Here is a 142852-nt window from a genome sequence, read left to right as displayed (position 1 = left end):
GTTAACTTCCACATCTACATGATAGCATTCATTTGTTTATTTAGTCAATTACTCCACAAATATTTCCAAATGCCTACCTTATTTTACTAGACTTTGGGGATTCAGAGGTAGATTCCATACCAGTCTGTGCCCTCAAGTTGCTTCCAATCAAGAGAAGGGGACAGATAAGCTATAATGCAGTATGAATACTGTAAGAGTGGTCTACACTACAGGCCCTCTGATAAGGCTTTATGGAACCATGTGTCCCTTTAGCCAATGTTTAATTCAGCCATTGTTGTTGGAAAATGTCAGTATTTTATTTTCATACAGCAGTAAAACATAGAAGAATGAAATGTCTTTTCAAATGGCCTAATAAGTCAGTAGACATTTTTTTATTTCTATATGAATTTTTCACTCTTGTGGCAATCATAAATGTACTTTATTAAGAAATTTCTTTTGACCTTCCTCTAAATAAGTAAGGATATTGATATATCTTTAAATTCAGTTAAGCAACAATACTTAGTGGTAAATTAATTTTTAGTTCATCATTTTAATTAAGTTTAGACTTCCTTCAACCTTGCAGCCTTACTGGATCTGTTACTTTTCAGCAATTTCATTTTTTTAATGATTTTTTTTAAATTGCTGTTAATAATGGTCATTTACATTACACACAGCAGATACTGTACTTCTGTATAATTAGACCGAACATGAAGTGTTTAAGCACCCCAAATTCTCCAGAAACCAGTAGAACTTTTATCTCTAAGTCTTTTTAAATTTAGACCCATGGCTTAAAGCCAAGTAACATAGATTAGGGAGGTGGTAGTTTGGTCAAAATATTACCTACTCAAAAATATAAATGACAGCATTTTGCTTGCAATCCCAGAGTAAGGTTTTGCATATCCATTTTGAATAACTTTAGTGAAGTTAAGTGATTTGAAATTGAATGCAGTAGGGTAAGCTGATGAGACAGCTCAAAGCTATCGCAGGTCAAGGAAATCACATAAAGTGGAGTCATCCTAGATTTCAATCCCTTTCATTGTAGAAACGCCAGCACCATTCGACTCTGAGCGTGACTGCATCTTGTTATATGTATAGAAGTTTTAAAATCAATTTGATTTTCACTGGTATGATTCTCTAGTGTACTTAATATGCTATGGACGGATTTCTGATAATAGTAAGAAGCAGTTACACTTCTCATGAATATATAGCGAATGAGGCACTCTGATTTATTATTCGATTCTATTTTAGAACACGCTTACAATTTTTAAAAAAAAGGAAAGGAAGAAGAAAAATTCTAAAAAGCACAGACTAGTAGATTTGTGTTTTAATTCTCTCATCAGATGACTTTTTTAATTCATCTCATCAGATGGGTAAGCCCTTTAACTATTTATGCCTCAGTTTATCCACTTGTAATATTTGTTAAAACCTCCCACCTCTAAATTACTATCAGCATTTTTATGAACAATGCATTTTGAAGTATTTCATGATATGTATTAAAGATCAAACAATCCCCATATTTCAAATTTCAGTTTCTTTTTATTTATGAAAAATTTCCCTTCTTAGTAACGATTTTAAAAGTTTATGTGAAACTCAAGGAGATAAAGGACAATTAAAAATTTCCAACAAAAAAATTAAATAGCATTGACAGCACAAATTCTAAAACTCAAGAGAATTCTAAATGAACTCAAGATTCATTAACCAAAGATATTTTATATACTAATTCAAGATGCAATGTGTATGCAACTCACAGTAATTTTTTTCATTGTGAATTTTAACATTTGCTCTAACTTTTCACTTACTGTAATCCCACAGTATTAATCTTGCTCTTGACCCTTTTATTTACTAATGGAGCTAATATTTAGTTAGTTCCTCCTGTAGCATACCCTCTCCAGTGGCATTGATTTTCTTTTCTATTCTGTGACCTCACTAAAGTACCAAATGTCACAGGAAAGAGTTTAATGTAGAATTTAACACCAAGAAATTAGTGGAAGTCCATGTCCTACTGATGGAGGTGAAAATTATTTAACCTTGCTTTCTGTGTAATTGATTTTTTAATGCCTTAATGCAAAGTGTTTTTTAAAACCTCTCTAAACCATAGATTGTGCTGAATTTGGGCTGTTGTTAAGTATACTGGTTATGCTAATTGTAGATTAACTTGGACCCCATCCAAATTGTAGCTCTAAGATAGACTGTTAGAGAAAGGGAGAATAAAAATTCCAGAAAATCCAAAGTAAAGCCAGGTTATAAGACACAGATTAATTATTAAAATTCAGAGTTTATTTGGGATTCAAACATGTATAAATGGAGTCTTTGTTCAACAGAGGCCAGGCCCTGTGCTGAGGCTGACAGGGCGGGCCTGTCATTGCACTGGGAACTTCAGGAGACTGTAGCTGCACAGACTTGTAACTTTGCAGGTAGATCATGCCTTCCCCTCCAGGGTCTGCTCTCCAGCACCAGCACACACAGGAGTCTTCACCATATACTGTGGAAACCCCTGGACGTTTCACTGAATTTTTAGTTTTCATCCAAATGTTAGGGTGTATGTGTATCTCATGTATAGACATAGCCCCAAACCTAAATAGTTCCATTGACTAAGTTTCCTCTTAAGTGTGCCATTAAATAACACCCTTTCTTTCTATAAAAGAAACATTTTCTCCAAATGTTTCTCATCAGGTATTGTCAACAACAGTCCTGGGGAAACATAGAGGCCCTTTCAGTGATAAGCAACTTGCTAGCCCCTGGGGGCTGCTGCATGGGGCACTGCCTTTGAGTGCTGGTTGCAGGCTCCAGGGAGAATTTAAAAGGGAGACAGCCAAGACAAGAAGTAGAAAACTGAGTAGGGGTGAAAGGAAAAGGAAGGAAAGAGAATACGTTTCCATAGAGGGGATGGATGAATGCCAAAATATTTATTCTTCCTCCAAATGCCAGGGATTTAATATTCTACCCTATATATTAGTATATACCCTATATACTTACAAGGTACAGTATTTAAGCGATCTTATTTATTGTATTCAAGTTTAGCTGAGAACAGTAATACTTATTTAATCAGCTTTTACTCCAGTCCCATGCCTACCAGCAGAACAGGTCATCTGACCTACTCATAAGGTTCTTAAAATTAAATGAGCTCCAAAAATGTAAGGTTTTTTGCTGTGGGAGGCCATGGCAGACATATACATTAATATTTTCATGTCTTGGTTAAAATTTGGTGCTATGGTTTTGTTTATCTCTGAAAGAAATTTTCAAATTGTCACCTAGGAACAAAAATTGAAACATCACAAATTTCCCCAGTATGCTGAAAATATAAAGTCTTAGAATGTATAAATGGATCAAAGGTGTGCTTTTTATTCATAGGAAGGAGTTAGTGCTTAAAACCCCTTATGATGATTTGCAATAGTAGCTGTTTGTATTTCTTTCACAAACCAGATTGAATTCAACTAAGTGCAAACAGTATTTGTGGAATATATCTGTACCCCTTCCTAGGGTAGACATGGTGGGGTTGCCTATTAGGCAGGAGCTCCCTGCCCTCAGAAAGCAGACTGGTTGCCAAGTGGCAGAGTAAAGATAAGTACTTAGAACCTCAGCCCAGGAAGTAATGGATCAGCAGCATTTGCAGAAGTTAGGAAAGCCTTTATGGAAGAGAAGGGACTGTAATGGCATTCTGATTTTGGATGGGCATTGGTAGGGGCACCTTAGGCAAGAAAAGCAATGTAAAGCAGAGCCAGCAGATGTGAGAAATAAAGGCCCAACTAAAGTGAACAGTCTGCACTTGGAGACAGAGAAGGACGGCTTGGCTCAGCCAGATGGAACCAGGTTTGGGGAGAACCTGAGGCTCTAGGGAGATTTCAGAGAGGATTATGCAATATAAACCAGGGGGAGCCACTGTAGGTTCTTGAGCAGAGGTGTGACATGACATTTAAGAGAAAATAATTACCCCTGTGCCTTGAAAAGTATTGCTAATGAATCTATTGGCTGTTTTTGGGGGGTTTTCCCCTTCAATTATTTGTCTCCTCCTCATTTGCTATTTACTGCTCCTGTCTGCTTCAGCATGGCATCTTCACACACCCATTCCTCTTGTACGTCCAGTTTCTGATGGCTGTGTGAAGGGAAAAGCAACGGTGGGGGGGACATTTACCTGGAACATGGGACTTCCTGGTGCTGGAAGACCCTGGAGAGACCAGGGAGACAGGGACCATGTGGCCCAGGCTCTCCAGCCTCACTACACTGGGCAGCAGTGTAGTTTCCCTGATGTGGCACAGCTGCCTCTACCCTCACAGGTGAGCAGGACCCACAGGCAGTGATGCGGGTCACATCACAGTGACCTGGCCCCAGGAATGTGCATTCGTGGAGTACTGGCGTAGGCACCCCAAGCAGCAGTTTCTGACCACACCAGTCCACAAAGGGCATTTTGTGCCCTAAGCACCCATTACTGTCCAGCCCGAAGCCATTCAACTGTCCTCTTTTACAGCCTGAGTTAAGATAGGTTTCAGGCTGAGCCTGTGGAAAAAATGTTCCTTTCACAGTATAATGTTCTCTTCCATAACTACGCAATTAAGACCTCTACATCCCCCCACCCCTTACACCTGCCTTTTTGTAACTTTATTTTTTAAAGGGGAAATACAGTGGAAAGGAAAGTAAGCATTTTAATTTTTGACATCTCCAAACCCATTCATTAATTTGGAAAAGTAAAATGCATTTAACCTGATGGAATATTTATAAAACTTGGAAGCTCATTGTCAAATAAATCTCATTTATTTAATCCAGTATTAGACCGCCTTTTTTTTTTTTTTAACCAGATGGAAAACATTAGCAGTAATAGTGAGCAAACATACCCAGGCTCCCAGAGGTCATTTTTAACCACCATTAACAATCTGGTTTTCACAGATTAGTAATATACAAAAGGCAACAGTCCAGTAAAAGAGACACAAAGGCAGCTGAAGCTTCTGGGCTCTTTATTTACCTCACATTTAACCATTCTTAAAAACCTTTTGTGAGTGAGACATTTGAAACTTCTAAGCTCAAATTGGCAGATTTTACCGAGAAGATGCAGCAAAACATCTGTTTGAAATAGACACTGATGTAAAATATTAATAAAACCTCCACAAAGCTCATCAAAAGAAGAGCTTGTTATTAATGTCATCAGTAGATTTGCCTGTGGTTAGCATAGTTGCCATTTACTAGCTGTTTGTTTAGTGCTTTCATATCTATGTGAGCCCCCAAATTGTGAAGTGGGAAAGAAATTCATTTTTACACACCCTATTTTAATTTAATTATCTAATTAGAATTTAGTATAAGATAAACAGTCCACAAAATACACTAATAAATCAAAAAGAATCTGGTCCATACTGTGATAAAGACATGGCTTCTAGAGGTGCCTATTCAGAGACATACTATCTCATTTAAATCATGTTTAGAATGATTGGGAAAGTTGTAGAATGATAAAATCTCATTATGCCCAATAGACAGATGTAGCAATACCTGCAGGCTTGATTCTTACTCTTGTTCAGACTCAATATTGCATGTGAGAATGAAACAACACATTTAACTAGTTAACTGAGACTTAACATTAGCAAAACTACACATAATATACATTTATTTTCATTTCAAAATGATTTGTTATGAACTTTCATGCTACGCTCCTTTTAGATAGTAGTATTTTATAGGAATTACACTGAGGTCTTATATTTTAAGTGCTTCACAGGTATTTCCTCATTATTTTATTACATGGAGAAGAAAACCAAGGTGTTAATGTTCAAAAGCCTATAAAGAGAAGTCGTGTCCAAGATGAGTGTGGAAATGAGATTGTACAAATCTGATCTGGAGAGTACAGTAAGACAGTAAGGCTTACCATTAAGAAACTTAGCAATGCCACTTATGTCGTTGTCCCAATGATAAGGAGCCAGGGGAAGCACCTTCCCATAACTATGCACATAGGGAGGAATATTTGTATTTACATGCACACATATATGCATACACACACACCTTCACACACTTACTCTCAACTTTCTTCAGGTAGAAAGCAGAATCACCATTTACAATAATCATGTTTAGGGTTTTTCTGTCTGTCGTTGATACTGTAGGTCACTGCTTTGGGAGTTCTGTTTCCCTCTTTGCAGGAACTTTTACCCTAACAGTGAAATCTCCCAGTATTCCTACAAGTGCCCCAGGGCCATTACATTCCATTTCCTGCTGAGGAAGGGAAATGAATAAATAGTGAAGAGAGAACTGAAATGATGTGTACAGGCTTGTGCTATTGCTATAGTGCTACAGTTTAGAATTTATGACTTGGGTTCCTTTCACTGACAACTGAAAACACTTAAATGAATACCTATTATGTGTCCCGCACCATGCTTGGTACTAGCCATGCAGGAAAGACAGAACCCCCACCAGTTAGCACACTGCCTAGTGGATGCAGAAGGTGAGTGAGCAAACTGCTGTGGACACAGAGGGGGAGCTAGGTCCATGAACCTTAAGCATCATTGTTTGTATTGTCACACCATTTTAAATGAAAATGGAAAGTTTGGTTATATTATGTGGACAGTTGCAGGTAGCAGGTTGAAATTTGAAAAAACAAAATTCTGAATAGCTGAATGATTGGATTTCTTTGGTTTACTTATGTTTTGTGGAAAATGTGGACTCAACTTATGGCTGTAGATAAATACATTTTCTTAGCTAGCCATCATTCTAGTTAGCAAAATAGGTAAGAACAACGAATTAACCTTTATCCACAATATTGTTTTTATTGGTTGAAGACAAGTAATTAAGAAACTGCCAGCAAGCATGTGAATATTACAAAGTAACATAACTTATTTCACATCTCTGTTTTAGATTGATTAAAAAAGGAAACTGTCAATTATTAGGAATCATTCCAAGCTTATAAATCCTCTCCCATGGACAACTAAAGGCTCCTCCCACTTCTTTCTCACTGCCCTCAATTAGGCAGGAGGCTTGTGCTTTCACTGTCTTGAGAGCCTTCCTATTGACACCAGGCTTCTCCACTTTTGGAAGAGGGAGTCTGATCAGATTTCTTCCAGAAATGTTGACTGTTCAACCTCCTTTTGTACCCACTCTAGCGATGACCTTTGTGTAAAAGATGGATAGTGGTGGGGGCTGCGAGGGGGGATAACTTCAGGAATCTCCTTGCTTGGAGCTGCCATCACAGGATGGACAGCCTCTGCCCTGGTTTTCCATAGCTCCTCGCCATGCTTCAGGGGACTGCACATGAGTAAATGCAGACATTTGGTTTGGAGGACTTCCACTTCCACATTATATTAAATAAGCTCTTTTGTAAATATTAAAAGAGAATGAAAAGAAAAACTTTCAGACATACCCTACACAAAACTAATATTTTTTCTCCTTTTTTTAAAGCTGAACACACACAAGAAACGAATTCACCTCATTCACTTAAAAAGGATGTAGAAAATATGGGGAAAGGTAAAGAAAAGTTTTAATTCTGTAGAACTTCTCTTAGCTTTAAAAGACTAGAGATAATAGGAGGATATTTTTGTTCTACACTGTATTTTAAGCTTGACGAGCAACATATGAATAATATATGGACCACTGGGTGGGTATAATTGAGATTAATGCATACATATCAATCAATACATGACACTGTAATATAATACTTTAAAATAATATATTACATTGATTTATATTCATGGATTTCTGCATAGAATCTATCCTATGTCTATGCAACACTGTTTAAACTGGTAAAATATTTTGTCTTATAATAATAAATTGCCATATATAACAGTTCTCTGGAGAGTTATTTGTAAAGATTAGTAAAATGACTCTTCTTTTTTCTTTATTAGAAGAACTTCAGAAGGTTTTATTTGAACAAATAGATTTACGGAGACGACTAGAACAAGAATTCCAAGTGCTAAAAGGAAATACATCTTTCCCAGTATTCAGTAAGAAACCACTTTTATTTCATTGCATTATGATAGTTGATGACAATTCTATTATTAGGCTTAAGAATATGCTTCTAAGTATTAAGTGATTGTGTAAAGTGTTTGCATGGTCTTCCCGTGGTCTCTGCCTAAATATTTGGATATTTTAGTCTGCTATTCATGCTTTGAATCAGTTCACAGATAAAATTTCCTATAAAAACCTTTTGGTAATTACTGTATTGGTAGATGTGTATCTGTGTGTATGTATTATGTGTATTTAAAATATGTATGCAAATATCATTAAATATGTAGGTATTTAAATATTGAGGTATATTTAGATTCTGTATTTTAAAAATGAAAGAATTACTCAGGCATTTTTATTTTCTAAGATGGGAAAAACAAAAAAATTAATTTTTATTCTCAGTACTGGAGAGCTACCTGGTACTTCAGGGTATAAATAACTATGAAGATTTAAAATTTAACAGATCAATGTACCCAATTTATTCATTGAAATACATATAATTTTAGTAGTTCTGGATTCTCCATCCATATTTAATGTCAAAATTCCATTCCAGATTTGGTGGCAGTAGATATTGTAGCATAAAAACTATTGTTTATATCCCAGAGTCCTGGAATTTCAGAAAAACGTAATGCTAAATGTCCACATATCTAAAATTCACCAACCCTGATCTGGGACACATTTGGGAAATACATCACAGTAGTGTTTTTTCTAGGCTTTTTGGAATTTCCTTTAGTCACATTCCTCTACTAAGAAAAAAGAAAGTGGGAAAGAAAATAGTACACGAACTTATATTTTAAATTACGTAAATTTAATGTTAATTTTTTCTGGGACCCTTTTTTATAATGTCAGCATGGCCCTTGGTTTTAATCCAGACATCATGAAACTAATGTTGGCAATACTTGTGTTAGAGCTACAGACTGGCATCTGAAAGAGGTTTTTCAGTAACTGTGACAATTTTAATAATATGAGCATAAAGGCCTACTATCCCCAGGGCTTCTCAAATGTAATCCTAAGCACAACTGAAAGACATGCTTTCTTGAGTGGCATTTTGGATGGTTCTATGTCCATGGTAACATGTTAAACTAAGTTTCTCCAGTATGTTTAGCAAGGATAAAAACAAAGAGGGTCATGATGGAAGGGATCTCTGACCACAAACAGCAAAAAGGTTTGCCAAGCCTGGGACCCCTCAGTACCCACAAGGAAGCTTTGGAGCTCACAGTGCTGCAGTGTTTTGAATTTGGAGGGTGCCTGCTGAGGCTTAGAATGAGATGGAAGGGAGGAGAATGGCCAATAGCTTTTGATAATGTATTAAGATCATCATGACATTTGCAGCTTTGAGAAAAAGGGAAGCATTTAAAAATATCTTTGAAACCTTAAAAACCAGGTGCTTCCAAAGGATCCAGGAATCTCCAAGTTTTTAAACTATATCTGAAGAGAGAACGCACCATTCCTTGCAGCAATGAGCAGACATTGAAAGATTGGTTTCCCCTAAAAGCTGATGTTTATCTAATTGTTGAGTTTGCAAATCCCCACGTTTAGATCCAGCAGAGTGAGTCTAAGTCCCACTGAATCTCTGAAGTGCCCCCCTTACTCCCTATGAAGCCAGTGTAACCATAATTTATCCCATTAATAAAAGCTAATTAATCAGTTTCAGGAATTAAGTAATTGATAATAATTTATACATATTCTTTATTAACTGCTCTACCATACAACATGCACATGTTTCTGTTAAAATAAATAGAATATTGTAGTACAACTGGCCAATATCAATTCAGAGCTATCACTCATCCTTTTGATCTTAAAGTCTTAATTAATTGAAATTAATCCACTGTGATTGCTTCATATAGGAAAACACTTCAATTAAGCAACAACAAAAAAGTTTTTCCATTTTTTTAATCTGCAGCATACTCCACTGACCAAGGAATTGGCATGTGTGTGCCCAGGTTTGACTAATGCGTGGTTTAGACACACCGCAAAGAGGCAGTTAATTTCACACCAATGAAAATAGCAAATGCACATTATGTGCTTGTTAACTAAATGTGAGAGGCTGTGAGGTTGGCAGACATATTTAGATTCTCTCAGATAGAAAGAGGAAAACAGAACTTTGTAAAGCCAAAACAGAAGGAAGCATAGAGGAATCTGGGCCAGAATTTTGCAGAACCTTTAACTAAGAAGTGGACAGATATTCAGTCATGACACTTAAACTTCAGTTCACTTAGAACACTGGGGACCTAGGCTGAGCTGTAGCATGTGACAATTAGGAATCCAAACTGAAAAATCGACCAGATCTGAGTTCTCTTTTGGACTCTGCTACTTCCTTGTTGTAGGACCTTGGAAACAGTAAAATGAGCCAGATAATTCCTGTCTTGCAGGAAGACCAGAAGACTAAATGAGAGGAGCCACGTGAAGTGCTGTGCACATCGTTAGCCCAGGATAAGTGCTCAGTAATGTGACGATGATGGTGATAATGAAGCAGGAGGAGGAAGAGATCATTAGCATTGAGTTCTAGAAAAGCATTTCTAACATGGGTCCACATTTCCAAGTTTCTCTTAAGCTTCTTGTTGTGGCTCTGGAGGCTAATGAGGATCATGGGAATGAATCCTGGCATGGGGAGGGTAGGAATAAAGATTAGAGGAAAGAGGAGGAGGAAGTGAAGGAAAAAGAAAATGGAGAAAAAGAGGAGAAGGAGGAAGAGAAAGCAAGTCTCCATACTTGGGGGGCAGAGGTTGGTAGGAGGAGGAAGAACAAGCAAATGTCTCCACTTGCTGGGACACAGGCTTCCGGAACTGCTTTCCGTACATATTTCTGCATGACCCTGATGGAGATATACTGGGAGGGGTGTGGCATTTGCCATTAGGGTGGAGGCAGAGAAGCTTAGTGGTGAATAACAAGGACTCCAGGTTTGGATGCAGACTCCCCACTGAGTGACCCAGACAAGATACCTAATCTCCTAAAACAATACTACTGCCTACCTCATGAGGTTGTGGAGAGGATTAAATGAGAGCTGTATCAAGTGATTAGCTTACACAGTAATGTGGATTGTAGCTACCAATACCATTTTAAAGTCTGATACTTACACATTCCTGCAAGGACTTACTGTAAACTAGCTGCTATCTAGAGAGTTAGTGGACTGTAGTTACAGAAGGTGGAACAGGCAGAGTAACATGGTTGGATACCAGACAATGAAGTTCAGTTGACCAACCGGGTGGGACAGGAAAAGAGAGGTAGGGAGGGCATCGAAACAAAAGGTGGGAGAAACATAATCTAGAATTGGGTGGAACTAGAGCAATCTGGGATGATGGTGAAATAGAGGTCACTGTGATGACCTCCTCCCACGTACATATCAAAACAGCAACTACATGTAATACAACTAACTTTGAAGTGGATGAGGAAGATCTTCACCTTTAATTAAGGTCACTTTGGGATGACAGTAAGACAGCTTGTCAAATGTCCTGCAATGATGGCCATGCTTAATCAGACAGGAGTAAATGATTAGAGACTCTGCCCCCAACATGCCACCATCCCAAACTCCCCCACTGGTGACGGTCTGATTATTTTTACAGCTAGAAATCTGTAAGTCATTTTTGCCACCATATGTGCCCACCTTCCCTAACACATCTGTCTCTTCTTCCCTTCCCCTCCAACACCCAGTGCCTGCCTTTATTATAACATTCATCCCTTTGTTGTAGTTTTTCATTCATTTTACTCTTATGCTACCAGCCATAGGTGTGAACTCAGAGCTTGCTTCTGACCTGGCACCTGCTAAGGGGTTGCTGGATGAGGCAATGAATGGGTAAGGCCCTCATCCCCTCCCTCCTGTGTCACTGCAGTGGGGTGCCCTGGGCCCTCACCTCTCGTCCCCACTTCAGCCCTTTCTGCCCTCTTCCATTAGCCCAGTCTTCTCAAAATTCTTGGCTCCAAGTCTTCCACTCAAGAAGCTCAGGTGATTCCCTACTGGTGATCATATTGTGTCTAATTTAACTCCTGACTGATTCTCAAAACCCTCCATAATTGGCCCACCCTGCCTCTCCAGCCTTACTTCCACTGCCCCCTTGTTCAGCTCCAGTTACCCTGCAGTCCACTCTCTCCACCTCCACAGGACACTTATCTTGTCTGGAATGCCTCCCTCATCAGAGCACTCCCCATCATTAGGAACACAACTCAAAGTCGCCACCCCCAGGAAGCCTTCCCATTGGTGTGTAGGCTCTCTGTGCCGAAGTCCTACTATGTTTATTTCTGATTCCATGGAATCATGTGTTGTCTCCTGTGTGACTGTTTCACTCCTGCTATCTTCCTCTACCCCACTGCTCTGTAAATAGTTTCAGGAAAGGGCACACCCAGCCCCTGGCATACTATGAACACATAATATAGTCTTCGTAAATGGTTGATGCAAACAGTGTTATATTCAGAGATTAAAACTGACAATGAAGGATGGTATTGGGGAAAACCGTCGTATAAAGGAGATTCTTGAGGGCTCGTGGGTTGAGTCCTTGAATTTGCAGATGTGATGACAAATTCAATGCACTTGAGAGCACCCAGGAGAGCAGCCATTTATGACAGGGAGGGCCTGATGACTGGGGCACTATGGAAAACTCTCTATGTCATCACTTTAGATTCTTATAAAGAGCTACTCTTCCAAGTTACTATAAAAGTTACTTTTTATCAAAAAACAAACTCCATTTCATCTACCCCATCTTTCACCTGTGGCTGTTTCTGGATTCATTCTGTGTTGACTGGTTTACATTCTTCCTTCCTCTCTCTTTTTGTGGCATCCTCTGGAGAAGGAGAATTCCATGGGGGAATTCAAATACACTCTACAGATCAAAAGTCTTGACAGTTGTATAAAAGCAAAAATAACAAAATGAAGACAATGTAAACAAAATGAGCTTTAAAGAAGCCTGTTGCTTGATGAGTAGGATCTACTGGGTGAATGAGATATACCATGTAAGTTTTCTTATTTTACGGCCCAGGAATGTAGGCCTGCCACTTTTTACTGATGTTTGGAAAACCCCTTGGCTTTTCAGATTGTCCCCGTTTTCAGAGGACAGCCCTGACCACTGAGTTGGCTAGCAGACTGAGCTTCAGTACTTTTCTCTGCCACCTCCTTTTATAGTATTGCTTCCCCAAATTAGTTGGGCTTTAAATGATTCTCATTAGAGAAATCACCTTAGTAATTCTTTCATCTCCAGTTAAATTATGCTTTCATCAACCTTTAGAACATAGCAAAAGTGTTAGGTTTTGTTTCTGCTTGCCAATTAACAATCTTTGTATCTCAAAACTTATACACATACTTCTTATAGCAAATTTTAAATATGCAGAAATACAAAGGGAAGAAAACAAAATCAAAATCACTCATCTTGTGAACTAGAGATAACCATTGTTAACATTTTGGAGTTTCACCCTTTTAGTGCATATTAAATCCTTTTTTTCTTAACAAAATGAAATATTATACACACAATTTTTCCCCTTCTTTTTCTCACTTAACATGAGCTTCTTTCCATGACTACACAGCCATGACAAATGTACTTTTATGTTGCACATTAAAGTTTATCTAAGTTTTAGATGATGAACGTCACTGTAACTAAATTTTGGCACAATCCATGATGATTTCCTTAGGCTCAATTGCTAAAAGAATTACTGTGTGACAGAGTATGAACTTATCAAATCTGATACACAACTTCAAGTTGGTTTCTGGAAAAGTAGTACTAATTTACACTTCCATCCTAGAAACACCACATATTATCTTTTCTTTTCATCTTTGCTAGCTTAAATGGGAAAAATAGTACCTCATATTATTTCCTTTCCTTTCATTGCTAGGGATGTTGAATGCTTTTAATATGTCTATTTGCCTTCTGTATGTTTTGTAAATGCCCTTTATATTCTCTTTTCATTTTAATTTTAATGTGTCCATTTTCTTAGTGATTCATATAAATTCTTCATATACTAAAGTGTTAATTCTTTGTTATGTCACAGATATTCTTTTGGTTATATCAGTCACCTTTAAATGTTGACTATGGTGTTTCATGTTTTGAGAGTTTAAATTGTTCATAATTTATTATCACATCAAAGCTTTACATTTTTGTCTAATCTGATCTATCAGTCTCTTCCTTTTTTTTTTGGTTTTTATCCTTCATGCCCTTCTCCTTCCCAATTTTATAAAAATATTCACATTTTTTCTAACACTTTAATGGCTTTGTTTTTTCATTTTATCTTGAAGAATTGTATTAGAGGTACCATCATAGGGCAATAAGCATGAACTAAATAAGGACTAGTTATCACCATTCCACTCTGAATTGCTCTTAGCATCTTTGGATTTCAAGGAGGTGTCCCAGCCAGGTCAGCACCAGGCAGCCCCTCATTCCTAATCCACCTCAGTTTACCACCCTGGTCAGAGGCGCCTTGGAACCCTAGAGGGACAAAGGGACCTACAGAGACTCAGAGGACAGTTCCCTCCTTCCCAGAGGGGAGATGTGCTTGGGATGTGCTCTGGTGCCTGGAAAACACGCTGATTTTCCGGGCAGCATCGGGCCCAGGTGCAGGGCCAGGGGGTTGGAACCGGGCAGTCTGTGGAGTGCTGGTTCCCCTGTGGCCCTGTGCACAGTGCGTGGGCTTTGACCCACCTCCAGAGTATCATGAGGTGGCAGGGTGGTTGCCAGCCCCTACACAGCCTAATTGTTATCAGTGTAATTGAAATCCCACATTCCCCTTTCCCCAGCACAGGAATGACAACTGAATGCCTGGAACCCAACCAAACCAGTTTACCTTGTCACCAAATCTTAAAGCATTAGGGAAAGGAAGGATCTTACAGAGCATACTTGTTTGTTCAGAGAAAGGCCTAAGCCCCAGAGTAGGGTAATTACTGTCCAGGGCAGAATCCACATATTCTGGTCAGTACTTTGTGCTCTTTTTTCTCTTCATTTATTAACTAGCCCTTGCTGTGTGCCAGGCACTGTGGTGGACTTGGGAGATGTTAAAATTTTGTCTAAAACTTACCTTCCTGCCCTCCAATAACTCACTGTTTAGCTAGGAAATAGATGTAGAACAGTAATCATAGTATGTGTTGTGGATGCGTTAATAGAGGTATGTACAGAGTACTGGGGGATAACTAATCAGGGCAGGAGGAGACAGGAGAATCAGAGAGAATTTCTGAATGAGATAACATCTGAGATGGTCTTTAAAGAAAAGGGAGCTGTTTGCTGTAAGGGCAAGACCACAGCAGAGACAAACACACAGAGGCTGGGGGGAAAATGTTTGTGTGGACTGGAGAGTGGTTTGGTAGGTGGCAGGATGCAGGGGGTTTCCTCCACCCCCTTTGCTGCAACCAACTGAGCCATCTACTGCTCCACACTTCCCTCCACGTCCTGAGTAGAAGGCTCTTCTCCACATCTCTGCTCAAGCACTTCCTCTCCCTTCACACCCCAATAGAAGAAGGGCTCCTCCCTTGGCCCTTACATTACACCATGTGCTTATCTCTATGACCATACCTTTCACATCAAATTCAGAGGTGAGAATAGGGAATGGGTCTTTTAAAATATATATTATAAAAGGCAAAACCATGGAGACAATGAAAAGATTAGTGGTTGCCAGGGGTGGGGTGGGAGAGAAGGATGAACAGGTGGAGCCCAGAGGATTTTAGGGCAGTGAAGATGCTCTGTATGGTACTCTAATGATGGATACATTTGTCCAAAGTCATCAAAGGTACAACACCAAGAATGAACCTAAGGTGAGCTCTGGACTCTGGGCAATTATGATGTGGCAGTGTTGGCTCTTCAGATTTAATAAGTGCCCCACTCTGGCGGGGATGTTGATAATGGTGGACACTCTGCATGTTTGGGGGCAGGGGGCTCTCCCTACCTTCCTCTTAATTTTGTTGTGAACTTAAAACTGCTCTTAAAGTCTTTATAAATAAAAATGAATAAATAATTTTAAAAATCTTGAGTTTGGGGAAGGAATTCAAATACTATAGAAAGGTAGAAGTAAAATAAATAAAAAGATAAAAAGAGCAATGTTTTTAATTTCTAAGTACCCAGAATCTCACCAGTGTGAGAGGATTTATTATCATGAAAGCCATGGGAGGCCATCACAGATTTTAAAGGTGGAGAATGAAAGATATTTGGACAGGGAGGGACTGGAGGCCAGGTGGTCAGTTGGGCAGCTATTCAGGAAATAGGTGTGTGTGTTTGGGAGGTAGCAAGAGGAGAGTATGGAGATAAAATGTATAGGACTCACTCACCAGCTGGCTGTCGAGGTGAAAGGAAGAGGAGAGGAAAGATGGTGGCAACATTTCTGGTTTCTCCAAACTACTTCCCTGACCATCCACAGGTTCCATATGAAACTGGGTTAATGTCTCATTTAAAGCAGAAAAAGGTCCACACTTTTAAAAAAGAGCATATGGAAAAAGATGCAATGACATGATACACTAGGAAGTCATTCCCAATAAAAATAATTTCTATGTAGAATGACAGAGTCATTCTGCATAACAGTATCTTTTAACGTTCCTCCTTCTGAGATTGAGGCAAGGTCTGTAGAACCATAAGGCCCAACCAAGGAGGACCATAAAGTAAGGCTGACACGGAGTGAGGGAGTTACAGATTGGGAGAGTCAGGCCAGAGTACACTTACACTCCCCTGGGAGTGAGATGAGCTGCAGTGAAGCCAGGTGGGCATGTGTAACAGACCTACATCTTCTCAGCCAGAAGGCATGACAAGCACAAGGTCCATATTTCCTATGATCAGCATTTTCTGAGATTCACCTCCTTACTTGCCCTAGACTACGTCTGACTTGCTCAAGTGTGCCAAGGTTAGAGAACATGATTGCCCCAGGCATTCTTGAGTAGTTACTATATGCAAGGGGTGATACTAGATGGTATGAGACACTCTACAATATAAGGTACAGACTCTACCCACTCAGAATTTACTGTCTATTCTGATCAAATTGTAGAGCCTTGAAAACAGCCCTTCAAACAACCATACTGTTTACTTAAAAAAAATACAAAAAGGGTCTCTATGGGATTGTCAATAATATTTTTACTAAATATACTAAAAGTAGATGTTGCACTTTTATTAATTTCCTTTTCCATTTCTCTCTCATACCAGATAATTTTCAGGATCAGATGAAAAGGGAACTAGCCTACCGAGAAGAAATGGTGCAACAGTTACAAATTGTAAGATGCATTTCTACTTAAAATAAATGCAATTTGATGGGTTTGTTCTCAAACCACCCAATATGTATGAAACTGTTCATGTTTTTGCTGTGAAATCCTTTGGTCCACTTACCTCTCAGCTGGCTTAGATGCTAATTACCAAAAGATTTACTTAGACACAGGATAAACAGATGTGTCAGTACATTTCCCCTAAATGTAACTACCTACCATGTGTTAATAGACAGATGTGTAAATTGTCTCTGTGGTGAGCCAGAGGTACCTGCATTGTCTTCCACTATGCAAACTTCCAAAATACAGTGCTGGGATGCACTAGAAACTCATAAAGGGCAATTGTCTTCCATCATCCCCCTCCCTTACTACCCAGAGTGAGCCAGGCTCTCCAGTGTCAACAGTACTTAGTATAAACACAGTCAATTAACTTCACCTGAAGAACAATGAAAAGGAACGAATTCTTTCCAAATGAACTGTGTTCTTCACTCTCTCCTAATCACGTCTTAAAGTGGACCCTAAGATCTGTTTGTACGGAAACAGGGAAACAGGAAGATGTTTGATAAATAAATGTTGCGGGGGTTTTTCGTTTGTTTTTTTGATTTTTCATTGTAAATTCATCTCCCTTTGTCCTCAAAGATATACATCTGGTATTATTCATTAGTGCTTTTAAAGCATCTTCCAGGCTTCCTCATTTTCAGTACAATGGGGGAAATACTTTTTGATCAACATTTGCAAGATATTTTAAATCACCTGGGTAAAGACATACTCTGATCCTTAGTGGTATTCCCAGTATGATTATTATTATTTGGGTTGCTTGACATTTCTGAGCTGGCCCGTGTTCTCTTTATGCCATTAAGCATGGATCTTTGCATCCCAGCCTGTCTTGTCTAGAGAGCCAGGTATCTACTCAAGAAAGATGGTTATTAATGTTTCCTTTGAGAAATCGTGCTTGTGTTAATGGAGATTGCTGAGAGTCATTTTTAAAGCAGCCTTGTATTTCATGTTTCCCCCATTCTGGGGGCTCTGTTCAGAGTGCTGTTTGTAACTCTAACACTCCCCCTGAGGTTTTCATTGGTCTCAAGGGTTGGGTAACAACCTGCACTTCTGAAAAACACCTCAACATAAGATGCCTCTAAAAAGGATCTTTCTTCCTGTTTTGGGTTTGTTTGTGCTAGTTTTTTTGCACCAAAATTCACTGAGGAGCAGAAGGATTTTCTTATTGATTGGCAACTAATCCCCCACAAAGGTTTAAGAAATGTATCTACTATTCTTAGCTTTTGATACCTAGATAATAAGAGCTTCTAATTACTTGCTATGGATATACTTCTTATTTTCTTTACCCAAAGGAAAAATTTTAATATAAAATTGGAAGTAAAGAGAACACAATTTTAAGATCTTATTTTAAAACAAAAATTGCCCACGTGCAACCAAAAAATTGTAATTTTGAAGTGGTGATGAGTAAGCAAAATGAGCTTTAGGAAAGGAATTATTTAAATGCTCCTGTTTAAGGCCAGTTGTGTAACTTTAGTGTGTTGTCTTTGACATTTGGTTTCTTTAGTAAAAGAGGAAATATTGTTGCATCCATGCAATAAGCAGGCAGTATTGATAGCAGAGAAAATGCCTCATGTCTTTTGAGATATTTGGTACATGGGAGATACAAATTGATATCACTAAACATTTTTATTATACTGTATTGCAAAATATTTTATCATTATGTGCTCATTTATCTAGACATGTGTTTTCAATTCATATTCCTCTAGACAGTAGATTATCCCTGGTTATAAATTAAATTCTTTGGGAGAAGCTAGAAAATTTTCCCCAAGCCCTGGAGGTACTCTATAATCCCTGAAATCCACAAAAGCACATCCCAGCTAACAACGTGAAAATTGGTGAAACAGTCATGATTTGTCCCTCCTGCTTCTCTTACTGTTTTTCTGTTCCCTACCCAGGGTCTTTATGCTGCCTCCAGCACCTAGCACTGTGCCTCACATCAGAGAGCTGTCCATAAATATTTGCTGAATGGGTCACCACCCATGGTTGCCCCTGACCCAGCACTGACACTCTCCCATGGCAGCCCTCCTTGTTCTTCTCCAGCTTCGCCTGGCTTGCGCCTGACTGCCTCAATTTTTCTTTTGTGCTAAGAAACTACTTTCAAAACTGCTAAGGGAGGGCATGCTAGTGAATTACAGGGAGCCTGTATTTTACTGCACCGTCCTTGTGACTAACAGACAAAGCTTCCTCTAAGGTTTGCAAACTTGAGTTCAAGACTCATGCCATGTAGTTAGTTAAGTATCAGTTCCTCAACCAAAGGGATCTCTTGTAAGGTCTAACCTAACGCCCTGATAGGAATATAGTAAAGTGCAAGTGTGTAGTAAACACCTATATGAGTCATAAATTGCTCTGCCAATATGGGTAATGAATTTAATGGCATACCCCTTCTCAAAGGTAGTACCTCTGAGCAGTCAAATTCCTTAAGCCCTGGTGGCTAGAGATATTTTTGTGCTAGAGATATTTAAGGACCTGTGTGCCCATTACATCATCTGCTTTAGAGATGAGGCAGCAGCCTTAAGGTTATTTGAACAGAAATTTATCTAGTTCCCCATTCAACTTGTTTTATTTGCTAAAGTACCTGGGGGAAATGTCATTAGGATCATCTATCTAAAGATTATCAAGAAACTGCTAGGTATCACAATTATTGATTCTCTCAATATTATTAGTTGAATGATCTAATTCATCAGTAAATATAGTTACATGCTTTGCTCCCTGAGAACATTACAACTCACTCAAAACTATTTTATTATTTTATATTTAAAGGTTACAGAGCAACTATTAAAGAATGGGCATTTTTTTCCTGTTGATGGAATAAAACCTCATCCTATCCTACAATCATGGAGAATTCAAATATATTAAAACCATCATATTTTGTAATGATTCCCATAGAGCCACAATGCGTTTATCCTATGCTGTTACATAGTGTTCTTATTCAAAAGATTATATCAAAAGCATCTTGGGTATCATTGCTGTAGAAAGAAAACTTATGAAGTTCTTTGGCTCCTGCATTTTTAGATTCTCTGCTGACTATAATTTCTGCACCACTGCTTCCTTTTTCAGTTTGTTAAATGCAAAGTTGTGATGACTATAGAATCAAATGATTGTCTCTCTTTATGCATTTATAAATGAATGTGCATTTATCTCAATATGAGATTTAAAGCATATGCAGTTTATTTAACATTCATACGTGGGCCACAGCTAAATTTTTTAAAAATATATCTTAAAATTAGAGTTTTATAGTACTTAACAACATTCATGTTGAAGTCTTACACCCATGACCTGGGTTCCCAAATGTTTAAAATGCTCTCATTACTAAACCAGATTTATTAATATAAGCAAAGAAATCTATTCCTTTATGAACCAAATACAAAAGTATTAAAATCTAGCAGCTTCACAAAAATGTTAGTGCATAATATACTAAAAAGCAAAAGATTTCTCATACCCAAGTGAATTGTGATTCTAGGAGAACTTTGTTCAATTTTGAAAATAAGATCCATCAGGTTTAAGAAGGTGAAAAAACTAATACAATGTTCTATGTCAATTATATCTCAATTGAAAAAATTAAAAAGAACCTAAAGATATTTTACACAGTGTATAACCTTTTGATTAAAGTTTTTTGAACAACTAGGACGTAATATAGTTTACAATATGAGTTTAGGCTATTAAAGTGCCTCGAAGATCTTTTTTTTTTTATTGTTTATTTGGTAACTATATTTTCAAGCAAGTGCACCTATATGTAAGTTCCTACTGCGGGTTTGTTGAAGACATGCTCTTTTTTAGTCGGTTCTTGAAGGACGTTGTGAAGCTGCAATAGAGAGCACATGATAACTTGCTAGACCCAGATTCACATCCTTTGAACTTGCTGGATCACTACCAAAAGCATGCAGATCAAGAAAATGTGCTAGTCTTGAAGTGCCCTCTGCTGTTTTTCCAGAACTCTGCAGTCACATGCAGCCAGGGGGAACAGGTCTCCAAGTTCTACATTAAAAGCTTCAATTAAAATAATGTTCAATCAATAGATATAGTACTAATGTTTCATTCACTGTGGACTTGTAAAAAAAAATCGGTTTACCGCTTCCTGATGGAAGGAGCACAGTGCTTCCTTGCAGGGAAAGGAATGATGGATCTTTATCATCGTCGGAGGGCTGCTCCCCTTCGGCGAGGGCACAGCTTCCCAGTGGTGTGGTCTTTTCTTGGAGGTTCTCCAGGATTCATTAGGATGCGGACTTGCCCAGATTTCTACCACCTCAACCCAGACAGTTTTTAAAATAGGTTGTACATATTTTTTTTTAAACATAGAACAGTTACTGTTTGGCGTTACATTTTTAGAAAAAGATCCCCGAGCCACTAGAGGATTTTGGTTTTGTGGCTAAATATGCAAAAGAAGATCCCTGCAAGTCAGAAGAGTTGATGCAAGTCTGAACTCCTGTGGAACCTGCCTTAACATTCTCCACCAGTAGGCAGACTTTGACTACAGTGGGTCCTTTCCCATTTATGGATCTATGGCCATGCCTCTTGCCAATACGATCACGTGTCCATTAGTTATACAGCCTTCTCATCTTTCCCCTTTTGATATGTTGAACCACCTGAATGTCAGAGGTCAGGCTAACTCTCTCATAGCACAAACTAGGAAGTTACCTATTTTTGGAAGACCCCAGTGCTTTTGATAGACTAGAGCCAACTAGGTAATTTAGAAGTTATATAGCAACTTCAAATTTTTTGTCCTTGCCATTTGTGGTGATTTCCAAACTGGTCAAAATGAAAAGACAGCTTTTGTAAATTCTATTATAGGAGATTTACATGACTAGTTAACTTAAATGGAGCCTTTAGGATCCTGAGCTCCCAAGTCAGAGAGTGTTTGCTGAGGTCTTTGTAAATCCAATATTGCGTTTCATGAAATCTGAAGCCTGTCAATTAAAAGAGGCACCATTACCTGATGTATCACAAGAAAAGAAGCTTCCAGCTATTGTTCTAAGATGTCATCATTATAATACACGCAGTCTCAGAGATGTTGAAATGTGAGGGTGGAAAGAGTGCATCTTAGAATCAATGAAATAGTCATTTCCATGAACAATTGGGCCATGTGCTAATATAATTTTTTATCATGCATGATTTAAGACTTGAAATTAAAACCGCATGGTGTTTTCAGCTCACAACCTTTTGCTTTTTTGTCTTTGGTTTTGTTTGCCTTTCATTTCATTTTGTTTTAATGAAATAAATGCAACCGTGTTTGAGTGCGGATAATTCTTCACACAGATTTAAATTCCAGTTGAGATCTAGGGATCACCTGTGCTTATTTGAAAATGTCCTTTTTTTCCTTCCTGAGTCCTTTCTTCCTTTCCTTCTCAGCTTCCCACCCTAAAGAATTGCTACACTCTTGTTTCTGAAACAAAGACAAAGAAAGGAAGAAAGGAAAAGGCATTCTGACTTCAGAAAGTTATCTTTTATTTAGGAGGAATAGTTTATTGGTTTTGATGAGTGGTGGTCCATGGTGGTGTTAACTTTAGTGCCTGGCACAGAACAGACTTTTCTAAATCTTTGTGACATCTCATCTTGATGTTGAGGACTCTTTCTAAATGCAAGAGTGGCACAAATACATTTTATTAGGTAATTGCTGGTACCCCAAGGTTTACATCATTTCTACTTGTTATCCTAAATAATAGAGTTCTATTCAAGGCTCTGTTATATCATGCATCTAAAGAGAGAGGTGATCCATGTGATTTGACATGTAGCAAACACTGTAATAGGAAATCAAGATTCGTGTGTAGTTAATAGCAGGTGTAGCATAACTTAGAGCAAAAAGAAGAGGTAACTAGGGTTAAGTCCCTATGTAACTGTTATCTAACTAATCTCAGCTCACATCCTAAAATAAGAGATTAGGAGACTGAACTTTTTATGGTGAGAAAATGAATTGTTAGTTTCATTGCTGCTTTCTATGCCCTTTATCAGATATGTGCCTATCAGATACATCCATGTTGTATTTATATTTCAGAATAATGAGGTGGTTATTTTAGTCTTCTTTATTTCCATTAAAGAGACTGATTCAACTGACTAGTCACTAGTGTCTTATAGATTCATAGCTCCTTCCCATTAATAAAGGTTCATATTTATGGAATGGTGGATCAGGAGAGAAAAACATAAATATACTGGAGATGTGGGGAATATACATACATAACAGTATTCATAAACATTGCTTAGTTTAATGAAAATAATTTTATTTCTCTCACTGCTTTTACATAATAGCCATATTTCATGTTACATTCTAGAAGTCTGAATATTTATTTATTTACATGTAAAATAGATCCAAATCCTTGGAGTCCTGAGGTCAGCCTTGTAATGATGAAGGTAAGTAACATAATGACAGAGTAGCTTCACTGGCATTAATGGAGAGGCAAATCTAAATCAAATATGGAATTTCAGCCATCTGAATTTTCTAATGAAAAGTAACATATCTAATGTGGTAGGGCTTTCATCTGAAGCCTCAATATTAAAGAGTATTTCTCAAGTTTTTCCAGGTAGAATTCTCAAGGTTCATATTTTCTCTTCGGTGCAAATATTTCTGACACTTCTTAGTAGTTCTGGGGAAATTACCCAGAGTGATAGTTTGTGTTTAGTCAGTTCCTCTTATTTGTGATTTATAATGATGCATATTTCATCATATAATTAAATGAAAGATTACATTAAACTAGTTTATCTTCACATTCTTGTTTTGTGACCTTGAACATACATTATAACATTACTTAGTCATCTTACCTAAATAAAGAAAAATAATATCATATTATTAAATGCAAAGTTAAAAAAAACTTTTTAAAGTGAAATGTCAAATGTTAACCTCAAAGACCCTGTAGCAACAATTCATTGTGATCACTTGGTTTATCTTTGATATACTTTTTAACAGGCCTTAGGAATGCTGTACCCCAGAAGCCCCAAACTGTTGAGACCTTTTTCCACAGGGGGAGAAATTTAAATCTGTCTCCAAATTGAGCTTATCTGGATAGTTTTGCTTGTTTTTTATCTTACAGATCCCCTACGCAGCAAGCTTGATCAGGAAAGAAAAGCTTGGTGCCCATCTCAGCAAAAGCTAAAAGGTGAGCTCACCAGAAGAAAGAGATTTTCCTTAACTCTCTGAATTGTTATTGTTTGACCTTCTTTTTTATTGATTATTTGAAATAGCCAAAGGGATTGGTAAAGTTGCATCCTGTGGTTAAGCCAAAATACTGATGAACTTCTTTATGTCGGGTCATGGGACTTCCTAAATGAATGGCTGAGGGCATTTTATAAATTCCATGGAAAGTTCCTAAAACTCAGAAACTTCTCTATTCAGTCTGCAGAAATGATAATCATTCTGTTTGGAGAGTTTTTGCTCTTTATGGTTCCACATGACACCTTGATCACTGAACTTCTAAAGGAAACTGAAGTGTCAGCAGTCATGTTTATTGGGTCTCATCTTCTCTGTCTCACCTTTCCTTCCAAAGTCTTCCCAAAACTGAGTTTCAGTGAGTTACTGACAAATGGTGATATGAACAGTTGCAGGCAACATAGACCTTTGAGAACTTCTCTAGGAATAGTCATTCTTTATTTCTCTAAACCAATCATTGTTTATCAGGAGCTGAAGCCTGGTTTAAGGCCACATCTCTGGCAACAATCTAAGAGATAAATAATCTGAATTCCTTAGGAAAAGAAGATAGTTAAAATTCAATGACTATATTCAGAACATACCTAAACATTTCAAAAGCAACATTTTGACTATATGGAAGAAGACATATAATTAATAGAATTGAAGGAATGCAAAACAAGGACTTGTTTCTGTAACAATATGTTAAGATAAACTAGCAAATGTACTTACTAAATCAGGAAAAAAACTCAGATGTCAGAGATAGCATTTGTAAGTGCTAATGGCCAGTTAGGATTAATTTGCCAGTTTGATCCATTCCAATCAGAATGATTCTTCCCATGCCTTCCCTCTGGAACATTTTTAAACTCAATAGAGTTTGTTGGCAAAAAGAATTCCATACATGCATTCTCATGGTTCTGTTTATCTCCTTCATACCCTTCCTCTGAATATCACAAGCCTCCTCTACCATATGCAGATGACAGTCCTACTTCTTGCCATCATCTTTATTAGTGATGATTTTCAGTATTTGTCTCATATGACAATTATGTCACATTTCATCAGGAGCTCAAAACTCTTTCCAAAACAATCTCTCACTCATATGCTTTCCTAATTTTACACACAAGGGATTGAGGTGTGGGGAAAAGAGATGTGATTTTTTTATGTCCATGTTGCAAAGCCAAGAAGAGATTCTAGGGCTCTTGACTTTCGATACAGTGCCTATTTGTTCCCAGTGCATGCATGTCATGCCCTCTGTGAGCAGATGTTTCTGTAACAGAGAAGGTCAAATGATACGTAACTCTGTTTCCATCTCGATGAAGTCACATACAAGTGGGCCTGTGAGTTGACTCCGTTCTATATATTCAGTATTTTTCTTAAGTCTGAAGTTGACTGTGGGCAATTTCTTTTTCATTATAGTAGATAGGTTTTTACCAACAGTGTGAAATGAACATTCAGACTTCAGTAAACCTTAACTGGGAATGTCAAGGTAATCAAGGCAGGAATCACCCTGATTAATGCTGACAAACCCATATGTATAATAGTTTGAAAATGTCAAATGAATTTTCAGTCAAATCAAAGAGAATATAGTAGGATGAAGGTATTTTTTTAAAAAAAAATATCCTTTTTGTTGAAGTATAACACACATTCAGCAAGGTCTGCAAATCATCAAGTCATACAAGCCATGAAGTTTACAAATCAAAACTCAATGGATTTTCACAAGATGAATTCCTTTAGGTTTCTAGCACCTAGACAGCCACCTTGTGGCCCTGCCTAGTTACTTCCCTACCCAACAAAGATTAGTTTTCCCTGGTATTGAACTTTAGTAAAGAATGTTGTATAGAAAGTTCTCTGTGTCTGGCTTCTATTACTACACATTTGTGAGATTCATCCATTAGAATATAGTTGGATTTATATTTAGGAATTTCATTAAATTCTCTTTTTACTCCTTCTAATTCCCCAACTCACCTTCCCTGCTTGTTGAACATGAACTGCTTTACACCTACAAAATGAAGACTCACTGCCCAGAAACCATGCCTCTGACGGTGACATGGTGTATAGCTAGGTGGAAAAAAAAAAGATTGATTTGTGTTTAGTAACTAATGCTTCCTTCATGCTGATTTTGTTTCCATCCTTGCAGACAACAGGGATTTCTCTAAGTAGACCCTGGTGCTTTCAGAAGATTAGTGGTTACTTAAATGCTGAGCTAAATCAGCCAAGCAGAGAATCACAACCATATTGTTAGAGGCAGTATTTGATTCTCAACATGCCAAGCTTGCAAGGAATTACCCCAAGAGAGACTACAAAATAAAAATCATTACACCAAGGGAGAGAGACAAATTCTGTCTTGCTGAGTGACCACAGGTTTCCAAATTAGGGACTGATGCATTAATGTCTTATGCAAGAGTGACCCTTAAGGTTGTGTATTGTGTTCTTGCCACCCAGTGGATTCCAATATGACTATTAAGAGGAGGAAGCTTTTCAAAACCACAGGCAATTCACTTAATAAGCTGAACAAATACTGCCACATATCACTGCTCTACCAATCTTTTTTATCCTACATTAGGACATAAGAAATTCCATGTTGAGTCAAAATAAAGATCTACCCAGACCAGGATACTACGAAATTCCATTAGAAGATTCAAATTGTTGTTCCTAACAATATCAACCTCAAGTTTTAGGCATGTACACTGAACACTTTCAACTTTCCCTTGATAAATCCTTAAAGATCCATTACCTATGGATTTATCTAAACCTTTCTTCAACCTAAGCATAGTCCCCTTTGGGAAAATAAATTCTATTTGTTTAGCTACCAGCTGTGTAAAGTGTAGCTTATTTTATTTATCTTCAAACTACCTCTTAAAACAAGCCCTAGTAGATTAGACATTGTATTGCTTTGCATACTTGTTTCACTGTGAGCTCAAGAGTACAATGGAAATGATTTGGAAAATATTTTGAACTGTTCTGTGCACTATCCTTCCATCTGGACTGTTTTTAACACCAGACTTATTCCTGACTGTCTCCCTTACCTTTGGTTGGTTGTTTCTATGACTCAGTTTCTGCACAGATACCCCAGTTTAATCTGTGCGAAATCTGTACCATCCCAAAAATGTCATCACAGTAACACTAATTTAGTTATTAGTTTACATTCTTTTTCTTCCAAACACCTTTTAACAGTATGCAAATGTCTTCATGTAACTGATTGAAACACCAGATCTTTCATAAAGAACTCAATATTTCACATAGTGGAAAGTGTATTATAGAAAATGGCTTGTTCATAGTTATACAGTAACTTATGACCAAGCTAGAAATAATAACTATCATCCTTTTTTCATTTTTCTTATTGAAGAATAGTTGATATACAACCTTATATTGGTTTCAAGTATACAACACAGTGGTTCAACAGTTATCTACATTATTAAATCCTCTCCCCCACTAGTGCAGTTATTATCTGTCAACATAGGAAGATGTTGCAGAATCACTATCTATAGTCTCCATGCTGTACTACCATCCCTGTGACCAGTTTATCTTATGATTGAGAATTTTTGTGCCCCTTTATCCCTCTCACCCTCCTCACTTACCCATCTTAACCCTTCCCCCATGGCAGCCATTACTAGTCACTTCTCAGTGTCTATGAGTCTACTGCTATTTTGAATAATAACTATCATTTATTGAGCATTAACTATGCCAGATACTGGGCTAAATTCTTTGCCATGTTATCTCTTTTGATCCTGTGTAAGGCAGATCCTATGACTATCCCCTTTTCATGCATAAAAATACTGAGGCTCAATGAGGTCACTTAGCTAGCAAGTGGCAGAGCCAGGTTCAATCCAGATCTCTTTGACTTTAAGCCTTGTCTGTCTAGGATCACGGGGCTGGTTTTAAGGGAGTCTGGTTTCTAAATCTGACACTACTTCCCTGTGCTATCTTGACTAATATCATTTAATCTTTTTGAGGCTCACTCTCGTCTATAAAATGTGGATGGCCAAACCCAGTCAAAATCTCTGCCATCTCTAAAATGCTGACTGTCATTCTTGCATGCCCGTCTTCTGCCATATTCCCTCTCCTTTCCCACAAAGGGGCTGCTTTCATTAAAGTCTGCTTAAGACCATATATAACACCCGAGGGCATGAACCACCTACTTTTGCCTTAATGTCTGTATTTTCATCATCCCTAGCTGCTATGTTGCCTCCTTCTGAAGAGTTTGAAAATATGATTTTCTTCCTATGCTAACAATATCTACCTCTTTGGTAAACTCCTCTTTTATTTCAGTTTGGAATAATACATAATAATTGATTACTATAATTACATAACATAATAAGCATATTTATATAAAATACAATATAAATGTTATGTGAAATATATAAATATAATAAAATACACTTTATATTGTTTTTATGTAAAACAATAAATACAAATATAATTTATCATAATTTATCATAATGATTCAGTTCTGGAATAAACTTATTACAGAAGTAATAAGAAGAAAAAGGTCTTAAAAGGATGTAGAGGGATTGCAATTGAGCACTCTGTGTCTTCCTTTTGTATAGATCAGAGATAAAGGGGGAATGGCATATCCATTTCTTTCACCTGTAGTCAGACATAAAGGGATGAGTTTCTTTCAAGAGTCTCCATTGAGAGTGACAATATCCTCCCTGTCTTCTAAGGGCTCTGTGTCAATTGTCTTATTTAATCTTCAAAACCACCCATTGGGAGAAGTACTTCTACTTTCACCATTCGACAGCTGAGAAAACTGAAATGCGGAGAGATGAGTAAGCTGTCTGTGGTCTGACTGCTGGCAAGGGGCAGGATTTGAGCCAGGTTGCCTGGCTCCGCTGCCCACACTTGATCTGCTCTCCTCTGATTCATAACCTGAAATCACAACCTAATTCACATCTTCTATTAGCAGTTATAAATATACAGTTAATAATCAATGTGATGGTTTGGTTGATGTTGAATCACAAAACCTCCAGTCAGACTTCTACAGTTGTCCCAACACCCCAGGATAAGAAAAAGAGAATGTAACTTGGGCCATACAGCTAAAGCCAGCAAGATACTGGCTCATGAATTCTGCCTACCCCTCTCCCTGCAGGCTGTCTTAATGTCTGTCCAACAACAACCCAGAGTTTCCAGAACCCAGCCAAATGGCTTTACGGTAAAAGGGCACAGCAAACCAGTACACTGTGATTTAATAGTTGTAGTTTGACTCAACCCCAGCAGAGACGTATAACCTTAGATAGCAGACAAACATGGAAAAACAAAGAGGCTTTAGGGTCACTGTTTCAACACTTTCATCCAAACAGTACTAAAAATGTCTTCTCTGAAGGATATACTAAATGTTACTTAAAATGTGTTTTAATTATCCGATTATATCATGCTGAGGTTGTCATTCTGTGCTTCTTATCTTACCCCAGGTACACAGAACCACTTGCTTTTGCTCTCTTGTAAGATACAGCCTGCCACTGAGCACTTCTGACCTGCATAAAGACTGCAAATTGAAAGGGCTTGGGAATCAAATATAAAGTCAGGCTCGGGAGAACCCAAGGACAAGTGACCTCAAAGCTGCATGGACAACCATGTAAAATAGACTGTAGCAGCCATTCATTAGCGGGGGGAGGGGGGAGCCAACCAGAGCAGTCAGTGCTTGTCGCATCTTTTGGTGGAACCAAAGTTTTGAGTCTTTGTGTTTTTAAAGGCCCACTGAACCCAGAGAGTGGAAGTGCTGTTAGCCAACCAGGGTGGGAAATCCACGGACGGTCCCAAGGGATCTCAGTGCTGCATATTTAGAGAGAGCAGCTCTACAAGACTGTCTTTTACATTTGAAGAGGTGATTCTTGGTGGAAAGAAAACACAAGACCTGTCCTAGGAGTGGGAATCACTTTTCTACAGCTAGGACAGCATCAGCTGAACAAACCAGCTTTTCCTAGAAAACTGGGTGGACTTACTTTTGACCCCTTTCCTCTCTGGTACTTTGCCTGCTGTATGAATGAAGATTGTATTCCTCTGGAAATATTTTACAGTTTAATATTGAGTGTAATTAAGAATATAATCATGTTATCAAAAATGGTATTTAACTCTGTTGTAGTTTCTTTAACATTCATGTGGATAAAAAAGTATATAATAAAAAAACTATGAAGTAATAATTGTGTTCATTTAGTTAAATGCACATTTGCTTGGGGGCAACTAATAGAACCCAATACTTTTAAGAATAATTTAGCAAAAAATACTTGAGTAAATTATTTTCAACAACAGAATTCCTTCAAAAATGATTATATAAGTCTAAGTGAGTCTCTGCCCATTGTCAGCAGCTGGAGTCCTCCACATCATGTTAGGTTCTTTGCAGGGGCATTGGAAGATTCTAGATCCCTGCTAGGTCTTCCAGCAGTATTGGTGATGGAGTTGACATTGTGCCTTCCTCCTTACTGTAATGAGGAATCAAAGTCCATGAGATCATTTTATGCCAAAAATACTGCCTCTCAGATGAGAGGATAGAAGGGCCACAATGGTGACCCCTTTGGGGCCAGGATTTCTGAGGCAGTGCTGGTTTGCACAGACATCCACTAGGGATGACCTCTTGCCCTGAAGTTGCCAAAGACCATTCTAACTGAAGAGCAGCTCACCCATGGCATCCCTCAATAGATTTCAACAGAAGTTTAAAATGAATCACCATGATACTTGATACTTTCCCCCCACCCTCTGAATTATCATGAACTATCCATTAAAGCTTCACAATTTACCCTTGAGATAAACTTTCTTATCCTTAACTGCCACATTAAGAAACCAAAGGATACACACTAGTGTTTTCTTCCTAGCCCATGAAAGATAGGAAGCCAAGTCAGAGAAGGGACATAAACCAAGTATTGGAGTCTGAGGACAGCTTCCCAGCTACCACTAGTGGAAAATAATATGAAGATGTTGTGAGTGACCACACAGGGCCGGATGTTCTCTCTGAGGTGTTTTTCCAGAAGGGACTGGGTCTGGGCATGGGGCTCACACAGCCCTTCAGACATGGCACACCTTTCTGACACTGGCACAGGTGCTTAGGGAGATAACTGAGGCGGTCCAGTTGGAGAATTTTCTTCCATGTAAGCTTTAAATTACCCACAGGACTGGAAGCCTTTGACTTTAAAAAGGTGACAAAATTATGTGGGAGGATACAAACCTGGCTTCATGGCCAGCCACAAGGGGACAGCAGAGGTCATTTTCTGCAGAACCCAGTACAAGATCAGGGACCAAGTATCTTCTTAGAGCAATAGCAGCAGCTTGAGATGGGGAAGTAACTGAGAGTTGTGATGATTTAAAGTCTTTCTTCTGCAGTTGCATCAGTTGGCAGTGTAAACAAGTCTGCAAGGTCGGTCTTTTCTCTCCAATTGCAACTTTAAATGTCTCAGGGTTGTTAGTGCTAAAATATCAGCAAATGATAAATAAATGAAAACATAAAGGGAAATTAGAACCAGATAACTTGACAGGAATATCTGAGAGCCTGGAGTTATTAATGTGACATAGCTCTGAACTGAGTTAATGGCCAAGCTCAGGGTGGGAGGCCATTGGCATCTGCAGCCAAGGATGCTGAAACAGCATGGGTGCCTTCCAGTTGCCCGCCTGAATTCCAGGCTCCAGAGAAGCCCCATTTGCACATCTTTCCCTGAGTGCCAAGAGATTCCCGTTGTCCTTACTTTCAGGGCCTTAGAGTCTCCCCCTTTCTTGAGATACTTTATCAGACTGAGTCTATTCCTTACAAGCACCAAAGTCAAACAATCCTCCACGCAGCCATGAAATTACACACCAAAACCAAAACCCTCAGAGAAGAGTCAAGGAAATCCAATAAGGAATATCTAATATGGAAACATCAATAACCCATTTATTTTCTCATTGAGGAGAGTAAATGCCTCTTCTCTATTGTAGCAATGCTTGATGCTTCTAAGCTGGAACAAAAAGAATGCATCCCTAAAACTGGATGTGATTGACTTATCTGAGCTGCCTTATGGAAACAGACAGGGCATCCATCTAAAGCACTGCATGGGGCTAAAAATAAAGCCACTCTTCAGAAGGACAAATAAAAGTTCTTGGCACCACAAAATGACAGCAGAAAAATGCTGTGCTCTTTTCTTTGACTTTTTTCGTGTCAAAATTCCAAGGCAAGCCAAGTATTAGTGAATGCAGAATATAGGCAATGCAAATACAATTCTCTATGTTAATTCTGAATGAAATGAAATTGCAAGATCAGAAAGGGCCACAGCAAATCAAAGCAAAAATCTGGGCCCAGCCAATAAAGTATTTCCTATTGGGATACTAGACATTTCAGACTGATGCTTTTGATCCTCAGAATGCCTGAGTAATTGCTTATCTATTTGCCCCAGGGAAGGAGAATCGAACAACATATCCCATTTACTTAGGTTGAGCAGTGAGTATACCTCACCTTGGTGTAAATTAGAGAATTCTCTTCTACTACAGGGGATGTGATCAAGGAGATAGGATCTCCTTCATTAGCATCCTTGGTCAGCAGTGAGGAAGGTCAGAGAAGAGGAGCACCACAGGCATGCTAAGGATGTGTAACCACATCATATAATGAAGCATTTCCAGTCAACTGCAAGTCCAATGAGGAAAGCGCCTTTTTGTCTTTCTCTACAGAGCTGACTACACAAAGTTCAAGCCTGACCATCTTGCAGGACTCCCATAAACAATCCACACCACAGTTTTTAATTATGCACTCTTTCTCTTGTGAGAAGGTATGTACCATAAACTTTCTGAGGGCAGGGGATATTCATTTCAGCACACTTATTTCTCTCTAGTGCCAAGCACAGTCCCTGGTAGAGTAGCTACATGAAACATTTTTGTTGAATGAGTGGATCTCATTTGTTTTATTTAAGCCAATCACAAGAGCAGATCATTTCACTTATCACTTTAAACTCTCTCAAAGAATGTTGGTTTATTTCCAGATGACCACATGTGGTAATTGTTAGTTGCCATCTAAGAGTAACCCTTCTCAGTGAGCAATACACCTAAATAAAAGACTACATTTCCCAGCGTTACTTACAGTTAGATGTGGCCATGTGACTACATTCTGGCCAATACTACGCAGGTAGAAATAGATGGAACTTTGGAGAAGATCACTTCAAAAGAACTGGACTCAGTGTTTCTCTTTTCCCTTCCCTTTCCCTCTTTTCTGATGTCTGTAATGTGGATGGAGCCCCAGAAGCCATCTTGGGCCATGAGGTAACTTTGAAGATAGAAGCCATATGCTAGTATGGCATGGAAAGATAATAGAAGCCTGTGTTCCTGACAACTACTAAACCACTATTCCAGCCCTGGACTGCTCACCTCCACTCCACATTTCTTTTATATTGGAGAAGAGTGAGAATTTATCTTGTTTAGTCACTGTCATTTTAGATTTTCTGACAACTCTGATTACAAAATGCTTTTCTTTATTTGGGGGCTCTGATCAGCCAACAGTAACACAACTTCTTATTTGTGTGATAGTTTTCCAATACATATTTATGCCATTTATGTTATTCTATTTTCTCATTAGCCCTTTGATTTAGGTAGCAGAGGCCAGTGGATATGAAGCTAGCTGGTTGGAGAGTCAAGCCTCACATCCAGTTCTTACAACCACGGCAAGCTTTTCCTATTCAATCTCTTGGTCTCATAGTCACAGCTAAGCAAGTCCACAACATTTCTAACATCCCCCATTGCAATATAGACAGATGAAGATGGGGAAAGGGCTGGACCTGAACTTGATCTGTTCCCCAGGGCAGGACAGGAACTGGGTTAGAAAGGTACACTGTCCAAAAGTCCTTAAAAGTTCTTGTGTGATGCAAGCAAAGCTATGACCAGGGGTGTAGCCAGGACCACACAAGGGATCAGAGCTCAGCAGCACAGGCATCTAAGAGCAAAAGACTGACAATCATCATCATCCCTGATGAAGGGACCCTGCTGCTCACTGGGCATTCGCAGGCAGCTTCCAGCCTTGGGAAAACACACCACTGAGGATAAATAGGATGGCAAGATGCAAACCCTGTCTTTGACTCAGGGATGTGATGGGCTGAGAGGAATGTCACCATGTGGGCATTGGCTCTCCTAGCTGGAGGGCAGCAAGGTAAGTTTGGGAGATTAGGCGACAGCCCTGGGACTCCCAGACTTGGACCAGTAACCACCGCAGAGGTCTAAAAGAAAGGTAAAGCTGTCTAACTGCCTCTTGACCCCAGTCTTGATTTCGGTTCTGAAACAGTGTTGCAGCTTTAGAAGGAGGAACAGAAAGAGGACTGGTTTTTAGATGAGAAAAGATCTGCAAAACACTAACAGCTGAGAGCACCTTTCTGCAAATGGCCACTTATCTCCATACCAAGCCTGATACACATGTAATTTAGAAGTAATAAACTCAAGTTACACAAAGTAAATAATCATTCTGAAAAGCTATGACTCTGTACTGAATTAAGAACTTCCCTGAAAGCATTGTTAACATCTGGAATTTTCAAATAATAAAATTCATTCTTCTCTTTCCAACTTTTATATCATCTCACTATTAAGGACAGTGGCTTGCTTCCTGGATGATCGTTAATGATGGTTTTTCTTATTATATTTTAGACCATTTAGCAAGTTTATTGATTTATACTTCCTTGTAATTAGTTGTAGTGATTAAAATAGCTTTTATGGCCCTCTAGAGATTGACTTTTTAAAGAATCAACATTTCCCCCAAATTGTGTGCTTTATATAACATGGTTAAATAATGTTTGAATTCAGTACTAAACCATCTTTGGTGAAACTGATTTTATATGTAGTAGCTTTCTCATTCTTCTGCTTATATGGCACTATCACCCAATTACTTGGCAGCCAATAATAATACCAGTACCCAATTGAGTGATTACAGGAAGCTGAACATTGTGCTAGGTGTCTTAGTGCATTATTTCATTGAATCCTCTCAACAACCCTATGAGGCAGGGACTACTTAACTATTTAATTGAAATTTGAAGGAATTAAGTCACTCAGTTGTTAAGTAGACAATCAGGAATTTGAACTGTCAACCACTATGACTTCAAAACCCCTGCTTTTAACCACTAAACCCCACTGCTCACTGCCAAGTAAGCCAAGCCAAACCCCTTGTACACATGGGTGAGTTGGCAGTCCCCTGACTGATGCATCTGAAGGATGCTGGAGACTTCTCTTTAACACTAATATCTACCCTCACCAGCCTCACTTGAGGCTGAAATTCCACCATTAGCATGATTCCTTTGATTAAGATATTTATGTTTCTGGAAAGATAAGTACTCTAAGACACTGCTACTTGAAGTGTGATCTATCAAAGAGCTAAAACAATTAAACTCTTGGAAGAAAACGTAGGAGTAAATCTTTACAACCTGGGTTAGGCCATGGTTTCTTAGATAAAACACTAAAAGCACAAGAGACAAAGGAAAAAAACAGAAAAATTAGACGTCAACCTTTACACAGCGGATGATACCATCAAGAAAGTAAAAACGCAGCTTGAAGAATGGGAGAAAATACTTGCAAACCTGATAGGGGATTTGTATCCAGAATATGTAAAGAACTCTTACAACTTTATAATAAGAAGACAAATAATTCATCTGGGCAATCATTACATGAGTGTATATACATGTCAAAATTCATCAAGCTGTACACTAAGATTTGTGAGTTTTATTGTACATATCTCAATATAAAAGAAAAGGAAAGGAAAGAACAAAGGCAAAGGGCTGGAACAGACATTTCTCCAGAGAAGATACACAAATGCCCAGTAAGTGTATGAAAAGATGCTCAACATTATGAGTTTTTAGGGAAATGCAAATCAAAACCACAATGAATCCACTTCGCTTCACTTCAAAAAACCATTTCACACCCAGTAGGATGACTATTAACAAAAAGACAGAAGATAACAATGTTGGTGAAGATTTAGGGGAAATCAGAATTTACATCGCTGGTGGGAACACAAAATGGTGCAGCCGCTGTGGAAAACAGTTTGGCAGTTCCTCAAAAAATTGCTACTATCTGTGTTGCTTTATTTTAGTCCCACTTTTACTTATGTCTATGTCTAAAGGCATAAGAGGAAAGACATTCTGTGTCCCCTGCTCAAGGAAAAGTATGTTGGAAGAATACCATGTGGTTTTTTTACTTAGAAAAGGAAAGCTATTTCATAATATAGCAGGTTTTCAGAGCCGTCACAGCCCCCAAATCCAATCTAACATACATAGGCATCAATCTGGCATGCCACCCCACCCCCAACTGTCTTTCCTGAGTGCATGAGGTTGATTCAACAAAGATTAATAAGGTAATGTTTGTAAAGGGAGGTCTTCCTGAATAAGCTACATAATAAAAAACAGACATAAGAAAGTCCCTTGGAAGATACTAATAAATTCTCAGAATTCCTAGGAGGTTTCCTTCCTTTAACATTAAGTAACAAGGAAGGAAAAATCTTGGCAACAACAGATGGGTGTTCCATCTTCTAGAACAGAACTTTTTATTCTTAACTCTCAATAAGCTAAGGCTAATTGACCCTATAAGAAGGAAACTGAATTAGAATAGTATTCTCACATATCCAAAGGCTTCAAAACTATTACTAGAAAAATATATATGGCCCAAGATTTGTACTACCACTTATACCTTGAAAATTTTGGATGCTACCTATTGACAAAAATCAACCCCTGTTGCTCAAGGCCCTATACAATTTGGATCCCACCTTCATTTGTCATCTTATAACAGAACTTTCTTTCGTACCTTGGCTCCCAGTTCCTACCTTCTTGCCTTTGCTGACACCATTTCTCTAATTTGAAGGTTTCCCTTCCTTCCTCTCTTCTTGCCTAAGCTCTGTCCAACCCTCAAGATTCAGCAGCTCAAATTCATCCATGACCCTGGCTTTCTCAGATTTTCTGCCTCCTCTAAACCTTATAAGTGAACTTGGTTTTCTGCATCAGTCACCTGGCCCCTCTTCTATGCTGCCTTGGGTTTCTTATTGCTCTCTCTGTCTACGTGTGCCCAGTGAGACCATAAACTCCTTTAGGGCAGGAACAAATAGTCCCTGTCCTACATTGCACTCCTCTTGGCTAGATAAATGCAGCTGCTCCGTAAGTGTTTTCTAACGCAGATGACTTGGATGTCTTAAATGCTCTAAACTCGTGTGCAGTTTTGTAGAGAACTATCAGAACTTGGGAAGACTCAATATACAGAAATGTGGCCAACGAAGTTAATCTGTCTGAGCCACACTTCATTTGTTATCACCACTCCTCTCTACCTCCTCACCCCCTCCTTTCCAAGTCGGCCTGTCCTCTGCTTATAAATTCAGATGCTTCTTGACATTCAAACTCCTGTATATTATGTAGTTTTGCTCCACCTCTAAAGTTGGTTAACTCCACCAACACCAGCAGATGACTCTGGTGGTAGTTTGTATAATGCCACTGGGTTTAAGAATAAATGAACCTACCACAGTTTTTCTTGACCTCTGACTCCTCCTCAAGCTGCTGTTCCCTTCCTCCTTCCTGTCATTGCCAGTTCCTTTTTCTTAATTCTTCATAGTTTGTTTCTCAGAACCTAGCTTCTGCCCTCACAGCTACATTTAACTTGAGTTTGGATAGTGAGTTTGTTGTTCTGGATTTTGTTTTATTGAGTTCTGATAATATTTCTTATTTCTTACTGAGAGACAAAGGTGCCTTTTTCTTCTTTCTTTCTTTTTCCCTTTTTTTCAAACTGTACTTATAGTTAAGGTAGATAAAGAAATGCTGCAATAACAAATAAGCCCTGAAATCTCAGTTAGTCAGTGAATTAATATTATAAAATTTTATTTTTTGTTCACATCAGGTCCATTGTGGATTAGGAGAAAGTTTCCTTTTGTGCTGTGTCTCTGATAACAGAAATCGTTGGAACTCTTCTTTGAATCCAGTCCATCCAGACAGCTAACAAAGGGAAAAGGATCAAATAAAATCCAGTTTCTTAACTGTTTTGGTTTGAAAATGAAATTCATATTCTGTTGGCCAGAACTCAATTACACAGACCCACGTTAACTGCAGGGAACACTGAAAAATGCATACATCATTTATACCTAGGAAGGTTCAAAGTGGATATTGCTGAACACTAGTGATAAATACCATTATCACTTGTATCATACCTTATCACTTCTATCTTCCAGCTGATTCTCATTTCATCTGTTACATAGAATCTATTTTTATTTTTGTTCATGGAGCACACTGACTTCTTGTCCTAATTTAGATCAATTTTTTTAGGACTATGACATACCTCCCATCTTATATTTTTTCATTGACTACTTAACTTAGCTTTGTCATTCCCTATAGCTTCTTTTTTTATTTTTTTAACCTATCTGTTGCTGGAGTACATCCTTAAATAACTTTCTCCAAAAGGGTGCTTGAAATTTATCTCCATGAGAATATAAGTTTCTTGATGGCTGGACCTCTGTCATGTTTATTGCTGTACCTCTATCATCATTTTAAAATAATGTGAAATAGGTACTCAACAAGTATTTGTTGACTAGGCAAAAACCATCTGAGTCTTTTTCATGTTTAAAAATCTTTTAAAAAATAATGTTTTTTAGAAACTATTGATTTTGCTTTTGTTTTAAAAATCTTTATTTTACCTTTACCATTAATAGATGGATTCACTATAGAATTTTAGGTTTAAATTATTTTCCTTCAAACCCCTGAAAGAAATGCACCATTATCTGCTACATTTAGTGCTAATCAGTTTCTTATGTCTTTATAGATAACATTTTTCCTCCTTTGAAGTTTCTAGAATCTTCTCTTTAATAGGATTTGAAATTTAAAGATTTAAGATTTTATAAGCTTTGAAACTTCATCATGTTGGGTCCAAGTAATGGATTTATTTTTAAAAACCATTTAACCTAATCATACCCAGTTAGTCTTTTCAATTTGAACACTCTTGCTCTTGTCGCTTCTGGAGGTTTATACTTTCTATTATTATTTGGTGTCCTGCATTTCTGTTCTCATGAAACCCCCTTTTTTCTGTTGTCTATGTGTCTGTCTCTATATGCTCTTTTCTGTATTCTTGGGTGTTCCCTCAACTTCATTTTCCAATGAGCCATTTTGGGAGGCTATCATGTTTTTAATTTTAAAAATTCATTTTTTTTGTCTGATTACTCCTATTGTATAGAAATTTCCGGAAAAATATCTCTGCTCAGATGCCTCTCAAATCCCTTTTATTATTACTAATTAGTCCCTTTTCTTCTGAATCATCTCTATCCCCTTCTGAGATCAGTTTTACTGATTTGTCCTTCTTTGTCTTTCCTTTCCATTTTGCTGGTTTTCATGTGTCCTGGCTGCCTGCTTGTATTTAATAATAATGAAGTTGAGTGGATATTTATATAATTGGTATGGAGAGAAATATCAAGCCAGAAGCTCTATGTACTTGTGAAAGTATGAAATCATCAGCTTAGCTGTAGTCTGAAGTGATGGGGAATCAGTAGTCAAGCTAACAGCCTCCCAACTGGCAGAATAAGAACAGCCTTACTCTAGAGTGGCAGTTTGCACATTAGAAGTCTTAGCTCACATACAGTTTAATTTCTTGAAAAGTAAGTCCTTTCAGTCTCACTCAGGGGCATATGTAGACTGTTTACTATATTGTCCAAGCAGTTTGGGAGTCAGGGCTCAAAGAGTTGACTATTTCATATACAGATCATCAATCAATCCACCTGTTTTCAGCCTGGCTTCTCCTTCTGGACCTCCAACTCTGATTCAGGAGCTTTTGTGAAATTCTTCATGGCACTGACTTCCACTTCCATGCAACCCCTTAATGGTTCTATTCCAGGCTCCAGCTTCATCCCTAAGTGCCATCCTTTGGTGTGCTTCCTTCCCTATTTTGTCTTCCAAAGATTGTTGAAATTCGTTATGTTCTTCTATATCTTTACTATTAGAAATGTATTTCCCTTTTTTATTCCTTTATAATTTAATTGAGTCTCAGAAAATAGTTAAGAGAAATATATGTATTTGATGCACTATTTTGAGCTATAAGAAACCATACGTATTTTAAAACTTTCAGGCAATTATGATGATCAGCCAATTTTGGAAGACACTGCTCTAAACTGCTTTTTGTTCTCACTGTCCCTTCACTTTAGGCACTGAGCATGTATTGCTTTGTAACTTCTTGCATTCTATGGCTCATTTTTCCTACTAGTTGATAATTTTCATCAGCATGTCTGACTATTATCTGTACTCAGCTTACTGTACCTCACTCAACCTCTTGTACAATGTAAGGCACATCTTAGAAGTTCAATAACTTCTCCTTGAATAAAAGAATGAACAAATGAATAATGAGTGAAAGAATGATATGCATTCAAGCAAGTAGTCTCTTTAGTTTTTTTTCCCAGCCTTTATTTACTCCAGTGTTTTTTTAAATAAAACTAGTCAGCTATATGTAGCCATTCAAGATCAATCCCCTTTAAAAAAATACAGTGACTCATTTTCATTTTTTAAAGAAACTTTCCATTTCCAAGAGCCCTATTTCCAGAAGTACTTCATAATGCACAAGCTTTCAGCTTGCAAATGGTTTCACTGGAGTCTCATTCCAGGAAAAGCTTGTATGAATCCATAAACATGAATGAGGCTCTTCTTGTGGGATTTTCCTATTTTAGTCCAATGCTTACCTCAAATAGAACTCATTTGGGTGAATTGTGCTGCCATAAGCCCATTTAAACTCAAGGTTGACATTGTAAATAACAGGATTAAAAGCAAACATACCTCAAGCATCACTGATTCTTATCTCAGACATACATAATAAAATAAATATATCTATTAAAATACACTAGGATAAAAATGTTAAAAAGCCAATAATTAATTTTTATCATTCTTCAAGGTAAATCTAAATTTTTAAACATACAAGTCCTTATCTTAATGAACTAGTTTTTAAGGAATGCAGGAATAGAAATGTGGAAATTTAAATATAGTAATGGAAAGAGAGCAGCCAACACATTTAGAGAAGAATTTTTCTAAGATCTGACTTGTGAATGTCTTTTTCTTTGTCACATACCTGACGTTTTATTGAGTTGGTAAAAGGTTTTAGTCTGTTTAAATAGTGACTATCTTTTTCAATTGATAAGTGTTTTCCTTTTTTAGACATGATTCAGGTATTTTGCCTAGCATTTAAGTCAACCAGGACCATGGGCATGCAATCAGCAAAATCGAGAATATGGAAAGTTCTACCAGACAAATGACCCAGTTCTCATAACAAATAAATTACTTACCTTACATGGCTTTAAAACAAGTACTTGGGCTGCTCTGGGGAAAATAAATTATAGAGTGGTAAACGTAGAACCGTAGAGGTCTGCTAGGAGCTATTGCACTAATCTATGCAAAAGGTGATGGTGGGTTAGACCAGGGTTTTAGTGATAGAGAACGTGGGAAGTGGTCAGATTTGGATATATGTGAAAGATAAAGTCAAAAGAACTTGTTGATGGATTGTATATAGGGTGAGAGAAAGAGAGAGACAGACAAGGACAATCCAAGGATTTCCCTCAACCACTAGAAGGATGGAGTTGCCATGAACTGAAATTAGACGACTGAAGAAGGAGGTTTCAGAGGAAAATCAGGTGTTAAGTTGTTGGCAAGGTAAGTTTGAGATAACTATTAGACTCCCAAATGGTAGTCAGCTGGAAATATCAGCCAAGAGCTCCTGTGTGATTTCTGGGCATGGGGGATATAAATTTGGGAGTCTTCAGAGTATATAAATGTTTCAAGCCATTAGAATAAATTAGATCACCAAGGGAGTGACTGTAGGTAGAGAAGAGATTTGTTGCTTAAAAAAAAAATACTGTGTCACAAACAACCCCTAAAATTTAGTGTCTTAACAATCATTTATTCTCACAGATCTGTGGTTGGATAAGGATTTGCTGAACTAAGCTGGGCTTGGCTGGGGTGGTTCATTCTGCTCCAAGTGTCTTTCATCCTTCCAAAACCAGTCAACTAGGTCAGGCATGTTTGTTGTTGTTGTTTTTTTCATGGCAACATCAGTGGCACAAGAACGAAAGCAGGAATATATAAGGCCTTTTGAGATCTAGGCTCAGAACTGGAGGAGGAGGCTTCCTCCTCATTCCATCAGCCAAAGCAAGTCATATAACTGAACCCAAAGTCAAGGATCAGCAAAAAGATAAGTCAAAGGTATTAATATGAGGAAGGGTAAAAAATTGAGTTCAGTAATGTAATCTTTCATAAATCCGAGGACTGAGTCCATCTTGGGGCATTTTAACTTTATAAGGCAAGTTTGAATACTATATCTACCCTGCTTCTCACATTTAACCAGGGACCAAATATAAAGATTGCCTTACACATAATCTTAAACCATTGCTCCCACTTAGCTAAAGGAACTTTATTGAAGACAGCACTTCTTTGAGGCTTGTCAAAGGAATGAAAATAGTGACTCCATATTATTAGTTACAAATAAAGTCTGGGGCAAGATGGTCCATGATGACAAAGCATGCCGTCTAACAGTCTGAAAAGAAAAAAGCAAAACAAAATGTGAAGAAGCAAATAATGAGATATCTGTGTCCAAAATGGAAAAAAACAGTTTCATCTGTGTCCAAAATGGAAAAAAACAGTTTCATTCATGTTAGAGATCTGATAGGATCTCTAACATGAATACATAAAAACATATCAACAGAAGCTCAGCACTAAGTAGAAAGTTCTGCATTTTAGCAGAAAGTAAATTTTTTTCAAGCTGCTAAGATGCAGATATGCATTTTACCCAGTTTTTTGTTCGGGGACAGATTTTTTTAATGGAGACAACTATTTTATAAATGTACTTCAAAATTCCAGGCTTTTGAATTTTTTGGAAGTAAGGGCATCAGAGGAACAATTCTTTTTAAGGGTTTAATCTGATGTTATCAGCTTGGGCTGCAAGCCTGGGTTTTTGAAAAGTGACGAATCCGTTAATGTGGAGCTAGTTCTTGTATACTATCTTATATTTTAAGCTGCTTTTGCTAGATCTGGAGACTTTGCGGGCTGAAGGAGACTTAGAGATCATAATCACCTAATTTTATAGATGAAGTAACAAGAGGCCCAGAGAGGTTAACCTGATTGTTTTGACAATAAAAGAATTGGATCATGTGAGTTGTGACCTGGTAGCTGGTGACACAAAGGAGGAACTTTAAGAGGCTTTACTCCCACATCCATTCCATCCATCCCGTAATCTCTAGTTATCCCCCTTTACGCATCTCCTTACTAAACATACAATCTAGTAAAGACTGATTCAATGCTCACCCAAAGCTTCCAGCGAAGGCCCCTCAGTGGTTTAACTCTGTTCTCCATCCAGTATGGAAATCCTGGTATGGTCACTGTCCGCTTACAGGAACAACCTTCCTTCTCTGTCACCCATGTCTACAGTTTCATGGGCCTTGAAAACTGGAGGATTTGTTGGTCTCCAGTTGTTTCTTTTATTCCCTTCACTTTATCTTCCTGTGTCTTTCCCTACCTAATTTGCACTTACACAGCCAACTTTGGAATATTGGCTAAAACCAGTGTCTGTGGAAAACAATACATCTCTTCTTCCCTGTAGGCACTAACTAGTTGGCCTATTTAAGTTTATATCTTCTTGGGAGTTTAACCAATTATTCTTTTTTTTTTTTTGGCTAGTGTCTTCCAGCAGCACAACACTTGGGCTTTTCCAAAGTCCTTTCTGGAACTAATGGGCTGCTTTTCCTTTTTCTATTTTAAGGGACCTTGAGAAGTTCAGGAGTTGATTATTTTGCTTATTTTCCCTCAAACAATATCTGCAATTTAACATGATTGGACTCAGCCTCTTACTGCTGTCAGAGAAATAACAAAGCTGGACTCCAGTTAGAGTGGTAAAGACAGATTTTAATAGTAGTATACTATTGCAATTGTGAAAATGGTCGTGTGAACTGAACTCAACTTCAATTTGCACAGAGGTGACTGGGCATTTTAAAGGAAGAATGAGGCAGCAGGGAAGGAGGTGAGCAAGGACTTGGTAGACCCAGGGAAGTGAAAAATTGCAAAGAGATGGTCGTTATAAATGTTAATTAGGCCAGCTGCATCTGTTGGCTGGCAATTATCAGAAAATTAGGGTTCTTCCTTACTACCCAGGCTGGGAGTCAGAGGCCCTAACCTTCTGATGATTACATTTAATAGGAATGGCCTCCATCTAGGTCCTTGAGAAAGACCCTACCGAATTGTAGGAGATACATGTATGTATCAAAGGGGCAAAGGAAGAATTCACAATCGCAGGCCCTTTTTAGTAAATGCTCTAAGAAAGCATCATGGGGCCTATTTTCAGGTGTTACTAAAACAAACAGTAAATTCTTTTGGCAGCCTTGAGCTTTCTTAGGCACTTTAAGGGGGTCTAGGGTCATCCTGGGGATGTGGTCTGGAGCTGTTAGAAACTATGTTAGTGTCAGTTTAAGTCTTTTAATGTGGGATATAGGAGTGGATGAAATCATTTGTGTTATGAATCTGTAGTTTTTATACACCAAGGTTGAGGCCTAGTCAAGAAGAGGGCTCAGAGGAGCCTGGTTAGAGTTTGATCAAGGAGAGAATGTTTCTCGCTAATTTCAAGACAAGTTATTTTATTTTAATTTTTTAGAAAAGTATATTTGCCTAAGTCTCTATTTCTTTATCTATAAAATAGGAATATTAACATGTCATATAGTTCTTGGAAGCATCTAGTACAGTGCTGTCCAGTAGAAATACAATGCAGCCTCACATGTCATTATCAATGCCCTCATAGCACATTTTTTAAAAAGTAGAAATAGTAAAAATTAATTACTTACTTTCTAATAATTGAAAATATCATTTCAACGTGTAATCAACATTTAAAAATTATTGGGAGATTTTCCGTTCTTTTCATCCTGTCTTTGAAATCCAGTGTGTATTTTACAGTAACAGCACCTCAGCTTGGACCAGCCACATTTCAAATTCTCAGTAGCCACAGGCGGCTACCGCATTGGACAGGAGAGGTCTAGTAAGCAGACACTCCCTGCGGCGGGTAAGCAGGGGGCGGGTCTTAGCCAGATGGGGGCGGAGCTTCTCGGAGAGCGTGTTTTGGGCCTCACCGGTTCCCGTAGGAGAGCGTAGACCGGAGCGGCGCCACGTCTCTAGCGGCGGCGGCGGCGGGAGAGGAGTTAATTAGGCCTCCGAGCAGCTCCGGGTAGCCATGGCGTTTACCCTGTACTCGCTGCTGCAGGCGGCCCTGTTGTGTGTCAATGCTATCGCCGTGCTGCACGAGGAGCGCTTCCTCAAGAACAGTGAGTGAGGCCGCGGGCGGGCTGCGGGTGCGGAGCCCTGGGGGCGCGGACCCAAGTCAGGCAAGGTGAGGGGACAGCCTGAGACGTGACAGACCAGAGGCCGAGCGCTTGTCTCTTGGAGCTCTTCCTTGGGGGCGGGGATGAGAAAAGTCGAGCCCCTTTGTCTCACCAATTTCGCATTTAACAACGGGGTGAAGATGGTTCAGCAGACGCCCACTGTGTGCGGTACCCTGGAGGTCGGGATGGGGGGTGATAAAGAGATGAGCCAGGGAGGCTCCTACCTGCAATTCGTTGAGGTTAGTAATTTCACTCACTTCTCGTGGCCCTTGTTACGGTGAAAAACCTGGGGTCTGAGTTCTCCGTGAAAGAACGAGGGGCGTGGCTCCCTTTGAGCCTAGGTAATGAGAAGAATGAAGTGATGGAAGGCCATGGGGGTTCCTGGGCTGTAGGGATAAGAGGAGAGGGAAGGCGTTGGGATGATCACGACATCCAGCCACCACGTTCCAAGAAAAGTTTATTCAGCACAGCTTATTGGGTGTCCACAGTGTGCCAGGCTAGAATCTAAGAATACGAAAATAAAGGCATAAGTTATGCCTTCCCGGACGTCATGATACAGTGATCTCCATGCTATCCTGGGCAGGCCGCTTCTTGCTGTATGAGGCAGAATTAAGGTAGGATACTGCATGACGTGCATCCTTTGTCACAGAATACTAGGTATGTCTCGTAGAATCACTAAAACTCATACCCATGAGCAAGAATGATTGATTTATTCCTTCAGATTAGATGTATTGAGCATAAAGTATGTGACAGGTCCATGTAATAGGTTCTGAGGTTACAGCATATATCCTGTTCTTCTAATGGAAGTTAATCTAAATAAAAACCAAACAAGTTATAAGTATGCAGAACATTACGAAAGATAAGTGCAGATCGATAATAACTTGGGAATCTTTGAACGCTTTTTGAAGGAAGTGTGTCTAACCTAGAATCCGATGTGAGTAAACATTAACTAGTGAAGGTGGAGGGTTGGGAGAAGTTGCGAGGGTGGGAGTAGGAATTAAGAGCACGTGTGAAAATTGGGGCAAGTGAAAACAGGGTCTTGAGCAGAGCAGTGACATGAGCAGATTTGCAAGTTCCTCTGGCTACAGTGTGGAGATCGGATTGGAAGGGTAGAATAGTGGATGCAGCATTCCAAATAGGGCAAGTAGAAATGCTGAGTGGGTATCAGTTGTGTAGGTATAGTAAAAATAATAACTTGTAACACCATGTGCTAGGATCTGTATCAAGTGCTTTACAAATATTAACTTATGTTAATATATGTGCGTCATTTGTCCCAGAATACTTTGAGAATACCCATTGTTGTCTCACAACAACGCTATGAAGTAGGTACTATTTTCATCCCCAGTTTACAGATGGGGAATCTGAGGCACAAAGGAAAGTAGGTCACTTTTTCTAGGACCACAACAGCGAAATGGTGGCAGAGCTAGGGTTCAGCTTAGGCAGTCTGCCTGTAGAGTCCATCTCTTCACCATTATACTATACAGAAAAGTAGAAGGGATCATATTGTGGGTTAAATTGTGTCCCTCCAAAAGATATATTGAAGTTCTAGTCCTTGGTAACTATGAATGTGACCTTACTTGGAAATAAGTTCTACAGATGCAATCAAGTTAAGATGAAATCCCCCTAGATTAGAATGGGCCCAGGATCCAGTGAGGTGTCCATATAAGGAGAGAGAGATACTGAGACAAAGACACACAAGGGAGAAGAAGGCCATGTGACAACAGAGACATAGACTGGAGTGATGCAGCTATGAGGCAAAGACTGCCAAAGATTGCCGCTAATGACCAGAAGCTAGGAGAGAAGCATAGACAAGATTATCCCTCAGGGCTCCCAGCCCTGCCACACCTTGACTTTAGACTTCTGGCCTCCGGAACTATAAGAAAATAAATTTTTGTTGTGTTAATCCACCCAGTTTGTGAGATCCCTTAAGGTAGAAAAGGTCAAATTTACTGGTTGGACATTTGGAATAAGAGAGGAAAAAAGTCAAAGATCTCTCTAGATGAGGTGAAGAAATAAATTTTGGACATGCTGGCTTTGAGATTTGTGTGAGGCAGGCAAGTGGAGATGTAGAGTATAGTAAGTTGGACTTAAGTCTATAAAACAGAAGCAAGAGTCAGAGTGGTGAATGAAATTTGAGCTTGACAACCACAGATGATAAAGGATGCCATGTGAAGAGAGAAAATTGCTCAGGGAGAGAAGCAAGTACAAAGAGAACTGGTGACCAGGACATCCTAGAATCTCTCCCAGTATTTAATGTTTGGGTAGAAACAGAAGAGCTGACAGGAGAAATTGATGAGTGAGCAAAACAGAGAGATGGGAAAACCTCAAAAGTGGGGTCCCATAGAAACCAAGGAGTGTTTGAAGAAGGGAGGATAGTGCAACAGTGGAATGATCTGCAAAGCCAAGTAAGATAAAGACTTGGGGTAGTCCTAAGGGTCCAGGGTGGTAGAGGTCGTTGAAGATTTTACAAGAGCAGTTACAACAGTGGGTAAAACCCAGATTGGAATGAGTTGCGGAGGGAGTGGAAAGTGATAAAATGGAGACAGAAAGATTATCCTCCACTATCACTAAGTTGGGGGGAAATGAAGAAAAGGTAGCTGGAAGGGGATGCAAAGATATGCTTTGTCGTGGTGGTTTTGTTATTAGGTAGGAGAGGCTGAGCATGTTTCAGCAATGACAATGAGAACTAGCCAAGTTTCTTACAAGTCAGTGCCATGAAAAAGGTAGGGAGTTACCACTGAGGCAAATATACAAAGTATAAAAAGACAAAAAGAGTGAGATGTAAAAGAGATATCCACATGCAGCTTGTGGACCTTCATTGAATTCTGATTCAGACATATCAACTGTTGAAGGCGTTTGGAGAACATTTTATGGAATTTGAATATGCACTACTTCTAGATGATAGTAAGGAATCACTGTACATTTTGTAAGTGTGATAATGAAATTGTAGTTATGTAGGGAAATACTGTTATTTTTTGAAGTATCTAAGAAAAAAGATGAGGCACGTAAGACAAAAGTTAATTATTAAATCTGACTGATCAGTATGTTTTAAAACTTTCATAATTAAAGGTAAAAAAACTGTCAAAGGAAAGGATCAAGTAATGAAAGGAAAATAGAAGATGAGAGGAGTGAGGTAATTGGTAGCTCAAGGGTTCTGACAGGGTGGATAGGGATGGGTTCTAAAGCACAGACGGAGGACATGGCATTAAGTAGGAGGTGGGATACTGTATTAATTGAAAAAGGAAGAAGGATTAACTAGAGAAGCAGGAGGTTCCTAGATTTGATGGCAGAAAGTTTTTCTTCTAAAATGGGTCAAGCACTATCAGCTAGGTGGAAAAGTTGTAGCAGGTAATATGACACAATGTCTCTGTTCTGGTATATCTTAAGGCCTAAGGTACTTAAAAATAATTACACAGTTTGTTGAGTCTAGGATAAATGCCTTGAAGGCAGAGAACTGTGTAATAACCATGGGAAACTGCATAATAACCATGGGAATGTAACCTCCTGGCTGAATAGACAGTCTTTTCCTACGGAAATAACCGTTCAAAGCAAGCAGGGTGGTGAAATAGGAATGGAAATTAGCCAATTTTTAGGTACCTTTAAGACTTCTAAGGGGCCATGTCATGTAGGCATTTGCATATACAGGTCTGATGCCCAGAAGGGAGGTCTTCTTAGGAAAGATTTATATGTGGGAGATTTTCTGCATTGGCTGGTAATTTTAAACCATTGGAATGAAGGCTGTCTCTCAGAGATGTTCAAGAATTGAGTCCTGAAACAATTCATTCCTGTCAGGGTTCTTGGCTGCAAGCAGTAGAAGCTGATTCTGGCTGATTAGCAGAAAGAAATTTACTAAAAGGTTATTGAACAAATAGAGCAATGGAACAGAGTGGAGAATCCAAATTCCCACCCATATTTATATGGATACTTAATTTATGATAGCAGTAGCAGAAGAGCAATGATAGAAAGGATGGCCTTTCGATAAATGATTCTGGGTTAACGGGTTGTCCAAAAAGAAATAAATGATCTTGATTCTCTACCTCAAGAGCATTGTAGATCTAAGTGGGGAGGGTAAAACAAAGATAAAAGAAACTTTTTTGAAAGGGCCATATAAATATTTTAGACTTTGTGGGTGAAGAGGCAAAGTTGTAGCTATGAAATAGTAGTTCTATAACCATTTAAAAGTGAAAAATCATTCTGTTTTAAATTACAACATTGTGTAATTTTAAGATGTGACTTGGTACATGAATGTATTGTGAAGTACTTACCACATAAGGATGGTTAACACATCCTTCACCTCACATGATCATCATTTTGTTGGTGATACGATGAGAGCATTTAAGATTTACTCTCATAGCAATTTTCAAGTATACCATAAAGTATCATTAACTATAGTCACCATGCTGTATGTTAGATCCCTGGGATTTATTCATCTTATAACTGAAAGTTAGTGCCTTTTGTTCATATCTCCTCATTTCCCCTACCACTTAACCCCTGGCAACCATTATACTCCTCTGTTTTTATGTATTTGATGTTTTTAGATTTCACAGGTGAGATAACATACTATTTGTCTTTCTGTCTCTGACTTATCTCACCTAGTTCACTTTCTTTTTTTATGGCTGAATAATATTCCTTTGTCCACATATACCATATTTTCTTTTTCCACTCATCTGTCAATAGACACTTAGGTTGTTTCCATATCTTGGCTATCATGAATAATTCTGCAGTGAACATGGGAGTGAAGATATCTCTCTGAGTGTGATTTCATCTCTTTTGAATAAATACCCAGAAGTGCAATTGCTGTATCATATGGTAGTTTTATTTTTAACTTTTTGAGGAAGCTCCACACTGTTTTGCATAGTGTCTGTACCAATTTACATTCCCATCCACAGTGCACAAGGGTTCTCTTTTTCCCTACATCCTCACCAGCATGCATTATCTTGTGTCTTTTTTTCTATTGTATTCTTTTTTAAAATTCTTATCAAGGTATCATTGATATACAATCTTATGAAGTTTCACTGAGCAACATTGTGGTTACTACCTTCACCCATATTATCAAGCCCCCCGCATACTCCATTGCAGTCACTGTCCATCGGTGTAGTAAAATGCTGTAGTATCTCATGTCTTTTTGATAAAAGTACTTCTAATAGGTGTGAGATAGTATCTCATTGTGGTTTTGATTTGCATTTCTCTGATGATTAGTGATGTTAAATCAAGCAGCTTTTCATGTACTTGGCCATTTTTAGGTCTAATATGAAAAATGTCTATTCAAGTCCTCTGCCCATTTTTAATTGGATTGTTTGGGAATACAATTGTTAGTGGAGAGCACTTCCAAAATGTGACATGAGGATCTCCAGAGACCCTCTTTACAAAGAAACAGCTATAACTAGTGACAGTTATTTGAAAAGCAAACATTTTAAGCATCTAGGAATTGTCATAAGAGCGTACAGCAATAGAGAAACATTTTTTTCAAGAAAATCTATTAAATCTCAGGACAGTCAAAATCTATGGCATTTGATTGCCTTCCCTCCTCCAAAAAAAAAAAAAGAAAGAAAGAAAAAGGAAGGAAATAATAAAGATTGCAGTAAAAATTAATGAAATAGAGTAGAAAAGAGTAGAAAAACAATAGACTCAACAAAACTAAAAGCATGTCCTTAGAAAAGATCGACAAAATTGGCAACCCTTTAGCCAGATAGAGAGAAAAGGAAAGAAGATTCAAATTACTAAAATCAGGAATGAAAGAAGGGAAACATCACTACCTTAGAGAAATGAAGAGGATTATACTATCAACAGTTGTATGCGAACAAATTAGATGATACAGATGAAAAGGACAAATTCCTAGAAAGATAGATACTATTGAACTGACCTAAGAAGAAATAAGAAATACGATTAGGCCTGTAACATGTAAAGAGACTGAGTTAGTAATTTAAAACTAACAACAACAAAAAAAAGCCTGGGTTTTAATGCTGGATTCTACCAAACATTTAAAGAAAACTTAATGCCAATTCTTCACAAACTCTTCCAAAAAATAGAGATGAGGGAGGACTTCCCAACTCCTGCAGTGATGTCAGTGTTAGCCTGATACAAAAACCAGATAGAGATATCACAAAAAAAGAAACTACAGACCAGTGTATTTTAAGAACTTAAGAGACAGAACTTCCCAACAAAATAATTGGTTTAGCAAACTCAACCAGGTGGGATTTACCCTGGGAATGCAGGTGTTTTAATATTTGAAAATCAGTTAATGTAATTCATCATATTAATAAACACAAATCTCACGATTGTCACAATACATGCCAAGAAAACATTAGACAAAATCCAACACCCTTTCATGATAAAAACACTTAACAAACTAGGAATAGGAGGAAACATCTACTGACAAAAGAATGTCTGTGAATCCTGCCCCACACTCTAACATACTTGACGATGAAAGACTGAGTACTCTCCCCTTTTAGGAATAAGAAAAGGATGTCCTCTCTTGCCACATCTGTTTAACATTGTACTGGAGGTTCTAGCCAGGGCAGTTAGACAAGGAAAAAAGACATCTAGACTGTGAGGTTGAAAATCTGAAACTGTCTCTTACTGCCAGTGACATAATCTTGTATATAAAAAATCCTAAGGAGTTACTAAAAAACTTCTAGAATAATTGAGTCAAACACAATTCAATTTATAGCAAACAGTTGAAATATTACAAGTTGCTATTTGATTCAGGGTTTAAATGACTTCTCCACCAATATAATACTAGAGTTTAGCATAGTGAGAGCTGTGTGTGCCTAAGTAACAGAGGGAGCTTTCAAAAAGTAGGTAGTTCTTAAACAGTAAAGCAGGTCTGCATAATTGTATAGAGACATGAGTGAGGCATTCCACAGGCTTTGCATGATAGACATGGTATGAACATGGCAGTTTATAAAACATTGAGGAAACCACGTGGACTTGTAAGTTTCTCTTTAAATATATATTCCTAAAAAGCATTTGTTGAATTTCATCAGGGGTTAAGTGGAAATTATGAGTTGGGAATTACATTGAACCGAGAGATTTTCTAAGTAAACCAGCTCATTTACTTCTGCATTGATCTTTTTGATCAGTTATTTTTTAAAACTTACATTAGCGGAGTTCTCTGTGTAGGTACTTTGACATTTATGATGGCCTTTGATTCACATGCAGACTTGGTGACATTGACAAAGTAAAGCACATTCATTCTCTTTTATAGAAACTGATCTTAGGCTGAGATTTGCCCAAGGTTGGTCAGCCCTCAAAACTGGTGGCTAATACTTTTTCTTCAAAATGTATCTTGCTGAGGGCTTGACTGAACCTGAATGGATTGCCATTTTGTTTGTAATTCTTTGAAATCTGGGCAGGGAAGAACATGTCTGTTGTTTGTAATTAGTAACATATTCTGTTTAAATATATTCCTAAAATTACAGCAGCAACTATTGCTGGCTGGTTTCTCCTAGGCGTTCTAGTATGGAAGTGACAAGAAATTCGCAGAATTAAATCTTTCTCCTAAAAAACAAAAACAAAAACAACTAAAGCTTTGACCTTGTTCCTTAGAAAAACAATTGAGATTCCATGAGCAGCAGCTGCAGGGAAAGCTACTTATAATAAAAGATAATCCCTGGCACCTGGTCTTTTACTTATCACCTTTGGAATACCTAGACAGATGATTTATTCTCTACCCAAGTTCAGTTTTCTTTTTCGTTCTAGTGGCATAAGAATAGAAAGTAGGCTAAAAGTCACTGATAATTATTTTTTAAAATTGCTTCAATGCTGATGCTTAAACTATGGTACTCCCATATTGTAGAATTTTATCCTGTTTTGTTGAAGATTAGTTTAATGTAGGAAAATACATTTTTAATGGAAGTCACTCCTCTTGTTATGTACATACATATATTTAAACATCTTTTTGCAACAGGTCTGAAAGAAAAAAAGACTTGGAAATTATGGTTTCTGATGAAAATCGAGTACATGATCCATAAAGTACTTTTTACTCCTCTACTTCCTTTATCCCCCTGTTTCTTTCTTACTGTGCAGAGCTGTTATGTAGGTTTATATGAATAAGACTAAACTAGTCAGGGAATTATCCCCATCATTCTGCTTTCCCACAGAAATATTCCTGTAACACTTACACTGTCTGGAGAATGACAGAGCTGATGCTGGGCAGTTATTTTGTGTGTCATGAATGTCTAGAAAGACTAATAGCAGAATAGTTTTTCCATTATAAGTAGCTAAAGGCTGATACTACATCTTTGAACTTAGATTACAAAAAGAGGACTATTCCATTTAGTGGAGACTGCTGATTGAGCTACCTGGAAAAGTGAGACAGACTTGGAAGAAAGAAATTGTAGTAAAACTTGTAATACAGCAAAAGTAAATGTTGGAGAAGCAGTGTCTTATTTGGTTTTCAGGGAGAGCAGACCCAGAAATAGGTGGGTAATCTTATCCAGGCAGGATGCAGGTATATCTTCTAAAGTTGTTCTTAGCTTTGATAGATGTGTACATTTGATACTGGAGGATTTCTTCCATCTTCCGTTAAAGCTACAATGGAATGATTGGGTCATGTTATACTTCTGTGTCTTAAAAATGAGGAAATAGATTTCTTTGGAAGGCCTATCTATGATCCTAAAATCTATCTTAATTTACCTTATCCCAGATTAACTCAGTCCACTTTAATTCTATAGACATTTACTAAGCACTTGCTGGGGGGTGGGGTGAGGGTAGGGAGTGGGGGAGTGGAAAGGTGAAGAAAGGCTTAATTCGGTCCCTGTATTCCAGGAATTTATATTCTAATAGGAGACACTTGAAAACAACCAACCAAGAAGGAGAACAAAGTCACTACCATCAGAGGGCTCCTTGGGGAGCAAAGAGAAGGAAGCGTTATTATGACATGAGAGGGAATTAGAAAAAGTCCTGACATTGAAGTCAGACATAGGTAGATTCAGAAACTACCTTTAACATGTACAGCAATTAGTGGGTAATTGAGTATGAATAGAAGACTTGGAAGGTTGCGGTAGAATGTAGGGCTAGAATGTCAATTTAAGGAGTTTGCAGTGGGAATCATCACAGGATTGTAAAATAGAAAGATCTGACCCTTTAAGGAGAAACTCAAGAGATTAAGGCAGCGGCAAGATTACGGAGGCATCTGTTAAGTCTTGAGAGGGATAGTAGAGGCTGTGATTGTAGCCACTGTGGTGGTGCTTGTAGTATGACAGCTCAAAGAGTGACACCCCTGTGGACTGGGAAGGCTGTAAGCACAACCTGTTAGGCCTTGAGTCAAAACACATCAACTCTGTGGTGGACTCAAGTTTAAATCAGTTTCATCCCAAATGTATCTCAGTGTTGATATGACTTTTAAGTAACTATTATTTAACCTTTATTTCAACCAAATAAAAGTTGATTAGGTGAAGTGAAATCTTAATTTCCTGATACTCTGTTCTTTCATAAAGAGTTGTTCTCTGTCATCAAGTTTAAGGGTTAGCATTTCAGGAATTAAACTCTGTAATCAAATGGGATAAAAATATGTAGCCAAGTGAGATATGAAAAGTAGACCTGAAAAGAGGACAAGAGAAGGACAAATTGCAGGAATAAGAACATGTAAATCTTTGGAAGAATTTTTAAGGCAATAAAAAAAAACCTAGCAGATAGATAAAGAAATAATGATTTATAATATCAGGATATATATATATATATATATATATATATATATATATATATATATATCCTGGATATGTGTGTGTGTGTATATACACACATAAACACGCATACAGATGAGGTAAGTGACTCACTTACAGAGAATAAGTTGAGTAGTGGCAAAATTCCTTACCTCACAATTAAAAAATGACCAGGAATGATGAAGGAAGAAAAAGATGTGCCCCTGCTGGCAGGACAGAGCAGGTGCTGAAGGCCTAACCAAGCCATAGCAGATTTATGTTAAAATTTCCCCAAGTTAATGTAGACAGTGAATCTCAGCTGTAACATTTTTGTACTGAAAATTACATTGGACTTTGTAAGTTATCAGTTGAGCTAAGTATTCAACTTGACAATATGCTTTAATATTCAGTTCTCATCTGAAGACTGTTTTATTAGTTTTTAAAAAGGAGAAAAATAGTAGTGAAGGTACCACAATTTAAATGCCATGGAATAATTTAGACTGTAGTTGGTTTTATAAGTGGAAATGAAATGTTTGTTGCTGCTCATTACCAAAAGTAAAAAATATCCTCCAAAAAATTTAACTCAGTAATGTTTTAAGTCATATGACCTTATATTCTTTATATTTTATATCTTTCACAGGCCCACAATGATCTTTTAGAAGATGACTAATGAGGAAACAAGGCAAGTGCATAATAAATTTTGACATAGCTTATCATCTTTGTATTATACAGTTGGCTGGGGAACAGACCAGGGGATTGGAGGATTCGGAGAGGAGCCAGGAATTAAATCTCAGCTAATGAACCTTATTCGATCTGTAAGAACTGTGATGAGAGGTAAGAAAATCCAGGGGAATGTAGCAAAAAATCTAAATGTGAGTACTGCCATTTTTGAAATAGGAATATTTTTCTCTTTAGCCTGGCTTTACAGCTTAAAAGTTACTGGTTTCTCTCTTAATTTGCTCTTTACTTTCATCTAAACCAGTTGATAATCTGTTTGTCTGTTTGTTACCTCTCAGAGCTGAAAGTCATGTTCTTGCCTTTCGGAAACTCTTGCTTCCAAGTAGTAAAGTTATCTAGAGTCCTGAAAGGCTTGCAAGAGAAAAATAAAGGTCTCATATCTGCCATTCTTTTGGAAATTATTTTAGAACAACTCAAGAAAGAACAGTTCAAAACTTTTTATTTAGTACCATTAATATTAGGAACTCTCTCTCTCTGTCACCCTCTTTCTTTGTTAGCTGGTTTGATCACAACTTTGGAAAGAATGGTAAATAAGTTCACTCTTAATTTCTTGATGAAGCTATAGAATCTACTTTGTACTGTCAAGTGTCACTCATTATGTGAGTCTGCCTCTGTCCGATAGCTGTGCCAGACTCTTCACAGATGTTTCATACCGATCTAGTACCAATGTAACCCTTATCCCCAGTCACACAAGCCCTCTTTAAAATAAGTTTTGGATTTTATGATCCAGTGCATGTTCCTCTGTTATTATAACTATTTGCAAAATGATTATGATGTATTTCAGAAATTTTATGTGTATATATATATTTTTTTATTTTTTAAAATTTTTTATTAAGGTATGATTGATACACAGTCTTATGAAGGTTTCACATGAAAAAACAGTGTGCTAACTACATTTACCCATATTATCAAGTCCCCACCCATACCCCAGTGCAGTCACTGTCCATCAGTGCAGCAAGTTGCCAGAGATCCACTAGGTCCCTTCTCTGTGATACACTGTCCTCCCCGTGATCCCCCACACCATGTATACTAAACATAATACCCCTCAGTCCCCTTCTCCCTCCCTCCCCACCTGCCCTCCCACACCCCTCCCCTTTGGTAACCACTAGTTCATTCTTGGAGTCTCTGAGTCTGCTGCCATTTTGTTCCTTCAGTTTTGCTTCATTGTTATATTTCACAAATGAGGGAAATCATTTGGCACTTGTCTTTCTCCACCTGGCTTCTTTCACTGAGCATAATGTCCTCCAGCTCCATCCATGTTGTTGCAAATGGTAGGATTTGTTTCTTTCTTATGGCTGAATTGTATTCCATTGTGTATATGTACCACCTCTTCTTTATCCATTCATCTACAGATGGACACTTAGGTTGCTGATTATGATGTATTTTTAAATATTTCTATCCTTCCTGGGTACTGGTAACTATCACTTAGTTTTTTTCTGGTATTTCTTTATAGTAACAAACTTTTTGTTTCTTTGCAGTGCCATTGATAATAGTAAACTCAGTTGCAATTGTATTACTTTTATTATTTGGGTGAAGATCGATGGAAATGGAGATGCATAAGAAGAGATGCCAGCAGAAGTTACTGCGTCAGTCACTATTGGAATATACCTATTATAGCTGGCTGTCCTTGGACTTGACAAAAATGTAAACCTGACAATAAAAGCAGAATCCCTATTTATCTGATTTTTTTAAAATGTTGCCCTTACAGTTTTATTACAAAAATACCAGGTTATCAAAGGCAGTAACTGTACAGGGTTGAAATACATTTGATTGCTGACTGTTAATAAAAGTTCATGCTTTAGTAAAGATTGTTAAAAGGGTACAGGTCACTTCTGTGTTTTTTGAGATTTTTCTCTCATTTCTCAGGGATGAATTTTTTTTCAAGGTTTTGAAGTTCTTTGTGACTTAGCTATGGTGTGTGAGTGATTTATAAAGAAAAAAACCTTCCTAAATAAAAATCAAAGGATTTTTTAAAGTAATTACAAATAGGTAATTTGGATAATTTTATTTTGAACTCTTTGGTTAAATATTTTGTCTATATATATCATCAGCAAATTTATAGTAACTATTGAGCAGTACTCTGATATGAGGGAGAATTTTAAGTTTGTAAGTCAGATAGATACATGATGATTGTGTTTTTGTTTCAAGTTGTTTTCGTGTGTTTGTTATTTTATTAATTGGCCTGAGTGATGAAACCAGATCAGTATCTACGTATTTTCACTGGCAGAGAAGTCTATGTAGAAAGTCTATGCCCTTTTCAGTAATGACTTATAAAATCAGCATAAATATTGGCCTGTAAGAGCAGTCTTAAACAATCAAAATTAAACTATACCCATGTGAGAAGACTTTATTGTAAGCATTTATCTCTCCCCAACATTATCATAAATTTTCATTTTGAGGAGTAGCATATTAGGGAAATGATTCTTAATTCATCATTCTATCAATAGAGCATTCATACTAGATAAGTTGTTTTTGTTTTGTTTTTAGGTCATAAACCACCCCATAATTGCTTATCCCATAATACAGGTTTATGCACAAAGATTAAAAACTATGTAAATGATTATGCTGGAAATTGTCAGTACAGTATTTTAAAGGGGTGTAATGGCATCTTTATAGGAGAACATTTGTAAATAAAGTTAAGTTTCCAAGTCAAACACATGTTTTTGAACCTTAATATTTACCTGTTAGTGTTAACTGAATTATTTTATGTATAACACTTCTTATATATGTTCTTTGCTGCAAAATCACTTGAGCATATGTTTAATTAAAGTAAACATTCACAATCTATTTTTTCTTTAATGAAAATTAATTGAGTTGCTGATATGCATCAAGAAGACTCATGAGCAATTTTTCATCCATATTTTAAGTTACTTCTAAAACTTTGGACCAAGTATTCAATGTGTGTTGGCCATGCCTGATTTAGATACAGATGATCTCTGGGCTGCCTGCTTCCTCCTGAACAAAAGCAGTGTACCAGGAATTCTTAGTTGATTGTTTGGCTCAAGTGAGTAACATATTTGGCACTTAGAGGCAATATTCTTCTGGCCTTACAAAGATCTGAGTCTGACACTGAACAGATCCAAAAGAAGCAGCTAATTGAAGGCACTCCCATTTCTCCACAGGCCATACAGAATTTTATAAAGAAAAAAACGTGAGCCTGATTCCATTTTCATGGTAAGACCTCACGACACACCTTCATTCTCATTTAGTGTTGGGGAACTTTCCAAGTTCACACTCCACTGGGGAGCAATCACAACAGCATAGGATCAGAGTATTCTACAATAAAGCAGTTCTGAGGAAAGTGAAGCACTGAACATTAAAATAATTTCATCTCTGGAGGCCACTTACATATTTTAGCTTTAATGTGCCTGAAAGATGGCCTGTAAGCTTTCACAGGTTATGCCTGACTGCCCCAGGGCAGTTGTGATTCAGTAGCCATAGTATCTTGTTTTAGTTGACAGAAACTTAAGTTTAAGCGCGTGTTTGCTTGCCCACATCCTCTCCTTTAGCCATTCTCAGTACTAACAATTTGTAATCATTCTGGACTCCAAATATCCAAGCTGTTATGGTCAATGTATTCTGACCTTGTGTCTGTCTGCCTCAGACCTGTGGTGAAGGATCTTGGCTATAGTCAACAGGTAGTAATCAAAGTCATACTCTAATCCTTAAGTACAGTGGTTTTCAAACTTGATTGTTAACAGCAGAACCAGAGTTTTCAAAGGAATGATAACAGAACTGGAATGCTGCATTATCTACAACGATAAGAGCAGGTCCAGTTATTTTTAGTTGAAGCAGGGATGGGCCCTAAATGTCCACTGTTCAACCTCTATCCCACTTTTATTAAGCTTCCTAAGGCACTTCCACAAAACTCAAGTTAAAATGTAGTAAACAGTATTTTTTTAAATCAATGCCTTAGATAGTGTAAGCAGTGTGATCTGCAGTCAGTCTACAGGTATATGCAACCACTTGTGTATGTATGTGTCTATATTCATAAAATGAGAGAAAAATATATATTTGAGTAGTAACAAGAGAGACAGTAATAGGCCAGCCAAACTTTATCTTGTGACTTAAGACAAACTTTTAAGACCTCAGTTGTTTTTGTTTGCCTCATCTGTAAAATAGGACTAATTATTTCAGAACAGGGATCTCCAGATGATTTATATATTTTTTTCAGATCACTTTTTTAATTGAAGTATCATTGATACACAATCTTAGATTCATTTCAAATGTACAACACAGTGGTTCAACAGTTACCCATATTATTAAATCTTCGCCCCCACTAATGCAGTTAACTGTCAATCAGTTACTATCTCTAGACCATGTTATTGCAAATGGCAGGTTTTTTATGGCTGAATAATATTCCATTGTGTATATGTACCACATCTTCTTTATCCATTCATCTATTGATGGACACTTAGGTTACTTCCATAACTTGGCTATTGTAAATAAACATAGGAGTACATATTTTTGAATCAGGAATTTTGTTTTCTTCAGGTAAATTCCTAGAAATGGAATTTTTGGGTCAAATAGTATTTCTATTTTTAGTTTTTTGAGGAACCTCCATACTGCTTTCCACAGTGGCTGCAACAATTTACATTCCCACCAACAGTGTAGGAGGGTCCCTTTTCGCCACATTCTTGCCAACACTTGTTATTCATTGTTTTTTGGATGGTGTCCATTCTAATGTGTGAGATGATACTGTGGTTTTGATTTGCGTTTCTATGATGGTTAGTGATGTGGAGCATCTTTCCATGTGCCTGTTGCTCATCTGTATTTCTTTGGAGAAATGTCTGTTCAGGTCCTCAGCCCATTTTTAATTGGGTTATTTGGTTTTTTTGGTGTATGAGTTCTTTATATATTTTGGATGTTAACCCTTTATCAGATAAATCATTACGAATATATTCTCCCACACTGTAGGTTTCCTTTTTGTTCTGCTGATGGTGTCCTTTGCTATACAGAAGTTTTTACTTTGACGTAGTCCTACTTGTTCATGTTTGCTTTTGTTTCCCTTGCCCAAGGATATGTGTCCAGGAAAAAAATTGTTTATGCTTATGTTCAAGAGATTTTTGCCTGTTTTCTGAGTTTTCTGGTTTCATGTCTTACATTCAGGTCTTTGATCCATTTTGAGTTTACTTTTCTTTATGGAGTTAGACAATAATCCAGTTTCATACTTTTGCTTATATCAAGTTTTCCCACACCAATTACTGAAGAGGCTATCCTTTCTCCATTGTATACTCATGGCTCCTTTATCATCTATTAATTGACCATATATGCATGGGTTTATGTCTGGGCTTTCTATTCTGTTCTGTTGATCAGTGGGCCTGTTCTTGTGCCAGCACCATACTGTTTGATTACTGTAACTTTGTAGTATAGCCTGAAGTCAAGGAGAGTAATCCCCCCAGCTTTGTTCTTTCTCAGGATTTATCTGGCTATTTGGGGTCTTTTGTGGATCCATATGCATTTTAAGATTATTTGCTTTAGTTCATTGACAAATGCTATTGGTATTTTCATAGGGATTGCACTGAATCTGTAAATTGCTTTGGGCAGGATGGTCATTTTGACGATATTAAATCTTCCTATCCATGAGGACAGGAAAGATTTCCATTTCTTTGTGTCTCTAATTTCTCTCATGAGCATCTTAGTTCTGAGTACAGGTCTTTCATCTCCTTGGTTAGATTTATTCTTAGGTATTGTGTTCTTTTTGATGTAACTGTAAATGGAATTGTTTTCCTGATTTCTGGTAGTTCATTGTTAGTATGTAGGGACACAACAGATTTCTGTGTATTTTGTATCCTGCAACTTTAATGAATCCAGTTATTCTGATAGTTTTTTGTTTGAGTCTTTAGGATTTTCTGTGTATAATGTCATGTCATCTACAAATAGTGACAGTTTAACTTCTTTCTTACCAATTTGGAAGCCTTTTATCTCTATCTTGTCCATATCACTAACCTTTGATTCTAGATGTACCTCAAAGATGGTCTCCTGAAGTAAAGTGTTTTTGTGAACTAAATCACTTTTTCATTGCCTTATAGTTTCAAAGTTACCAGCAATATAAAATTTTGATACTAATCAAAATGGAATTATTTTTTGCTAAAATTTCCTTGGCCCTCGATTGGTCATTAGATGTCAGATATTGTGAAAACATTATGTGCAAGCGCCTAGGACACAGTGGACAGTATCCAAGGATATTAGTGATCAAGATAAATTTATTATTACACATCACAGTGAATGACACCATCAGTTATATTACCTAATTGCTCAAGCCAGGAATCTAGTAATTATCTTGATATCTTCCTCTCCCATACCCTCAGTCTCATCTGTCTAAGCAGTTTATAATAAATCAATTAATTTCTAAAGGTCTTTTTGTGCTAGAGGCCTTTTGAATTTGCCTTCATTTCCACACGTTTTAGTTTAAGAATCTCTCTTGTAGCCATTGGAGTAGCTTCTTATCTGGTGTTACATACATCTTGGCACCTCTCCCATCCATTCTCCACACTGAAGCAAGAGTAAGCATTTAGTAACCATTAGAAAAATGAATGGCTTAATATACCCACTTGCTTAAAGTCCTTCTGTGGTATTTTAATCTGGTCAAAGATGCAGCTCATAGTTCCGGAGGGTAAACTAGGAATAGGTTCCTTTTCCTTCAATCAAGTAGGCTCTCACACAGAAAACAGACTTAACAAATATGAATAGGAGATAACCTCCAGACCCAGTGGGGAGGAAAAGCAGAGGGTACCTAGTCTAGCGGACAGAAAGGGTTCTGTCTCACAACATAGCAGACTGCAGCACCGGGCAGAGGGGATGTTGGATCTGTTCTAGCAGCTGAGAGTCCTCAGTCATGGGCACAACAGCAGTTTTGTCCAGAGAGTCCATATATGGTCCAGAATGTGTATCCTATTAGACTGCTCCAGAAAGTTTTTCAGTCGTTTCTATAGAGTGCGTATGATGACCATCTCTACACGCAAGGAGTTTATATGGATCAATGGGAGACAAGGGGGTGTCTCCCAACGTGTGTGGGATGGGAGAAGTGAGAGGTGATTCTACCTATCCCAAGATACTGCTCCCTTCGAGACAACAGCAAGTCCAGTGGTAGCTCTGAGAGAGAGAGGCAGGGTAGGAAATCTGACAGCATGTTTTCTGGAATGGTTGCTATAGAAAAAGAGGGACATTGCTGCCTGAGGTGATGGTTAACAAGGACAACAATTAATGACAGATGCTATTCAAGGAGCCAGTCAGGAAATGACATCACAGATTTGGGTATTTTAAGTATCAAGGAGACTTCTGAGTGCCTTTTGCCCTCGAGAACGGGCAAAAAGTGGTGGAGCTAAAGGGTGGCAGCAAAGAAAGTTACTTAATGATGGTTCAGCAATGGTGCTATGTAGTGGAAAAGAGCTGATGAGCAAAAGCAGAGGTTTTGTTTTTCCTCTTGCATGCTCCAGCAGGCTGAGCCCTTTAGGAAGTTCTCAGAAACAACCCGTTCTCCACGACGGTGATCAGGAATCAAGAGCTGAGCACCGCGCGGGTGTGTGAAACCGGGAAGGACCCGCGCGGATTGGAAGGATATGTGGGGGAAAGGCGGGACTTCCGGTGAGGCTCTGGGCGTTTCCGCTGCCAATCAGGCTGCTTCACCGGCGCGCTGGGCCCGCCGGGAGAACGCCGTGGGCACCACGGCTCTGCTGACTTTCCCGGTAGCGGGGTCTCTTCTGACGACGGCCTGCGAAGCGGGGGTGAGGAGCCGCTCTGGGACGGGCTACCGTCCGTCTGTCTGGACGCTGCATTTCTTTGTGAGAGGGCTCGGGGACATACCGGTTGCTTTCTAGGCCACCCTCCTCTGGGGTCCTGGGCCAACCCGCGCGCTCACTCGAGGAGGACTGTTCCACACCTCCAGACGGGGACCGCCCCCCGCGGCCCTACCACGCGTGCGCGGAGAGGGGCGTGCGCGGTTTTGTGTCGCCCAGGGTCGGATCGCGACTCCGGTGTGTTAGTCCTTACCCGGGATGTGCCGCCGGTCTGTATTTCGAAGCTGGCGTCTCTTCCGTTTGGTCTGGCCCTGGAACCTTCTTTGGGGCCGAGTGCAGTGACTAGACCTTAGGCCCCTTCCCAGGCAGATGAAGGGGATAGCATTTGAGTTAGTGCTGAAAGGCCCTTGTTCTTGGAATCCTTTGGGATTCATGAGTTTAGTTAATTCTGAAGTCTTCATTGAGCGATCAGTAGAACAGTGGAAAAGGCAACACAACCCCTTTGCTCACAGAGCCTTAACAATTTGGATAGAGTGATAAGTGTAACAATAGGAGCTCGCTGGGGGATCCTGGCCCAGCCCTGGGGTAATGGAAGGTGGATCAGAAATGCCTGAGGAAATGGTGCCTAGTTAAGACCCCAAAACTAAAGGAGTAGGCCAGGGGAAAGGATATAGGGAGCAGGGGTCTTACTGTTACGGAAAATACTGGAAAAATCGTGGACTGGATCACTGATGGAAAAACTAAGCGGCGCTCGAAGGTCTTGGAGTATTGAGGCTTTATTTCACACCAGCGGGCTTCTCTAGAGGGGAGAAATCTCCCAAAAGTCTGAGACCTGAACAAAGGCAAAGGGAGCAATATATATATCTTTCTGCTTCTTTATCTGTAACATTCCTACGTGCACAGCAAGCGAGCAGGCAAGGGGGAGGGAGTTTAGGGAGTGAACCTTGGGAACCGGTGCTTGGCAGAGCGGGAAACCAAGGGAGTGTTTTTTTGTTATTTGTGTTGAGGATGGGGAGAGACAGAGAGGAGCCACCCGGGCTAGATTGCTGTCCTCGTAAATCTTTCTCTATCAATGTAAGTCAGGGAGCAAAAATGGTTCCAGATGAAAGTCCTGCTACGAGGGAGATAAAGCATAGGACCAGTGGCCGGCTGCAGTGCTTTGAAGCTTTGGTATGGCGGTAGAGACAGGCGAGTTGGAAAGGTAAACTAGGGCCCTGAACAACAGTGTTCATTGCTTAGATGTTATCCTGAGGGCAGTGCAGAACCACTGGAAGTTTTTTAAGTGAGGAGGGACTAAATACCGTCACTTATTGAGTGCATACAGTGGTTCCGCTGGAAGCCTATAATGAAGAAGAGAGAATTCATATTCTCCAGGGGGTCTAGCAGGCATAACTGAAGAGCCCCAGCCACCCAGGGGAAAATTTTTATTGGAATCACTTGTTTTATCTTAAATCTTAATGCAAGTTTTGTATGATATGCCAAAATACTTATTTTAGTATAAAGTGTTTTCTCAAATTCTCATGATTTAAGGCGTTGCATTATATTTCTCCTGTGATTTTTGTAGCCCTTGGCACATTCATCATGTACCCCCCCCCCCCACCCCTCAAAGCACACACACACAACCCAGCGGTTCCATGTGTGGAACACTGCTCACAATACTTCACATGCATTACATTCTTTAATCATTAACCATTAGAGGTGGGTGTTATTCTTACTACTTTAGCAATGAAGAAACTGAGGCTGAGGTGAAGAAACACAGCTACTGAATTGAGATTCAAACCCAGGCATGTGGAGCTTCTTAGTTGTGCTTCACTGCTGCACTTTTGCATTTCAGGGAATGGATTTGGGGCTGGAAATAGAAGATTCGAGGCAGAGAGGACATTCAGGAAGTTGTTGAAATAAACTAGACGATAGGAGGTGATTTCAAAACTAAGATTTTGGTAATGAAAAGAAGTAAATTCAACACTGTAGAGGAATCAAAACTGTCATGATTTGACACTTAACTGGTCGCGAGGAGCAAGTGGGAGAGCCTGGTGGTATATGGAATGGCTGATGCTGCCATTCACTCATAAGGATTGTAGGAAGAAGAGCAGCCTTGAGGGTAGAAAGGACTTGTTGGACTGAGATGCCCTGTGATATTCAAAGCATGATGTCCTCAGTAGTACCCTTGAAGAGTTCCTTTTGGGATGAGAGAGAATTTACGTCTGTTCTTTGTATTGAATATGCACCATTCACTATCAGCTGTTTATGACTTTTTAAGGCATATCCATATAACTTGTTCAAACCGAGAGATGGTAGGACATGAACCCCAAATAAAAAATAGGGACCTCCTCTGAAGCCTTTATAGTTCTATAGTTAGTGATACTAATATTTTACAGTTATATTTTATCAAATGCCAACTTGTAGTTCAAGTAACATATAAAGATTCAGACAAGAAGAGAGATCATGGCAGACATGGACAAGGCATGTAGGGAAGCGAGCTGAAGAAGTATGTTTTGAGGTTTGCATGGGGAACCTCAGTTTTCTTTCAGGCGTTCATCAATCACTCTCAGATATGCAGTGCTCCAGAAGAGCATTTTGGAATTTAAAAGATATGTTCTATGGAACTGATAAGAGCAAAAATATTTTAAAATACTTTGGTAGTGTTAAGCCTATATGGATACTTTAATAGGGATTAAAATTATTAATATTTATCAAAAACCATTTGCCAGTGCTAGTTGGACAGTTTTTTTTAAAAAAGTACAATTCTTCTATTGTTTTTCCAGTCTTGTTTATATCTTGTTCTTTAATTACCTTCAGACTTAACATTTTTTATTAAATACAAGATGTCTCTCATAAAAGTTGGGTTTTGAGAGGAATTGCAGATTCCTCTGTATAATAACAAAAAGAATACTTTGTCTTCATTTTGCTTAGCCTTACCTTTTGGTGGTGCATTGTATTTTAAAGACTTTAACTGTTGCACATCCAAACCCAGTCTCTAGGAACAGTTTAGGCTTTTGATTAACAAGCTGTTTCCCCTCTCAGGCAAGTAATAATTGATGTTATTGTTGATGCAATCCTGCATTTCAAGGTCATGGCAAAGATCAGAAATAGAAAAACATGTGAGGACTATTAGTGAGGATTTTGCTGTTGAATCTTGATTAACCAGAGCTCTTAATTTTTTTTCCTCTGCACACTCCCTGCAAAACAAATAGAACTAGAGATTTATTTAAAAGACTACTTAGCAGTGAGGGTTGTTATACTGACTGCACAATAGTTGTTTGGGGTAATTTAGTTTATGTATGAGAAATGGACTGACTAAAATATAACGACTAATATTTATTGTGAAATATGTCATCTACACAAGAGTATATAAAATACATATATAAGTTTAAATAATTATAATAAAATATAAACCACCCATATACTCACTGTCTAGGTCAGAAAGACCTTAGAAGCCTCTTTGTGCTCCTCCTGGTTTACATCTCTTCCCTATGCCCTGGAGGAATCACTGTCCTGACTCTTGGGGTGGTCATTGCCTTCTTCTCTTAGCAGTGTTATCACCTGCATATGCATCCCTATTTCTCAATGCAGTCCTGTGAAACCATACTACATACATTCTTTTGTGACTTCCTTCTTTCACTCTATAGTAGGTTGCTGAGAATTATCAAGATGATGTATGTAACTCCAGTTCATACATTCCACTGTCATTTGTATTCTTCGCATGAATATGCCACAATTTATTTGCCCATTCTGCTATTGATAGACATTTGTATTGTGTCCAGTTTCTGGCTATTACCAACAGTGCCACTATCAACACTTTTGTTCACGGCTAAGGGTACATACAGTATGAGAGAATCTCTCAGTATGATGCCTGGGAGTGGAATTGCTGGTTATGGAGTATGGTGATTCCAAACAGGTTTCCAAAATGATTGTATGGTTTATTCTCTCACTAGCAGGAAATGGGAGTTCTGTTAAAAACCTTTGATATTTTCAGACTTTTAAACTTTTGCCAAAATGCTGGTTGTTGCAGTCATCTCCTTCTGCTTTAAATTTGCATTTCCCTGATTACCAATGAGTTGTTATCATCTTCATTGCTTATTTACTTTCAGGATCTTGAAGGTCCTTTCTAGCTGTAACATTGTTTTCCCTTAATTACAGTAATCCCCCTTATCCTTGGGATATATTATCCAGGACCCCCAGTGGATGCTTAAAACTGAAGATAGTATCAAACCCGATATAAACTATGTTTTTCCTGTTCTTACATACGTATGATAAAGTTTAATTTATAAATTAGAATGGCTAAAGGATATAAGAAAAATTATATCTTAATACATCAATACTAAACTATTAGGATAATTTAAAATACCATTTACTATAGCAGTGATTTAAGGATATGTCTACAAATTTATGCAAGACATTTGTGAAGATATCTCTAGAAGTCCATCTAAGAAAACTTAGGTAAATGGAGAGATGCACCATGTTGCTGTTTAGGCTGACTCAATATAAAAATGATTTCAGGATCCAACTAGTTCTCTATAAATACAACACAATTCTAGTTAGAATCCACAAAATTGGGTTAATGGTGTCAATTTGATCATTGGGTTAAGGTGGTGTCTGATAGGTTTCTTTATTGTGAAGGTGTCTTTTCTCCTTTGTAATAAATGGTGACTCTTAATTTGTGGGTGACTCTTTGAGCCTGGGTGAATATACTGTTTCCTAATAATTTTTATCCAATGGTTTTAGCATTCATTGATTCCTGCCTGGAATTGGGTGGTTGTAAAAAATTTTCCATTTCTAGCATTGCTACTACATCTATAAGTTGGCATTCTTCTGTAAAAGACTTTACCCTTCCCCATTCCTTTGAAATATTTTTAGTATTAGCATGGACTCATAGTTTTGTTTTTTTAATTCAATGTGTTATTCATTCCTATTATTTTTCATTTTGGTGCTCAAATTGCCCCAGATTTGGCCAGTGGGAACCTCTTCAAGCTAGGTACTGTGTCCTTTTGTCCTGTGTCCCCATTTGTAATCTGGTAAAATAGCTGCACTGATGACTGTTGGAGTATTGTTGCTTCTTGATCCTTTTAATTGGTAGGGCTAAGAAATACATAACATATATTTAAATCATGAATTCGTAATAACGCCTCCAATTCCAAACCAGCATTCAGGGTTTTCCTCTCCCTATTCCATGTTTACAGCTCTTTCTCCCATATGAGAACCCTGATTTTTTTAAACATCAACAGTATATTTGCTCATTTGTTCAATCCTACAACAGAATAGTAGTTAGGGAGTCATACCACTACCCTTACCAGTAACAAACCTACTATGTAAAGTTCAAGATTTCCTTGCAGTTCATTTTGTCTTTTGAGTATATCCTGTAGAAGGACTAGAGTCAGTACTTGGTGCAAAAGTTGTCCTAGGTTAACTTCCTTCTGTTTATATTTCATTTCAGGACTGGCTGAATTTAAAATTGAATATATAAGCCATTAACATGGTACAAAGTCAAGATAAAGCATGGGCAAGTTAGTAACTCCTCAGTGCTTCATTTTCTTCGTGTGTGGGTTTGCTGAGACGTTTTTGTGAAGTGGTAAAGACTGCAGAGCACTTAGCATGGGGCAAAACCACAGCAGCCAATAAATGTGAGCTGCTGTTCCTTTTCTTCTTCCTCCATGGATTCCTGCTAGTTGCTTCTCTTGCCCCTTGCTTTTCCTGGTCTCTCAATCTAGGCCATACCTGGGTGTGGAGGGAGGTACCTGTTAATAGTGATGAGTGGGAAGGAAGAGGGTACATCTGTCTATGTTCCTATTATGTGCTTATCACTGCTGGGCATTCTCCTTAAATTCTGAACGCTCACTGCCCTGCAAGGTGTATACTGTTATTCTTCACCTTCTACAGATGAAGAAATGGAGGCTTAGGATGATAAATGCACTTGTGCAGGGTCACTCAGCTAACCCTTGACCTTGGACCTATCTGACCCTCGCCACCTGGCTCTGCTTCCCTCATCTTCTGTAGCTCACTAGGGACCCCAGGTTCTAGCTTGCTGAGGGAAAACCACTGCTCAGGTTTGAGGAGCACGTTTAGAGAACAGAGCAGGCCTTGGGCCCTCTTGGTTGATGGGCTCCCCGAGTCCAGCTTCCTGAGCACCATCTCTCTGCCTCCCTGCCTGTGTTTCCCTCCATAGCCCAGACCAAGCGGACAGCTCTGTTTTATGGGAAAATGCAGTTCTCTCCACTGTGGCCACTTGGATATCCACTGCCCTTGCTAGCTAATTAGCAGCCAGCACTTGCCAGAAACTGACTACAGCTCTGGGGTTCACTCTAGGTTTATTTTTTATATTTACACCTTGTGGGCAGAGAGGGCTGACTTGGAGTGGGAACAGGGAAACAGGAGGAGCAAAGGAGCTGAAAGCTAGAAGCTGGGAGGGAATTCAGGGGCCATCTTTGTCATGCCTCTGCCTCTTGACAGGATGAAATCTAAGGAAGAACAAGATTTATAGAAACTAAAAAATGAAAAGAATGGTATTTTTAAAAACTAAAAATGAAATCCGATCTTTTTCTCTTTAGCTTCCATACTGTTCTTACCCCCTTCGTTATTATCTTTAAACTATACAGTCTACTGTATAGATGATATAGCATGTGATAAATTTTAAAGGGAAAATATGCAAAAAGAAAAGTGGACATTGTAAGTTAAGGAAGATCTCTCCTGGGTAAAATTACTGCATAACTTGAAATTTCCTTCTCAGTGACCTAAACATTCTGGCAGCACCTTGGCCACATATGCCGTTTCAGGGTATAATATAGTGGAGATGCGCAGTTAGAACATTTTGATTGTATGTAAGCAAAGATGGAAAAGATTTTGCCAGTAATTTAGGACTTCCATCCAGCCATTCTTCAGAGTATATTTTCTTATATTTAAAGATATATGAATAAATTATTCCATCAAACAGTTACTTTAAGAAACCTGAAACTAAATAGTAATTTCTCTTTTAGTATTTCCTTCCTATGATTTTAATTCAAGATATTTTTTAAACAAACCAATATAAAAGTTTTAGAAAAAATAAAATTTTGGATTTTTTATTTTAAAAAACACATTTTTTCCAGAAGAGAAGCAGCTTAACACTAAGCAGTATCTTTCTGGATATGAATGATATTTTTGAAGGCTTACCAGTTTTTAATTGTCCATTGTTTCCTAAACTGTATTTTTAATTTCATTTGCTCTCTCCTAGGGAATGAAGGATGGCAGCACGCCGTGCATTAAAAGCTGTTTTGGTAGATCTCAATGGCACACTTCACATTGAAGATGCAGCTGTGCCAGGCGCGCAGGAAGCTCTTAAAAGGCAAGCTATCCTCCAGGTTCAGCTGACAAATATGTTTATAAGTGCCATTTTACCAAGGCAGATCATTAGCTAAATGGATGGCCTTAAGATGGCATTTCACCAGCTTACCATACATACAGGAACTGCTTTGGGTTTAGCTGGAAGATGTATGCATTGTAATATCCTCCAAACACTGTTCTTTAAGCCTTTATTAGGTTTGGCCTTTTGATCTAGTCTTTTTGTTCTTTGCATGTTTCTTTTTTTCTAAGTCAGTAATGTAAATTTGGGAATGAAAATTCAAGCTTCTAAAATGTAGAATACCTAGCATTGGAAAAATCAGAAATGAATCCTAGAATCACAAAATCAAACACACACATACACAACAGCATAGCTCTGCCTGCTCCCACTTCACCCAAGATCTAGCATTGAGTGTGCAGCAGGGACTAGAAATTTTAGAATTATTTCCATCAAGTAAACTTAATGCTTTTGAAGGTTAGAGACTGCCTTTTTTTTCTGATATATCAACCACCGTACATGACACAAGTACTTGACATAGTAAAAGCTTGGTAAAGTGAACTGAATGTGAATGTTTGCTTCTGAGTGTCCTGAGAAAACACACATCAGACAACAGAACCAGTAATGTTACTAAGCACCTTTATCCTAAAATAATTGCTGATTCTCAAAATGAGCAACACTTAGCATTTGGTGCCGATCATTTTCCAGTCTTAAAATATTCTTAGTATGCTGTTCAAAAAATCTAGTGACTAATATCACAGTGCCAGGTGTTAGAGTAAAAAACTGACACAAACTTTGCACTCTCAGAGAGCTTACTTTCCACTTGGTGAACCAACAAATATGAAGAGAGTTGTACATCTGGTAGCATCAGTTGGAAGCTATTGATTTAGTTAGGAGTCATAATGTTCATCTTATAGGTGGACAACATGTTGTTTAAAACCAAAATTGGTTGCAGAATTGGACTCTCTTTTGATTCCTTGACATGGTCTCTCAGTTAGGCTTTCTAGGGAGAAGGATGTCTGTTGATCAGTCTGCTCTTCTCTTGGTCAAGGACTTTACTGCTTTAAGGATGAACTTCCTGTTCTGGATTGAAAGAAAAACATTATTTTTGATTGAATGAATGACATCTCTAAGCAGTGCTGTAAACTATGAGCCTGCCCTGCCAGTCTGGAGGGGCAGGAGCCCACAAGTTGTTCTCTTACTGACACTGATGGGTTTCCTTCTCAGAGAAATCTCTATACTGTCACTTCTGGTTTTTGTTTCTATAGAAACAAACAGACTAAGGGAGATTGAAGGGCTAGTAAAAAGAAAAGTTTTTTTAAAAATCCTTATTAAAAATGATGTAGTTATTTCAGTACTTGTTCACATTTAGGTTAATACTTATTATTAAATATCAGTTCTTCTGAGAGGTGAACCTCCAAATTTATGTTTTTCAGAAAAACTACAACACAGATATATTGATAATCATGACTGCAGCAAACTTTAATCATGCAGGTTTATATAATGTTTTTGGGTGAATACTTAAAATCCCATGATTTTTTTACTTGCTTGTTTTAAATTGTGTTTAGTATTTTTATGCCTTATGTCCAGTTGGGGCAGCATAAAATAAAAGGCAAGGATATTAATATAAAATGTTGAATTGTAGCTAAATTAAAATTATTTTTAGATTTTGGATTAAAATACTGTAGGACGAAGAATATAATTTCCACTTTTAAAGAAAGTTAGATTATCATGAATTCTTTCTCTGATACCTGATTGCCAGTTTAGGTTATAAAAACAGATCATGGAATCAAAACAATTTTGTATGGAGTACATTTTCCTCTACAAATGGAATGTTTCTTTGAGCTGTATAGGTGGTTTGTGTTTATAAACACATTAGGGCTTAGTCAGTCTCTAATTGGCTAAGAAGGAAGAAGAACAACATCCTCAGGTATAGCCCCTGTTCTCTTAATATAGGAGATCAGACCCTGTACCAGGACGTTGAAGTTACTTCAGCTCTACTCTACCTAGCTGTATAGGACTGAGCAAGTCTCCTGATTCTAGACCTCAGTTTTCTCATCTTTAATAGGAGATGGTTATTTACAGTAGTACATAATCTCTGAGATACCTTTCCCCTTTCATATTCTCTGAGTACAGTGTTACTAAGCTTGATTTTTTTTTCACTTCTTTATGAAAATCCTGCAGTAAAATTCAGCTGAAGTATAGAAGGCTCTCAGAAAGGTAGATGTAGCTTTTACAGTTTGACTTTGCAGCCTTTTGAGATGAAGCAGTCCACAGGGTGTGGGGAATTGGTAGGCAATTCTGGGTAGATGACAAAAAGCTTACTGGCCATAAAAACATTTACTTGGTGACTTACTCTTCATTTTCATATCTTTGGCAAGTGCTACCAAATTATAAGGTTTTATGGGGCTAGGATGTAAAAGCGGCCTGCTGACATCTGAATTTTACTTTTCCAGGTTACGTGGTACTTCTGTAAAGGTTAGGTTTGTGACCAATACAACCAAAGAAAGCAAGCGAGACCTATTGGAAAGGTTGAAGAAATTAGAGTTTGATATCTCTGAAGATGAAATCTTCACTTCTCTGACTGCAGCCAGAAATTTAGTAGAGCAGAAAGAAGTCCGACCCATGCTGCTAGTTGATGATCGGGCTCTACCTGATTTCAGAGGTAGGGGAAATTTGGAAAAATTTAAAAATTGGCTCTTCATATCTGCTTATAAATAATAAATGGAAAAAAAAAACTTTTCAAAAAAAAATAAGTCATTCTTAAAACTGGATGTTTAGAAGTGCTTTTTCAGATATCCTCCTATTATTATTGAAATGGTCAACAGTTTGGATCTAAATTGGTGTTTCTCAAACCTATTTTGACCACACTCCACAATAAGTGAAACACATTACATAGTAACCCAGTACATGTGTGTGTGTGCTTATGTTAAACAATACTCTCACTGTAGGAAATGAACTCTATTTTCTGTTTGGTTTATTTAATATTTGATGCTTCTTAGAACCCTCTATATCAGTTTCACTATCTACTAAGATCATGACCCACAGTTGATAAAACACAGCGTAAAACTGTGTTGTGTGTTATGATCCTAATCCAGGAGCCACTGCATTAATTTGATTAAATGAAATAAACCAGTATTTACCTGTTTTAAAAATAGATGTCATTCTGTATAGTGTGAGGTGTTTGCAATGACCCCAAAATATTTTCAATCAAGAGAAAATAAAACTGTTTTCTCTTTGGGAAAAATAATAGACTGGAAAAATATTCTAGTTTTATGAAGCTTTGCCATATTGCTTCATTTTATAGATGATGCTCAGAGTGAAGTGACACAACATAGAAAAATGTGTATCAGCAGTTATTGTAATACCATGTGATGGCCCTACAAATAAGAATTAGGCAAGTTCAGCATGGTTAGTTAGGCAGAACCTCAAAACTGGTACTCTCAGGAAGTAGTTTGTTATCTGGTTGTTCATTATGGCCTTATTTGTAATAACAAAAGATGGAAACAACCCAAATGTTAATTGGGAGGTACCAATTAATTAAACTATGGTATGTTCACAAAACAATGCTTTGTAGCTGAAAAATAAGTAATGAGAAATTCTATCTCCTGATAGTGATCATAGGATATATTAAAGTAAAGCGTAGAAGCCTTACACATTTTCTGTTTAAGAAAATGAGAGGGAAATGGGTATATATGTATTTGTCATATTTGTGAAAGGAAGCTAATGGAAGAAATGAAAAACTAATAAAAATGAATTATTTAAAGGGAGTGGGAAGGAGGAGAAGAGGGATTAGGAGAGACTTCTCTGAAAGTTCCTTGTTACATAGTTTTGACTTTGGAACCATGTAAATATTTTACATTTAAAAGACTATTAATAAGTAAAAAAAAACAGCCCCTGAAAACTAAAAACAAATTGGAACACATGAACTTGACTCTATATCAGATTGGTGACACAGTCATTCACAGAAAATAATTACCTCAAGTGACTTTGAAATACAGTATTTTGACTGTTCATTCATAGTGGATGAAATCTAAGGATAAAAGAACTGCAAAGTTCTTAACTCCATTTAGCAGTCTTAGTGTTATTAGTAATGTTGTTGTTATATTAAAGTGCTAGATATGGGATGAAGTGAAATAGTAATTATGCTAGTTGTTAGCACCCAAAATTTTAAGTGTAAGTGAAAAGAGACACAAGTATAAAAATCAAATGAGCTGTGTACTATTAAATATTGAATTAAAAATGTCATCATCAATTCCCCTGTTCTCTTAGAAAATACATATGATAGAGATCTCCACTGGAAAGGCCTAGAAGCAGTGACAACCCAGTGCTCAGACTGGTATCTACTACTGTTCCCCACATTAATTCCTTGGAGAAATGGCAGATTCCAGATCTGGGCAGGCATTGTATGAGTCTGAGATAACTAATTGTCTTAGCAAGGAAACTGTTGAAGATGAATAAGAGCATGTGTGAAGGACACTAAAGCCAATTTGAAGGGATAATTTGAGCATCAGAAAGAATAATGATTGCAATGACTACAACACATCATGTATATAAAAAGCTGTGAATTCAGAATGATGCTCGGCCCCACATGGCCACTACTGAAGGCTGTTAGGGCAGTAACTTATTCTGAAAGTAGGTAAATGAAGGGAGTGAAACAAACACTTATCCTGCCTTTCCTATTTGACCTGTATTTTAGAGTAACTAAATATTTGATGAGGGTATGTTCTTTATAGAAGAATTCTAGCTAGTAAATGCAAAAGAAATGACAGAATTAGAAAATCACTCATTTGGCAAACCCCAATGAAATAAGCACCAGGATCAATAAATTTTAAATACATTAGGTGAAGAGCTGAAGGAAAACTTCAGAGTGGAGGGATCAGGCTGATACCACTAGAACCCATTGATCAGTTTTAATATCACTAGAAACAGAACAACTAGAAGTCTTGTACTTAATGGTATGATATAATAGGAAATTCATAGCAATGCCTATGAAATAATCATGCCTAATAATAGCACGTGAACCTGTGAAGCCTCTTGATATATTTATCAGTTTACAGGAAATATGGAGGTAAAAGAACAAATTAAATAATATTACAAGTGGTCAGCCAAGTCCAGAATGTGGGACCGATTCCAAGATTAATAATTCAGTTGCTCCAATAAATGGAGAGGAGTGCTGTTACTGAATGAGAACTAAGAGATAATAGTCAAATACAATACATAGACCTTATTGAATACCAGTTACATATCAGAGGTAAAAAGACATTTTGAGATACTGGGAAATTCAAATGCAGGCTAGGTATTGAGTGATAATAATGTTGGTATAATAACGTTAAGGTCTGGGTTTTTTTATTAAAGTCTTTTTGTAAAGATACATTTTGAAATATGGAGAGGTAAAAAGACATAATATCTGGGATTTACTTTAAAAAGGCAAGAAAAATGTAGGGAATTTTTGTAAGATGTAAGATGTCAAGATGTTGATGGCTGCTAAAGCTGGACGAGGGATACATCAGGGTTCATTATACTAGTCCTTCTACTTCTATATATTTTTGAAAATATCCATGACAAAAAGAAATAAAGGCTAGGTAGCCCACAGAATCACCAAGGACAGCTGGAAAGTTGTTAGACTTAGGGTCTGTGCAGCCAGGAACACTGGGCAACATCATGCCGCAGAACTGATCAGGTGCCACTGATGTCTGTGCTGTGCACTGGCCTCTGCAGCCTGCCCTGTTGACCCCAGTGGCACCAGAGATTGGATGTTCCAGCTAGCGCTGCTGCCTCAGGATTTCTGATGGAGGTTTTCCTTGCTCCTTTGAGTTACTGGCTCGCAGTTCAAAACCCTGGGTGGGTGCTATTTATTGGCAGAGCTTCTGTCTGAAGCCAGCACCCATAGCTGCAGAGAGTCTCAAAAAGTAAGTGTGTGGTGTTTTCAGCCTCTGTAATGAGAGGGTGAGCTCTGCTTCTCACCAAGGTCTGCCAGCTAGTGAATTCCCTAACAATGAGAATGGTATCAGAAACAGGGCAACCAAAAATAATGGCAAATGCATTCTATAATTACTGCATTATTTTTCTGGGTTAGCTGAAGTAGTACAAAACAACTTTTTACTCAGTTTTTTTTTTTTGCTTTATTTGAAAAAGGTTAAGATTCTAGTATCAGCAGTGAGCTGGCATTGGAATATATACACAAACTACCTGGTTTGGAAGAAATCTTTGGTACTCATTCTAGGTCTAACCTTACAATATCTTTATGTACGTGGAAAACCCAAAGTAGACGGGTTTTTGAAAGGAATGGAAATATCTTTGCAAGTAAAGAATGTCTTTGCTACTGGTAGATAGAGATAATAAAAAGAACACAAAAAACTCCAGCTCTTACCCATAGCCAACAATTTTCTTTTCTTCCTTCAGCAAACTAACTACAAGGTACTCATGGATTCTAGTAAGGAGGAAATTGGAAATCTTGGGCATCTACTCTTCCTATTTCTTCCCCTCACATTTTGGTGGAGTTGATAATGAAAATGCCTAAGGGCAGGCAATAAAAAAAGCAAATAGGAATTGGCATGTGGATAATCACAGAACCTTTAATCAGACTTTTAATAACTGATGTTGAATATTCTTGTTTGGTTCTTGTATCTCAAGTCCTGTTATCAGATACCAAGGCCTTAAATTATAGAATAATATTTGTGAAACTAAAAGTAGATTAGATAGTATTTAGAAAATACTATGAAATCTATGATGCATTCCATATTTATCATGAATATGTTAACCTCAACTCTGCCAATTAGAGAATTTAATTTCCCTTGCCTCTTAGATTTTCAGTCTCTCATCAGTTGGTATTGATCTAATGGCTCATAGAGAACTCATGGCTATTGTAGTTGATTGTATTCAGTAAAGCTTTTTAAGCACTTAGAAATTGTTGCATGTTTGAGAACATCAGGTTAAAAGTTGTAGTTGGGATCTTCTAGTTACCAAGTAGCTAGCTGTAAGAACATGCAAAATATTACTTATACTTCCAAAGTACACTGGGCAGGATAATTTCTTAAACTTCAGATTATGGCTACAGCAAAAATTTGTACTTGATTGACTAAAAGTACTTTACTATAAAATATTACATTACTATTCATTGTATTTTTTAACAATTACATATTTTTTCAACCCACAGGAATACAAACAAGTGATCCTAATGCTGTGGTTATAGGATTGGCACCAGAACATTTTCATTATCAAATTCTCAATCAAGCATTCCGGTAAGTCTTTAGCTATTTATTTTTCATCTAGTCAGATCCTCTTGTCTTCCTTTCTTGAGTCTTTGTCATGTGAAGTTACACATATTTTACTTTGTGGCCACCTACATTGTATATGAGGACAGACAGCTTCAAGACCAATGTTAAATAATATTTTTACTATCTTGCTTAGTTTTAAAAAAATAATATGTTAAAATGTAATAATCATTGGGGTGTTTTTGGTTTGTAGAATCAATATTCTGGGGCAGAAAATCATAATAAAATTGCAACTTGAAATCTCATGTGTATCTTTTATTATCACTCTCCACCAACTGCTAATCTCTGAGGAAAATAGCATCCAAGCTAATGCACCAAAAACAGCAAATGTGATTCTTCCTCCAATGAGAATATAGAAAAAAGTTGACATATATGACCACACTTTCAAATTCGATGAGTGATAATGGTAGTGTAAACTAGGGTGGTGGCAGTCAGGCTGGAGAAACCAGATTCAGGTATAACATCAACATGACTTGGTGGATTGGGTTTAGGGGGTGAAGAATAGTGAGTCAAGGACATCAGATCTCTAGCACGAGCACCTGTGATAGATCACTCCCTGTTTGGGGTTCAGGAGGTGATAAGTTCACATTGGGCCTGTTTGGCCTGTGGGATATCTAAGTGGAGATGTTCCAATGACTGTTGGTAGAAATTTGGGAGAACTAACACAGAAAATGTAATGAATCTTCACTTACATGTGCATTTTATTTATATGAACTTTTTGCTGCTACTTCCAAAAAGAAGACAGCATACTGGTTCTCTTAAGATAAATTAGATCAGAATTTTCCCACAGATCTAAAGATTGTGATTTTTTTCCCTTGTGTTTTCATAGACTTTTTTATTTTTCATCTTGCCTTATACATCTTGTCAAACCATTAAACAGTGTGATTTGTTTTTGAACTTATGACAAGCTAAGTAGTTCTAAATCTTGCACAGGAATATACTGGAATAGCTTAAAAAAAATTTTTTTAATAGCTTGGTAAATTTTTGTTATCTAACTTTAAGAATGCTATACATACATCATTTTCTTACCAGTACACAGAACTACAAGAATCATTCTAACTTATTCTTAGTGTAGAATTCATTTCTTGATGTATATGTCCTAGAATCAGAATGTTTGTAGAGAACTTTAAAACTCACTACAGGATTCACATATCTGGACACATTATTTTTTGTTGATCTTGAAAACTGCTGTCCTCCTGTACAATCTGTGTGGCCAAAGAAAGCCTTTCGGGAACAGCCAACTTTTTTTCTGTGCGTACATTAATTTTAGAGCCTCAATTAATGGGAATTTAATGCACTTTTATTTTTTTATTTGTGACTCTCTTAGTCACTGTCATAGTCGAGCTTTTGTTTAAAAGGAAGAAACTCACCTTTTATAGTTGCTCAGTGTCCATTTACTGTAGTTATTTCCTAGAGACCCACTGTTCTGCCATATTGCTTAAGGATGTAGTTCCAGGTATATTGTATTCAAATTTCTTCTGCTTCACCTACTTCAGTTGTCCTTTAGCTTGGGGGGATGGGGGCAAGCGCGGTTATGTGACCTGCTCCTTAAGTAAGGTTTACAACTATACCGATATCAGTTTTCATTTAAAATAGAGAATGTGTTCTTTTTTACTTCTGAATTTACCCCTACTACCTTTATTCATCTCTTTAACCAAAGAATTCAAGAACGTATTGGTTGATTTTAGCTGGTAATTTGGGAAGGACATATTTAATAGAAAGTTGGGAGGTCTCTCTCAGATGAATACCAGACTCAAGATAATAAAAATGTATGTTGACATAATACTGACTTTGTAATTGCTCGGATGTTGTCTAATTAGTATACTTCCCTAACCATATTGATTTTTTTAAACACTACATTTTAAAGCATTACAGTGCACTTATAGGTCAACTCCAATTTCACAAATGCACTTAACAGCTGGGTGGAGAATTAACCGAAGGATTTTAGGTCTTGCCCTTCTTTGCATATTGATGTCTCCACAGAGACTATTCCTTCCAACCAGTGACTATAGCTGTTTGGATTGTGTGTGGCAAATACAGACATCTCAAATGAACCACCGATTAGTTAAATTACTATTCAGGTTGATAATAAGAATGAACATTGAATTTTAAATGTTCAATGCTGCCCTGAATATCAGCTTTAGAGGCTTATTTCCCTCAGGCAGATAACATCAACCTTCCACATTGCACTGCCTTTTATTTACTGTGTTTTGATGGGTAGGCACCCCCAAAATACATAGTGCAGTTTGTCTACAAATATGCCTTAAATGTCTGGATGAAATTGAGAATACAAAATTTTAAAGAATTCATTTTGGGGAAGGATATGGACCATAATAGGGAGTAGACATGATTGATGTTTGGCTCTATAAGACACTCAAATCCTAAGAGCCATTAGTGGCTTTTTTCCTTCTACCAAATATTAAAAGATAGAATTATACAATAAACACATATGCCTATCAACCAGTTTAAGAAATAAAATCATCAATACATTTGATGTCCTCTATGTATCCCTCCCCAATTTTATTGCCCAAGATGCAAAGTAATCAGGATTATGAATTTTGTGTTTATCACTGTCACTAATTTCTTTATACTTGCAACACATATGTAGGTATCCCTACACAGGATGTAGTATTATTATTGCATGTTTAATATTTTATGTGTTCATCAATTTGTTTTCTTCCCTGGTAATACTATATGGTTCATCAGTATGTATAGCCATAGTTCCCATTCTTTCATGTTCCCAGCTGTAGTCCTAGTTGTAGCAAAGTCTGTTTTCATCTTCTGACCTGAATTGGAAACCCAAAGTTTGAGCATTTTAGTAGTGGACCAATTAAAATTAAATTGGATTATCTCTACTCGGAGGAAGGCTATCTGGGCAAGCAGATCACTTAATAATCTAACTTGAATTTAGTATTTAACAAGACTAAAAAAGAAAAATCTAGGCACAAAAGTAATACATCTTCATTGTGAAATATTTTAAAGGCCCCCAAAAAGAAAAAGAATAATAAATATTACTTGTAATCCTGCTACCTAAAGAAAGCCAAGTTAACGTTTTAGCACAAAGCCAGTTTGTTTCGATGCACATACCTAGTTAGACAGAATGGAGATGTATACATACCATGTGGTAACTTGCTTTTCACAACCTAACAGTCTGTTGTGCATGTTGTTCTATATTCTTTTGTTGTTGTTATTGTTGTTCTATATTCTTAAATATTCTTCTAAAATACGTTTGATTCCTGTAGCATATTTCACTTTAAGAAGTGCAGTGAAGTGTGTTTCCAATTGCTTATTTCCAGGATTTTGACATTGGTTTTAAAAAAGCTTCTGAGAACAGCATATTAAGCAATATTTTTGTTTTTTTCCTTAAGATGTTTTTTGAGAAGTATAGTTGCTGGACCTAAGGAAATTGGTGGGGGGAAACTGCATGGAATTGCTGAACCTAGAAAAAGTACAAGTTGTTTTTTCTACCTGAAGAGCAACTGCTCTCCAGCTTCTTTGAGGAGCTTATTAAATAATATGTTGTAGTAACTGAAGATAAGTGGCATCACAATTTTCACATTTAAATGCAGAGATGAAGGCTGCTTAAAAGTAATGTTTTGAAGCTTTATTAATAATTTTTTTCCTATAATTGTTATAAGGTACAAGAATCCTCCAAAAGTCTTAGAGGTGCTCAGAAATTATTTTTGTTTTTGGGGAGAAGATTCTTATCATCGTAAATGGTTTCTGTTGAATGTTAGATTGCTTTCTTTTCCCCATCTCCTTGAAAAAAAAATAAAAAGCTTAATTACTCCAAAATATTCAATTTCTTAGAAGGTGAAAACAAAAAAGGGAAAAAAGTCAACTTTAGTGGCCTCAGTTATTCATTTCCAAGTATTTAAAGCCCTGGGCAGGAGGAATTTCAGAGCAGTGTGCTAGTAGGGCTCAAATTAGAAATACATCTATGAGCTTTTTCCATTTTGAAAGGGCTGACTGCTATGCAGTCTTTTTAATTAAAGTCTGGACTATAAAAATAAAACACTTTGGAGATGTTGGAGATGAGAAATTGTTTAAGACTTAACTTGGGTTATTTAAAACATACCATTAGCACATGCAAGAAGACAACTTTATATACCAGTTTGAAAATCATAGAATATTGAATTGAGTATCAGTCACTAACTACTCATTTTTAATTAATTGGGGAAATTCTTTTATAATCAAGGCAACTCTTGCTACTCTGTTTCAGGTGAAGAAAGCGCATATATATATATATATGTTATGTATATACAAACCTGATATTTTAAAAATTGATATATAACATGCATAATAAATGAAATAAATTATCAGTATACAAATTAATAAAATTTTACACATAGATGTACCTGTATATAAACCTCACTCTGATCAAGATAGTGGACATTTCCAGAACCCAAGAGGGCTCCCTACCTCAGTCAATATCACCCCTTCCTTAAAGTAACCACTACTCTGACTTCTATCAGTATTGCCAGTTCTTTTTTTTTTTTGTCTCTTTTTGAGATTTATCCAAGTTGTTGCACGTAGTAGTACTTTGTCTTGTTTCTTCTTCTTAAATTTGTTTTGTATGTAGTAGTCTGTTGTATGAATATTTATTAATGTAAAATAATTATTAATATTAATATATTAATGTATCACTATTAATTTTGTTAATAGGCATTTGGATTGTTTTCAGTTTTATGAATAAACCTGCTGTGAACATTCTCCTACATGTCTTTTGGGGGACATATGCATTCATTTCTCTTGGGTCTATATCTAGAAGTAAAATTACAGGATAATAGGATAAGTACTTGTTCAGCTTTAGTAAGTATTGCTAAACAGTTTTCTAAAGTGATTGTACCAAGTGGTATGTTCCCATAGCTGTGAGTTGAGAGTAGTTCCAATTGCTCTCCTTTCTTACAGTCTCTTGCCAGTCTATGGAATTGTAGCTGTTCTCCTTTGTGTGTTCACAGTGGTATCTTACTGAGTTTCTATGTGTACTTCTCTGTAGAGTAATGTTGTTGAAACCTTTTCATATACTTCTTGGCCATTGGATGGATAACTTCTTTTATGATGTACTCATTCAAATCTATTTTTTCTAATTGAATTGTATTTTTCTTAATGATTTGTAGGAGCTCTTTATGTGTGATGTATACAACTATTTTGTTAAGAGATATATATGCAGGTATATTACCCCTGTCTGTGGTTTGCCTTCTCACTCTCTTAACAGTATAACACTGGAAGTTCTTAATTTTGTTAGAGTCCATTTGTCAGTATTTTCTTCTGTTATGCTGAAGAAATCTTTGCCCACTCAGCAACCATGAAGATACTCTCCCATGTTTTCTTCTGCAAGCTTTATTGTTCTCTCTTTAACAGTTAGGTCTAGGATCTATTTTGAATTAATTTTGTGAATTTTGGGAGGTAAAAGTTCATCTTTTTTTTGTACAGATCCAGTTTCAGCCACATTTATTGTACAGAACTTTTCCTTCCCTCACAGAACTTCAGTGATACTTTGGTGCTTTTGACATAAATCAAGTGACTATGTGTGGCTGTTTACTTGTACCATTCCACACTGTCTTGAATTCTGTAGCTCTATAATAATTCTTAATACCTGGTAGTGTACATTCTTCAACTTTATTCTTTTTTAAGATTGTCTTAGATACTCTACCTCCTTTGCATTTCCATATAAATTTTGGAATCATCTGGTCAATATCCACAAAAAACTCCCACTGGATGTTTGATCGACAACTCTCTTAAATCTATGGATTTGAGTAGAATTTGCATCTGAATAATAATGTGTCTTCCAGTCTATGAAAATGGGATGTATCTCCATTTATTTAGGTTTTATTTTTATATTCTGTCAGCAGTGTTTTGCAGTTTTTACAGTATGATTTTTAGGCATTTGTTAAATTAATCCTTGAATTTCATGTTGTTCGAAGTTCTTCTAATGATATTTTGTTTAATTTCATTTTTAACTGTTTGTTGCTAATTCATAGAAATATAATTGAGTTTTTGTATGTTATCCTTGTATTCACTGATCTTACATTTACTTGCTAATTCTAATATATTTATAGAATCATTAGGATTGAATTTTCTATATAGACAATTGTGTCATCTACAAGTAATGACAATTTTACTTCTCCCTTACCAACCTTTATATTTTCATTTCTTTTTCTTGCTTTATCGCACTGCCTAGGACCCCAATTACAGTGCTAAATAGAAGTGGTAATAGGAAGTCTATTCATGAGAAATTTACGGTGTCAGTTGCCTTTGGAGCTGTTTTGAGGATTTCAATTAAGTGTTCATGGGATTTTTCCTTTACTATATAGTTTGTGATTTATTTATTTTATTTGATGTTTTGGTAGTTTGTGTCTGTGCAGTTGATTGGTATTGGTTTTAAATATGCTGAGCGTCAAGACTTTGGCAGTCATCTGGTTCAGTGGTTCTCAGCCAGGACAGTTTGCTTCTCAGAAGATGTTTGTCACTGTCTGGGCACGTTTCTGGTTGTCACAACTAGGGAAAGGGGAGGCCTGCTGGCATCTGGTGGGTAAGTCTGGGGATCCTGCTGAACACTGTATGGTGTAGAGGACAGCCCCCACAGCAAAGCGTTTTCCCATCCAAAGTGTCAGGGGTGCTGAGGTTGAGTTCAACCCATCAGCTGATAAGAAATGCACTGATCTACTTCAACCTCTTCATTTGTAAGAAACCAAGGCCCACAAACATGAAGTGATTTGCCATTACTTATTTCAAGTAGCATAGATACCACACTTTCTGTATTTATGAATAAAAAGAATTGTCATTACCATTAGATACTGTGAAAAAGTTTGCCTACATCACCTCTGTTCCCCAAGAAGGTAAGCATTATTCTCCATTTTATAGATCAGGACACTGAGGCATACAGAGCTTCACCCATTACTCAGTAACCATGATTTGTGGTAGCAGTTAGAGGTACAAGGGTATTTTGTTTGTTTGCTTTTTGGAATTAAGAAATACAGTGATGAGTAAAACAGATGGGCACCGTGGATATTAAATTATAGTGAGGAAGACAGACCAAACAACTACGTAAAGATTACAAATTTTGGGAAGTGATAGAAATGAAAAAGGGGGATGAGCTAGAGATTCAATGTGAGGAGCAAGTCCACTCTAAATCGGTAGGTTGGAAATAGCTTCTCTGAGTGCTGACAGTTAAGCTGGGATCTGACAAATGAGCAGAAGATAACTATGGGAAAGTATGGGAAACTGTTTCAGTAGGTGGGCATACCATGTTTGTGGGCTGAAAAAGGAAAAACTAACTTTTTTTGTTGTTTTGCTTTTAGGAAGTGAGAAAAGACTATTGTGTGTGACACACAGTCAATGATACGGAAGGTGACCTGAGATTGGAAATGTAGATGGCGGCCAGATAGGGTGAGGCGTTATAGGCTGCATGAAGGACTTGGGGTTTAGTACTGTTTGCAACGAGAAGTTATTGAAGGGTTTCAAGTGTTGGGAGGGACATGACGCTGTCTGTACTTTTAGAACTGTCACAATTGCCTGTACCATGGATTGAATAAGACAGGAGCAGAAAGCAGGAAGACCAGGTAGGAGACTATTGCAGAAGTTCAGGAGAGAGAGTAAGATGGTTTTGAGATGCATTTATTTTTGGAATTGCCAATTTTGGATTTGCTAATGAATAGGAATGTAGAAGGGTGAGGGAGAGTGAGAAATCAAGAGGGCTACTTGGTTTCTGGCCTGTGCAACTGGGTGAACTCATTGAGATGAGAATGATTAGGGAGGATCGCTTTGGGGGGTGGGAAGAAAAGGACTCACTGGTTTAATGTTGGACCTAGGAGGTGTTTGACAGTTACTTAAGCTGCCATGTAATGTCATTTTCACATACTCCATCTCCAGTGGAAATGGTGCAGAGTTTATCATTTTCCTGGAAGAGTTAGGTCATTTAGAAAGATAGCATAGTATATCTGAAGGAGTGCTAGACTGGCTTTCAGAAGTTCTTCATTCTGGCTCTGCTTGGTGTGCGGTTGATTTTGGCCAACATCTCTGGATGACCTCCTCATCTGTAAAACAGGGTGTGTTTGTGAAATGGACTTGATGTTCCTTAAGGTTCCCTTCCAGTAACGTTCTGTGACTCTGAATTTAAGTCAGCCCCTTAGCTTTTGTCTCACTACTCTGCCTAAGAGTTTTATATTGTGGCCCTGCTCCCTGACTAAGACTTTTTACAGGTTTTTTTCTTTTGCTTTCATGGAACTTAACAGCCAGCAATTTTTGCATCAGGCCTTCTTTGTGCCTTTTTTTTTGCTTCCTGCACCTCAGTGGGCTCATATTTAGATATAGACAGAAAATTATCAGATTTCCTGCTGATGCCTTTCTTCTGGTAACAAAACAAAAACAACCAAGCCTTCGTTGCCCTGCCTAGTAAGTGTAAAAAAGGCTCCAAGTATTGGGGTGTCTGGTTTTATTATTTTTCAATGTTTGACTATAAAAGATCTTTTCATCTGTGTCCTAAAAAACATTTACCTTTCCATCCATCCTGAATATGCCTTGGCTCTTCAAAGATGCGATCGAGCTGTGCAGAGAAGCATGATGAAACAGGAAGTGTTCCCTGAGAGATGTCTATCTTCTCCAGCCTGGTGTAGGACCAGTTCCCATTTAGGGAAATGAGGAGCCCACAGTTTCAGCTCTTCCAGGGAAAGCACTAAAAGTACTGCCTGGGAATTAAGTACACACATCAATCAAGCTGCTAAGTCTTATCCCCAGTTAATATATAATAAAATATTAACAAAGCTAAATCAAATGAGTTTTTACTTTAGCTATATAAGTGGAAAGCAATTTTGAGGTCTGTTGCATAAAGAATTCCAGTTCCGTGGTAGAGAAGCAAATAAATGGGATTGGGGGCAGGGTGACAAAAGAGGGGAGATAGATAAATCACCCATTATTATCTCATTGCTATCAGCTGTGGTTCTTTAAAGCCAACAAAGTGGCTTTTTCAGGTTTCCTAGCAGTTGAATTTTAAGATCTGCTTTAAGAAATAAGTTTGTATTAGTATAGTGAATAAATTTGAAGGATCTGTCCTGTGCTGTGAACAATTCATAGTAACTAACAATAAGGCCCTATAATTGTCCAGCATTGGTTTTTACTTAATAAAATATTTAATCATAAATGTCTGAATTCTGCATCTCCCACAGGAAGGCATTTCCATGCCCACTGACAAGAATAATTTAGCAGTTTCATAGTTGAGCGCTTAATTACTCGTAATTGTGAAGGGTAAGATGTGATGAATTCTTCCTCAATGGACATACTAAATATTTTAACTAAGGAGATGACTTAAAGTAAATTAGCCAGTGAGATCATTTATTACATTGGTTACAAGCAGTTTAAGAAACACACTGTGTCCTGCACTCCATTAGATGATAATGTGTGTGAGTGTTTCTGCTGTGTGGCCAGAGGCTCTGCTGTTGGGATGGATGGCAGATTTTTCTGGATGAGGTGCGGGTTTGGGTTGAATGTCAAGAAGTTGATGGGGGGTTTTGAATCTGTTGTGTTATGTTTTGCCTGAGTCACTAATGAGGATCCTTAGCTATGTGTAGAGTTTGGTTCTCAGACTAATGGGAAAACTCCATGCTCTTTTGGTTGGTGTGAGAGTATCTGTTCTTTGTCAGGACCAACGAAGGGACTTGACAGGATAGGCTCTCCCTTAAAACCGTGTTGGCGTCTGCTTCCGGGAAGACAGCCTGGTTTGCAGGGTAATGTCAGAAACAGTCACAAGTTAGAAAGAAGAGGTAAAGGTACTAGCCGAAAGTATTTGTAGAATGCTCTGTTAAACTGAATTAGAAAGAAACATTTTGGAGAAGAGGGAAGTGGAATTCACATACCTCAGGGCTTGCTGGCAGTGTCACTGCCGCAACAGTCATGTCAGATTGTAAAAGGCCCAAGAGCCTCCTGCTTACCATTAGGGAAAGTTGAAACAACTCATCTCATTAAGTTGAGCTTCTTCCCTAGAGTGTCTTATTTAGCTTTACTTCTCTTAATTCTCTTTCCCTAGTGATTTGGGTAAAGTGTCTGAAACCACTAAAGGTAAAAGGTTGAAGCAATCCCAAATTTAATAATCTATCACCTTTCTTTAGTGTATCTGAGAGTAATTCCCAGCAGTTCTTATTAGCAAATTCATTAGAAGACAGCAAGTCATTAAAAGTTAATAAGAAACTATTTGTTTCTGTGAGTGTGAATAAAAAAGCTTTGTAAGTCTGACACTCTTTTTCCAGTCATAAAGCCTTGCTTCTAGCCAATTTCCATTTTCTCTATCTCTCTAGGTTACTCCTGGATGGGGCCCCTCTGATAGCAATCCACAAAGCCAGGTATTACAAGAGGAAAGATGGCTTGGCCCTGGGGCCTGGACCATTTGTGACTGCTTTAGAGTATGCCACGGACACCAAAGCCACTGTAGTGGGAAAACCAGAGAAAACATTCTTTTTGGAAGCATTGCGGGGCACTGGCTGTGAACCCGAGGAGGCCGTCATGATAGGAGATGTAAGTAGAAGAGCCCAGGAAAAGCCCCAAGCTCACCTGTCACACAGGGCAGAGCCGGCTTCAAAGCATTGCTGTGAAGCACAAGCAGACTGTGTTACTGACCCTGTCAGATGCTCATGAGTGGCTGCCTATGAAACAGGCTTTCCAGTAGCTATTGACATTCCTCATAGTGTGATGAGATATATACAATTCAAAAAACTGTCTTTTGCAAGTCAATTAAATGCTTTATATGTCTTTGAAGAAAACTTCCACACAACTTTAGATTTTTTTTTTAATATTACTTAGGCAGAGAACAACCTATAGCTAAAAAATTCTACCATTATTGATTTCTTTCCCAGTGTGTGCTTTATGGAAGAACTTCCCAATCAGTGTGCCACAAAAAGTTAAAGATACTAATTGCCTCAAACCTTTCTCAGCCCTTTAAGTGGCAGGGCTGAACCTGGACAATTGGAGTCCCTAGCTGGTGACCTCTGGCCGTGAGTCTTGTCAGTTTATCCCAGAGTACTGGGAGAACATTAGTTTCCCTGTGTGCCATGAGGGGAAAGAGCTAGAGAGTGCACTGCCTTGTGGTAAGTAGGTGGCAGTTCAATTCAATTTTAAATAACACATTAGGCTGCAAGGGACCATCGAGACTGTCTGGTCCAAACTTCCTCATTTCATACACTGGAAAACTGAACTCTAGAGAGATAAATCTCGGTGCCTAAATTCCCATAGCTAATTAGAGGCACAGCTGGAAGTAGAACTTGAGGCTCTGGACTCCCTCCGAAACAAACTAGAGATGCCTTGCTGTCTTAACTTGTGATGGTGCCAGTGTATCGTGGGCCTTCTGATTTGTCTTCCTACTTATGTTGTCTACTTCACCTAAAACCAAAGAGGATCAATAATTGAACTTGATACTGTTTTGAGAAACCATCTTTTCAATTACATCCTTTCTTCTTAGCAAATCTTAGTTGGCTTTAGCAAATGTGTGTTTGAAGAAGTGGTTGTCTGAGCCTGGAGACTTCAGAAATCTTTATCCCAGGAGACACTGCTACTGGGACAGGATGGGTGATGGACAGGGCATGGAATAGCAATGCTTGGCTATAGGTGGGGTTGCTATCCAAGAGTGGTAGTTTTTCCCTTCCTTTTTCATTGTCTACTTTTCCCACCTCCCTTCTTCCTTCCCTTCCTCTCCCATTGCCAGTGTTTCAGCAGGGTAAGTTTAGGTGCAACAGAAGAGGTTTTAAGTTAGATGTTGAATAAAGATTTTGACATTCTGAAACTTATTTACAAGAGCTGTTGAGTAATACTAATGATTTTAAGGAAAAACTTCTTCAGGCATGATCTACATGAATTTGCCTTTAGATGTGAGATGGCAGGTTTCATTTTCTTGATGATTCTTACTATCTGTGGATTGTTATTACCTTGAATTTAATTCATCCCTATCTTGAGAAATGGAAAGAGGAGCTTCCTTTTCCAACTGAGCTGTTATTCCTAAGTGTGAAGTGAGTATCAAACAGTCACAAATAAGTATACTTAAGTGATTTGATTCCCCCTCTTACAGTTGGGTGGGAATATATTATGTGGATGTCAGAAAAGCTATCTTCTGAACTTAGTTCATTCACTACCTGTAGTTGGATTGTTCATCTAAAAGCTGCCACAGGGAAAGAATGCTTTTTTTCCATGATCTGTTTTAAAAAGAGACAAATGTACATGGGGCAAAACATGAAGAACTGTAATTGTTCTTTGAGTTTGGTTACTAGAATTACTGTTCTGTTATATACCTTCCACCTCTGTGATGCTTCTCTTCCTAGATGGTATGATTCCTCAGACATGTGGATTTACCCATTTATACACACACTCTCTTCCATTTTAAGAAAAAATCATGGGATTACACCTCACTGTTCCAGCCTAATAAATCAAATCAATTGGTAGGGTTTTGTTGTCAAGCAAACTGAAGACACTGGACTAAATTCTTTCTTCATGCTTTTCTAGGACTGCAGGGATGATGTTGGTGGGGCTCAGAATGTCGGCATGCTGGGCATCTTAGTAAAAACTGGTATGTATGTCGTATATAAGCCTTCTCTGAAACAGGATGATCAAATATACAATTGCTTAAAGAACAGTCTTTGCAGAAATGGCAAATCCCACTGGGCACTTTAATTCCCTTTCTGCCACAAAGCAAAAATAAAATGGGCTTAGGATCACAGGGAAGACGACTGTGGGAGGACCCATGGTGTATAAAACCAGGAAGATCAGAATTCAGAGGTTACTGACCCAGAGATAACCACAAACAGTCGATAATTCACATTTTATATATTCTGGACATGCAGATCACAACACTGAAATGGACCAAAGACAGCCAATTGTGGTGCTCTGTAAAAATGTCTTTTGTTTCTGTGCCATCTATAAGATGATTAGGTTGTTCTCTTCAGGAACTAGCCAGCTAAGTGGTTTGATACTTTGTGTTAATATTTGCTTTTTTAAAAAAGCACACAAAAAGCTTTTTCTCTTTTATTTTCACTTACTATCTTAGGAGCTATTTTCTGCGCCAAACTTAGGTACTCTGTGTGGTCCCCCACATAAATTTATGGAAAAGCAAAGGAACTTAATGGGGAGGACTCAGCCAGTACAGTATTATAACTACAGTAGACGGGCTAAGTGTCCGGGCCTTGGCCTCAGCTCTGTGCTGACTCACTGTGCAAGACTCTGGCCAAGGCCCTTCACCTGTTTGGACCCTTGAAGAATGTTAAGATTTGACTGGCCCCTTGTAGCTCTCAATGGTATATGATTCTGTGCAGTTTTCTTATGTGGAGTGTGATTTTTAAAGTCCTTTCAAGGTAAGGGAAGAACAAACATGAGGGCAGTGTGTGGGCTCGAATATTGTTGCATTGGGAACTTAATGAGCCTTTTCAGATATAATGAAAAGATCTGCCCCCAAATGGCATCCGCTAAGCTTGGATCTAATAACATGTATAAGGATGAGAGCCAGAAGTCTTGTCCAAGAATTGTCACTGGGCTCTTATAAATCAAATTGCAGGTAAATGGTTCTGTGATATCCTTTGCCTGGTTTCACATAATGGTATTGAAAACTATTTAATAGGATGTTCATAAAGGGAAGATTTAAACATAAAGTCACAGAAGAGTTGCCTCTTAGAAGTTTTTTAGAAAAAGTAGGTTTATTCATGACTATAACATTTACTAGAGAATGTGGTTGCATAACAGAAATATTTTGAATTTAAAAATAGAAAACATGGCTACAGCTACAATTGAATAAAGCCCTGTGTGAACAAAGAGTGGAGACACAGTCCGTCTGGGCCAGCGGGGAGCCACTGGAGCCTTACAGATGCTTCATTCCAGAACTAACAGTGTGTTTTTGCAAATTTCTTAGTCAAAATGATCAGCACCTTCCCAGGAGCATTACTGCCCTTTAATGTAAGCAAGAAAGAGGAGGTATCAGAAAAAGTAAAGAAAAATAGCAATATTCATTATCCTCTTCTAGATCTTAATTTTCAAATTCCTGCCATTCACCAATTAATTTTCTGGGTATTGAGTAAATCCTCAGATAACTATTTTTCCTCTTGTGTATTATTCCCGTGAACATTTCCTTTCTTTAGCTAACATAATTAAGGATTTACACTAAATATCATACCTGGTCCTGTGCTGGTGTCTTGTAGGCCTAACTCCCGCTGACTGGCCTCCACTGGCTCCGCCTTCTTTTCTGACTGGCAGTTGGTTGTGATCAATGTATCACAGAGGCATCCAGTTAGTCTTAGAGAAGCCAGCCGCATAATGCAGTCAAACCTGATGTGTATAACTAGTAAAGCAGCTAATTCCAACTTACAAAAACAGGCCCCTTTGTACTGTTCATCTCTGGTCAGAAAAAGTCCTGAGTAAGTCAGGTCTTCTGCAAGTGCACAGAACAGCTGGCTCCGCTGCTAAATTTGAACTCTGCATTTGAACAAGTGCTATGTTTCCTAGGTTGAAAATCACCATAAAGATTTCAGCTTACCAAACAGTAAGTATTTTTTGTGGATAGTCGTGAGCAGTTTATTTCTCAGTGAGCAGCACTTGGTACATGCTCATTGTACATTTGCTTGATGGTTTGTTAATGAAGATTTTTTACTCGTCTTAACCAGAATTTGTTTAGCATGTAAAACAGTCACCTAGAAAAGACTGGATAATTTTTTATCTAATAGTATCAACATGGCTTCCTGTATTCCCTCCATTCATCACCTAGCTGTTCAGGAAAGCACAGACCGTTGCAGTGAGAGAGTCAGGCACAAGTGATGGTGGCCTGCTCCCTTCAGTCAGCCAGCATTAGTGAGCACCCGCTGTATGCCAGACAGTGCGAGGTGCCGGAACGGACACACATACATTAGCCAGTTGGTAGATTTGGACTTGGTAGCAACCCCCCTTGCAGGGCCTGTAAGCAAAAGCATATCTGCAATCCCTTATCTCCATGGCTAAGAAACTTGACTTTCACATATTTGCCTTTAGCCCACTGGATCCATGAAGTAGGTGGAATAGTTAGTCATTAACTTACCTATGAGACCAAGTGGAAACTGTTCAAAGGAGTGTTATCCTTAATGGAATTTAAACTTGAGAATAAAACTAGTAGCAGTGTTTGCTGCATGGACCATGCTGTGGGCAGATGCCTTGAAAACACTAAGATGAGTGAGGTATATATTCATCGTCTCTGTACGATTGATGTTGAGTCCTTTCCTGTGGGAATTCACAGTCAGTAAGACAGGACAGGAAGCCTCTTCACCATTAAAGCAAAGGTGTGGAACAGGGTTTTCAGGCTTCATGTTAGCTGGGCAAAGCCTCTTAAAGAGGTAGTTGTCGAAAATGAAAGGATTTGCAGAAATGGTGGGTCTGTTATTGGGGAGCTGAATATAGGCAGAGAATTCTGGAAAATGCCTAAGAATAAATAGCAGAAATCACAGAAGAAGGGATGAGAGAGCAAGGAGAAGGGGGAAGCACAGAGGCAGCCCAGGTGGCTAAAGGGCAGTTGGCCTCATTCCCCAGGGCCTCAGCTGAAACAGTTCTCTATTTCCTTTCTTCCTTCCTTTTATTCTTTAAAAAAAACAACTGTATAGAGTGCTCACCTTGTGCCAATCATTATTGTAGCTGCTGGGGACTATTACAGGCATAGTCCCTACTCTCAGAGAACGTACAGTCTTAAATGTGAGACAGATATTTAGCAAATGAGTACATAATGACAAATTGTTATAAATGGAGGCAAACAACAGGGTGCTAAGAGAGAATAACAGAGGGGGGATCTAATTTGGATGGGAATATGGAGTCTGACCTGAGGCATGAGGGAGGTAGCCAAGCGAGAAGAAAGTTCAAGGCAAAAGCAATGGCTGATGTGAAGGTCCTCAAAGAACCAGGTCCAGTGTAGGACTGCAGTCTCATGAAGGTAGCACATGGGAAGGTTAGAGGGATGCTGGGGCTGCATGACAGAGGCCTGATGGGCAGCAGTTGGGATTTGGGGCTCTTTCTGAAGGGCACTGGAACCCATTAATTGCATTTAAATAGGGAACATGCACCATTTGATTTCTGTTTGTAAAAGTTCTCTGTGACTAGAGTGTGGAATTGTTCCTCTGCTGTGTTGGGGGATGCAAGTGTGTCTTGAATTACAGAGTCCAGGGAGCTAGGCAGTGTGTATGCCCCTTGGGGTCCTGCCATGCAGCTGTGCTGCCTGGCCAGACCTGTGTATCCATCACTCTTTCTGTCCCCACCCCAAGCGCTCTCATTTGCCAGGCTCACAGGGTCTCTGCTGGGCAGCAGCACATGCTATTTCTAGTCACCCTCCAGAGCTGACAAGGTCTCTGCCCTGTGGGGTCTGGGCTTCCACTTAGAAGCATTGATTGAATCGCCATTCCTGTCTTTAGTGCTGTGGGGGAAGAAAGTGACACCACTGGCTGTGGGGATTTGAAGGACCTTGGCTGTCAGGTGACCCAGTCCCTGTGAGTATCCTTTGTGGAAGACCAGAGGGCCTGGGAAAATGCTGAATGTGGTATTTCTTTGAATTGTCTCACTATAACATCCTGAAGCCACAATAAAAGGTGTTTTGGGAGACATGGAGCCCTGATTCTCCAGGAATTGTAAGGGTGACTCTGTGGTAGCCCAGGTGCTCATAGGGTGTGATTAATATGGCATTTAGCAGTAACCTTTGTTCACTGGCTTTACTTTCAGGGAAATATCGAGCAGCAGATGAAGAAAAAATTAATCCATCTCCTTACTTAACTTGTGAGAGCTTCCCTCATGCTGTGGACCACATTCTGCAGCATCTACTGTGAGCCATTATGTGAATCAGAAGCAACTTGAATTGCAGCTTATCATCATCTGGAATGACTCCCTCACCAACTCAGTGCCAGCATAGATAGACCCATTCCACTCAGCTTCGACCATGGTTTAACCCTCCTTTATTGTGCATTAATTAGAGAGAAAGGTACTGTAGTTCCACCAGCCATGAAACCTTGCTTATTCCTTTTGTTTTATTTTGTAAGAGAAGATGAGACCCAAGAACGGGAGAGCTGAGATTATATGCCATCCCTTTTAAAATATTCATCAAGCTAGTCAGGGCTGGGAGGGGAATCTGCTGTGGGAGAGGTGTTTTCTGCTATCTCCTCACTGGGAAGTGGAGGAGGGGTTCAGGTTGTGAATAATGTTGAATGGTGTTTTTAAATGACCAAGTAATTTGTTAAAAGTTGCATTAAGCTGTAGTTTTCATGTTGAGTTCAACTGTGAAATCCCTCAGACGTGCCAAGTGGCGTATGAGTCTGAAGCAGCAGAATAAATTGTCCTTTAGCCCAAGTGATGGAGGGAATTTGCTTTAACAGAAGTTGAAAACTAGATTATCTACTGTATTATTCCCAGCACGGGTGACTTCTTTTTCTCTTCATTAACCAGAAATGACTAATTTAAATTTAGAACCTGATTTTAATTTAAAATAATATTTCCATTAATAACCTATTCATTGCAGATACCTATTATACTGTGTAACAGTTGTTTTGGAAATTTTATGTAAAATTAAAACTATCAGTATTTTACAGATGTTTTAATTAGACATTGTTATTAACAGGAACAGTGCAGAAACTAAAATCAAGCCTTTAATGTCTTATAGACCATGCATTTTTGAAGTTAGTGTCCACCAGGGTCCTATTAACTGTACATTTGCAAGATTTCATTATTTTTGCCTCTGACACTATGGGAAAAATCTTTTAGAAGCTATTGGGACAGATTCAGGCTTTTATGTACTTGGTTACTACAGCTGTAAAATGAAATCTTGTCTTGTAGCATGGCTGATTCTTCTCATGTTAAACCCACCAAAACGAAGGGGACTAAGGAGGTAATGATTTTCCTAGGGCATTTGCATACTGTGATAATCCTGGGCCTTTGCAGTTGTTTTACAGGGCTCTTGGGCATTGAATTATTAGCATGTAATTGTGCATCACTGTAGTGTCTTACTGAAGCACACACTGATGTTAATGAGCTTCGGGTTTTGATGCTTGTTTAGAGATCAACTTGGTCTTGGATGGGAGGGAGCAAAGCTAAATAAATGGCAGCTCCCTCTGCTTTGGTAGTTTGGTGAGCACTTTTTTCTTGTTTTGGGGGATGCCCCCAGTTAGTACTTAAACATACTGGAGTGCAAAAGGCAGATGTGACAGGACCACCACCCCCGACTGGAAGGATGAGTGGAACAGCAGAGAAGATGGATCTGGAAGCCTAGCCAGTACTTAACTAGCTCTGTGAACTTGAGCAAGTCACCTGGCCTCTCATGCTCCTTCCCCTTATCTGTAATATGGAGATAACGCTAATGCCTACCATATAGGCTTGCTGTGAGGGTATTTAGTAGGTGGGGTTGGATGCATGATCCACATAGTAGGTGTTCAGAATTGAGCTGGGTAAATAAATACTAAGTGCTGTGCAGTTTTGTTGATGGTGATGCAGGTATAGCAGGACTGTCCGCATTTAACACTCTGAAAAGGGTTGGTAGAATTCATCTCCATCATCAGTTCAATGGAGAAAGTCTTCCTGAGGATTAACAAAGAGACATTCTACTACATTTGAACTCCCTGAGGGCAGGTCCACGCAGAGGGGCTCAACATGTGGGTAGAGGGCGCTGCTTGGTGCTGGCGGATGGGCAGCCTTCACTATCAGTGGGTTACCTGGGCGCCTGGGAGTGACCCTTGGCCTAAGCATTATCAGGTGTTTGTTAGTTGCCATGTGCTGAGTGCCGTGCTAGGCAGTAATTAAGCGTGTAAGCAAAGGATTCTGCCATGAGGACCCTTACTGGCAGAGGAGCTAAGGAGAACACAACTCATCACGAACACGCCAGTGTCCCTCCTTTGAAGCATCCCAGGGCAGCGTGAAGTCTTCCCTCCTTTGTGCCCATCCATGTAGCACTTATTAGATCATGCTCTAGTCCTCATACATCTCTTCTGCCCACTAGACGGGACTGTGTCTTCTTTATATCTGCTGCCATACAGATAGGTACTCAGATGGTTATTGGGCCAGTGAAAACTAGCTGTAAATACTACAGCAATGTAATGCTAAGAAGGCAAAGGAAGAGAAAATAAGTTTCATTTTAGACTTGTTGCCCATAGGGGAGGCTCCATCAGACACTTGGGAATAATGGAGCTGATGCTCTAGAGGCAGGTTAGAGCTAAAGAAGCAGCTGACATCACGGGTGGGTCAGGAATTAAATGGAGTGGCAGGAATGGGTGAGACCACCTGAACATAGCATACCCAGCCAAGTATTTTACTACTTCCGTCCATTCTAGTGTGGCCCTGTGGGCCATTAAAATCTTAATTTGATATTTTATTTACTTAAGAAACATTATATAGAGCTTGTTAACTGACCTATCCACAGTGAGGTTTATGAAGATAAATAAAAATCTTATTTTAGATCCAGGTTACTGTAAACATTCCCAGCTCAGCTGGCTGGTCGGTCTTGGGCCTCATGGAGACTTAATAACAAGTATCTAAAGGACTTCATTTTCCGGCCATCCCATTTAAAGGGCCATCTAGTGGTATGACTTCAAGGACAGTGTTTGCTACGGTTTTACAGTAATCCTGTCCTGGACACAGAAAAAGAACCAAAAGACTACAAAGGAATTAGAGAACACCCATTGTCAGGAGATGATTGTTGAGCACCAGCCCCGAGCCAGGTGCCTGCCGGGAGTGGAAGACGGCAGAGCACCACCCCCGTCGGGGGGACAGAGGGCTGTCCACTCACTCCACTCTCGCTCCTTCAGAATCAGCTGGTTCCACGGAAGCTCTGCCCGCCACTGCATCTGTCAGAGCTGACTAAGGCCTGGGATAGGAAAGGGGACTGGCCTGCCTCACCATCAGTGACGGTCCCAGCACACAAACACCTTTAATTGTGGATGTCAGACATGGTACTTTACCCTTAATCCACATTGAAAAATTGCAATAACATGTTGGACAGGGAAGTCAAAAACAGTCCTGCATGGGTTTTGTCCAACTGTTCTGCATCAGTGGTTGTTCATGTAGGTTGAAACTGAAGTCCATGGGCATTATGATAAAGAATTTTTTAAACTGCACTTACCTGTTTCACTAAAACACTGTCTCAAGCAATAGAATCCCTTTTTCATATTAGTTGTTTTCACCGAGCCATGTTTGCATTATCAGGTTTCTTTGGCATAAGTAAAAAAAACCTTTCTCAGCATAAATGCACAAGGACTTTGCTGACTTCTGTTATGCCAGCCCTCAAGGTCTACTACCCCAAAGCATGCTGCTCTCTCAGGGGCAACCAGACCAAGGCCCCAGAGCCCCAGAAATAATTTCTCATTTAAAAGGTATATCTTAAAAATCAAACAATTTTAAATAGCTTACTTTTTTCAGGGCTTAGCTTCATGTCATACACAATCTCAACTCCTGTTTGTTTCACTGGCTGATATGCCTGAGGAGATCAAATTATTAAGTGCCCCACAGTGGGTAAAGCATTAAGGAAGACAGCAGAATATAACTTTGATTCCTACAGTGCATTTCTTCTAGTTGGGAAATCAAGGCATATAAAAATACATTAACAGTTCAAAGGGCTATGACAAGTTCAAGATAGTTCTGTAAGAAGTTGTGTGCAGTGACTAAGTGCTTTGGAACAGTAATCGCAACACTGGCCAGTGAAGCAGTTGCAGTGCTCAGACACTGGGCTAGGCCATTTTAAAGGAGAATGTCATTTGTTCAAAAGCAGTGAAAAAAGTGTCCCAATTGTGGTGCTAACATTTGATGAGGATTAAATAGGCAATAAAAAACACACACCTACTTAATACAATAGAGACATTGATGAATGATGAAGAATAAAGCAAGAGTGAGGGAGTTATTTTGAAAAAATGTCTGTCATGGACGGCTCTGATGGTAATCTGAGTGAAGTATGGGGACAACGCCATGAATTTTAGATGCAGATAGTTAACCTTAGATGCCAGCATCGAAATATCAGATTTCAAGTGCAAATCAATTACTAGTTCTCCTAGGAAGGTTGGAAGATCTGGCAATGTTAGGTCTGAGTTTCCACACTGAGTTGGAGCCGAGTTCGTTCTGTGTCCTTCAGGTAGTCTTGGCCCTCTGCAGTTCACCACAGTCCCCACCTCTTCCTTGTCTTATACCCAGCTTGCTTTACTCATATTTTGTTAAGTTCTAAGTTCCTAATGGTATTTGAATTGTGGCTTCTGCTTTAGAATAAAATACCACATCTTAGATTAAGTTAAATTTTCCTCCAACAATTAATGGGCCAGTCTCCTATTTCCTTATAAATCTAGGTATACTTTTAATCTATTTTTTTTAAAACTAACCATAGGACTCAAAACATAATAGATGAAATCATATTTGTGTGACTCTCACTCTTTCAAAACCCCACTAAAATAAGAGTAAAGGAATAAAGAAGGTATAAAATCCCCAAGGACAACCCACAAGAGGATGATAGAGGAGAGGGTACAGTAATTTGGAAGATGGAAAGTGGGTGGAGTGTTGATAACTACAATCAGTGCAAAGAAAAGAGAACCAAAATTCATCCTGTGGAAGAACCTCAAAGACTCAGGATTTTGCAACACTTAAGTGGAGAGAAAGTGAAATGTGAAGCAGGACTGAGAAGCAAGGAGTTAGGTCACAGCTGGTTAACAAAATGGTTGGAGTCCCAGAAGCCCTCCCTCCCTGAGCAGCCAGATGAGCACCCCCAGCCAAGGCAGGAAAATGGAGGTTTGTTCTTTGGGAAGGTAGAACCATGACAGTTAGGGTCTTGGCAACAGTGGGCATGGTGGTGGGCAGAGTGAGATATAGGGCTGAAAGTGGGGATTAGGTACATCTCTGCTTATTATGTAGTGGGTTTCTGGTTCCCTTCCCCTTGTAATGCCAGGACCAGAGAGTGTGGAGATGGAATCAATAGTTATCTGGTATTTGGGCACTTGGAAAATAATAACGGGTATCTGACAGATCTGAGACTGTGTTGCAAAAAAAATAAACAGTAGTTACTTAGAAAATAAGCAATGAAAGAACAAGGCAGTTACTAAATCCAGGAAAGACAAAATTCAACAAAAAAGGAAATGTAGTCCTGATTCATTAGTTGGCTCTGCAGTTAACAAGGTACAGTTCTCATAGAAATGCTCATTATCAAGTTAACCTGTACTTGTAACTATTTGGGGATGATAGATAAAGACATGTATGTGTGATAGGGGCCCAACAGAGGGATGAGAGAGCTACGTTTCATTTCATTCAAAGCAGGAAGCCATTAGGTTATAAACCTGATAAAGAAGAAGCCACTGGAATAAAGCATGACCTAAAACATTTAAGCATAATTATTTGGAGACAAACTTTCCAAGGAGAAAAGAAGAGGATTGGTCATGGGACTGAATGTAGATGGAAGTATTAGAAATATGAACCTGGAAATAATTAGAAGGAATGGAGGAAGAACATGGAGGTGAGTCAAGTAAGTACACAGTACGTTGTGTGTGGGGTTTTAGAAGTGGAAGCAAGTTACCATGTGTTTGCTGTGAGCAATGCCAAGCCACTCTTACTGTGAATGGAGTCAGGAATCCACAGAAGCTAAGAGGGCCCAAACATACTGCCACAAAGCTTGCACAGGAGCATCTTCTCTGTCCCTTTACCTATTCATTCTTAAAAGCATGTATCTACTTTCCACAGCAAATAAGCAACAGTTGAGTTTCCATCCTGAGATTTTGTGAAATCAAAAGGGTGGCAGTGACCACACGTAAATGGACTAACAGCTACAAGAAATGTAACTAACAAAAAAAAACAAACCAAAACCAGGAACTAGCAGATGGAAATTGAACAGTACAGCAGTTTGAGGCCATTTAGAGACTTATACACCAAGGTATAGTGTAACACCTCATGATCATGAAGAAGTTTAAGTTTAGCATATACAAAGATGAAATGTCTTATTTTAAATTCATTATATAAGACATTTTCTATTTGACTGCATTTTTCTATGAAATGACATTTTTAGGGGCATTTGAGAGTATTCCACTCAAAATAATCAATACCCCAAATATGCTTTGTTTTTGTTTAAAAGGGTAAAACCTTTGGAATATTTAGCTATATAAAATGTCCCTTTTCCTGGAAGTTTTCTTCTCCAGAGGAATCTGCCTTGCAGGGATGAAGAAAATAAGGAAAAGAAGGTAATTTACCATAGGTAAGTTATAGTTGGGAAGAGGGGAGGCATTGCTTAATGGAAGCCTTCAAAATCTTTCAAGAGTTAAAAGTAGATGCTTCAGATGATGGGTTTCCGAAGGAGATGTTTGCAGCTGTTTATAACCCATAAGGAGATGTGGAGAAGCCCAGGACTGGGGAGACTCATGGTGACTGTTCTAGAAGCTCAGGTGCCCCATCCTAAGTTTGGCTCCATCAGGAAGCTATGGCATTGGGAAGAAAAGGGCAGAACACACAGGATATAAGACATGAGTGGTCAAAAAATGTTATTAGGGCCTAGAACTCAAAGTGGTAGCTAATGGTCGAGGTGTACTTAGCCACCACTGTTAGCTGTAGACTCGATGCACTCATCTCTGGAGGTGGGTCAGAGGCTTTCTGAGTGGGGCCTAGTCTGGTAGGAGTTTGCTGCGGACAAAACTGGGTGGAGTTGGAATTAGGGAGAGCTGATGAGATACAGTATATTGTCCAAAGAAACAGACTTGACATTTCCTTCCCTGCCCTCATCCTTATCTACCCTTGAATTGCCAGCCGGTCAGATGGCCTGTCAAGCTTAACTTCTGATTGGTTCCCCAACTCAAAACCATCCAGTGCATTCCAGCACTTTCCTAATTACATATTTTTCTTTGAAATGAAAATACCAGTCCACAAAGGAGGAACACCACAAGAAACTGTTCATCAAAATTTTATGGAGTCTAATTGTAAGAATAGCCTCCATTGCATGACCTAATAGCACACATACTTGTAACTGAAATCTGTATTTTGTTGACATCAATCATGAAAAATTAATGAAAATATCTCATATTTCCAAAACAATACAGTTGTCCAAATTAACCCAGTCTTCCAGAATAATTTTTTTTCTATTCCAATCATGTTCTTCTCCCTCTTACGTTAATAAACCAGGAGGCCTCTGCGATTGTGTATGTGGCCAGGTCAGGATAAATGTGAATTCAAACAGACTCGAATTCACTTTGCCAGGCTGAGTATCTCTGAGTGAGATTCTTTGCTGAAGGCTTGGTGTGAGCTAGCACATCCAAAAAGTCGGCAGTGGTCACTGTATCCAGCTGAATCCCAGGTAAATTGCTGCTCTCTATATAAAAACACAACAGTAACAGCACAACAATCGACCTTAGGGTGATCAATGCTCTTGAAATGCTAATAGACCTTCTTTCAAGACAATGCATAATGCAGCATTCTTAATGCTTAATGCAGCAAAAGGCAAGACTAAAGAGGTCTGGGGGAAAAAATTCTCTAATGTGCAACTCAGCCCTTGAAGCCCAGACAATAATAAACATATTATTATCAAAGTATTATTTAATATTTATATACTGCCGCAAATGGATCCAGCCCAACATCACAGTGTGCCAGAGAAATAAAAGCCTGAGCCCTAAGGAGTTTATCATCTGGGGGCAAAGTTGATCCAAAACAACACGGGAGGAAGAATGAGTTCAGTGCAGGAAGGACGATTTAATCAAAGAACTTGGATTCCAAGTGTGAAGAGCCACCAAGGACAGGAGCCAGGCTCCATCTGCTGGTGAAAGTTGGAATTAAAATTCCCGGAGCACCTTTACTGCGATCCCAACCATACCTGACTGATGGTTTTCCAATGCACTGAAGATCTTCCTCACAGGCCGCATGGCTGCTTCTCTGCAGACTAGCTTAATGTCTGAGCCCGAGTAGCCCTCTGTCTCCTGAAAGCCGCAAACCCCCATTGGTCAGCAGGCAGAACACTGGTGGTGATTCCATCTTACAGGCTGGACGGGTATCAGAGCCCCTGTTTAGCTATCTGACCCCCATAAACACCATACAAAGATTGTGCTACATACAGTGCTTGGGGAAAGAAGCTGCTAACTTGTTTGGGTAACCTAAGAAACTTGACAATAAACAACTTTCTAACACCATCTAAACATATATTGGAAGGTGCTAGTGAGGGGACTGGTCAACCCGTTAGCCTAATGAGACCCTTGGCCCAAATCCAGGATAATGAAATTTGGTGGACATTTTTGGTTCTTGGAAATAATAAAGCTGCCTTTGGGGAGCCTCAGAGAACACCATGTTTAAGTGTTCACTGTGAGGAGGCAATGGTGCCAGTGACAATGGGGGTAACAGACGTGTACCCAGAGCTTCTCCGTTTGTGAAAGACTCATTTAGTCATCACAGTAATCCTTTGTGGCAAATCGTTTACGCATTTTACAGATGAAGCAGCTGAGGCTCAGAGAGTACGTGATTTTCCTGAAGTCACACAGCTAATAAAAGACAGGGTCAGGATTTGACCACAAGTTCTCTGAGTGTAAACCCTGCGTTATTTCTGCTATGTCACATTGTTTCATTGCCTGATTGTTTCCAAGTAACAACGACCTCACTCTTTCATGAAGAAGAGGCCCATTGCATGGCCGAGGCAGCTTGGATCTTTTCCAAGTGACTCAAGGAAGAAGCTCCAAACTGCTCGTGAGAAGACCCTGCCTGCATGACTGGCAGGTGGTAGCTGCTTGGCCTGCAGACGCCGCCCTCCAGGCCACTCACCTGGCTCAGCACGCTGTATTCCAGCTCTGTGCGCAGCTCCAAGGCTGTGTTCTTGCTCACAGGGGGCAGCCAGTGGTGGATCATGGCCTGCCTGGCCTCCTGGCTGGGGAGATCAACCAGAATCCTCTTCTCCAGGCGACGCAGCATGGCACAGTCCAGCTCCCTGAAATCACATCAGAAACAGGAGCTGGTTAGGGCAGTAAACTCACATCTTAAGCAACAGCTCTATTTCAGGAACAATGTGTTTCAGGACACAGTTCTGCCTTTTTACTGTTACTCTACATCTGCGCCTGAGCAGATAGGACAACTGCTTCATGTTTGGGAGAAAGAATTGATTTAGAAAAGAAAAGAAAAAATATCACAAAAATACCTCATGTAAAGGAGGTAATTCTAGGTGACTTAATTTTGGGGAAAAAAATCCAACTAACAATAACCGAACATATGAGCATTCCCTTTACGGTCATAACATGAATTATTCAGTCTGATCCTGTCAGTGAGTTATTATTATTCCTAACAATAACTTGAGCACGCTGGGAAGTATATTAATTCTTCCCAAACTCTCATACATTCTGGAGCGAATGACTATCTCCATTGCTCTGGGGAACTCAAAGAGTGAATGACCCTTCCAGTGTCCAGTGCAAAACAAGGCCCTTTGAAATCAGGCTTGCTCTTCCCAAAACACTGTCAGGCCAGGTTTATGCTTTTTTTGCATCTGCAGGCCATTCCTCTAAGTTTTGTAAAATTCCCAAACAAACAAAAGTAAAAAAAAAAAGTGAATATTGACCTACATATCAACCTGATCTCTTGATTCAACAATAGTTAACACTTTGCCGTGTCTGCTTCATATCCATTTATATAGCCAAGTTATCTCAAAGTAGGTTGCAGCATGAAACCCTACACCTACATGCTTCAGCATGCATTTCCCTGAAAAAGGACATTTTGTTACATAACTACAGTATCATTGTGACATCTAACAGAATGAACACACTTCATAGTAAGTTTAATGCTAATTCTATATTAAAATTTCTCTAATCATCCCAAAAGTATCTTTCACAGTTTTCCCACTGAAGTGCAATCAAGGATCATGCATTACATATGGTTATGTCTCTTAAATATCTTTTAATCTAGAGCATGCTCCTTGCCTTGGACCCTTTTTGAAAAGATAAGGCTAGTTGTAGATACTGTGTTCTGTAGATACCGTGTTCTACAGTCACCTGATGTTTTCCTGGTGGCATTGTGTAACTAACTGGTTCCTCTATTCCCCTGTCCTCTAAGATGGAAGTTAGATCTAAAAGTTTAGTTAGAATCAAGGTGAATGTTTTTGGCAAGTATATTTCATAGATGAGGGCATGTTTTCATATTCATTACATTGAGAGTTTGGGAAGAATTAATATACTTCCCAGCGTGCTCAAGTTACTGTTAGGAATAATATGATCCTCATGTTGGTGTGTTCTCGGTATTAGTAGTGTGGTGTTTAATTACTGGAGTCATCTCGTGACCACAGATCTCTCCACTGTGAAAGAAACATCTCTTAGCAAGTAGTGAGTATTCTGTGTACAATACTTCTGCTCCTGTGAATACCCTTTTCCCCATCCTATTTCAACTAGTGGTTTTAGCATCTGCTAATGATCTTCGAATCAGTTACTTCACGACAATGGTGCAAAATGTGATTAAAAACTTTCTTTTTTCATTCCAAATGTATCATTTGGAATTATTATGTAAAGTAGAGCTTTTCTTCATTAACGGGGGCTCTTTGGTTACCCTGATTACCATTCCCTTTATCAACAGATCATTTTTAGTATGATTCTGTGAACTCTTTATATATCTAAATTTCAAGTTCCTAGAAAGGAGGCATACCTCCATTTGATTTACTAGTATAGAAATTAGGACAGACCTGTTGGTCCTGCTTAACCATTAATAAAAAGTAACAATGTAAAACATCACCAGGAGATATTTCTCATTCAAAAGAACGCTGAGAATTTCCAAAGCATCCTCCCATTTTTTCTTATTCTCATTTTGAATCTACATCATGATATTTCCCTTTAAGTTGAAAAAAGAAAACACCCTTCCATGGAGCATATCTGAATCCTAAATTGGAGTGACCAGATTTCTTCAAAGATTATGTGTTTTCTTTACCTATGATTCCCGCAATCCTGACCTGAGAATCCATAGTCCGGAGGTGCCTTACCAGCAGTAACAATCACCTATTTCTTTTTTGCATTTGCTTTGTTCTTTATCAGCCTCACCCTGTTGAAATTCATCTTGTATCAGTGACTCAGCACCTTCTACCCTGCCCAGCCATTCCTCCTCTCAAGGCCAACATTTATATTCAAGCATAGGGCTAAGGAAACTTTGCAGAACTCTAGAAAATTACTTTTTTATATGGGTAGTATTAATAAGAGTTAATATTTAACTAGCACTAAGTGGCAGGCACTGGTTTAAGCATTTTACAAATACTCATTTAATTCTCATGGCACACTTAAGAGGTAGGTACTGGTTTTATTTCCACTGATGATCAGGAAAGTGAGACACAGAGATAGGTTGCCTGAGAGCAGAAAGCTCAGGTCAGAAAGTGACTGGTGGCACTGGATTTGAACCCAAACACTGAGACTGGAGCCTGTGCCTCAGTCGCTGGTCTGATGCCTGCACTGGAACCACTTGAAGTAGAGCCCCAAGTCACGTCATGGTGAATTTCAGAACCCTAAGAACCAAGAGAGGATCATAAAAGCTTCCAGAGAAAAAAAACCGCTTACATACAGAGGATCAAAAATAAGACTTTTCATCAGCAATTTGAGATGTTAAAAGAAAGTAGAGCAATGCCTTCAAAATTCTGAGGAAAAATATTTCCAATGTAGAAATCTGTATCTTGATGAAACAATTAAGTTGGAGGGTAGAATAAAGATATTTTCAACATGGAATGCCTAAAAAAGTTTTCCTCCCAGTACCCTTTGTCGGGAGGTACTGGGGGACCAAAGGGAGAGAGTAAGCCAAACCAAAGGGCTACATGGGCTCCAGGAAACAGGGTGTGACACATCTCCAGGATGACGAGGAGAGGTCCCAGGGTCTCCTGCATCTGCTGTGGTGCAGAGGATAATCAGTTTGGAGTTGGTAAGAAGGCTCTGGAAGACATGTGTTCAAGAAGATGAAGCCGAGGGGATACTAGTATATCTGAATGAATCCAGAGCCAATTTAGACAGCAGAGAGCTGTGGCTACCTTAGCAGGAGGAGAAGGTGAAGTGAGTGGGAAAGGAAAGGAGGGGAGGAAGGGATCTTTTAATAGATCACCACTAAACTCATATTTTTGGTATTCAGTTCAGTTCAGCAATAACCACCTGCCAAGTATATCGTCACTGCAAAGTCTCCAATATACAAAACTGAGTAAGACAGACTCCCTACTTATAAGTAACTAAGCGCAATAAATAAGGAGGTTTTGGCCTTGGACTGCAGGAATGTTTGTCCTGTAAACTTCAAAGATAAAATAAGACTTTGAAATCAGACTGAAAACTAGGAAGGGAGAGAGAACAAGCTGCAGGAACGGCAGAGCCAGGGTGATGAGCAGCTACCCTATTTATGTCAAGGCCTTTCTCTGGACCAGCTCTTGAAAGGCAGGGGGCACACAGAAGCAAAGTTCTTCTGTAGTCTCCCCATCCCATCCAGAGTAACTTCTTATTGAAAGCAATACCAGATTCCCGGAATGCCCTAGGAAAATGGAGTCCTGCAGAGGGAGATGGGGAAAGCAATCCCTCACTATGGATGTCCATATTGATCAGCTAATGCCCTAAAGCGAGAGATTTACCTCAAAACTGCTTGTGGGCACAAAATAAGTGCAACTCTCTGACAGCCAAGCCTGATGAATGTACTTTTAATGACATCAATAATAATATAATCATACAAGGGAGGAAACAAAGGACAAATGGAATTACTCTTTATGCCAATATATTTATATGAAAAAATTTAACCTGTGGCAACCAGAAAACACACCCTTTTTAGCTCTTAACACTTTGATTTTTGAGTAGGTATTCTGTTCTTGTGTTTATTTTGGTTATCTATACACCCATCACCTCAGAGGTCAGAAGCAACCAGTAAGAGTGACATGTGAAACACAGCAAAGGCTCATAGACCTCAGCTATGCCCGCTGCTCTATAAAGGATGGCAGCTCCCACTGGCCTCCATGACAGTCAATTGGGCTACAAGACCTTGCACCTGAGCACTTGGGCTCCTGTGCCAAACCTTTAGGGCCCTTCCTCAGCCCCTTGCTTATCTCCCCTGTTAACCTGTGTTTTGTGGTTCCTGGGACAGAGGTTGTTCCAAATTTTACGGAATTTGGAAACAAAATACAATTTTAGTTCACTCATTCAACAGTTAAAACATTCATTTCAAGCTGTATCAACACGGTAAGTAAAAAAGCAACCTTCAGTGTTGTAAACAAAGTCTTTGCAGTACATCCATAACCAACATGAAGTGAGGAGCAGATTAAAGAACTGCAGAATCCTTTGGCAGGTGGCAGGGAGCTGATGAATAAAGCGTTGACAGTGACTTTGTCTCCCATGGTGAGCCCTGCATAAATTGACTCCTGTTTGCATTTCCCACTTGAGCCAAACTGGTACAGGGCTACTGGATTCATGTAAAATGTCCTGCTTCTTTAAAGCCCAGTATTTATTTATGAAGGTGAATCCACTGTGTTGAAAATTAGCTTTGTATAGGCACTGGTTCTAATTAATAGAGAAAATCAACATCAACTTGAGCAATGGGAATAAAACATTCTATTTTCATCTTTAGTGATTTTAGGGGATGATTGGAGGGGATGATTCATCCAACCCACTTGGCTAGGCAGTGCTTTTGAAGCTGTGTTGAAAGATGTAGTCTCCATGTGGGGCCTCTCATCTCCAGAGACTCCACTTCTTGTTCTGAGGAGTGAGCGCCCAAGCATGAGACAAGGGGAGCCAGCAGGAAAGTCTGCAGCAGGCAGTTCAGTTCATGTCCTACTAATGTTTGGGTTAAGAGCATCGTTTTTTATTAAAAAAAGAATGAAAATTACTTCTAATTACTACACTACAACAAAGAAGATATATTCTCATTACTTTTGCCAGAAAATACATTAGCAATAATTGAGAGGAAAAAAAAGGATGTTTCCAGCAAAATGATGAACTAAGTATCCAGAAATCTCTTGTTAGAAAGCCCCTTAAAAAAACTCATTGAATTAGAGGAAATGGTTTTTGAATATACAACAAATGAGCTTACAAGGAAGCAGGGCCAAAATTCCCAAGGACTAAAAATGAAAAGGAGGCTGAAAATCAAGACTGGGCAATTGAAGTTGATGCTGTTGCTGATTTGGGGGTGTTTGCCCCTTAGTTACAAAAAGGCTTGGATTTGAAAGTCTAAATGTAGAATAGCATACATGACCTTGGGCCCATTCAAGGTGGGAGGTGGAATCAAAACCCATCACATAAGACAACCAGAGGGCACACTGTGAAAGAGTGGATTAGGAAAACCTTCCCACCAGCAATGGAAGAAACTAAGAAAATTTGTCTGCCTTGCACTTCTGTGTGGGAAAAAACCTTCACTGATAATTCAGAACCACAGACCTACCCTCATTGGCGTGCTCAAAGAAACCCTCAGCTGAGAAATTAGCTTAAAGTGGTCCAAAGCTTGACACAAACATCAATTTCCTTTGCAGGGACACATGCAGACTCCCACAGATGGAGTCCCCTTCCTTAAATGTAAGCTTACCATCTAAAACTACAAAACAGAACAAACCACTATGAGAGTCAGCAGAAAAAACTAAACAATGGAATTGGACTCCACTGATACAGAGTATAAAACTAACAAAAATAAGAGCAAAAGACGTTTGCTTCTGGCCAAGATGGAGTAGCCCATTCCTCTCTAGTCCACTGTCTTTCAACCAAAAAAATCTCTGGATATAGTACACATAGGAGACCCTGAAAGGTGGCAAGAAGGGGGAAGGGCCAGGGGCCTCGGGACTTAGAGTGATGTAGCAGTGGCTTCTCTTGGGTTTTCTTTTTGCCTCACGTGTATATCCCCAGTGGGGTACTGGAGAAGCCTATGCCCCCAAAACTACTAAAAAGTATGGACAAAAGCCCCAAGAAAACTCTGTTCTCTCCAGCCAAAGGCCTGGGAAAAGGTCTACCAGGACAGAAAACTTTTGGTAATAACCTACCCTACTCCAGCCAGGCCCCAAAGGAGAAGCTCCCCACCTAGGAGTGTCTGTGGGGCCAGCTGGAAACTGAGTCATAGTGGAAGAAGTGTGGGTCAACCTGGTGCCATATTAAAAACCCTTAAGAGAAAGAAAAGTCAAATAAATTACGGCCTCATACAGTGGAATTTTATATGGGATTAGATAGATTTTTCAAAGTTGTCCATAATATGTTAAGTGGAAAAAAATAGGCAATAGAACAAAATCATATGCATCCATGGGGTTATCCCATTTTTGTTACTGTGTGTCTGTGTGCACTCTCCACATGACTTTGGAAAGAATTTTATCATTTTCCAGCATAGAGTTCCAGGGAACTGCTCACTTTCAAGCAATACCAAAACATATCAGGTATGATTTTTATAATGAACATGTATTACTCCTCTAAATAGACAAAACAGTAAAAACAATTTTCTTTTGAGAAAAAAAAAAACTACAGCAGATACACAAGGAACAAACAATAACAAATAACAGAACCATTTTCACCAGAAGGGTATATTCTGAGATTATGAGTAGTAAGTTTTCTGTCAACTTTTCTATAAACGATTTATATTAATTTTATAATATTTTACTTTTTTTTTTTTTGCTATCATTAATATACACTTACATGAGTAACATTGTGGTTACTAGACTCCCCCCATTATCAAGCCCCCCCCACATACCCCATTACAGTCACTGTCCATAAGCGTAGTAAGATGCTATAGAATCACTACTGCACCATCCAGCAGTGCGCAGGTTGGACAGGAGGCAGGCCGGGACTGTGTCTCTGTTAAAGCTCTTTACTACAGCATAAACAAGCAAGCAAGCTCTAATCTACTTCTAACCTCACTCTGAGAGGACGCCCCATGTTGGGCGTCAGATGTAAAGTGCCGCTCATCTTCTTTGGGTGAAATGAGAGAACAAAAAACACAGACAACACAGATGGACAGACAATGGCTGCAGCCCCGATGTGGCGCAGCACCTTTATTTTTATACTGCCTTTCTCGGACCTCAGCCAAGTGCTATGCTCATCTTTCCCTTCTCAGGGGAGGGGGCAGACCAGAAGCAGGGGCGGTGTTCTACATCAAAGCACAAGGAAGCTCTGTTTGTAGTTAGGTGGATTCCGGGTACACTGCTGATAACAACGGACTTTTCTGAGAATAGAGGAACGGCCTTGAGTGCAGTTGCAGCTTGTGAGAGGTCAGAGATGACTCACTGCTCTGGCTGGTCGGGCACGGCTCCCAACATACTACTTGTCTTCTCTGTGCTATACTGCCTTCCCCATGTGCCCCGCACCCCTCGCTACATTATGTCTGTTAATCGTAATGCCCCTTTTTCCCCTGATCCCTCCCTTCCCACCCATCCTCCCCAGTCCCTTTCCCTTTGGTAACTGTTAGTCTATTCTTGGGTTCTGTGAGTCTGCTGCTGTTTTGTTCCTTCAGTTTTTGCTTTGTTCTTATACTCCACAGATGAGTGAAATCATTTGGTACTTGTCTTTCTCTGCCTGGCTTATTTCACTGAGCATAATACCCTCTAGCTCCATCCATGTTGTTGCACATGGTAGGATTTGTTTTCTTCTTATGGCTGAATAATATTCCATTGTGTATATCTACCACATATTCTTTATCCATTCATCTACTGATGGACACTTAGGTAGCGTCCATTTCTTGGCTGTTGTACAGAGTGCTGCGATAAACATAGGGGTGCATATGGCTTTATGTCTTTTTCAAACTGGGCTCCTGCATTCTTAGGGTAAATTCCTAGGAGTGAAATTCCTGGGTCAAATGGTATTTCTATTTTGAGTTTTTTAAGGAACCTCCATACTGCTTTCCACAATGGTTGAACTAATTAACATTCCCACCAGCAGTGTAAGAGGGTTCCCTTTTCTCCACATCCTCTCCAACATTTGTTGTTGTTTGTCTTTTGGATGGTGGCCATCCTAACTGGTGTGAGGTGATATCTCATTGTGGTTTTAATTTGCATTTCTCTGATGAATAGCAATGTGGAACATCTTTTCATGTGTCTGTTGGCCATCTGAATTTCTTCTCTGGAGAAGTGTCTGTTCAAATCCTTTGCCCATTTTTTAATTGGATTATTTGCTTTTTGTTTGTTGAGGTATATGAGCTCTTTGTATATTTTGGATGTCAACCCTTTATTGGATATGTCATTTATTAATATATTCTCCCATACTGTAGGATGCCTTTTTGTTCTACTGATGGTGTCCTTTGCTGTACAGACTTTAGTAATTCTTAAAATTTGGTTTTAAACTTACAGTTCATATGTCAATGTGCAGCCTATTAAGAAGAAACAGTAATGCCACAGTAGGCGAGGTTGAAAATGATTTTCGTGTCATAGAACCAAACTGAGTAAGGTATGAAGGGGGCGAGGACAAGGTTACTATTAGAAACTCTCTGCTCAGTCAGTCATGTGCCTGCCCCATGGCTCCTGCACCACACACTTCTTTCCTGGTTGTATTAGAATCACCCATCAACCTGTGGAGGATTATGGACTTGATATTATTGCACAGGGTAGGGCAGTTTCATATAGAGAGAAGCAATTTCAAACAAAAAGTTTGGCCAGTAGTAGGCACAAAAATACAGTGAAAGATAAAAAGCCTGCAAACATGACTGAAAACAGCTGCAATGAAAGATGCAATCATCAGATAAGTGTGAGGCATGAGTTAGTGCAAACCAAGGGCTTCTCAAATGGAACACCGGTCTTGTGAGATGCTTATTAAGGGAAGGAGATGGGTCAAATAAGTGGGGAAGGCACGGCTTTCTCATATTTTCTCTTGGAGAGTCAAAACACACAGTAGCATACTAAAGGCACTGAGGAGTCCTGCCATGGGAGAACCCAGCTGAACTGTCCTGAATTCAGTATGTCTTGAATTTAGCAGACCACTAGATCCCATTGTTTTGGATACTGCTTACTGACCTGTGGCAGACCACACTTTGAGAAATGTTGGTCTGGAGGGTGATGATAACCAAAGTATGAGGCCAAAAGGTAGGACCTCAAAGAGCACAGCTTTCCCTAGAGCCCAGGAGATACATGGAGTTACTGTGGAGAGGACCGAGTTATGCCTGCTGAGCTCTTCAGTCACATGCCCATAGTCCTATAGAAGCTCCATGCCAGAGAGGAGAGAGTTCATGTGGGAGCGTCAGTTTACACAAGTACATTCTTGCACACTCCCAGTGCAGTAATCTCTTGGATTTTATGCTTTCTTCCAAATATTAGGATTTGAAGGGTTTTTTAAAATCCAGAGTTTGGTCATACCAGGTGTCTGATTTTTTAAGAGGGATAATGCAATTTCTAGCAATTTTTCAAATAGCAAGGAAAAAATGAATTTCACCATGCTTCACACATACGTTTTCACACCTTATTTGTACAAACTACCATCTAATTACATAGACCTCTAAAGATAGCATTTGCCTTAATGGCTACGTTCAGTATTTTGTTTCCCTCTGAATTCTTAAGCCTGAGTTTGTGAATACTTAGTAATCGAGGTAGGTCACAATAGCTTTAATTGTGCTTGCTAAACATTTCTTATGCGGCTATTACTTTAAGTGGTGATATTAAAAACAGAACATTTGTTACTCTTCTCAATGCTTATTTAACCATCATGTGACACAGATGAGCTGCCTCTCACTTCCTTCTTGTCCTCTCTGTGATGCTATTGATCAGGGAAGGTGCTCCTTGGAGGAGAAGCACTGAATAAACCCATATGCCGCATGCCATCTCACTACTGAGAAGGGAGAAATGTTAACCCTTTGGGACACAGCAAGTTTGTCTAGGGAAAATGGTAAGTTAACAAGCAGTAAATGGTAGTCTGGTGCCCTAAAAGATGCTAAACATGAGAACCACCACTAACCAACCACAGAGAATTTCCCTGGGGATTTTAGGACTGGGTTTTTACATAGTTTGGTATGTTTTATCTACTCAAAAGGAGACACTGCTTGAATCAGATATGTTAATTCTCTCATTAAGACCCTGAAGTCAAGATAAAGGTTTGTCCCAATATTCTTGATAAAAATTCAGTTTCCTCATAGAAGAACTTAGGTACTATATAGCAAGGGACTTTTAAAACACCTATCCCTTTGATACAGTAATCCCACTTCCAAAAGTCCATCCTAAAGAAATAACCAGATTGTGATTTAAAGATTTTTATTGAAGGAAGTTCATTTTGGTGTTATTTATAATAGAGAAAAGTTGGGAGCATCATATATGTTCAACAGGAAAGGAATGATTAACTAAATTGTGTTATATTCACATGTGGGAATTTTGGGAAGCCATTACAAAATCCAATTTTCAAGGATTATTTAATGACATTGGAAATGTTCTTACTATAATATTAACTAATGAAAGCAGGACACTATTGGGAATACAAAACGTACAACCTCTATGGAGGGAAATTTGGCAATCTCTACTATAATTTCATGCACATTAACCCTTTGACCCAACAATTCTTCTTTCAGGAACCTACCCCAAAGATACACTGGCAAATACACAAAGTAATATGTGCATACCGTTACTCATTGCAGCATTATTTGTAATAGCAAAAGAGTTGTAATAACCCAAATGCTCATCCTTAGGTGACTTGGTTAGATTATCATATGCACAAAATGGAATATATGCAGCTATAAAAGGAGTAAGGAAGAACTTTCTGTTTAGAATATTTTGTTTAGAAAAAAAGATCAAGATACAGAACATTTATGTAATATGTCACCTTTTGTGTAAGTAAACCAAGTTCAGTTATTCTTTCTTTCTTTATATTAAAGTATCATTGATATACCATCTTATGTTTGTTTCAAATATACAACACAGTGGTTCAACAGTTACCCATATTATTAAATTCTCAGCCCTTCTAGTGAAGTTACTATCTATCAATGTAGAAAGATATTATAGAATCATTGACTTATTCTCCATACTGTACTCCCATCCCCATGACCAACATATATTGTGACTGAATTATTGTGCACCTTTACCCTCCTCCCCCTTGGTAACCACTAGTCCCATCTCAGTGTCTATGAGTCTACTGCTGTTTTTTCCTTCTGTTTTGCTTTGTTTTTATACTCCACAAGTTATCCTCTAGTTCCATCCATGTTATTGCAAATGTCAGGATTTCTTTTCTCTTTATAGCTTTATCCCATTGTGTATATGTACCACACCTTCTTTCTCCATTCATCTGTTGATGGACACTTAGGTTGCTTCCATATCCAAGTTCAGTTATTTTATGGAGTTTTAACAAAAACTCATGTGAGTTAAGTTCAGCTGTGGGACATATGACAGCTCATTTCTGTATGTCTCTCAATTACTTTCTTTAGTCCAGTGAGCCTCCACTGGGGGGTGATTTTGCCCCACAGAGGACATCTTGCAATGACTGGAGACACAGTTTGGTTGTCACCACTGGGGGCGGTCTACGCACACCCAGCAGGGTGGGGCCTGCTGCTGCCCAGCACCCTACCATGTGCAGCAAGCTCCCACAGCAGAGAAGCGTCTGGCCCACCGTCAACGGTGCTGAGGTCGAGAAATCTGGAATTAGCTCTTCCATCGTTATTAGGCCAGCTCTGTACCATTTTCCTCCCAAAATGTTACTGTCATGATAGTATCAGTATTATTACTGAGAAACTCTCTTACATACTCAAATATAAAATATATCTATGTATTAGAATAAAGTGAAAATTAAGGTTGTTAAGAGCTAAGATTTTCACAATTAGAGAAAAGATACAAATATAAAATCAAATAATTTAACTGAAAACCTTGTAATCTTAAATTTGGATGGGAAATACTAGTATGAACTTACTATTTGCCTTCTAATAAAACTATATGTTTCCTAGTTCTGCACAATCAAAAGGCCAAGAAGCAAGGACAGTCCAGTAACAAGGGACACCCTAATTGTGAGACTGATCTCTGCATACCGTGTTCCGTTAAAGAAAACCAGAGCTCTGTGAATCAGTAGCTGATCCCAGGTCTAGAGCAGAATGAACACACTGAGCCTAGGTCGTCTTGTACAAATAACAAAGAGGCTTGGCCCTGGCCACACCTAACAGCAGGGGACGCTAAGAAATAGAACCCCGAAGCTGGGGTTCTATAATTACATTGGAAGGGTGGGTGAATCCTGGGAGGCAGTTATCCATCTCTGCCACAGAAGCATGGGGGTGGACAAATTTGTCTCTGGATCTGCACCGTCCAAAATGCTAACACCAACCGCATGTGGCTACCAGGCACTCGAATGTGGCTAGTCCACATGTGCCGTAAGTGTAAAATCACACAATTCAAATATTTAGTATGAAAAAAAGGAATGTAAACTATCACAATGCTTTTTTATTGATTATGTATTGAAATGATAATATGTTGGATATATTGGGTTAAGTAAATATGTTATTAAAATTAATTTTTATCTGTTTCTTTTTAAACATAAATAAAACTAAAAATTTATTTTTTAACACAGCTACTAGAAAACTTAAAAATACACACGTGCCTTGCATTATATTTCTGTTAGACAGCACTGCTATAGAGAAACCAGTTACAGGGTCTTCTGAAAGGCTCCAAGCCTGAGAAGTGGGACAGACATGGGAAGCTTAGCATGGGCAGAAAGAAAGAAGAACAGAAAAGTTCAAAAGGAAGGGAGGGAGGAAGGCAGGTAGGCAGGCACATAGGTCATAAAATGGGAGAAAATATCTATGAATCATATATTGGACACAGAACTTCTATAGATAAAGAAATAGAATATATAAAACTTATAACTCAATTTAAAAAAGACAAATTTTAAAGTGAGCAAAGAATTTGAAAAGGCATTTCTCCAAAAAAGATACGCAATTGTCTGGGCAAAAAGTACACGAAAAGGCGTTCAATATCTTTAGTCATCAGGTAAATGCAAGTTAACATGATGAAATACCATTTCTCATCCACTAGGATGTCTATAATCAAAAAGACAGATACTAACAAGTGTTGTTGAGGATGTGGAGAAATTGGAACCTCTCATCCATTGCTAGTAGGAATTTAAAGTGGTACAGCCATTTTAGAAAAAAGCTTGACAGTTTCTCAAATAATTAAACCTAGAGTCACCATAATAATTCTACTTGTAAAAATAGGCAAATCTATAGAAACAGAAAATATATTAATGTTGTGCTGGGAGTGGGGGGAGAATGGGGGTGAATGCTAATGGGTATAGGATTTTGGGGGAGGGATAAAGAAAATGTTCTAAAATTGATTGTGGTGATGAATGTACAACCTTATACACATAGTTAAAACCATTGAATTGCATGCTTTAAATCGTGAATTGTATTGATTGTGAGTTATTTCTCAAAAAAAAGCTTTAAAAAACATTAATGAGGTTATACCAAACAAGTCTGAGATCACAGTGACAGAGAGAGAAAGAGGGAGAGAAAGAGGGAGATTGACCCATTGGTTCCCACTGGAAGTTGCTAGGCACCAACTCATGACAAAAATCAAGGAGAAAGAATCCTGCTTTTCTAGTATGAACTGTATTTCATGGTAACCAAATAACCGTATTGGATGAAGGAAAGTTCTATTATAGAGAATAGTTTGAGCTGTCAATCAGAAGGAATGATAAGAATCACACTCCTAGTGAAATGAGTGATTCAGCCAAAGATCATTAATAGATGCTAAAACCGCTGATGGGAAGTGTAGAGTGGAGGAACCAGGCTGCCACACCTGACCCCACTGATCAACCTTGGCATCACCAAAAGCAGTACAATACATACTTCTGGACTCGGTGCAGTGTGATACACACAGCATCGCCTATGAAGTACGTTTGCCAAAAACTGTATTGATCCTGAATCTAATCAATCTAATTTTTAGTCTAGAGTAATTATAGGGGTAAGGAAGCAAGCAAAAAACAAACTACCAGGAGGATACAATGCACCAAATCTAGAAAGTGGGGATATTCTACCAAACAGTCTCCCTGGCAATCAAGTCATTGGCAAGTGGGGGGGTGGGAAAGAGGGAGTTTGCTCTAGATTAAAAGAGACTTAGGATAATAGTCAATTACAAAATGCAAACCTTTTTGGATACCAGATCAGTAAATCAATTGTAAAAACACATTTTTGGAACAATATGGAAAATCCAAATTTAAACTGGGCATTGAATGATATTGAGGCATTACTGTTAATTTTGTTGGGTGATAATGGCATTGTGGTAATGTGAGAAAATGTCCTTGTTTTTCAAGATGTATATTGAAAAATATATGAGAGCAATTACATGATAATCTGATATAGTTTAAGATAGCTGCAAAAAAGAGTAGGTAGGGATAGATTAAATCAATTGGGTAAGATGTTATTGAAACTGGGAAATGGTGGGTTCATTGTGCTTTTTTCTCTTCTTTAGTGTTTGTTTGGAATTTTTCATAATAAAAAGTATTTTTTTAATCCCAGCAATGCTCAAAGAGGGGCTAGAACATGTTGGTTCTGAGGTACATGGTAATGATGCAGCCTGTGATACAGAAGAATCCAAGCTCCAAAGCACATGTGTATTTGCCATTTGACATGACGCAAGAAATTCTTTAGAAAAAGCCCTTCTGAGAGTCTTTTGCTTTTACTTGTTTGCTAGATTTTCCCCCGTCTCTGTACCATTGTTTGGGGTTTACCAAACACTGATCCCCTTAGGGAAATGGCTGCAGCCCAAACTTCCTTCACAAAGTCCTGGGTATTCAGAGAGTGGAGAAAGCCTTCCCTGTGCCTCTAGCAAAGGTGTAGGTCTGTAGGGGACACAGACCTTCCCAGAGTCATGCACAAAGCTTTTCAGTGTTCACACACCCTCCCCAGCTGACTCTCCCAGTCACCCTGGGATGCAAGTGGTTATGATCAACCCATTTCAAGCAGATGAAGGCATGGAGATTGTCTCTGTAAAGGGTTTCACAAACACATTGCAGTGACAGGTCTCTGTTAGGACTCCACTTTACTGTTGTATATAAATACCTCTATTTTCAAAATATCAAGTGCTGATTACTTCAGCACATTAGAGAAGTCTTACAAATTTGAGGGAAGGTGGAGCCAGGTTGAAATTACAAATATCTTTAAAATAAGAGATCACTCATGAACATCATCCCTGCACTGTCTTCTCTGGGAGCCTAGATGATCGGGATGCACTGCAGAAGAGTCTCCCTTTTCACCTTTGAATGTGGAAACAGAAACGGATGCAGTTGGGTGGGGGGAGGGTGTCACAAGTCCCAACTTGGTTACAAATTTGCTGTTTACTTTGGGGGGCTTGACCTTCCCTGGCCTTGGTCCCCCTCTGTGAATGGGAAGACCAGTTATCTACCTCCTGTCTTACCTACAGCTCAAAAGAAATAATGTATGTGAAAACATTCCTGGAACTATAGAGGGATTATAATTATTTTGTAAGTCTACTCTCCTAGTAGATATTGTGTTTCCCTAGTCAACATCTCTTATTTCCCAATTCCACTTCTAGAATTGTTCTCAAACCACTCGGGGATACAGTTTGAATAAAAGACTCTGAGAGTAGATTATATTTTCAATTAGAGGTTATTTAACTTCCTATTTACTGTGCAACATTAAAGAAAAGATTTTCTTCCTGACTTAAAAAAAAAAGCCTAATTTTAATACTGTTAGAATCCAAACATTATTTCTGGAATATTCTTTAAGTCCTGGAGATTTTATAGTTCTCAGCCAAAGCTCTACTTAAACAGAGTAAATCATTTGGCTTTCAGCTCAGAATGTCCGTTTTAAATATTGCTGGTGGTAGCCCTGGCCTGTGTTCCTACTCTAATAGCAGATTCTTCCATGGCACAGACAGTAAGGATTGAGGATTTGACCAGGAAAGCCTTCAGATTAATCTTCCAGGACTAGAACCAAACAAGACTTTGCTTATATTGCAAATGGTCAATATGCCTTCATCTATACTCAGTGGCTCATGAATATGTATTCAAAATACAGTCTCCAGCTTTCTTACCATGGCAGGTTAGAGGCTGCTAAGACAAATACAAGGTCTTCTGAGCGAGCCAGCCCATCCATCTGCACCAGTAACTCTGTCTTCATCCGAAGGCTTCCTTCATGCTCTCCCCTAGAAAGAGACAAGGAGGTGAGATTCTCCCACAGGGCAGAGCTCTCACTTCCACGGCCAGGGGAGCCCTCTCAGCACAGACTCAGCAGAACTGAGGGACTGTAGAACAGGCCCCCTTCTGACAGCCAACTCCTTCCCTGCCTCCTCAGGAGTCAGTCTTACTAGAACTGGGGAAAACGAGAGTGAGAGAAAGGGAGTAAATGAGTATAATGATGATGTTGAAAAGAAAACCAAAGGCTGGCAGTGAACTAGAAAATAAGGGTGGACAGTGCCACAAAAGCACTGAAGGGTAGATTAAACGCAGCCCAGCTCTGTCTACCTGCACTGTTATTTACCTTTTTTTATAAATGGCGTAATGGAGAAGGATCTTTTTCATTTATACAGCAGGTATGAAAGTACTTTTACACATAGTATTTATTCTGGTGTAATTTATCGATATAAACTGTCCAGGGAGATATATGAACTACTACACTGAATTTGTTTCTCTCTTCTAGATAATGACATGGAAACCATGCTTTCCTTGCACAAAAGATAGGAGGCAGTTTTCTGTGCCAATTCATCCTCCAAGCCTCCTCCCACCACCACCACAGCCAGACTCACTATGGGACTAGCAAGAAAGAGCTCACTATGGGACCTGAACAATCTAAATTGGCTTAAACACTGACCACATTCAGCAATCTCTCCTTCCTCTTCACTTGTCTAAGTAGAGTTAAAAGGACAGAAATGCCTTTCTTGGACAACACGATATTCAATTTCTCATCTCTGCATGTGTAATGTGGTAGCCCAAGTTAGGTATGTATTCTTTTAGGAACTGTGCCCCTTACTATCTAACTATCTTTTCCTAAGAAAGAAGACTGTCTCACAGCATAGATATATATAGTTATGTAGCATTTACCCACAATTAGTATTCTGTTAACATAGTATGTCTTAAGAAGTCATCAGAGAACCTATCTTTATCCCCTGACCCTCTGAAGATTCTAGTTTTAGAGTTTAAGTTCCAGACCAGGAAACTGACACTCGGCACAAAACCTGGGGCACACTTAAGGATAGGAGATGAAGAGTTTACACATTAGTGCAATCAAAGTTGTGAGGAGCCCTGAGGGTAGAGATCAATGGAGCAAATGTAAGAAGGGCATAGATCACTATGGGAAGGCAGGCCAGGTCTTTGCAGAGAGAATGACCACAGGGTGGTCTTGGGGGTTCCCAGGCAGGATCCTTTCAGTTGCCTGCTCCCGGTAGGTCTGCAGGTGAGGCAGAATGCCCCAGCCTGGGTATGACTAGCATCTGTTAAGCCAAGTTTCAATCAGTGCATGGATCACATGCCTCTTGGGTGCATCTTGATGGTTGTTTTTTCCTCCTGGGAAAACGTTTTTCAGTAAGTAAAAATTCATAAATTTCTAGTTATACTTCCAACAAGCTAATTATTTGCTTTTTTATTGCTATTAGTTCTGCCTTGATAATAATCATTAGAAACTATTAATAAATGCAGCTGTATTGAGATTTCCCAGAAACCTATGTTTTGAAGCTAGGGGTACCAAATTTTATAAAAAGTTTCAAAGAAAAATACCTCTGATGAAGATAGAAAGGTATTGTTAAAACACACACACACACATACACATACACATACAAACAGAGGGCTCATTACCATCTGAGATGTGTTCTTTCCTGCTGAGGACATTAGCTGACACTTAATCTTTTGAGATAACATATATGACATATTTAAAATATTTGAGCCACAAGGTGATGTCACAGAGAAGCAGTGGCTTCCCTGGCCTCACACACCCTGTCAAGGACTGCCTCTTGGGACTTGGCCCTTTGCAGCCCCATTCTCCAGGCATCCCCTCTGGCTCCAGAGCAGGCAGTCACAGGCAGCTATTTTGAGCAGCAGGACTGTTATAGCAGCCTGGGATCATGGGGCAGGTGATCATCAGGCCTGAAAACCACTCTGTGGGAAAGGGGGAAGGGAGAATGATATTTCCTCCGGTTATAAGAACTACTTAAATCAGCTCTTCAGTTAACGGGATCTAATTTAAAGACCTTTCCATGTGTCTGCAGAAAATTTGTGGGCTTATTAATAGGCTCATTCTGCTGGTAAATGTCGATGGGCTTCCGACCATCAAACACACTTACAAGAGGGGAGAAGTGATGACCAAAAAAACCTGTCTGTTACCCAGGAGCTGTGCCTCTCTGACTCATCACTGACTCCAGTTCGTCCAGGAAGATGGTGGAGGGGGCATGATAGCGGGCAAGTTCAAATAACACCTGGATGGGAGAAAAGCAACCACATGTTCAAATTCGTATACTTTAAGTCCTCAGATGCTCTCAGAGATTAAAAGCTTAGGATGACTGTAATATTAGCACTTATACTGCCCTCTGTCATTTCATAATAACCTTATAATCATTACAATTATTTTTCCCTAGCACCACCCCATGGGGTTGCATGGTCCAATTATTTCCATTTATCACTTGATAAAATTAGAGCCATAGAGAGAGTTAGTGATCAGCTCAAGGTTACTAATCATAAATGGGGGAGCTTAAGATAAAACTCAATTCCCAAGCTTCTAGTTGGTTAGTTAACCCTGAGACCACCCTCCCAGTCCCCCAAACTCCAACAATAATATGTTCCACATGGACACAAAAGCCTTAGGACATTGTAAAATCATCTGATGGCTTTCCCTTAACCTTTAGGGACAATTAAGAGGGTTATTCTCAGAAGAAAGAATTGTAGCAAAAGGGTAGTGTTCCAATCATGGGCAACAAGGCCAAAGAATTTTGCCACTTTCTGCTCCCCAAATTACTCCATGGGGTTCCCATGCCACCTCAACACTGCTGTTTGGTAGGCTCAGGTACTTGAAGGCAATTCCCAATTGTCTTCCATTCCAGTGTTCCATTCCAGGATATTATAGACTGAACAAGAACAGGAAAGCAGCCAGCAAAAGAACAGACATATAAAAACAAAGTAAAGAGCTCTAAAGGGAGATGATGTGGTGGTGATGAAAAGAGTATAAAAACCCTAACCTTTTTTTCTTAACCCTGAAACTGATCTCTCTTGAGCACTATATACAGTTCTTCACTGGTTGATCAGAGAAAGCAGTAGAGATTTAGAAAAGAATAGAGGTTCTTTAGTAGGCATAGGGGATTTATTCTCCGGGTCACTTAGCACTAGCAAAGCATCAGAACGAATACAAGGGGAGGGGCTCAGAACAGGCCCGACTGGGTTCTCATGAGTAGTAGCGGGTTATCCCTTATAGGCCTCTCTGTCACCGAGTGGGAAACTCCTCACCTTCACCAGGGCTGGCATGTGGGGGGCATCCATGCTCATGCTCAAGTATTTTCCTTCCACAGAACCCTGTTTCATTCGGCCAAGACAATTGGATCAGCCTAATGAACTGAGAGAACAGTGTCCATGCTGGGACATTCGTCACAAGTGTCTTGTGGACACAAGAGAGACCACCTCATTAGAAGCAAGTAACTTATCTTCCTGTCACAAACAGAAAAGCCCAAACATACCTCGTATTAAGGATAATTATAACAGCAGCAGTCTACCCAGTAAAAAATGAACTACAAGAAACTCTGTTAGAACCATACACATTTTTAAAGAGCTCTCTAAGGTGCAGAGAGACCAAGAGGCTCTACGAGACCAAACATCCAGTCGGAAGTAGAACTACATCTGGAGCCTACATCTCCATATTGGCCACACCACTACTCTTTCCACTGCCAGAGAATACAGAGAATGACTGGGTAAGTGCTCGGGAAGCATTAGTCTAAAATTTTCAAAAGTACTTGGAGGAAGCTAAACCATACAATTTGGGGGGTAACGGTGGGGGGGTTGAAAGATGTTACCACCAACAGGTCTGTGCATTTGATAAAGATACCACTCAACTACTCAAAGCATCAATTCCTAAGAGGCATGAATATTAGGAGGAGAGGGAGCAACACAGCCCAAGGGATCCCTATAAATAACTCTTTAATTGGAATAAAAAGAGAAACAACTGGTAGGAAAGCTTCTCTGATTTAGGTGAAGGTCCTGAAGGGTTTGCTTTATCTGAAAGCTTCACAGTAAACATCTTGACAGCACTATCAAGATTTACTAGGTAAGGATCTTCTAAGAGCTCAGAAAATGAAGAAATTTCTGAAAGGATGGATGGTGAGATCCTTCAGGGTTAGAAGAAGTTATCTGTTTTCTTCTTCAATTATTTTTTTTAATATCCAAAATAAAAATTCATTTCACAGAAAAAAGAAATACAGATATCTCCTAAACCTATAAATAGAAGCTTGCATTCATTCGGTATTAAAGAAATGCCTATTTGAGCACTGCAATATTACTTTCAGGATCACACTGGCAAAAAAGTTTTAATTTGGATACTACATGGTGTTGCCCAGCATGTGGGGAAGCAAACACACACACCATTGATGGGAGTGTAAGCTGGGGCAACCCTGCTGGCGGGTAGTTTGGCAATCAGTGATTTTCTTTCCCTCTGATCCAACAACTCTACTTCAAAGAAACTGTCCTACACAACTATATATACAAACACATGGATATAGTAAAACTTCCACCATACCTTTGTCTATTATATCAAGAAACTGGAAACAACCGAAGTGTTCATTAAGAAAAAGACTGGTTAAATATGTTTTGGTACACTCATGCAATGAAGGCTGCACCAGCAACTGTGGTAGTTGTCTCTGGGGAGAGGGCTCAGGGGCCTAAATACCCTTTTGTACTTTTTTTCCCAAAAAAGATTAATTGCTTTTAAAATCATAGTAAAGGAAAAGGAAAAATTGGGGGAGGAATCATTTCTTCACTCTTAGAAGTCCAACAAAATGACACTGAAGCAGAAGAAAACTTTAAATAAAATATTCACACAGAATAGAGAGTTCTTATTAAATGACTTTTCTGGCTATTCAACATTAAACAGGAAAATCTATTTTGTTTCAATCTTTGTTAAGAATATTCATAAAATATCTGAACTTATTCTTCTGTCTAGGTAAGTCCTCTCCAGGGAATATAATGTAATCCTTCCTTGGGCACCTTGCAATGTTTTGTGCTCACAGTTCTAAACACCACTTTTCATGACAGGGGTCATCTTGTAAGAGTTTTGTTGTCCCTGAGCACACAGAAATGGTATGTTTTCTTAAAAATATTCAGGCTATAAGGAATTTAGGTAGCTGAATTTCAGCTAATTGCAATCCAGCTAACTTAGAATCACATAGAAGCCACAAACTTAGAAGCAGCTAAGTTTAAGCCTCATCTTTGGACCTGGCACTGAGTTAGGCTCAAGATAAGAAACAGAGGATGTCAACACAGATATCCAAGAATTATAATCTTGGATGGGTGATAAGATTTTATAATACTTAACATACTTGAAATAACTTGAGAACAATATCAAAGGAATAAATACTAGGTTATTTTAAGTGAATCAATCCTTTGAAAATATTCTATTATGACCTCCAAGTAAGCCATAATATTTTGAGCCATCCAAGGGAATGTAGCTTCAGCATATTTTTAGAGTAATTTCTTTTCAGAAAATATATACTATTTATATTCATTAGTATTGATTACTTATCAGTCATTCTACAAATTGCAATAGTTTAACAGGATTTCTGAGAAGGACCCATCTTATATTGAGGTATAAATCATAAACAGGTGTTCTTATAAAATGACTGGAAGATACGGTAAAACTTCATAATGTAAAATAAACCATACACTATGAATGAGATATTGTAAAGATAAAAACAATCTCAAGGAAAGAAAACACTCCTACAGACTGTGGACACTGTGAAAGAAAGTTGCTTAGAGAATCTGAAAGAATAATTGTAAGTTTTCTGATTCTTCCTTAGAGCATCTAGTGTAGGGACTAGGATCCAGTAGTAGCCTCTCAATAAATGTCAACTGAATTGACTGCACATGCTTCATAATAAATGCTTCGTAAATGAAGAAAAGTAGGCCACTTCAGAGACAGTTTTTCCCCCCAGCTTCCATTCCTCAATTGCGTGAATCAAAACAGGACTGTTGACCAAAATCCCAAAGGAAGGGAGATTTTGCTTGTTGGGGCATGATTAGTACCACATGTAATAGTCAATCCACCTCCTGGGCTTTTGGTAATCAAGACCCAATATAAATTCTACCACATAAATCAAATAAGCTCTAACATCATTTTGTACCACTGTATTCTGCTGGAACTTATTCTAAAAAAGCAAAATCAAGAATTCCTACCCGAACAAGTTTTTCTGAATCCCCTCTCCATTTGCTGACAATGGTAGACGCAGAAATGTTGAAGAAGGTTGTTTTGCATTCCGTGGCCACTGCTTTGGCCAGTAAAGTCTTTCCTGTACCTAGAGACACATGTGAATAAAACATGAGCAGCACTTTAAGTCCATTCCTTTGCAGAAGTCAGAAAGGAGGTGGTTACTCAGCTGTCATTTGCCCCAGCCCTAAAGTGAGGACGGAAAAGGCAACTCATCTTCTGCATACACGCTTAGTACCAAGACAAGATAGAGAGATTTATTTACCTGGAGGGCCATAGAGCAGCAGTCCTTTCCAGGGCGAAAGAATTCCTGTGAACAGCTGGGGGTACTATGGGAACAAGGAACAGTAATGAGATTTGGTTTCCCGAGTCAGCCCCAGGCAAGTTAGTGAGCCACAGTGAAACACGGCCCAATTCTAAGAATTGGGTCTTCCTTTTTTTAAAGTCAACTACATATATATATATATGTCTCATTTATCCCTATTATTCTTTCATACTTGATAGGAATGCATGCCTTAATTTTTGTAGCTTTTTAAAAGAGCAGTTGTGTTTTCTTTTTAAGAAAAAGAAAGGTATATGTGTTTCCTGTCTGTTACAACAGTAATTTCTTACATGCATAACATCATTTTCCCCAGAGTTCTATGTGCAGATCATTTGGTAATCTTCTGAATGTTGTGAAGCAGGCACACACTTTAAGATAAACACTATGACCAACAAATAAAGGTGATGTGAATGGAGCACATAGCCCTCGTGAAACCTGATGCAGTGCTGAATGCATTATGAGACACTGTCATCAACTGGGACATGCATGGACCTCACTAAGTCTCTCTGATTAGTTCAAACAAACTGGAGAGTGAATAGGGTTGGCAGAGAACAAGGGGAAGGAAAAATAATAAATTATAAGTAGCTATTAGTTTCTTGCTGATGCTAATGTCAAAATGCTAATGTCAAAATCTCAATGCCCTCACATACAGAGTTTATAATCCCATGGAGATAACACATCCAGAGAGTTTCAATGAGATATTCTATCCTTTCTAGAAGAATTGTACTATAGAGCTACTCAGAGGAAATGGTGAGTAAATTTCTACTAATTCTGAACACCATTATGTATCTTAACACCACATCTGAACACAGGAAAATGAGGTGAAAAGACAATCTAAATTTATCTATTTTGTCTCATTAGAATAGAAACGTCCAAAATTCAAGGGCTGCATGGGTAAGAACAAATAGTTATTCAATAAAATAAATTTATAATCCTGACTGCAGGAGATTATAGAAAATGGCCACAAATTATTTGCAGCTCCTCCCTCCAGGAGGCAGAATATATTTCCCTACCACCTGAATCTGGACTTGGCCTTGTGGCTTTGGCCAATGGGACATTAGCAAATGTAAGAAGAGACTTGAAAATATAAGACTGGCAAATATAAGGACTATAAGAAGAAACATGGGAAATGCTCATAGATTGGGACCTACCCTTTCTTGCCTCTGGGAACTCTGCCTCAAGTGAACAAGACTGGGCTTGACTGCTGAAGGATGAGAGGCACAGGGAGAGAGGCCTCAGTTGTCCTGAGCTTTCCCAGCCTCTCCACATTTTCCAGCCACCCTGGCTGATGCCCCAGACATAAGAGTGAGCCTAGCCAACATCACATGGAAAAGACAAGAGCCAGCCCAGCTGAGCCCAGCTCAAACTGCCTACACACAGAACTGCGAACAAATGACTGCACTTTTAAGGCTCTAAGTTTTGGGCAGTTATGTTATACAGAAAAAGCTATATGGCACACTGACCTTCTAATCAGCACAGTTTAAACAAAACAGAGAGAGTCTTGTCTTTCTCTCTCCTTTTTTTTTTTTCTCCTGTTTAGTGAGCCACTCTGCACAAAGGCTTGTCAGGAATAAGCTATGAGCACAACGCAGTGGTTCCACTGGCCAGTGCCCTGGAAGGGGCTGTCTAGTCTTTACAACCAGCCTAAAGCAAAGCCCCAGGTGATGGGGGTGTGGAGGTTGGGGGTGAGATCTATGGAGCAATGTGAGAGGCCCTCCCCTTTAGGGAGGTATTTCTGCTATAATAAGTATATTTTTAGGGAGGCAGGCTAATCGGAATCAACCTGTAGTAACTGACAAATCATATATACTACAGAGGTTAGATCTTAAATTATCACTTAGAGTTGACATGTGTCTTGTACCGGTATGTAACATGATTTCAAACTGCCTAGAATGGACTGGACCTTGGTACTCCAAGGCTGACCAAGTATTGTGATTCAGACCAATAGTTGACTTGTGGACAGAAAATCATCCTGGCCTTCTCCCTCTGATGGGTGGATGACATACAGCTTGTCCAATGTATAATGAACAGAAATAACCCTCAAGAGGCTTCCCCTCCTTACCCTTATAGGATACACAACAGCTTCTTTGACTAACTGCTTGGCTGCATCCAGTCCAATAATGTCATTCCACTTTATGTTTGGATTATGGAGATAAATGTCCTGCAATACACATTTGATCACTTTGTTAAAACTATTTTCCTCCACAGCTGTAATAAACACAGGAACAGCAGATACTTCACTTACAATAGAACAGGAAATGTTGGTGATAAAACTTTTCATATTAGATGTATGTATATACACACATTGTAATTATGGGCCGGTTCACCAAATGGATGCCATGAAAATATTCAGTGATTTTCCCTGGAGGAGATATTGGTGATATAAAATGCTACTTTTAGGGGAAAAAATCTCCTAACAATGGACTATGCCTGTCTTCAGTCAATAACAAACCATGCCGATTTATGACCGTAATCAAAGAAGCTACAGAATATACCTTCAAATTACATTAGCTTTCACTGCAAAACGTAGGTTCCAAGCCAGTGCCTGGCCTCTCTTTTGCTCCTTGATCCCACAAACACTTTCTTAATTTCTTGCATAAAAGAGATAATGCTCCTCTGAAACCAATTTCTCTTTTTCCCTAGTGATCATTCCCTACTTCCATCAGGAGCAATTGCTTCTGCAAAATTCAAGGAAGCCAACAAAAGGGCAGTTTTCCCTCTCATCGTAGAGCCCTGTAGCAACCATCTGGGGTAATCAATTAAGGTAGCTTTTACTGATAACTAATTTACAGTTTCCAAACTTCAATTTCACAAGACGTCTCAGAACAGTCACTCGGGGCCTTTCTCAGTAGGAGCTGTTTCAGGCCAGCTGAAACCTAGAGTGTTACATATAAAAAAAAAGCTTCCTTTCTAAAGTCATTCCAAGAGACTATAGAACAGTCTGAAAACATGTTTATACTTACTTAATTTTTAAATAAGCAATACATGCACATGGTTTAAAAATACATATTTAAAATGCTGGGGAAATGTTATAATCTCACTCCTGTCCCCCATCTTCCTGGTTCCCTCCACCAAGCGTAATAATTTTTATTAGAGAAACAGTTCATACAAGTGATTTGGGGATGGGATGACAGAGAAGGGACTCAGTCTCCCCAGACGTTGGGAGAACCCATCTGTCTTTAAAGCATGAATCTTCACGCTGACCCACCAGCCACTCACATCCTTATGACCACACTTCCTTAGGAAAAGCTTCAGACACAATGGGGATTCATCTGTCTTGAAATTCAGAGCATCCATAGATGACAGCAGTATGTCTTGCCCTCCTCTAGGGTTGACATTGAGTTCCACGTGGTAGGGATCAATTTCCCAATAGGGAGTTCTCCTTATATCAACCAAAAATTGTGTCAGAACTGAATAGGACTGCTTCATATGACAGTGACCTCCCCATCACTGTAAGCATTCAAGCAGAGGCTGGCCGAGTGCCTCCCATGGTATTACAGAGAGGACACCAGATGGAATCATTTCCAGCCACTTCCAGTCTACAACTCTATCATCACTAGTCATGTTATCCTTTTGCAAAAACAGTAACAAGACTATCGATTTTTGTAAGTATAAAAAAATGTTATTCTCTGCTCTCTTATGCATCCGGTTACCACAGCCTGGCTCAGTCCCCCATCCTCTCTCACTGGCAGTGACTTCAAAGCTGGTTTCCCTATCCATTTCTTTGATATCCACCCACCACACTGTCATTAGAACAAGCTGTCGAAAACACATTTGATCATTCCCTTTTCCTGATGGACACCTTTCAAAGATCCTTCATCTCCTCCAGTCCAGTTCTCAGCCCTGGGCCCTACCCACAGCACTGTGAGGAACTCAGGCCTCTCCTGACCCATTCCCCACCACTCCTTGAGTCTTACTTGGCTCAGTGTAGACACTGCATAGGTGGACCCTTTAACAGGTGTGGACCTTTGCCCAGAATGCCTCCAACCTCCTCTTCTGCTCTTTTTCACATGGCTACATCCTGAGTATCTTCTTCCCTAACACCTTCCCCACCCGTTGGCACAAAATACCCCTCCTTCATGCTTTCAGAGTACACCTTGCCCATGGTATGAGAAACTCCTGCAGGCAAGGACTGTGCCTGACTCCTTCACCTTTGTGTTTCCAGCCCCCCACCACACTTGACACCTGACAGGTGTGCAGCAGCACACACTTGACACCTGTGTGCAGTAACAGCTGCAGGACTCAGCAGAGCACCAGGGAGCCGGAGTCACCGCAGAGAGGTGCGCATGGTTTGGACCATTTTAAACATCTCTCTGAGCCCGCCAAGGTTTCAGCCTCAGCCATTCATTAAATAGGAGATCACTGGATACTGAAAAGTATCCTACAATTCCAGGAATCATTCTTTGCCCAAGGAATTTGCCAAAAGTTACACAGCTAGAAAAAGGAGGATCTAAGAAATCAAATCTAAGTCAACCGATTCCAGAGCCTGTGTGGTTGACCATTGGACTTCACTGCCTTTAGATTCTGGAGGGTAAGCCTGAGAAACCCATTGTCTGGATGAAAAAATCTTTCCTACTAATCTTGTTTCTCATGGAAATTTTCAATTACAAAATCATCAGACTCCCAATATCTGTACTTCTAGGCTTTGACTGTTTAAACATGACACAGACATGCTCCTTCCTTCTCTAAGAGGCTTTTTTTCCTTAACTTTCAGCTCTGCTCTAAAACCTTTCACCTGTCCCTTTCCTTTCAATGCTTTTTTCTCTCTTGGTTTTCTTGGCCTCTATAGTGAGATGGTGGGCTTTCTCTATTGTAATTTTATGATTCCATAATTTATTTATCATGCATTATTGTGCCTCTAAACAATATGAGTGCCTCTGCAAGTGGGGGCACTTTATAAATAAATGATCATATTTATTGTTATTAATAAAAGAAGCAGTCCACAATGCTCCAGGAGCTCCAATCCGCCTCCGTAAATTTGTGAAGTGAATATCAGATCTTACCCGGCTCACCACGGCTGCCAATTCTCGCATCTCACTATTCATGCCAATAAATGCACTCAGAGGTTTCAGCAATCGTTCCTGACAATGGGAACAGAAAACCTCACGTCACAGTATTGCTCATAATTTAGGAAAAAAACAGGGCACAGATCTGGGTGACACAAAATGGTGGCAGGTTACTGTGATCTTTGGCTTGATCTCAAGCTTTCTCTGGACTCAAAGTCATATTTCTAAGGTTCGTGTGGATTTTGGCAATTTGCAAGATGAATGTCGTATCTGAGCGACTTACAGAGGGGTCTGGGTTACAGCCGAAGCTGTTCAAGCCAAGTTTGCTGGTTGTGCCTTTGATAGCATCTGTGAGCAGCTCCCGGAAGTCAATGATTTGGCCCTGAAAGAAGTAATTTACACTATTAAATCAGGAGGGAAAACTGTCCTTAATAGCTCAGCTTCATTAAATCAAGACACATTTAGGTACCTTGTTATGTAGGGCAAACTGAAAGTGAAGCTTTGACAAGAACCTGCACTAACAACGACCTAGATGATTTTCTCAAGTTAGGGCACTCAAGGAAAAAAGACAAGTTGTAAATAAATTCTTCAGAATGAAGTTGATCTGAATAACAGTTCTCAAGCATTTTTCAGTTCCTGATACATAGCATCTACTTCTTAACACATCTGTTTCCCCTATATTGTCTCGTCCTTTTAAAACATCCATACACAAGAAGAACTCTTTGGCACAAGAATAATAATAGCTCCAATTTACTGACTATAATATACATTTACCACTCAGTAGAAAGTGCCTGGCACAAAACGGGTGTGCAAGGAAACTTGTGAGTATTATTTCCAATTCTTATACAACTTCCATTAGTCAGGAGGGGAATCCTAGCTTATAGATGTAGAATTAAGGCCATAGGTCAGTGATCACCCAAAGCCACTCAGCTAACAAGTGACTTAAGGTCAGGATTTGAACCCAGATATCAGTCTCCCATACTCTTCCCAATGCCATCTTGTCGCTCCTATAGGCAGAAGGAAAAGGTAAGGATGCGTGCAAAAACTGGTAACAGTAGCCAGTATTTACTGAACATTTGTTATATGCTGGGCACTGTACTAAGACTCTCCATTCATTATGACATTTAAAACAAGCGCTAGGATTATTTTCATTTTGCAGATGAGAGAAATGAGGCTTGGAGAGATTAAACAAATTGCCCAAGTTTACACGGCTGGAAAGGTCTGTGCCTCGGTTTGAACCTAAGCAGCCTGACTCCCAAGCCAGTGCCTTTAAGACAACACGCCTACTGTATTTGCAGTGATAGACCCATTTTGGAGATGACAGAGCCCTGGCTGTACACTCTCATTCAGCTTATGAACATTAGAAATGCTCAGGAGAAAACCGTCTACATTTTGCCCTGACAACATTTTGGCTGGAAAGAGAATTTATAGCCAGACTCATTCAAAGGTTAAGTGCTGGGTTAAATAGTCCCTTCTTTGTGACCTGATCAGAAACATCCCTGAATATCAATGTGAGGCATGCATGAGAAAAACTAATGCTGCAAAATTGCTAGGCACGAAAGTGAACATGATGAAGGAGTGAAAGTGAACAGGGAAATACTTCTCCGTGGGAGGCCTGATTCAAATGCTGCATCTCCAGCAGGCCCTCATAACTGAGGCCCATGAAAGGAGCACAGCTCCCCTGATTTCCAGGGAGATACTCCCAAGCTTCCCCTCCAAATACATGTGCATCCAGAGTTTAGTTTGCCTGAGAAGAGCTGGCCAGAGGTAAATCAGTAGCCCTGTAGTCTATGAACTTGATCAAAGACAGAGAGATGACTCTTAAAGAATACAACTTTGGAAGTTACAGTCCAGAGACATGTGTTGGTGTTAATGCTGTTTCTCATTATCAAATGGCATGTCTTAACCTGACTTCTACCTACATCTACCCTATCTGGGTCTTTTCTGTTTGAGAAACTATTGTTGTTGAATCAGGACTAGAGGTTCATTATGAAAGGGTAGAGATACACACTGAGAACAAGATCAACCCTATATCTACTGAAGTTTCATGGTTTACATGACATTAAATCTAAGCCTGGAGACATACCTCCAAGGAGTAAAGGTGATACCATTACTCAAGTACCACTGACAGGACAGAAAGAATGAGTGTGACAGAGACTCCAAGAATGAACTAGTGGTTACCAAAGGGAGGGGTGTGGGAGGGCAGGTGGGGAGGGAGGGAGAAGGGGATGGAGGGGTATTATGTTTAGTACACATGGTGTGGGGGATCACAGGGAGAACAGTGTAGCACAGAGAAGGGACATAGTGGATCTGTGGCATCTTACTACACTGATGGATGGTGACTGCATTGGGGTGTGGGTGGGGACTTGATAATATGGGTGAATGTAGTAACCACATTGTTTTTTCATGTGAAACCTTCATAAGAGTGTATATCAATCATACCTTAATAAAAAATTTAAAAAAATGAGTGTGAGACCACAACTCCTTAAATGATGCAGAACAGCCACGCCAACATGTATCATTTTAATCACAGAAGTTTTAGGCTGAAAGGAACATTAGAAACCATCATTTCCAAACCTCTCCACTTACAGTTGGGAAAACTAAGCTCCCTAGAGATGGGCAGTTCACTCAAGACCATTCACCCAGAAAGGACAGTCAGACCAGAACCCCAGGATTTTAATCCTCCTCCAGTGTGCTTCCCACTCCACTTCACAGCCAAACTCCCATCGTTACATATTAGCTTTCCTATTGGACAAAAATAATTTTTTATTTTCATTTTTAAAAAGAAAAAAGAATCTCCCCTTTCAATGGGTTCATGAGGTCTGCTTACTTTATGTAGGCGAACATTTTCCTCTCCACTGCCTTTGTTCATTCCTGATATACTTAAGCCAAAGTCAGCACTCTCCATGTGAGCATCATTGACATCCTCCTGAGGAAGGGTAGACAGTGAGAAGTCATCTGTGGAGAGCAACTTGGAGATGCCCATTGAACCTGCCTATTCCATCATCCAAAAGCAAATGCTGGATATCAGTCTGTAAATGGGGAGCCCCATGTGGAATTCAGCCACTTCTGTGCAGAAGCAACAAGGTGAATTAACCATCAGTCTGGGCCATGTGAAAGGAGGTCTCTCTGGAAGCCATGGGCCCCAAGCAGCTTTTCCAATGGAGGAAATGGTTGTGCCTCAACCCATCCCTGCTTGCCAGATTGTCTTTTCTCCTGTGACCAGAGGTGTTGGTGGCCAGGGGTGGCTGAGTTTGGCGATGCAGCAGTCTGCAGCCAACCACCCTCCTGTGGGATTCATCCTGCCCCACCTTCACCTCCCTTCTGCCTGAGTGAGACTGCAATGGCAAGAACCATTCAACCTCCTTGACAGTGAGAGATTCCTCTTGACCAATGGAGTCCCATGGTTATTCCTTTCTATCCCTCTAGACATCATTGACATTCATTCCTCCCATCCCTTTCGCAATTTCTTTTGGTTCGCCTTCCTTCAAAACCTGATGTCTTTTGTCCTGACTCAAGAGGTCTTAAGCATGGATCTCCTGAGTCAGGAGCCTGCTCTCTCCTCTTGCTGCCCATCCCTCCCCAAAAAGTCCAGTGTGGGGGTCCAGAGTGGGGACCAACCGTGCGTGCCTTGGAGAAACCACAGGAGTCTCTGAGGCCCAGCCATGCACAGGACTTTCTTAAGAATCCTTTGGAACAGGAAGATATGGCACCTACAGTCTCTGCAACAGCCAGGCCCTCTGCTCTGACAGGGCCTAGGGCTCACCCCTCGAGTTGGGACCCTTCACCCAGCATTCCGACCAGGGGAAAGGTTGGGGGAGGAAGGAGTCCTGCTCAAATTAAGAAACACTAGGAAGCCCAGGTATTGCCCTGTGGTCTTAATCCAGTGTACCGGGAGAAAAATCTACAATTTCATAGAATCACACAGCAATTTAAAAAATGTAGGTCCTCAAAAAATAAATAAATGTGACTTTTTTCTTGCAGCTATTTCTCAGCTACCTGCAGTTTTACCAACACCAAGCAAAGCCATCCTGACCTGTTTGGGATGCTCCTTATGGAGGGGTCTGGTGTCCCTTGGCTTTCCCACCATAGTTTTGGACCACGGCCTCTGCTGACTGATCTTCGGAAGATTTTGACAATTGTCACTCATCGCCCTAGGGGAGGGAACAAAGACCTTGGAGGAAATTATTATTCAACCCTTTAATTTGAGGTAACTGAACAACTTGTGTAGCACACTTAGAGAGAGTTCTGGAAAGATATTCAGATGTGCCACAATACAGTCCTTACACTGCACTCTGTCCACCCTGGTCCTGACTAGCTGCAGTCTACCCCTTGAGTTCGTCCAAGAACAGACTAGAGGTCTACCTCCTCCTGGAGTCCCCTGACTCCCCTTTATGCCACCTAGCTTCAGCCCTTCTGCAAACAGTTACATATTCCCAAGAACACATTGCTTTACAAGCATTCTTCCAATGTTTCTTCTTCCCACCTTCCTTACAGAATAGCTCTCAGACCAGTTGGAGAGGTGCAAGGAGGAAGGAGTCCTTCTGCTCAAATTAAGAAGCATTAGGAAGCCAAGGGGTTGCCTGTGGTTTTAAGCCAGTGTGCTGGGTGTCCCCTACCCACTTAAAATGCTTCTCATGCTGTGTACAATCCACGTCAAAGGCCAGCAGACCCTACCTCATCTCTGTTGTCATCAAATAGTCATGTTTGCAAAACAAATTTCCACCAGATACTGTTCACTTAAGGCAGGATAAGTTGATGGGGTTGGAAGTCAGAATAGTAACTAAGTCTGGTGGAGATGGGGAGAACTGACTGGGAAGGCAGCCTGCAGGCAGGTGAGAAGTGGTGGTGGTTGTTAAGAGTATATACGCATGTGACTGTATATATGTTACACATCAATACAGAGGTAAAATAGATTTGTTACTGTGTCCTCCTTATGAGACATAAAATTCAGTATCACAGTATTTTCAGATAGGAGACGACATCCAGAGAGAGGCAGGACTTGATGGGAGGCAGAACATGAGCTCCCACATCATGAATCGTTTGGTTCTCTCAGTTCTTTTGTCCTTGCATGTGAGATGCATTTGCAGGAGATGCACTAGTAGTGTTTCTCCCCATGTTCTAAGTGGTCTCAGAGAGCTGCTATCTCAACCCCATTTCTTTGTGGGAAAGAAACGTTTGTATCTAGTATAAATGCATAGCTCTTGGGCCGGCAAGACCACCCACACTAGTAATGATATCCATGTCCACACGTGGTGATCCCACATGTTGGGCCCACCAGGGTGAATGTCATCAGAGGTGAACAACTGGCAATTTTTCAGGGCATCTGGTTTTCATCTGTAAACTAGGAATAAGAATGTCTGTCCCTCAGGTCTTTTGCTGGCACAAAAATGAAATATCTGTGAAATGAGCATTTTACAAGTACAAATCCTTGTGAATAGCACTGACTTAAATGAAGTGAATAAATATATATATACAGCTTTATATATGTAGCTAAACCTGTCTCCACCTCCTTGTGTGGCTGGCAGGGAACTGGGAATCTATGATTTTCCACTGGAGGCAGCTGATTGACAGATTTGCTGCAATGTGACCAAAGACAAGTGCACGAAAGTGCAAAGCAATGCCATTCATTTCCATCAGCTCTAATAATTGTAAAATTCTTCCTAATATGGAACCACAGTCCTCCTGCTTTAACTTAGGCCACCAGTCCTGGGTGCGCCCCATGGAATTCCCAGGGAAGGCCCTTAGAGTGAAGACAGCTACTCTGTTATTCCAGCCCTGCCTCCAGACTCCCGTTCTTCAAGCTAAACACCTCCAGTTGCTCCAGTCATTCCTAAGGTTACCTGGCTCCCATATTCTTCCTCATTCTGGTCCCCTTCCCTTTGCTGACTCCAAGGAAATCATCTCCTACTTTTTGGACACCGTTTCTATTGATGAGGCCTAAGACAACCTTAGCCATCACATCACACTGTTGACTCAGACTGCATCTGCTGCTGACTCAAATTTCGAGGTCTCTGATTTTGTAATGAGGGAGCTTTGTTGTGACTGTTTGGTTAGAGTTTAAACCACCTCCCAAATTGTGAAGATATTTTTGGCACCCTAATTCTGTAATCCACCACATTAAATGACCTTTCCCCCTCTAGGTCATCTGCAGATCTATGAAGTGGGAGCTTACTCTCTGGTGTGAGATGCAGAAATTAGGAAGTCACTTTCATTTGTTAATAGGCAGCCTTATGACACAACATCTCATTTCAGTAGCAATCTTTGATTATAAATTATAAATAAATATCATTCATTACTTCCCTAGTTATCCTTCCTGACTCCAACCACTTGCTATCCAACCTTTACACTTGCCATGTACAAACAGCTATACAAAGAGGAACTGACAACACCCCAAGCCATCAAGGTCCATCCATGAAAGAAAGCAAAGTGTTCCCACTCACAGAATGTTCTGGCAGGTAAGGAACGCTAGGGAGGTTCTGGGCTTGAGTGAATGTATAGCTGAAAAATCATCAGAATCCAAATGCATTCCAAAGCTGGCCTCTCAAAATGCTCCTTGATGTTTCTATTCACAACTAGTTATCATTTATCACCAGCATCTGACTAGCTTTAAGGAAACTATAAATAAGAGAATAGCACTTTGGTCAAAACAACAAAACTGTCCCTAAAGAATAGCACAAAGCAAAGGTGGCCTCAGACAGCACATTATTGTATTATCATGAAGCATGCATAGGCTACACGACCATTTTATAATCAATGCTAGACAGCACTGTGAGGTGGCTTTGTCCCTGCCTTCTTAGGCTGCAGACAAGAGACTGGAGTCACAAAAGCAGGGCGTTTAGCAGGGCACATAGAATTCACAGCACCTCTTGAGGGCCTAATGAATTGGTTAAGATCAGAGTCTATTCTCTTCTCTCAGTTGCATTCTAAGATTTTATAAATTTTTGTTCACTGCCTGAGTGGTTGTGTGGCCTCTACCAGAAGCCTTTCCCCTGAGGGTTGGGCTTTATTATAATAGCAAAACCCTCATGCCTTGATGCTCCAAAGCTGTGCTATATCACTTGGGCTCTGTGCATTTCTCACCAGGCTCTGACATGGTGTGGGCCAGGACTGGGAAGAGAGGCGTGGGGAGGACACTGAGGCAAGAGCGGGAGCCTCAGGGGAGTGTCTAACCCAGAATGGTCAGGAGACAGAGGGACTCCAAATGGATGCTACAAGTCCCAAATGAGATTTGGATTTGAGAAGCTGGAAAAAGAAATATAAAATGAGCACGAGAAAAAGAGGACTTGATTATCTTCAAACAGTCCAGGACACGTGATCTGGGAGTGCCCAAAGAAATTAAAGGGGGAGATATTTATTGAGTGCTCACTATGTGCCAAGAGCTCACTATGTGTCAGAGACTTGCTCCAGGCATGTAAGTACCAGAGGCAGGAATTGAACCTGGGTCTTTTAATCTCTGAAGTCCATATCTTTCATACCACATAGCCTAGGAAGGCAGAGAATTGGTGGATGCAATTATTTACTCTAAAACCAGGAGAAACAGATACTGGCCCATGTCCGGGACATCTGTAATGTGAGGGGAGCCCATGGCTGACCCCACTAAGGTCATATGACCCAGTCTGGTATTGCTGGTAGACAGTCACAGAGCCACACAGGAGAATCTTCCGGAAAGGGATCCCACAAACTCCTAGAGGTGAGTCGGTCAAAATGAATTTCATTCACTTTACCTTCTGGTCTTCCCTCCACTTCTTTGTGGTAAGTTATTTTCTGCTGTGGTAAAATAAATATTGGGAGGAAAAGGAAGGAATTTAATTTTTAAGAGAAAGTAATTTTTCAGGCATGTTTGTCCTTTTACATGGTTCTTAAAATCTGTGCTATAGCCTTTTGGAATCCAGAAATCTTAGCTATTCTCATCTAGAGAGAAGTGAAATTACCAGTGAAGCAAAAGAAACCCATGCTTCCCCAGCATTTCCACACATAGGACATCAGTGTCCCTAAACATTAACATGCTGGAGGCCACGGACCCGGTGGCAGCTCCGGTGTGGGCCAGCTTTGTAGTTACCATTTCGTGAAGTTTTCATGGACTTTACACCATTTTGCTGTGGCCATGGGACACCAGATGACCACATGAGTCTACAAGGGAACACTTATCAGTCACATCCTGTCAGTTTACTTAAAGTAAAGACATTGTATCCAATATCCCAGGAAACCATGGTTCCAAACTAAATCAGAGGTAGCAATCTAGAAATCAGATCATGGCAGTAATAGTCCTGGGGGTGACCCGCTGGTTGGGACTTAGTGCTTTCTTTGCCAAAACCCAGATCCAACAACCAGCCAAGTATGCAGAGCTCCAAGCCCTGCATTGGAAGGGAACTTGGATGAAAGACTTCTCTTTCAGACCCCCTTCCAGCTCTGAGATTAACTGTATTTTTAATTTTTAATTGACGTTCCTCTTGATTTCCTGGACTCCACATGAAATGTTAAAGTCTGTGGCTTAACAAGTGCCCTGTAAACAGGACAACAATCTCCCTTGGTTTATAAACTCCCCCACTTACAGACTTCTAAGTCAATGTTGCTACAAAACATGGCCCTCACTTTAGATCTTTCCTCCGACCAGCCTACTTGACTGCTAACCTATACTGGGTCTTTGCTCATATTGATCATTATCTGGATTGATGGCTTTCAAAAGCATTTCATTATCTATACATGAGCTATTAGCTTCACCAATACTCATTTTCATGTTATTCTGAAGATAGGTAATAGGTCTTCCTAACAAGAAAAACATCTTCAGTCATTTATCCTCTTCCAACAGCTCCATCTTTAAGGAAATGAAAGTAATGTTGATCTTCTAAAAAGTATCTGTGAAATAGTGGGGTTTTGCTTTCATTGCCCTAAAACATAACATTCCTTAAACAAATGGCAGTGTGATAAAAGGACATCAAAGTACAGACGATTGTGTTTAAATTTTCTGCACTGGATCTACGAGAGGCCATGTAATCTTTGTTCTACTCTTTCAGGGTGGGGAGCAACATATGAGAATAAAATGAAGAAACACTAATCTTAAAAATGAGATAAAGCCTTATTTCTAGAAAATAGCCATGTACCTGCATCTGGTGCCTTTTTGACAATTTTGGGGTATTTCTGAAACTTCACAAAATAATAGCTCTCATATTCCATCAAAATAGTTTCAAGATCAACATTGTCACAGACTTCAAAGCGTCGTAATCCCAGTTTAGTTTCTTGCTCCAAAGCATTGGCTGCATCAATATATCTGGGCATTTCACAGAAGGAAAAACAAAAAATTTTAACTGGTAAAAGGAATAGAGGTAAACAGGCATTACAAATCCAAAGAGACTCAATATGAAGAGTAAGCTTATATTAAATAGCAATTAGATGAAAACTAGAACATACGAGGTTTGCCTATAGTAAGGAGCCCCACATATGTTAAGTATATCCAAGTATTGTCTTTCAAAATGGTTGCCTCTGAAAGCTACATACTTATTCTAATGATATTATCATTGTTCAAAACGTTTTTGAAGGTACTTAAAAGTCAAAAAAGTTAATCAGCTAAGAAAACATCTTGTGATTTACCTTTACTCAGTTTTAGCAAAAATGGGCACTTGCCCAAATTGATGACCTCTTTATTCACCAGTACTTATTTTAGGTAACATTTCATAATTGACAAAATCCCAATTCAACCCCATCAGGCAAGATTCTCCATCACTGAGGCAATTCAAAAGAATATGTCTTTAGCTCTGAAGGAAATCCCAAAAACATGTTGATCAGCATCACTGAGGAAATCTAGTACCAGAAGACATCATGCAGTTGGGTGTATTATTTCTGGTAATGTTTTAAATCAGATACATGTTATGCTACTAGGTGTCTGAAGGTGGAAAGACTCTTCAGGTTAAACTTAGTTCTTAACTTCTTTTTAAAACCAAGGACTTTCTCGAAAAATGTGCAAATATGCACAAATTAGCATGCAATTTCAGGGACTTATTCAAGGACCTCAAATGAAGAATTCATGCTACAGGTTAGAGTTCTTGATGTTTGATTAGAATCTGGGAAAGTAGAAAGAAAAAACTTTTTCTGTAATTCTCTCTTCCTGCCCCAGATTCAGGTCAGCTGGAGGATTGAACTTTCTCTTCTAAGAGATTGCTGTGATTATTTCCAATGACCCTTTGCTAATTTTAAAGAACTTGCAAACATCAACTGACTATAGTCAGTCAGTCTCTGTACTTATTGATGGCTCACCAGGTTTCTATACTATGTCTTAATCCCCATTTTACAGAAAGAAAAACTAAATCCATGTTTTGATTAGTACATTTATTTAGTAGGAAGTAACAGGCTCATTTAAGAAAAAAAAACTAGAAAATTCCACCACTCAAAAATAATGATTAACATTTTCTCTATCTTTCCAAACTTTTTAATTATGAAATATGCATATACCTGTAAAGCAAAGGAAAAAACGAGGTGGTAACACACACTATAGATTGCTTCTAGCCTTTACTGGCATCACATTATATTCTGAACTCTTTCCAGGATCATGGAGTTTTGACTTAGGCAAAAATTGTAATAACAGATGATGGCAGACCATATATTTCCTAAAATAATTCATCAGGGGAACACAACTGCTTCTGGGTGTGGTTCCTAACACACTGAGCTTGAAGGAGGTTTGAAATTAGTAGGTTTGGCAGGAGGAGCAACTAGAGGTTCTTTACCAGCAGAATGACAGGACAGGACTTCTGGAAGAGGAGTGAGCAGTAATGAGCAAGACACAGTAGGAGAGATGGGGAGGCTGGTGGCAGGCCCTCAGGCCCAAGGACATTGCAGATAGATGGAGCATTAGAAGACCCAGCAGCCACAACCCTCCTGTCTGATCCCCCCAATTCTCCATCACACATGTGAACTCTGGTCTTTCCTTTCCCTAACTGTCCCACCTATGCCATGCCCCTTCTTTCTCTGCGCCCCTGCCTACAATGTCTTCATACATCGTATCTGTCTATCCATGCTCTGGGCATTGTTCAAGACCAGACCACATTGATTTCTCTACAAAGTTTTCTCTGACTAATTATTCTGATCCACAAAAATATATCTGAATTATTAGCATTTCATTAAAGATAGGTCTTTTTTTCTGACACTGATATGTCCTTA

At 39.1% G+C, this 142852-nt stretch overlaps 4 protein-coding genes across 9 annotated transcripts in view; 3 read left to right on the top strand and 1 right to left on the bottom strand.

Moving 5' to 3' along the window:
• The window catches only part of SKOR2 (SKI family transcriptional corepressor 2), a 38077-nt gene extending 7750 nt beyond the window's left edge, over window positions 1–30327 (top strand). The window contains exons 4-8 of the mRNA XM_036918507.2: window positions 7345–7410; window positions 7788–7886; window positions 16983–17050; window positions 24115–24180; window positions 29618–30327. Of these exons, the coding sequence (XP_036774402.1) occupies window positions 7345–7410; window positions 7788–7886; window positions 16983–17050; window positions 24115–24177 (296 nt within the window). The 3' untranslated portion in view covers window positions 24178–24180; window positions 29618–30327. The remainder of the gene's footprint in view (window positions 1–7344; window positions 7411–7787; window positions 7887–16982; window positions 17051–24114; window positions 24181–29617) is intronic.
• Window positions 30328–45249: 14922 nt separating this feature from the next.
• Window positions 45250–58516, top strand: IER3IP1 (immediate early response 3 interacting protein 1). Its single transcript, XM_036918656.2, has 3 exons — window positions 45250–45423; window positions 55857–55958; window positions 57341–58516. Exons 1-3 carry the CDS (start codon window positions 45333–45335, stop codon window positions 57394–57396), a joined length of 249 nt encoding a protein of 82 aa, XP_036774551.1. The 5' UTR covers window positions 45250–45332; the 3' UTR covers window positions 57397–58516.
• A 4932-nt stretch (window positions 58517–63448) lies between these two features.
• HDHD2 (haloacid dehalogenase like hydrolase domain containing 2) lies at window positions 63449–95739 on the top strand. Of its 6 annotated transcripts, none has more exons than XR_008998338.1 (8): window positions 63449–63589; window positions 70809–70919; window positions 73370–73578; window positions 78073–78157; window positions 88483–88699; window positions 90674–90737; window positions 94579–94752; window positions 94883–95739. XR_008998338.1 is itself a non-coding variant. In XM_057504157.1 (8 exons), exons 2-7 carry the CDS (start codon window positions 70819–70821, stop codon window positions 94620–94622), a joined length of 720 nt encoding a protein of 239 aa, XP_057360140.1. In that variant the 5' UTR covers window positions 63449–63589; window positions 70809–70818; the 3' UTR covers window positions 94623–94653; window positions 94883–95739. The 6 variants fall into 6 exon arrangements, 5 of the variants coding, with proteins under 5 accessions (XP_057360140.1, XP_036774547.1, XP_036774549.1 ...); XM_057504157.1 differs by having other exon boundaries at window positions 94579–94653; XM_036918652.2 differs by lacking the exon at window positions 94579–94752.
• Window positions 95740–100280: 4541 nt separating this feature from the next.
• KATNAL2 (katanin catalytic subunit A1 like 2) lies at window positions 100281–140959 on the bottom strand. The gene is made up of 14 exons (XM_036918658.2): window positions 140803–140959; window positions 139426–139468; window positions 135735–135852; window positions 134529–134627; window positions 131982–132080; window positions 131696–131773; window positions 128755–128853; window positions 126636–126699; window positions 126340–126458; window positions 122296–122387; window positions 120015–120125; window positions 103895–104057; window positions 102960–103062; window positions 100281–102461 (listed from the first exon to the last, which is right to left on the bottom strand). The coding sequence occupies exons 1-14, from the start codon at window positions 140873–140875 to the stop codon at window positions 102322–102324; spliced, it is 1401 nt and encodes a 466-aa protein (XP_036774553.2). The 5' UTR covers window positions 140876–140959; the 3' UTR covers window positions 100281–102321.
• Window positions 140960–142852: the final 1893 nt, after the last annotated feature.

Source organism: Manis pentadactyla, chromosome 6 (genome assembly GCF_030020395.1).
Source record: "Manis pentadactyla isolate mManPen7 chromosome 6, mManPen7.hap1, whole genome shotgun sequence".
NCBI classification, from domain to species: domain Eukaryota; kingdom Metazoa; phylum Chordata; class Mammalia; order Pholidota; family Manidae; genus Manis; species Manis pentadactyla.
This window is presented reverse-complemented; position numbering and strand designations above follow the sequence as displayed.

Coding starts and splice junctions, on each gene's coding strand:
- IER3IP1 (XM_036918656.2), top strand. CDS start 45,333: ATGGCGTTTACCCTGTACTCGCTGCTGCAGGCGGCCCTGTTGTGTGTC. Junction 45,424..55,856: donor GGAGCGCTTCCTCAAGAACA/GTGAGTGAGGCC, acceptor TGTATTATACAG/TTGGCTGGGGAACAGACCAG. Junction 55,959..57,340: donor TGTAAGAACTGTGATGAGAG/GTAAGAAAATCC, acceptor GTTTCTTTGCAG/TGCCATTGATAATAGTAAAC.
- HDHD2 (XM_036918652.2), top strand. CDS start 70,819: ATGGCAGCACGCCGTGCATTAAAAGCTGTTTTGGTAGATCTCAATGGC. Junction 70,920..73,369: donor GCGCAGGAAGCTCTTAAAAG/GCAAGCTATCCT, acceptor TTACTTTTCCAG/GTTACGTGGTACTTCTGTAA. Junction 73,579..78,072: donor GGCTCTACCTGATTTCAGAG/GTAGGGGAAATT, acceptor TTCAACCCACAG/GAATACAAACAAGTGATCCT.
- KATNAL2 (XM_036918658.2), bottom strand. CDS start 140,875: ATGGAATATGAGAGCTATTATTTTGTGAAGTTTCAGAAATACCCCAAA. Junction 128,854..131,695: donor TGGCAGCCGTGGTGAGCCGG/GTAAGATCTGAT, acceptor TGTGTATTGCAG/GACATTTATCTCCATAATCC. Junction 122,388..126,339: donor ATTCAGAAAAACTTGTTCGG/GTAGGAATTCTT, acceptor TCTCCCATCCAG/GTGTTATTTGAACTTGCCCG.